The sequence below is a fragment of the Urocitellus parryii genome, chromosome 10 (genome assembly GCF_045843805.1).
Source record: "Urocitellus parryii isolate mUroPar1 chromosome 10, mUroPar1.hap1, whole genome shotgun sequence".
Classification (NCBI taxonomy): Eukaryota; Metazoa; Chordata; class Mammalia; order Rodentia; family Sciuridae; genus Urocitellus; species Urocitellus parryii.
In genome coordinates this window covers 118879954-119024132 of record NC_135540.1, presented here as the reverse complement: position 1 = coordinate 119024132, position 144179 = coordinate 118879954, and the positions used below count along the sequence as shown (strand labels likewise).

At 33.9% G+C, this 144179-nt stretch overlaps 1 long non-coding RNA gene across 1 annotated transcript; it reads left to right on the top strand.

Annotated features, from left to right (window-relative positions):
• Window positions 1-54488: 54488 nt before the first annotated feature.
• Window positions 54489-112919, top strand: LOC113181764 (uncharacterized). Its single transcript, XR_013344430.1, has 4 exons — window positions 54489-54556; window positions 75647-75718; window positions 110519-110610; window positions 112432-112919. It is a non-coding gene; the product is annotated as an uncharacterized LOC113181764 (long non-coding RNA).
• The last annotated feature ends 31260 nt before the right edge of the window (window positions 112920-144179 follow it).

Here is a 144179-nt window from a genome sequence, read left to right as displayed (position 1 = left end):
AACTATTGACTACTTGACTTGGACCAACACTCCCAAGCTTTGACAGATAAATATATAAAAATAAATATAGATATAGATGTAGTTATAAATAGATTATCTCTGTGTCTCTGTGTGTGTGTGTCTCTCTCTCTGTGTGTGTGTGTGTGTGTGTGTGTGTGTGTATGGGTGTGGATGTGTTTTAACCCAGAAATACATATCAAAAAGCTAAACTGGGGTTGTTACCACTGTTCAGAAAGTACTTATACTAATAGTTCGTTGGAGCAAGGCAAGCAATTGAGTTCTAAAATAAAGAAGTCTGTGATCTCTTTCAATTGTCTGACTCCTTTTGTATCAGAACTAGATATGAGATCAAGTGCAAAGTAGTATAGTAAGAATAAATTTAGTTTCCTGATATTCTTGGAAGTCATTTAATTCTTTAAAGATCCAAGAAGAAAGGTAAACAGATTTTGTGTGTGTGTGTGTGCATGATTCCTGGATCGTCTCTAACAGTGTGGTTTAGTTATTATTGGTTATTTGAGACTTCATTTTAAAATATGTACTGTGAATTTATTTTATTTATTAAACCATTTCAGAAATAGGCAGGTGTGACTCTCTATCATCAGTCAAATTTCGTTGGCTGCTCTTTGTTTTTTGCTTCAGCTGTACAGAAGTGGCTGTGCACATGTATATAAATAGAATTACTTGTGATACCTACAGCCACAGGTTTGTTTTAAATGTCTCTTGTTCACCTACCACAAAAAAGGGGTGGGAGTACGGGCTTATGATTTTAGGTAATCAAGGTAAAAAAAAATCAGTCTCAATTTTAAGTCTCAATTTAGGGGAAATATGTAACAATTTTCACTGTTTGAGGTAACTTTATTCAAATAAAAAATCCCAAACATAATTTAAATTAGAGAAAATAAAAATATGAAGGTAATATAGCACTGTCACTGTTTCTTTTACCTTAGCTCCTCAACACATAAGAGAAACTTAGGATGGAAATTACATTGCAAAGCAGTTCCAAAATTTTTCTTTAATAAACATGAGAATAAATTGAATTGTATAAATTTTCACTTAGAAAGATATCAAAAAACTTAATTTATGATGATTGATTGACTGCTTCCATCATCTATAAAATTATCAGAAATACTTGTATTATAATTTGTATAATTTCCTGCTGATGATTCTTATTTTTAAAATTATTTGTTAGAATATACAAGCTTGGAACAAATGTAATGACATATTCACTGAATGACTCCTATTACTAATAATTGCATTGAAGCATCTCCAATGGGGAAGAGATTTCATAGAGTTACATATTTGTGTTTGTGGTTTGGGATTTTTTTTAGAATCTTGTAACACCAGTCTTTTATAGATATGCTACTGATTTCTGTTCAAGAATTCTTACAATAAGAGACATGTAAATAAGAAAATATTAAGTTAAATAGGAAATAAGATGGTGGGTGTTTTAATTAGTCCCATCAGCAGACAAAAAATTACAATAGTTATTTGAGCACAATAATTTTAGTATGAAGAGTTGTTAATTAATAACTGTTATTTAAAGGGAGTGAAACATCTAATTTAAAAAGTATATATAAATATTGACCATTAAGATTGAGACTGAATATCTGACTTTGACTCTACCAGCTCCAAGATTTCAGAGTTGATTGGAATGGGTATGACTGTAGTCCATAGGTTGATGGGGAAGTTTGCCAATTTTCTATATTTCAGGATTGAAAATGGGAAACTACCCAGGAGGCACTAGTGAGATCATGGGGAGCTTTTAAGGAGGCTGGGGGAGATTCAAAGAGAAACTTCTTACTTTGTTAAGAACACAAACAGGGCAACTCCCCACTGAAATCAAAGCTGATGTTCCCTGATGGAGAACCCCTGAAACTCACTGCAGACTGGGAACCACCAGGAGTGCAGCCACATTCTACTAGTCATGCACTTATGGAGCAATAGGAACCTAAAGAGAAACCCCTTTTTTTTGCAGGTTCCCGCCAGGGTTCTCTTCTGGCAAATGTAACATTGCACCAAGTGACAATGCATAGATGTGCACAGGTATTTAAAAAAAAAAATGGTTATCTGACACACTGCGATTCCTGTAAGACCAAAACCTATCCCAGGAGGATAACGGAGTACATGTTAAGGGAAGAAAAAGAGTAAGATGAATGCAGTTGAAGAGTCATAATTGGCATGTATTTTTTAATAAAAAATCAACACCTAAATTCTGAATATAAGGCACAATGACCCTTTAACGAGTTTTTACCCAGGACATTAAATTGCCACACACATGGCAACATCTGTCAGGAACCCCAGGGAAAAGCTGGGAATGCATAATAGATTCTCTTTTATAGTAAGTCTTCAACTCCAGTCTTTGTCTGCCCTCCCTGATGACCTTGTCAATGGCAAGGCTCAGCTTTTGCACTGTGAAACCAAATCAGTATACGGATTGGTGAAGTCCTTGAGATAAATAAGGTCAGACTATTGACTTCATTTTCGTGCACTCTACTTCTCTCGAGTGTGTTGACTCAAGTCCTGGATGGTCATCTAGAATTTCAACTTTGTCTCCCAGTACCATGAAAGGATCTTGTTAAAATTCCCTGCCTCTGAAAGTATTAATCTTGCTTGGCATCTCTTTAACTTCACATTACACAGGAACTCAAAACACTTTTATCAGAAGAGTGGCATAGAAAGTTCATGGGTTTCCTTTATGAGTGTATTTTTCTATTTCTGATTCTGAGCTCTAACTGTCATGTATATAAGTATCTTTCTCACGTTATTAAACAAAAAAGTACACTTTTTATTTAATATTTGGATTTGGTCATTTTCTTCATTGTTCCTACCAACTATGTTGCTCTCTCACGTCCTCATTAATCATAGCTGCAAGGGGAAGTCCATGGAAATATTTTTCAATAATTAGTTCCATGGAGTCTGTTATTTGCAATAAAAATAATTTGTGAAAGGGCAAAGTGCAACCTCTACAATATATTTGTTCCTTTCTCCTTTTTTTAATCTCTGTTGACATTAAAGCAGGCTTTTTTTTTATTGATTGTTCCAAACATTACAGAGCTCTTGCTAAATCATCTTTCATACATTTGACTCCATTGGGTTTTGAACTCCCATTTCTACCCCAAATACAGATAGCAGAATCACATCTGTTACATACTCACATTTTTACATAATGGCATATTAGTAGTGACTGTTTTAATCTGCTACCTTTCCTAACCCCTACTATCCCCCCTCCCCTCCCCTCCCACCTTCCCTCTCTGCCTCCTCTGCTGTTGTTCAATTCTCTCCCTTTTTTCCCCCCTCCCCCTTGCCCATCATAACCTCTTATACTTTTGTGTATCATTGAAGGTCTCCTACTATTTGCATATCCTTTCCCTTCTCTCTCCCTTTCTCTCCCCCCATACGTCTTTGTTTACTGTTAGTCTTTTCCTCATGCTCTTCCTTCCTGTTCTGTTCTTAGTTACTCTCCATATATTATGCCATAAGGCAACTCTTAGTAAATATAAAGGTGTGGAGATAATACCATGCACCATATCTAACCATAATGGAATGAAATTGGAAATCAATGATAAAAGAAGGAAGTAAAAACCCTACACCACATGGAAAATGAACAATATGTTATTGAATGATCAATGGGTCACAGAAGACATAAAGGAGGAGATGAAAAAATTCTTAGAGTCAAATGATAATACAGACACAACATACCGGAATCTATGGGACACAATGAAAGCAGTTTTAAGAGGGAAATTCATTTCTTGGAGTTCTTTCCTCAAAAAAAGAAAAAAACCAACAAATAAATGAACTCACACTACGCCTCAAAAATCTAGAAAAGGAAGAGCAAAACAACAGCAAATGTAGTAGAAGACAAGAAATAATTAAAATTAGAGCAGAAATCAACGAAACTGAAACAAAAACAATCATTGAAAAAATAGATAAAACTAAAAGTTGGTTCTTTGAAAAAATAAATAAGATAGACAAGCCCTTAGCCATACTAACGAAAAGAAGAAGAGAGAGAACTCAAATTACTAACATACGGGATGAAAAAGGCAATATCACAACAGACACTACAGAAATACAGATGATAATTAGAAAGTATTTTAAAGCAGGCTTTTTTATCCACTGCTTTTATCATTTCTAGGAGGAACATGTACAGCATGCAACACAAAGGCCGGAATTTAAAGATAATATCATTTATCATTATTCTAACATCTCTTGTGAAGATCCAATTTGTTCATATGCTGAGGCGAAATATTAGCCTTTACTGAAATACAGCAGCAGTGACTTAAACTACTTTTTAGTGACTGAAGCCTCAAGAGATTTTAGTAAATCAAGACCTCTTAAGTCAGTCTAGGCTGCCAGAAGAATAAAAAGATATAAACTAGCACTTTTTTATTTTTTTGAAGTTACTGCGCTCCTGAATGAGATATTGCTGAATCTCAAGGTTGCTCTTCATTTAAGTGTGACATGTGGAATATAATCACACATCCACTTAAAAGTGTATCTTTTATGCCACTGAAGGCCTCTGCTTTTACTAACTGCACTGTGGTTTCTGATAAAGAATGGAAAGGGTATTTGCTCCCTGGTTGCTATGTATTAAGCTAGGGAGTCAAATTTGATGCAAATAAAACATGTTGAAAATAATTAAATGTATTAAATACAGAGGCCTGATGGCATAAGTGATACTCTACATGTGTTGAGTACATGGCCACAGTGTGTTCCCACTTGTAAGAAAGATGCATTAAACTTGTATTCCAACACATATGAGACACAAAACTCATTCTGCATATGGGTACTATACTATGCACTGAAGATTTGTGGTTAAAATATTATCAAGAGATTTCCCTCAAATGCATAGCAACATTTATTCATTCAGCAAATGTTTTCAAATTTTCTCTCAATAGAATATCATAGAATTGGTCTTAGGAATAAAAAGCAATTATAAACACAGTATCTATCCTAAATGTATAATGGGAAAAGTTACTTATTCAATATTTCATATAAACATAATATTTTATGCCAGAAGTGATAAGAAGAACCCACACATTATAAGAAAACATAAAAAGGAAAATCTAATATTGTTGGGAAATTGTGGAGTCTTCCTGGATTGTATATTATATGAGTTGAAATGTGAGTAAATGTCATGTATGTGGGAGGAGGGCTGAGATGCTGAGTATCTGGGCAGAAAGGGGAAGGATGCGCAGAACAACTGAGCATTGCACATGTGGCTGGAGTAGAAAATGGTTCTTTGGATCCCATATTCTCTTCTGTGTAGCTCCCCTATATGAACTATAGTTGAAGAAAAATTATGGGACACTTTGGGGCTCAGGACCATACAGACTCTTACTGATGGCTGGCTATGAGATCTTGATCTTTCAATTGCCTGTCTTACAATTACCACTCAATTCTGATGTACTTTATTCGTACTTTATTGTCAAAATGTTGGGGAGGTGGAAAGAATTCACCAAAGGAAATTGAACAATGCATCAGAAAAATCAAAGCGTTGAAGGATACCAGTTACATGCAGTAAAGCAGATGCCCAATTAAGTAATTACTTCAACAGTTTAAAGTGCTATACACTGTTTGAGTGTTTCAGAGGTACTGAAAGATCTGATAAGATGATAATGGGTTTAGAAATATTAAAGTTCTTGAAGACTAGTATCAGTGATGAATTCTGATTCCAGTGGTGATTTCTGAAGCAAAATCTGATTAGAATTAGATGAAGAGAGAACAGAGGGAGAAAAAGTGAAGAGGGAATGAAAAGAAAGTAGAGCAACACTTTTCAGGAATTTTACATAAAGGAGAGTAGGAAAGTGGAGTGATGAATGAAAGATGTTTATACTTTCTTTTCAAAATATGGAGAAATGTAGCATAATGACCGAATGAATGCTAAAGGATATGAATCACTTTCCAAGAAAGTTAGATGATACAAGGGACTTACTAGAGAGCTGTTAGAAGATTATCTTTGTTAGAAAAGAGAAGGGATTGATTTGATGACCAAGTAGCAATTGTGGCCTTGTGTAAGAACTTGGAAAGTTTTTCCAAGGAATTAGGAATATGCAACTATAGCTAAAAATAGTATATGCAGAGTATATGGCAGAATGATGGGGGGTGTATAGACAGATTGCTCCAAGTTCATATATTCATATATTCATTATAAAGACTTTAGTCTTTTAGAAAGCATCTCTAAAAGAGATGATAGAGGAGAGGAAGGATAAGTCAAACATTGGAAATAAGAGGGATGAGTAAAAAATATCCTAGAGTAAAATATATCCTAGAAAGAGAGAGACCAAGCGTTCTATGGAAGCATTCTGTAATAGCAAGGCAGCAAAAAGGTTTGCAGTAAGGAACTGAAATATATAACAATCAGCTTGGTTACATATTTTTCTCCACTTTCATATGACTATATAAATATAAGCAGAATGTAGGTGGAGAGATACATTTAGCTGGACTTCTCTTTTTATCAAACATTTGACATAATAATAATAACATAATATCCATATTATTTTTCAAATGTCATTGCTCAGTTTTAATTCCTGTATCATGTTCTTTATAGAAGTGAATCAAATTTTCCTTAACCACTTCCCTATTTTTGGACATAGAGGGTGTTGCCCAAGTTTCTGTATGAAAATCAACCTGGAATGAACATCTTAGAATACATACATTTTTGTTGTTATTGTTGTTTTTACAATATTATGTTTAGGATAAATTCAAAGACTTGTAATTACCTTGTGAAAAATCATGACAATATAAAGGCTGTAGTTACTTCTTTTATGTTGTCTTTCACAATAGGATGTTGGTACCTATTTTGCCTCTTTTTACACTATCACAGTAAGTGAATCAAGTTTATTATCACTTTCAGTTTGGCTCTTTGTCCTAATTGACCACCCTGCTACTCGGGAGCTCAGACAAAATATTGAGTTATTTGAAGTTGTCATGTAGGAAAACATTCATTTTAAAATTTCTGACATCTTTTCTTATTTTCAGAGATTATTTTCTTTGAAACTAATGCCTTTCTTGAATTGTATCTTAAATTGGTAACACAGAAACCTTTTTTCGAAAATCTTCTATCTGCTCTGCAAATACTGTTTCTATTCTTTGTTGATGACCCCTTCCCCAGTTATTCCACATTCAGTGATTCCTCAATAAAAGAAATAAATATCGAGCCTTCTCCCCAAACTTTAAGAAGCTCCAAAAATGTCTCTTAACTTTCAAGTCTTTTAATAGGGTTGGCAGAGACATTGCTTTAAATGCACAGTTACACAATGTCTACTTTTCAAATGTATTTCCCCAAATGTCTTGATCCCAAGAGCACTCACTAATAAATTCCCAGCACAAATATGACCATTTCAATATCTGCTTTCAGGAAATGTTAGAGGATATACCCTAAAGTTTCTTGCCCAATGCACATCCTCTCTCCTTTGCTTTCAATTTTGGGGTAGAATATAGAAGGAATAAAACATCTTGTGATAAGGAAGAAATGTCTGGAACTTTAGGGCTATGCCTTTGTTAGTTTGAGAACAGGATATTCTGCAATGCTTTTGTTCATAGTGCCAAAGTGCAACATGGGGCATTCACAGACAAGACTCTATCTATTCTCAGTAGCTTTCTTCAGCATTGGAGAGCAGGTTTTCTATGGATCCCAGAATATATTTTTTTCCTTGCTGCCTCTCTATGAATAATAAGTCAGCTTTGCCTGACTCAACTTATGTAAAAGAAGAAATACTAGGGCTTCTTTTGCTTCATGCAGCTGTGCTAATGATGTTGGGACTACAGCAACAACTAGATCTTTGAGCATCCCTAGGACCTAAGAGCCCTTGTGTAAAAACCTGTGATGCATTGAAAAACTAGCATATTATTGATTCTAGAGTGAATCAAAATGGACAGTTATTATTTTGGAACATGTGCTTAAAGCTTATCTACATAGCATGGCATGGTATCAGTACAGGGATTTATCTATTTGTAGCAAAAATAAAGTAGCAAAGGGTAAAAATATGCATGTTGAATCAAACTCAACTTGAAAGTGGAGAGAGATGCATAACAAACCATGCTTCCCAGACTTAGTTATAACCACTTCAATGCAGAAATCTTAGAACTCTCCTTGCTAATATTATATTATTTTTTGGCTTCAACAAGCATTTAAATATTCAGATATTAGACAGTATTCTACTCAAGACTGCTGAGTTATTGCATTTTGATCAACCGTCATGCTTTTCAACCATTGTTATTTACCAATTTCCTGCTTTGGCAATTATGTGTTAATTTAAAATTATTTCAATAAACAAATCCTATTTCTTATTACTGATATGCTTCTGTTTGAGTAATCTATAGATAAAGTCAATCATAAATTATTTTAATAAATTTTAAATTAAATTTTATTGAATTTTTATCATATTATAAAATATTTCACTTTTAAATGACTTTCAGTTCTACAATATTTATGATGAATACTTTCACTTATTCTATTTATTTTCTACCTGTCTACCAAATATTTCAAACCATTTCTTACTTATTTTCAACAAAACTATTGTCGTAGAATTTTCTGAATTTGAACAATTACTTTGGGTTAGTAATTAAGACTAAGTGATACCATAAAGTACAGCTCATAAGAAACACATACATGGGATCTTTTTTGTTAAGTGTTGGAATTTTTTGGTCATATTTGCCGCAGTCTGGCTGGGGCACAAATCACGAGCCACTCAAGCAGGAACAAACTTTATTTCTGAACTCCACCAGCACACTCCACACAAGCTCCCCAGGAACTCTCCCGAATGCCACCAGGCTCCTCCAGCAACCAACAACCAGAAATCCCTCCTCCCTCACTTCCCCAACCAATGGGAACTCTCCAGGAATCCCCATGAGAACTTCCAAAGTATCAGGCCGAGGGGCACAGTAAAGGTCTACTATACAACCAAATCAATCCAGCATCATCTTAATGGCTTGCCTCTCAACCAATACTATTGGCAAAATGCCAGGGGCCATTCTGACTCAGCTGTGGCTCTCAGCACATATTGAGAGTAGATAGGAAAAAAAAGGCTTTTATATTTGAAGTGTCACAAATTTCATCTATTGCTTCAGTGTGTACCTCTTCTACTTGTTGACATGGTATCCTATAGAATTATACACACTCTTATTATGAACCTTAGGAAATCCTCATTTATGTTCTCACAAATGAAATATTTAAACCCATTTATTTTCTCTTAAATCCAGGTTGTACTTTTGGCAATTTTACTTATAAACATTTTTTTTTCAGTTTCTAAAAAACCTACTGAGTAAATATTTGAACAAATCTTTGTTTCAATCACAGATTGAAAAAAAAAAACACTTTTAGACAATATATATCTCTGCTTAAATATGTGAGACATAATTGTAAGATATTTCGAAGACTTCATATTGAAAGTGTTCTTAAAAAGTCATATTTAAAGAATTAGACCTGAGTTAAGTAATTCAGGTCTAGAATGTGAACTGATACTGTAATGGATGAAAATTTCAGGGTGCTTAACGGGGATAGTACTTAAAAGAAGATATGAATGTTGAAGTAGGGAAAACAGGGTGTGGTAGTCAATAAGCATGATGACCCTTAATGACTTTTTCCTTTTGCTATTTATGTACATAAGCAGTCTCATCTGACATTATATTAAGGTTGATTTATGTGACCAACAGACTATGGCAGAATGTATGGCATATGACATCTGTGGATAGATCACAGAGGACATTGTGACTTCTGCAACACTTTTGGATTGCTTTGGTGAAAGCCAGTTATCATATCATGAAGATGTGTAGTCATTTTATGGAAAGTCCCATATGGAGAGGCACAAAAGTCTCCTGACCACAATCAGAACAAACTTTCCAAGCGTGTGAGTGAACTACCCTGGGGCAGATCCTCAAGCTCCACCTTAGCTTATAAATGACTTCATGATGGCTCAGCTCTGGCTCCTCTTCTTTTGTTTTTTCTTTTCTTTTCCTTTCATTTTTATGCTTATGTAATGAGGTATCATATTATGTTGCACAGACTGGTATTGAATTCCTGGAATCAGTGATCCTGTTGCCTCCAGATTATCTGGGACTGCAATCCTATGTCACCATGCCTGGCCTGTTCTGACTCATATCTGGACTACAACTTTCTTCAAGACTCCAAGCCCTAATCACCTAGTTCAACCCTCTCTGTTTCCTGGTCCTCACAATTGTTTGAAATACTAATTGCTTAATGTTCTAAAATGCTAAGTTCTATAATATTTTAATCTGTAGCAATAGAAAACTAAAATACATGTGTAAAGTCTAAAGAAGTAAGTGCTGGATCAGATACAGTACATGAGGTTAGAACATCATCCTTCACCCAGGCCACTGGGAATGCATTGGTAAGAGCAATAGCACTTGTAGTAAGGTTTCCTCTTAGCATATTTAATAAGATGAAAAAACAAATAGAAGAGCTGATTAGGAATCTGAAAGTGATGATTCCAATAAATCATAATCTCTTGCTCGATTCTTGGATCTACACAAATTTTCAGGTAGAGTGTCATTAATGGAAGAGGAAACCATGTGTCCTGAAGTAGAGCCTCACAACTTCATAACAAGTAAATGTATACTGCAAAATGTTCAAAATATTTCTTCCAAATAATTTACAGTTTTTTTACACTGGGGGAAAGAGAATATCTAACATATGTTGAGTCATTGCCTAGACACAGGGTCTATGCTGATACAAAAACTCCAAGAACCTAAACATTATCCTGTTTCTACTACTGACCCTCACTCCCATCAAAGTGGTGCTTGCTTATTGGATGCAGGCAGTAAATTGAGTTGTCACTAAACTTTGGCTCAGGGCTTGCATGAGTGAGTAGAACTAGCTGGTATATGTAATTGAGGTTGATATACTTGGCAGTTGGATGATCCTTCATACTTGGCCCTTTGCCTGTGGCATAACAGATATTAGAGTAGAGAAGAAAAAGTGGCAATCTCTGAAATTTCCCTTCTCAAGCTGGTATAGAAAATTTTAAAAATCACTTTTTGGAGTGGGGATGATGGAACTGTTATAGATTTTTTTAAAAAAAGAGAAAGTGAGAGAGGAGAGAGAGAGAGAGAGAGAATTTTTTAATATTTATTTTTTAGTTCTCGGCGGACACAACATCTTTGTTGGTATGTGGTGCTGAGGATCGAACCCGGGCCGCACACATGCCAGGCAAGTGCGCTACCGCTTGAGCCACATCCCCAGCCCCTGTTATAGATTTTTTAAAACTATTAAAAACCCAAAGTGTGACTCTCATTTACAGCTAACTTATCTAGTTGAATTAATTAAGATGGATCCTGCAGAAAGAGAATTGATATTGTGTCAGGAGGAAAGACCATCACAAACTCAACCAAATATTAGTTATGATCACAGATGATACATTGTACAAGTATTGATGCTAGAATAAATTAAAAAGGCCACCATCATGGCATGGTGTATACAGACATTGATTTAGTAAATGTGCTATTTTCTATTATGATCAGAAAAAAGAATCAGAAATGGTTCCAGTGGAATGAACAATATTCTTTATTGGTTTTGCCATAGACATTTCCCACCCTGTGCAAAATATAGTCTGAAGAGATTTAGATCATCTATCCATCTCACAGAATATCATATCAATATATTTTATCAATAGCAAAGTGCTGATTTGACAGGTTAAGGAACAAGAGGAGGCTAACATACTGATGGTCGTTGTGAACATCAGTCATGGTAAGAACAGTGAACAACCTAGTAAGTAAATGACTTAGTCAGTGGTCTTTGGTTATTTCGCATCATTGATCACCTGGGAACCAGCACTATGAACACATGAACATTCATGAGTATACTCACTTTCCAAGGCTTACTACCTAATGATGCTTCTGGGCATTTAACCATCCAACCACAGAGAACATTTACCTTTCAATGTGGCGTTATTTGGGGGGCAACTGACTGGTTACTTGGTCACCTAACTATGTTGGAAACTTCACATTCTGAAAGGTGTAACATCATCCACATAGAGCTATCTATTCCTTAAAAAGATTAAAATTTCCTATGTACAGGTAAACAATTAATGCTTTGGGTATTGCTATTGAATCTACATATCTGAAAAGGAATACCTTACAAAATTAAATTATCTTCACCTCGAACAACAAACTCAATTATACTGTAATTATGTATATAATAATATACCAACTTTAACAACTTCCATAGTAATAGTAGAAATGACACATTAGAAAATAATGTAATTACTTAATCCATAAAGAGAATCCAGAAGTTATCCATGATAAAATCAACTTATTAACTTCTTAAACCCAATTTCGTGAGTTAGAGTAATGTGAGATCAAAGGGACACACAGATATCTACTCATGAAGCCATGTTTTATGATAAGTATTGAGACTTTAAAAGATATTAATATAAGGCAATAAAAAATTTAAAGCTAAAAAAACCAAGCAGTTTTGTAAAAAATCTTGTCATTTTCTATTGTGAATATTCTGTAAAATTAAAAACTTACCATGGTTGTAATGATAATATACTTTCTACTATGTCTAATATTCTTACTGGATTGTGGCAAGCTTACCAGTCAGGACCAAGTTCTGAGTGACACATCTTGACCTCTTCACAAACTATTAACCAACATTCATAGACACGTTAATAGAAAGAAGACAAATTTTGAAGTCAGACTTGAACCTTACTACATCCTAATTTCCTGACCTTGAATATGGCACAAATATATCCTCAGTCTCTTAGTTGTCATCTATATAGTAATGAATGCCCTCTTTGGACAGCTTGATGAGATATGGTTATAATGGTTCTGGCATACTGCAGAGTCTTAACAGTTATTACCATTTGTCTTTATTATTCTTGTCAACCTAGCCATAAACAGTAATATAGCAATCATGTTTATACTGGCTTGTGAAAGTACATTCTTTAAGAAAGTAATACTAACGAATGATCTCCCCTTATCTTTAGGTACTTAGAAAAGCACAAAAAATTATGTTAAATATGTAAAGATATGACACTTTTAACCTTTTACTATAAATAATTCAAGGTAAAATTTTAACCTATTGTCATAATTAGGATAAAACTTAATATAAAATATAACTTTGTTCATGGACCTCTAAGACTCTTTACAAACTATTGACTAATTTTAGTGTGTTTTATTAATTACAGATCACCATAGAGCCTCATGGCACTTAATCTCTGGAATTAATTTTCTTTGTGTTTTTTTTTTTAAAGGGAAGAATGAAAAAGGTGAATAAAAATTCAAAGACTAGATGATGAGAGAAATAGTAAATGTGCTCCAATTGAATTATGCAGCCAATATTTTTCTTACTTAAGTAAAATAGGTATGTGATTTTGTAAATATATTTCAATGAATAATACATTTAAAATGAGTCAAGACTGGGTAAAAGCACTAGAGGATTTTTGAAACCACTGGCTCACAAACATGCAGCATATGTTCAGTAATATCTCTTAGGAAAATGTTTCAAAGAGTTTCTATTTTATTTGTATATCATCTCTCTTTGGGAAAATAGTGCTATTCTGCATATGTTTGGCTTTGGTTTAGTAATTTACGATTACAAAATGAATCTTAAGACTTGGAACTAAAACAAATAAGTTCAAAACATTTTATTTTCTGTGTGATGACAGTAGTTTACTTTCATCTTTTAAAGGCTTGAATGACCTGGGCAATAATAACATTTTTTTAATTCTTTGAAAATGTTTGAACACAGAAAGAATGGCAAGCAATGAGAATATCCAAATCACATTCACTATGTTTGCTTGAGAGACATCATTGATCATTTATCAATGAAATGATAGTAACACCAAACTTCCATAATCTACAATTTTAAACATTTTTATTTTAGTGTCATAGTTATACACATTATTTTTCTGATTAAAATGTTCAGGTACGAGATGATTTGTTAAAATTATTTTCTATATATCATGCTGTATTTTAAAATATATTTGTGCATATAAGTTAATGAAGCCTGAGAATTAATATCAGATACATTGTAAATGATTTCTAGCAATGATTCTGAAACTTTGATTGCACAGTCTGACATCATGTTTTAGATATACTTGTGAACATGCATTCATAGTCAGTGAATAATGCACTCAATGAAAGTATCATCTAAAAAGAAAACAATATTTATGTATAAAAGAAAAGTTATTGAGTAATGTGTATTAAGCAGCTTATCAACTTAATATTTATGTAACTACATATATAGAGAAAGTAGGGAGAGAGAAAGAGAGGCTAGAAGGCATTAAGGTTTTTTAGAACATCAAGAAGAGTTTGAAAGATGATATTGTAGAGCTTTTTAATTTAAACAGGCTATTGTGTTTATAATCTTAAAACCCATGACAAAGGAGAAACTAATATTTATATGTCCAAAAGCATTCTATTCAATATTATAGAGCAGATTTTCAAAGGTATGTTTAATTATATTGAGATACATTTATCCATTTGAAGTATCATTGAAATAAATTGGGAACACATATTTAGTGTTTGTGCATGAATATGAATAAAAAATTTCTAAACTTCATATAGACAGTTATTTTTAATAAAAGTTGTAAATACTATTATTTGGTTTGTTAAAAGAAGAAAATACAACATATTTTTTGTTAGATAGAAAAAATGCATTATCAATTTAGTGTGTCTTTACTTACAAAGAGGATCTGACAGAATCAAGATCTATCTTGATAGACCATAACAGGCCTATCTTCTGGAATGACTTATATATCTACTATGTATAAAATAATAGTTTCATTAGGAAGAAAAACGCAATTATACTACTATATGAGTAAAAGCCACATGGCAAAACTAGTCACAAAATTAAAATTTAACAAACTGTATTTTATTCTTTAGTTAAACAAACTTGAGAAAAGAGAATTTAACTTATGAGCATGTATAAGATCCAAAGAGGTTGATTTAATCAAGCTCATCTTTGATAGACTCATTCATGATTAAAGGCTAGGGAAATGAACAGAAGGCCATGGATTTTTCATAGCTGTCTGCCTAGATTGGTTAGGGTCATCTTTCACTAATCTGTGACTACTTAGGAAATTATCTGTTAACTCTCATTTGTTCTATTCGATATCTAGTACATGTTTAAAGACAGAAACAAATGAAAAAAATGTATTATTAACTCCTAAAAATTTGCACAAAGTAGCAAAAAGTTTTTTGCATATTGCTTAAATATTTGTCACAAAATGAATATATAAGGCTTCAGAAGTCTTTTCCTTTAAAGTCAATATTTTATTTTTTCTCTTTATATATATATATATATATATGTGTGTGTGTGTGTGTGTGTGTGTGTGTGTGTGTGTATGTTGTATATATGTATATATATATGGCAACCATCAATTAGGAAATGTTGAGTAATATCAGAAATTTTTATTTCAAATGCTTTGAAGTAAAAAATTCTTATTTTTATATTTTGTTCTGATAGTATGAAAACTGGAATCCTCTTTAACCAAAGTATTTTACTTAATAGGTATAAAAAGGGAAGTAGGTTTCCATCAGTGTACACTGCATGTGAATATTTAACATCGCACTGAATCATATATATACAATTAATGATGATAGTAAAAAATAAAATAAAGATCATTCTGGAAATCATTTGTTTTCCTCAGTTAATAACTCATCTTTAAGTTCACAACTCTGTTTTATTCTTCTCACCTGAACATCTAGATAGTCATTTTCATTATTCACCATAATCTGCATGATTTTTACCTACATTATTTCAAATATTTATTCCCTAATGAAGTAGATATCATCTTAACTTTTATACTAATGCCTACATACCAATTTTTACTTGAATTCAAAGAAAATAAAAATACATATTGAGAATTATATTTTACTTACTCAATTTATGGTTGTTTTAATTAGACAGCTCAACAAGAATAAATATAGAGTAAAAGTTATTTCCAGAGAAACAGGTAATTAATATTTTAAATTAAAATCCAGAATATTTTAGAGTTTTAAACATTAATGTTAAGAGTCTGTGTCAATATTGAGACTAGTTGGATGATCCTAATATTGCTTAGTTTTTAAAACTTTAAAGTATATATCTTGAATTCTTTATCAATATGATACTTTAAGGTTTATGTATGACCAGAATCTTAAAATCTTAACAGGAAACACAATATATCAAACCTATTTTTATTTTATTATACTTAATAAGACAATATATAGCTGATGACTTTTTAAATTTTCTGCAATAGCAGTACAGAAGACAAATATTGGGTCTAAAATTTTTCATAGTCCTTTAGAATTTGAATGGGAGTATTTAGTCTTCACCATTGCTTTTTAAAGATACCTTCTTGTTTTCCCTCCTCCTTTTTCACCTGGTAACACCTAAGAATACTAGGATAGGCAGTCTTTTACTTTTCTCAAATATCCCTACAACTATCTCTTAGGGAATATGGAATCCTGTGAGTCATAAAATTATACAAGTCTACATCCAGAACAAAAAGATGCAAAATAAATCTTCTTGTCCCTGAGGAAATATAAAATAATGTAATAAAACAATGAAAGTAAAGCGAATTCATGTGATTCATGTTTTGTTAAGATAGCCAAGTGTCTTTATCCAAATCCTCTACCAATGGCACTATAATCAATGCTATTGATGAGTGACAACAGAATGTGCCCTGATAAATATATATTGCAAATCCAAAGTCTCAAGAGATGATTGGGTAGATAGCATGATGTATTATTTTATTTTTATGATTTTTCTAAACTCCCCAAGATAAGATATAGCATTAAAGTGTCAGCACACACAAATTACTTATTGATTATCTTCAAATAAAATATACAAACGCTCAGACACTCAAAGTAATACTCCTATGGATGGTTTGAATTAAAAATATACTTTTGTCTTTAACACAACTTTCTCCAGGACCAGCACAATCAAATTATAAAGGACAGAACTATTTATGATTTCTGCTCAGCTCAGGTCAAATTATGTTATATGAAGTTGGTGAATATTTATTATCTTTATATATTTTTCAGCACTCTTGAATACACTTCATTAGTTTTGGCAACAGTTCAGATGTTAGTATACAAAAGAAAAAATAACACATTCCCATAGTCAAACTCAAGGAAAACCTGGCAATATGTAGCAGAGCTGAGGTAAGCTGACTTACCTCAGCATGTTCCACTGCAGTTTCAGTACATGTATCTAGTTTGCAAAAATATGTAAACATCATTATTTCATGTTAATTATTAATTGTGTAATACCAAGAAAAAACAAAACAGCAAAAAAGTTAATATTAATTAAGGATTATATTTTATTTGTATTATAATTTTTATTTATTATTAAAGTATTTTTTCTTCCAAATTGGCTAACTTATTTTAAAAAAAGCTGTCATTCACAATACAGCCATTGAATCAGAAGATATAAAAAATTAGGCACATATTTAAGTTCAGTTATATAAAGATGGGCAAATCCTAGTGTATATACTAAAATCCTCTAGGTTTCTAATAAATCTGAATCATTATCAACCTGGTGCCTGACTTAAAAAAAAATTACTCAGAAAAACAACTTGATGACTTGGGGAGACTATTTAATATCTTCAATTGATTTTTCTCTTGTGGTAGTAAATTTCTAGCATAATGGTGTCAATTTTGAAAACGGTAACCATTTTAGAGCAATGTTTTCCTAATACCAAAAATTTCAGTCACTAATTATTTTGTACTTCTTGTTATTGTTGTTTGTTTTTTTGATTTTGTATGAGGGACTGAACCCAGACATACTTAACTACTGAACTGCATCCCCATCCCTTTTTATTTTGAGATGATGTATCACTAAGTTACTGAGGCTGGCTTTGAATTTGCAATCCTCTTGCCTTAGCTTCTGGAATCACTCAGATTATAGGCGTAGGGCACAGTACCTGGCTCAGTGACTATTGTTTTATGTCTGTCCATCTATGACATTTCCAAAATAGTCTGCATTCGAGAGACAGAGAGAGAGAGAGAGAGAGTTGAGAGAGAGAGAGAGAGAGAGAGAGAGAGAGAGAGAGAGAGAGAGATTGTTCCTTGAAAGAATTCTAGGTAGAAGTCAAAAGCTAAGGAAAAGCCAAACATGTCTGATTAAAATACCTAGCATTTATTTTATTTCTTCCTATGGGTCCTTTGATTCTTTTAAAGTCACAATTGTTATTTAGTTAAATTAAATTCACAATCACATCTGTCCCCATCTTCTTTGATTTTTTTTCCAATATTTTATCCCAGTGATGAGGAATAACATTGCCTCAGCTTCCCCATGTCTTGTGTTTTTCTGTGCGTCTTCATAAAGAGGCCTTCTGTGGAACCCTCAAGAGATAATTCAAAAGGTAAACTGCAGTCTCGCAGTTGATAAGAACTATCATAGCTGCTAGGTACCTCTGAGTCACTTTAAAAAGATCATGAGATTTATGCTCAAACCTGCACAAGGCCAGGCATGGTCATGACACCATAATTGACGCATAGGATCCTATCAGTAGTTAATAAAGAGATATTTTTAAAATCAAGCTCTGGATGACATTATTCCTGTTGCCTCTATTCTACTTCAGTAAATCTTATTGGTTCCTCGAAACTAGCGCCAGATTCAGAGTTCTTCCTCTACTATTATGCCCCCCAGCCCCCTGCCAAATCTTAAAGTATAGAAGACAGAACTAAGTCCAGTTCAAAAATATAAAGAGATTTTAATGATTTGGTCCTTACTCGTGTCAAACTAGCAGCAAATTAAACCCCAGCCAATGTGAATTCAAAGTAGGAAGCTATCATTAAAATTGTTTAAATTTAACCTTAACTGTCATATAATATCCTCTCCAGTGCCCTCCTCATTCTGTCTTCCCTGATGTTACTATAATAACCAACATTCTATAATGACATGTTAGTGGCCTTAAGAAAAAAACAGGCACAAAGAAGGCTTTCTTATACATGGAATGTTTCTCCAGTCTTTTAGAGAGAAGAAAAATGAATAAAACAAAAAGCATTAAACCCACTGTCTAAAGACACAAAGTTACTGATTGTCAAGAAAGTTAGGAATAAGTATTAGGTGTATTATCACATTAATTGTCTCATATTCATTATGTGTGGCATTTTTTAATAGAGGAAAATGAGACACAGAGAAGAGAAAAAAACAATGGCATAGAAATAAAGGTAATAAATGACAATCTAGAGCAAGACAAACACAGATACTTTCACTGTAGGCAACATGTTCTTAACCCTTAACTAACCTGCCTAAGTGTTATTCAATGTATGCCACTCACTATGTGCCAGTTACTATGCTGGGCAACTGAAAGGCTTTAGTGAATAAAAGGAATTTTGCAAAGAAATTAAAATAAACAACAAATACACCAATGAAACAACTCAGACTCATGGACACAGCTTCTATGTTGAAGAGTGAGTCAACAGACTATTAGCAAGTAATAGTATTGTATTTTTAGATCAGACATGTATGTGGAGAAACATAAACCTCAGAAAGGAAACGTGAAGTACCTGTGACTTGCATGCTGGAGGTTTAAGCAAATAGGCAGAGAAAAAGTCACATTGATCATATTTGTGTCTAAGGAGAACTATTCTGTCAGCGATTTATAAAATGACTCAGAGGAGAAAGTTGTAATGTGACTCAGAGGAGAAAGTTTGCATACAAAAATACTTTCAGAAAGGGAAAGTGAAATTTTTGAAGAAGTTTTCAGCAAGAAGGTAACTATGAAATGGGGATTTTGCAGAGAATATTGTGGTTAGGCCTAAGGGTAATTTTTTTCGACTGTTGTTTCAACAATAATTTCAGAATCCAGAAAAGTTCATTTAGAAATATTATGTTGCTTCTACTACCTTGATTCTATTAAAAAAAAAAAAAAACTCTTCTTTATGTACATATAATTTTTTTAGAAAAAGCATAGGAATGCAAAATGTGCAGTAATTATGAAATTATACAGCATAATAATCAAACTCAGAAAAAAATGCTGATACTAGTGAACTTTGAAGTAATGCCATACAAGAGTGCAAAAGACTTAGTCATCACCCTCGCCCAAATTACCTTTATACTGTTTGCTTCATGGATAACAAAATTAGTGAACTAAATGAAAATTGAATCTCTAAATTCAAGAATTAATCTCAAAGGCTACGGAGGTATAGCTCAGAAGTAGAGAGTTTTAGTTGTAGATGGATGTAATCTCATTTTTTATGTGGTGCTGAGGATCCAACTTAGGGCCTCACACCTGGAAGGCAAGCTGTCTACCATTGAAGCATAGCCCCAGCCCCTGGTCACGGGTTTTAAAAAGAATTGATCACAATGCCTACTGGTGGTTAGAGCCCTTTAAATTGGAATGTTTTCAATTTGTTGGAGTATGGCCTGTGTTTTTTATATCAATGGGATTTTATTAGATTACTGACCAATTGAGACAAAAGATTTTCCTCTATTTTCTAAGTCATATGACAAGTTAATAAAGTAATTGACTTATTATTGGTAGCATTGGATCACTGATTCAGTTATCTCTAAATAGTAAGACCACAGGATCTTTCCCAACAAAATTAGTAGTTAACATTATCTTCCTAAGTGTACAGAATTAGCAGTATAAAAATTAATTGTATAATCATAAATACAAATAATTGAATGGTCTTTTTTATTTCCACACAAAACTTTCACTATTAAATTCATGATAAATCATATACTATTGGAAGTATATTTGAACATTTGTTTGTATAGGACATTGTCATCAACTTATTTTCACTTTTGAAATGAATGGTAACTGAACTGTAAACAGCAATTGTTTGGTTTATGATACAAACAAATATAGAGGTATTTCCTCTCCTCAGAAAATCTTTGCATATGTTCTACAATGTTGATTTCATGGTTATATAATGAAAGGTAAGGGTGAGGCACCATTGATTACATGATGGGAATGGTCACAAAAGGATAACAGAGGTTAACCTATTTTAAGCTAAAAATGAACAATGGACTCCGGGGATATTTTGCTCCTGTTCTTCATTTTTAAGGAAGACGTAGAAATAACGCTTAATGTACCAGATTTTTCTCACTTAGAATGTAGGAAAACTAGGCCTCATACCAAAGTACTGTGGTTCCAGACTATGAACTCTTACTAGAAGACAAGTCACTCATGGTGTTTCCCGTTTAAACCATGACCTGTTTTCTATATGGTGTTTGTTCCAAAATAATTTGAAGTATTAAAATAACACCATGTTGAGCATTCTGTAACAAAATATGTTTGTTTATTTTTTTCTAAATTTTGTTGATATAATTGTACAGGATAAATTTCTATATTTGAGATTTATGCAAAACGATGTTTCTTTACTTAAATTGTCCTCCATAAACTCATATGAAAGAGTTTTCTCCTTTTAAGTGCATCTAAGGGTTATAATTCACCATTTACAATAAGGTGTATTTTCTTCTTTAAACAAGTTTCAAAGTTATGTTTCAAGTGTGTGAGGATTCCCTTTACAATGGAACCCAAACATCATAAACACAAACTTGGACTCAATTTCTTCCTGAGGAGGGAAGGTAACATTATGAACAGAAACATTTTCTAAAATGCTGAATTACTTGGAGAATGATAAGAAAGCAACAAAAGAACAAATGTTTAAGAGTAGAAGAAGATTGTTATATTTTTACTCAAGGTAAAGTTAAGAGTAGGACAGAGGAAGGGCAAGTGATTTCATTGTGTGAATGTGTAGGAGGATGTGGCAAGATAGCAATTTGAAACTTTTCACATACTTTAAAAATTACAGAACATTCTGAAATTTCTCTTCCGTGTCAGGGAGAATGAGAAAAACTTAAAAGTAGTAATAATCATTATTTGAGCTTAGCAAGGACACATATCATGGCCTATCAAAAGCAGAAATCACCAATTTTGTCACTTAAATAACGTGGTCGCAGAATGCATAGAATCCTTTCACCATTTCCTTATATATTTACTGTCTACCATATTATTTTTGCTACGATAGTTTAACATTTGAAAAATTTTGAGTATGTTAGATATAATTCTGAATACACAAAAAGCACACCATCTGCTCTGACACACTGTAACTATAGGTGTCCATGTGAAAGTGAGCCAACCTCAAATATATAAGTTAGATGATTACTCAAGTTACTTTTGGTGTTGAATGCCTATTTCTCTCCTTCCATGTATAAAAACGACTCCTCGTTTGTTTATCTTATAAATTTTGTGAGACTGTGGAAATTTTCTCTTAAAAGTTAGCAATTCCCCCAGAACCAAGAACGTTTATTTCCAAGTGCACGTGAAATGATGAGCCTTTTAATCTCTCTTCTGGAGTCAGACAGGGATCAATACTAATTTAATGACTTTGGCAACTTGAAGTAACTAGGCACTTTGTGAAGTCTTTCAAACAGTTTTATGGTAGAAACATACTCCTATTCCTATTTTTCACCCTTTCACATTTTTATTTTTAGGGTATATATATTAGGTACAAATCTGCCTAGCCAAGCTTGAGATGCATAGATCAGAACCCTTAAGGATCTTGTAAATGCTTATGGAAGTAACTATATACATTGCATAAATGGCAGTATTAGAAGAAATTGAGTCTGCTGATGAGTAGGGAAATTGTATACAGCAAGCTGTATTGGAATTGTGGAGACCAAGGTAGAACAAGCGTTACAGGTGGAGGTCAAAAATATGGAAGAAATAAAAGGTGTGTGCCACTGTAGATATAAAAGCAAATCTAATAATGTTAAGCTGATGAAAGGGGGATAATAAGGTTAGAGAATTACCATTATAAATGCTAGGACAAAGAACTGGGACAGGAAAATGAGCAAGAAGGATTGCAAATACATTCTGTGGGAAGAAAAAAGCATGTAGCTATCCTTATGATGATACACGCCTTTGATATACATTGATGAGTGTTAAAGATAAGACCTGAGTCCATCTAGAAGAGATGACCTTTAAAAAAAAATACATCAGACATTCATGATCTAACTGGCAATTTCTAATGACCTAGTTTCACCCTAAACAGATAAATTATTTTTCTTACATTCTGTAAAATTTGTGTTTAACAAGGAGATGATAATTCCCTCAAGTTCTTATATTTTTTTTTTTTGCAATTTAAAAAATAATGCAAAAAGTATTGCTGGGAAGTTTACGTGGGTATAAAGTTTACCCTGAAGATAACAAACTCATGAATACATACTAGACAATAGAATACAATGCAATGAATTTTTATTTTATCAGGCAGAATCTTATTCCAACATTTTTTATATTCTAAAAAGGGCAATTGTGTAACAGATAACATCTTTGTGAATACAAATAAGGGAATATATTTTAATCCTAATATATGCATATTTAGAATTACAGAATGAAGAAATGTTGGCACCAGATTTTACATGAATTACAATTTTTTTAAAAAATTTACCTTCGTGTCCTTCATGTGAAAATAAATGGGCATTGCTTTGATTATGGTGTAAAAACATAGTCCCTGTTCAATTTCATAGATAGTCTATGTGTCATAAAACATGATGCGTATAAAGTAAGAAGTTGATCTACCATAAGTTTCCTCTTTTTAGTTCCAAATAAATCAGTACCTAGCTTGAATACTGGAGCAGAGGTTGTTTTTTTCTTAAACTATCCTTCTTTACTTTGCTCTAAATTTTACTATAAGGTTACTAATGAACAATAATTTGGGGGTTGTTAATGCCTTCTGGTTTTATGATGGAATATCCCCATAGATCCAAGTGGAAGATTCTATTTTATCAGATAGTTTTGTTTTGCATATATTTTTTCTATCTCCATTCTTCTCTAAGTCTCCTTTTGTTTTATAGGTGTAGATATGTTCATATGAGTATATATGTAAGTATACATATACATATTACAAATTCACTAAGAACGACAAACTCAATATACAATGTATAAATATATGTGAATCTGTATGTATGCAAATGACACAAATGCACATACTTTTGACATGAGATGATACACACAAATATTAACCAATGAATATTCAATATTTGGATGCTTTGGTGAATCTTAAGGAGAAAAGTAATATGGATACTTCCAGGATGCCATAATCTTTCCTTATTGACTCCAGACCTGTTAGCCTTCTTTGGTCAGGAATTTCTTACTCGATTCTTTCTATTCTGCTAACCATTTTTCGTGCTTAAGATGATGTACATAATCTTAATTTAAATTTAAATTTCCCATATTACATTTAGTTTTTTTCTTCTATTTAATTCTATTCTGTGATAATAAATGTTTTGTTTCCAAAAAATAGACATTAAGCATTTTTTTTCTTTTGTCAAAGATAGTTTGCTCAGTGAAGTTGTTATTTAATAATTTCTTCAATATTTTTCTTTGTGCCATGTTCAAGAAATATTATTTATTCTAGCTCTATATTATTTACTATGCTAAGGAATTGTAAAATTTGCTAATAGAGATGCTACCTCCAACTTCAACTGGCTTAAAACGTAGCCATGCTTTTCGACCATTTCAGCGACACGTAACAGAATATGCTTGCTCCAGTGTTAGTGAAGCTGTCACCACTCTATTTTGTATCCCACTGCTTTGGATGCTATGTGCAATGAATGGATGTTTATAAACCGCACAGTCCAATATGGTAGCAACAAACCACACAAGCTTTTTAAATTTAGATTTAAATTAATTAAGATGAGTAATGTTAATTATTATTTCCTCTATAACTCTTGCCCCATTTTAAGTGCTTAATAGCAGCAGTGATTAATGGTTACCTTATTGTACAGCACATATGTAGAACATCTCCATCATCATGGACAGTTTTATTTGACAGTTGTAGTTTATAATATATGTGCCAAGGCATCAGAGTAACATTTCATAGGTCTATAAAACTTTTCTTTCTACATTGAATGCAACTGAATAAATCCTATGTAAGCTATTTTGAAAGTTAAAAGGAAATAAAAATTTCACTAAATTTTACTTTCTCTTTTTTTCCCTTTTGGTTGTTATGCAATGGATCAGTTTCTGTTGCAGTATTTTTTTTATTTGTTTGTTTTTTGGTTCTCCTTTAGTTGATTCTCAAAATGGTCTTAATTCACAAATCAATGTCCAGTTTGAATTTCTAGATTGTATGTATATTTTGGTTTAAAACATAGAGTATATGAAAGCATATTTTTACATCTACAGATTTATTTAACTAAAATTCAATGGTACTGAAAAATAAAAGGGAAGCTACTACTTTGTTTCAAATTAAATATATTTCATTTATTTAGTACTATCTACTTTATGAAAACTTTACTTTGTTGTATAAATAAAATGTTTATATTTTAATCTCTTCCTATATCCACAGAGAAAACATTCACTTTTTTCTTTTTCAACAATCTCAAGACAGTTATTTGAGAAAATTGGTATTAGTCATTATTAAATAGTTTGGAATTTAATATAAAATATTGAACAGTTGGCTAATAAAACTTTCTTAGCCAAGATAGATAATACACTTGAAATCAGTAGCAATAATAATAATTACCATCCAATTAGCAAGCTTATTTGTATCAGTTACTCTGAGGGAAGTATGATTCTAAGGTCTTACATATATAATTTATACCCAAAGGACTTAAAAACAGCATACCACAGGGACACAGACACATCAATGTTTAAGGCAGCACAATTCACAATAGCTAAATTGTGGAACCAATCTAGATGCCCTTCAGTAGATGAATGAATAAAGAAAATATGATATGTATATATCTATACATATACACACTATATAATATTACTTAGCATTAAAAGAGAATAAAACCATGGCATTTACAAGTAAATGGATGGAGTTGGAGAATATTATGTGAAATGAAGTAAGCCACTCCTGAAAAACCAAAGGCCAAATATATCCTCTGATATGTGGATGCTGATCCACAGTGGGGATGTATGTGGGTGGGGGAATGGGAGGAATGGAGAAACTTGGATAGGGTAAATGGGAAGGAAGGGAAGGGAGGGGGCATGGAGGTAGGAAAGAACATGGAATGAGATGGATATCATTACCCTAAGTACATGCATGAAGACATGAATGGTGTGACTCTACTTTGTGTACAACCAGACATGAAAAATTGTGCTCTATATTTGTACTATGAATTGAAATGCATTCTGCTATTATGTATAACATAATTGAATAAATAAATGAATTTTAAAAAAGAAGATGGACAAGGAAAGTTAATTATTAATTGCCAATATATTTCCTTACTTCTCTATTTTCAAAGTATTCATTATTCTTTCTCTCCTTTTCTCTCCCTGTGTCTCTTTCTCTCCTCCCCCCTCTCTCTTTTGTACTGAGAATCAGATCCAGGGCTTCAACCATGCTAGAAAAATGCTCAATGATGAGATAAATTTACAACCCAAGTATTCTTATAAATACAGTGACACCAGTACCAGAATCAGACAAGTAGTCAGTATAAGTACATAAATCCAGTCAGGTGATATCAAGGAGGCCAATTTTGAGTGAGTCCAGGAAGTTGGAGACTAACCCCTGAGGGATTGAAACGTTAATTTCTTCAGAGCCCTTCCTCCATGCTTATCAAGAACCTGCCCCTGCTCCAACTTGTTGCCTAGGTAACCTGTCCCAGGAATTTCCCCTCCCTATAATGCACTATAAGGTTGTTAAGGTGTCCTTGGCTTCTCTATCCTGCACTTCCTCCTATAGCCCACCAGTTTCCCACCTTTGGGTCATTCCACCAAGCATTCCTTGGCCTATTCTTGGGCCTAGTCACTTATGCAGGAAGAAGAAAGATAATGGGGGAAGAGACAGGAAAACAGAGGAAGCCTAGGACATATAAAAAGGGCAGAACACCTCACCTCTTGGGATACCAGAATACCATGAGAAACTGATATCACTCCATTTTTGAAAAACCAGCCTGTACCTCAGAGCAGGGCCTGTCCAAAGGGTGTTGGGGGTGGGGGAGGGGGATGACCCTTGTCCATGGAAAACCCGCTACCCTGCTGAGTCATTTGTCCACACCAGACATCCTTGCCTCAGCAAATGCAAGTTCATGAAAAGACCAAAAGAATGCCTGAGGCCTAATTCAGAGCATAGCAATCAGAGTGAGACTGGGAAGATACCTGAAATACCAAGCAGCCCTCTCAGTAGTTTTGTTGATTGATAACATGATTAGGCAACCCTGCAAGTTTAGCATCTTGCAACCCCTAATGGCCTAAACCGATCAGTTCAAATATATCCACCACTTGAACTAACCAATCACCCTTACCCAACTTGTTCCCACCAATGAATGTGCTAATCAATGTTAAGAGTTGTTTGATTTTCCTGTGGTGTGAAATGATTTGCTCTATGATGTTGTGACACATCGAGTATCCCCCCAAAAAACTTATAAATCCTCATTGAACTAAGGGTCAAGACTTAGTTCGTTGGAAATGGTTGTGAGTCCAGGCTCTAGCTTGCAATAAAGACTCGTGTGTGATTGCATTGGATCAGGCTCCTAGAAGTCTATTGGGGTCCCATGAATCTGACATTATAACCAGCTATGGCCCCCTTCTCCCTCCAGGGAGAATCTTTGTTACCCCTTTTTAAATAAACCCTGTTTTATATTCTTGCCTTCTTTATGTTCCAACTTCAACATGTGGGGAAGCAGGACTAGTCACCAGGAACTGGCAGTATCAACACTATGGACTTCATAGGTTGGTCAATATACAATTACAGGAAAAGTCATTCACAGAAATTTAAACCATATGTTGTGGCTTGGATTTATATGATTTTCTGAAGATACTGTTTCAATTATATCCTCTTTTTGTACTCTAATGGTAAAACACAAAAATTAAACTCATAGATATGTCTTTCAAAGAGCTGTTTTTAGATATGCATGCATGGAAATCATGGCAGTGTAGTATTTAGAACAGGTTGCTGTAGCCTGGATAACTTTTGTCTCCATTTATTAAATCCTCAGACATATCTAAACGAATTTCACTTTATTCGGTGTTAAAATTAAAATACAGTTATGAATTAGAGCAAATATTTATACATGACAAGAGATGAAATACTTTTATGTAAAGAATGTTTCAGATAAACCAGTTTGCCTTTTATAAATGTGTCATTTTTCTTTAATGTCAGAATGTGATTTGAAGCACCACCTCTTTTTTGTAAAAGTTGACCATAACAAAATAAAAAATAAGAAAAGCATATACACTATATATTTTTCATGTATATTCTAAAGATGCAAAAATATAATAGGAAGAAATTATAATAAAAACATGAATAATTTAAAAATTTTATTTTAAAAAAGCATCGGAAACATGACAAAATTGAGTTTTGGTGTTATATTTATGTAGACTCACTCAGTATAAGTTATTTCAACCTCAAAATTGGGTTTGCTCAGGTAAGTAAAAGCAAGCATCTTAGCACATTATTAGAGTGGTTAGTGACTCTAGGTTTTGTTTGCATTAGTTGTGAGAAAATAAGGGGATACAATGCCCATCCAAGCCCAACTAGATATACCTAGGAATCTTGTATATCTTTAAAATGTGCTCTTCTGTGTGTTTTCCATCATCCTAAACATTTAGTTTATTTATTTCTAAATACTTGAATTGGAAAGGAACATAAAGGGAAAATGGTTATTGCTTTTCTTGTCAAGAAGAAGAAAGTAAAACTAAAAATTTTACTGGAACTCTGGTCAGAATCTTGACAATCATGAGAACCCATGTCTCCAAAATGATCCCCTTATGGCTTTTTCACTAAAATGTGGTATCTCACATTCAAAAAGAAACTAGAAACTGCCTTCAGTTATGGCTTTTCTATATTACTGATTTCATTCATACACAGGCAAAAGGAAACCTTTTTAAGTACATCACGAAAAAAGACCAAGCTGATTACATAATATAATTAATTGTGTTTCTCTTCAAGGCATTTATGTAACCTAGGGATTTCTTCAAATTGGAAAGAAATATCTTCTACAAAATTTCTTTTTAGATTTATTGAACCTAAAACATAAATGTAATTCTCTCTGCAATCCTCTATAAAAATTTTAAGACGATCTTTCAAGGCTTGTTAAATTTTCTTTTTTGTTTTTCTGTTCCTTAAAGAAGAGTAAGATTTCTTACTGAGAAATGAATCTATATTATATTAAAAGAAAAAAAAAATCTTGTTTTCAAATAAGGAAAATGTAGTTGTCTTAAATAGTCAATATAGATATATGTGTATAAATCAAGGAAAATCTTACCTAGGATTTGGGGCTGTTTTTCTGGTTCTTCACAGCTTTACATTTATGAAATTCAGTTTTTGTTTTGGAAATTCTAATAGAATGTTTTCATAATACAGTGCAGTGGTTAAGAATTAATTCTGAATCCAATTTTTAAAAAATTCAATTCCTGGCCCCATTAAGAAATATAAACTCAACAAGAAAAATAACCTCAACATGCCTCAGTTTTCTCATTAACAACATGGGAATAATAATGGTATGCCTAATTATCTCGATTTTATATGAATATTAAATCAGTTGATCTAGGTAGTGTTTTCAGAACAGTACATCTCATAATGAAGGGCCCTTAATTTTGATCATTGTTATTAAAGTTAGTATATTCTTCATAAGAACCAAAGTAGAAAGCATATGGAATGAAAATATATATATATATATATATATATATATATATATATATATATATTCATATCAGGGAATCTGGTCAAACCCCACAGAATTTTGTATACATGTTCTATTACGAAAATGTAACTTTCAACAGATTTGTCAAACATGAAATATATTTCATTTGACAGTCATGTTGGCATTGTTCCTCTACACATAGTGCTCAATTCAGGATAGAGCTTCTCTGGGTTTATTCATTTCTTATTAGCTAAGAGCTTGCACTAATCTAATATTTTTCTTATTCCATTAGAATCTCAATAGGCTTTCTTATTCTGGTAAGAAATTATGAACTCCACTCTCCATTTCTTGACATTGACTTGTCAGTTATTGCTAGTCTTCTGTGTTCCAGGCAGTAGGTAAGACACCCGAGACACAGGACATTTCCTACCCTTCATGCACTCTCAATAAAAAGAAAGATGAAAGTCAGATATGGTTTGACTTTATATGTGTTTGAAGAAGACAATAAAATGACACACAGTTTAATATTTTAGAAAGTTTATGATAACTTTGTAACTAGGCTAGTATAAGAATAAATAATGAGGCATTTAAATATTTCTAATGAACAAAAGGTCTTAATCTACACATGTGACTAATCAATATTATGACTACTTATTGACAGAGGTGAACATGGTAGAGTTCATAAATTTTTGTAATAAGCTTTTACTTATGCCACATGTGCATATAATTTATAGTTTTTATAAGTGATTCAACTAAAAAGCCTTAATATTACTGTTTTATTTCTCTGGTAGGAAGTTTAGAGTTCAGAGAGGGAAAGAGACAAGAAAGACAATATCTTAGAGTCCTATGTATCAGGACATTTAATGTGATATATTCATGCTACCTTAATATTTTAGCAGAGGCCTCAGGTACTGAAATTAACCCAACAAATTCCAGCTACCCCACATTCTGAAGTATAGTGCTATATTACCTCTGCATGGCACATTAGGATGTAGCACTGATTGTTTCAGCATTAGCAATCATCCACCTGTAATAATTTATAAAGTCAAGGAGAAACTTTATTTTGAAGAAATATGTCAGTGCTTTTTGCACTACCAATTAATCTTAAATTGAAGGACAAAACAAGAATTTCAAGGTGAGCACTCAAAGAGATTAGTATATGTCCTACTGAGTTTGGGGATTAAAAGAACGTTTTATGGGAGACAGTGGCTGGATGACTTAGATCTGAATGGCAGTAGATCAGTATAACAGGTCACTAGATGTGGTTCAATGTTTCCAACTACAGTGGCAGTTTCAAAAAGCTTATATTCTATGTTTCAAAACTGGGTCATGTAGGAAGAAGCTGGCTAGAGTTTTCTACCTTTCTTTTCTATTTCTCTTTCTGTTTCTCTTCCTCCTCCTCTTCTTCCTCCTTCTTAGATTTATGAGTCCTTTTTGTACTAGGACTAAGTCTACTGAGCTATACTGCTACAACCCTAGCATTTTATTTATTAGTTTGAGCCAGGGTCTCCTAAAATGCCTAGGCTGGCCTCCAAACTGAAACTCTCCCCACCCCCAGCCTCCCAAGAAGCTGGGATAACAGGTAGGTGCCACTATCCACAACTGGAGTTTTCTTTTTAAAAGAATCTACCAAAGCATCCTCACAGGAATTGTAAATTTATCCTGATTACCTGGGGAAATTAAAAAAAAAAAAAAAACAGGACCTGCTTAAGGCTTAAACCTGCTTGAGGCTTAAAAGGATAGGTGAAAGTGATATCACTTTAATTATAAGAATCACATTCATAGATTTTCACCAAGGGATGTATATCTCCCACCCACACATGAAGGTGCACATACAGACAGGGAGCCAATAATTACATTGCACACGTATCCTGAAGATTTGCTCAAAATCAAAACACAGTGCATTCAGTTTTCCTTCTTTTCTGTGTCTTTGTGCCTCCAAGTTTGAGGTGTCTATAAATTGTATAATGAATGGCAGTGAAGGAGTAAAATGGTAAAGTCGGAAAGAAAAAATCCCAGTGCAAGCTTCACAGTCTATAGTAGGTTTTAATTGATGGAGGAAAGACAATTTCCTTTGGATTTAATTGTAAAGACTTTATTATTACCATAACATGAGTCAAGCTTTATTTAATGAAAATAAGTTTGTATATTTAGGAAATACCACCTGTTGGCAGGGAAAGAATAGGCCAAAGAAAAGTTGAAAGGGACTGATAAAAAAAGTTAATTCTATCCAATTTAGCAATACCGTTTATGTGAGTTTCACATAGCTGCATAACAAATTACAACAAACTTGGTAGTTTAAAACAGCATTTATTGAATCTCTCACTGTATGGATGCCCAAATTCAAAAATGAAAAGATGAGGGTGATTAGTTCTTCTTGGAGGCTCAGAACAGGAAAGCATTCCAACCCTCAGAACTGTTGACAATGATCCTTGGTTTATAAAAACATGACCCCAGTCCCTACCTCCATCAGCACCTCATGTTCTCTGTCTGGGTCCAAATTTTCTATCTTCTTGTAAGAACACTAGTCTCTGGATTAGGGTTCTTTGTAATTCAGGGTGACTTTATTTTATCTTGATTACATATACAAATACCTTATTTTCAAACGAGGTCACATTCACGGGTTCCAGGAGAACATGATTTTTGTGGAAAAACTATTAAGCCCTGTAGATGTCAAATATTTAGATATAAAATAAATGTTAATTAGCATCTTGAAATAGATGCATTATGATTTCATGAATTTTAATTTTATATTTATTCTGAAATTTGTAAAATTATCTACATATTATATCAAATTACCAATAATAGTATTATCTCAAGTCTCATAGCATATAATATCTCCTGTATTTTATTTTTACCCATTACTGACAAAGTGAACATAACCTTTACTTTTAAATTTTAATTTGTTATATCTGACAACAGGATACATTACAATTCATATTACACATATAGAACACTATTTTTCATATCTATGGTTGTACACAAAGTAGAGTCACATCCTTCATGTCTTCATACATGTACTTAGGGTAATGATGACCATTGCATTCCACCTTCTTTCGTACCCCTATGCCCTTTCCCTTCCTGTCCCTCCCCTTTCCCCTTTGCCCTATCTAAAGATTATTTAATACTCCCACCAGCCCACCCCATGAACATAACTTAATATATCTTAATGACTTCTTCAAAATAATAATGTAGGAAAAAGTAGAAGAGTAGTGTTATGTTACCATAATTATACATTTTTTCACCTATTCAGCAGCAGCAGTACAGATCAAAATCTCAGATAGTCCATCATTTCTCAGCAACAGATTTAAAATTTTAAACAGCAAAATTCTATGTCTCAAACAATGCATCATCCCTGAGCTACAATTCTCCATCAAGTAATTAGTAATTCCTATTATATAGTAATTCTTATCAACATTTTTCTAAGGGAGGAAAAAAAAGAGCTTACAGTAAATTGAATTTTTGAAATATCTGTTTTAGTTCAATATATTTCAACATCAGCAGCTTGGTCTCAGCACATATCATTAGCAGCCATCTCAATAGATACAGTTAATTATCACTATTTCTTCCAGATGATGAATACTAAATAGAATATTTGCTTTATTATAAGGTTGAAAACTGTGCTTTTGATATGAAAAAGATATCATTGAAATTACAATGAATTGGCATCTTCATGGCTTTGCTAATTCCTGCCTGAAACATGCTCAGTACTTTTATTATCTAGAGACTTTTTTTTCTCCCTCACTAATTGTGGCCATACTGCTAATTATTTCAAGAGTCATTAGTGGTCATTGATGCTATCATACAAACAAGACTTAACTTTCAAATGTAGCTTCTTGTGACCTACTGAGATGTAACACTTTAATGGATGTTTATTGAAGGTTACCTTTGTTCTTTGTTAAATGCATCACAGTAAAGATGTTTTCAACTTGATTATGTATTCGTGAGTGTTAAAACAGAGAGATGTAGTCACCAGGGCTGATGGGAAGAACTCTATTTAATAGGACCTTAGAAAAAGTAAAGAACAGAATCATTCCTTCTTTAAAATAGAGGTGGCTTAGTAAATGGGAATTGCAATATTCTATGCACAATCTGATTATCAATGAAAGTACACTGAAAGAAATTTCAGAGGGCATTTCTTTCTATCATGGGAGTTAATTTTATATATATATATATATATATATATATATATATATATATATATATATATTAGAGTCCTTGTCATTTTCTATTCAAGGATATATAAAGGGAATGCATTTCCACATGACAGTTTGTGTATTCAGCAAAAAGCTAGATGTAGCCTTTCTCTAATATCCTATAATCCATGTACTGAAGTAGAAATAAGAAAGAAATATGCATTAATTTGACAACTTAGGGAAGTAAGAGTAAAAGAATATTTTATTATAATTCATACTAGAAAATCTTGGCAAACATTGTTAGCACTTTTTATTTATAAAATTTATTCCAAATTGCCCTGTTCCAATACTTATTGACCAAAATATTTTTTAAAAAGAAAAAAGGTATAAAAAATTATACATAGCTAAGACAGAACCTGAGCACATATGTCATATGATCTAATTTAGATAGAGATACGTTTAGGGCCATTATACACAATCATACACATTATTTTATTGCTTAAAAGTATCTTCCATTCATTTCATCCTAATGGAATCAGAATATGAAAGGAACCTGACAATTTTAGCAAACTCGTTGTATCCCTTTTTTGTAGAAGAAAATATTTCTCTATTTAAATTTTGAATAATTTTGTGTAAGATGTTATTGCAACTTTCAGTCAGCATTTTCTGACATTTAGAAGTATAATGTATCATAAATGATGATAAAGTAGATCATTTAGACTATTAAATGATAAAATGAAATACAATGCCTTATGCTCAGCTATTGTTGTGGAGGTTTCATAGTACCTTCACTGAAATTACTCCACTTGGTCCTCAAAGAAACTTCTTTAGGCAAGCAGCAATGTTTTCAGTATGGATGCAGGAGACAGGGCTGCTTTTATGAGGTTGAATAATTTGAGATCACAGACCAGTAAAATGTCAAGTACACTTTCAAGTCTTCTGAACACTACTTCTACTGTATCAAGTTGTCTGTTCTTAAGTGGAGAATACTGTATTTGATAGACAGTTGTTAGGGATAATGGAGCATTGAGTTATGAAGAAATTAGTAATCTATGTTGAATGATAATGACAAATAAAAGTTTAGGGAAGAGAGATTGATTGTCAATGTGAAAGGAAGTGGGTGGGGTGGCACATGGAAGAGTAAGAAAGCGGTTGTTCAGAGGGACTCACAAGTTTTCTAGAAAACAGAAGACCTGAAATGGTTGCTTCACATTCTTCTCACCTCTTCCGTCTTTGCCATCTTCAGTCTGATGATGCAGAGAAGAGACAGTTTTACCGGAGCCCAAGGTGCCCTGAAGTCATTGAAGAGAGTCCAGTTGGAAGAAGCTGCAGTTTTGGAAGGATGCAGTATTTTCCATAATGTCAGAAGTGATGTAGGAAAGAGGAGGCAAAATCATCTCTACTTCTCTTTTCTTCTGTGGTCCAAGGGCTGGATTCATTTGGGTGAGCCTTTTGGGTTACCGAGCATGGTGCATACTGGGTAGATCGTGGTTAGTCTTGTCAGTTTCTTAAAGTAACTTTGATTTTCTTGTGCTATAGTTTCCACACCTCTCTCTTTCTCTTTGGAGCTTGAATACTAATTACCATCATCTTACTCTCATTCCAATCTCATGTTTAAGGTCAGTTAACGTAAGCAAACTTCCGAATTTCATATTAAGCAACTCCTAACAGAACACAACCCATGAGAATTAACTCTCTAGGGCATATAGGCAACAGAAAAGAGAAACTTTTAGAGTGAACACATCCCTTTGGTAGAGTGTACTGGAGGAAGAGGAAGGAATATTAGAGAAGAATACCTTTCTGATGTTCTTTGACAATGTACTACTTCTCTTTAAAGGAGATAGTCCATGACTAAGTATAGAATCAGCATTGCCATTCAGATCTCTCTTCTTTCTGAATGCTCTGGTATTACATCCACTCTGAATATTTAAAAGCTCTGGTTCACCCTGCTGCGATGGCTTTGGCTTTCACAAGGAGGTTTTGATTGTGAGGGGAGGCAAAAAGACCTAACAGCCATGCCATTATTTATTGTTCACAGACATTTCATACTTTTATAGTCTCCCTGCTGATTTTCATGATTAATGGATGTCTCTCTCTCTCTCTCTCTCTCTCTCTCTCTCTCTCTCTCTCTCTCTCTCACAACTTTTGAATAAGTAGTAGCCTGAATGGTTATAACTATGGGTTGCTCTTCCATCCTACCTTATCTGCCTGGAAGGCTAGTACAGATAAAACAGTATAAGGCATGTGGGATGTTCTTGTAATTACAGAGCAAAATAGGATACTAATTTTTAAAAATTAAAATTTTGTCTGGGCAAAGATATAGTTCAGCTCTTCCCTTTAGACAATCCTCTTCTTACTTCTTTCCTTCATAGAGATTGATCATAAAGAACATATTACATCCCAAACTCGATTTCAACTTCCTCTTCAAAAGAACCCACTTTATGACACATCTAAACCCCTTAAGTATTTGACATTGTCTAGGCTATATTTCAGTCAGCCATCAAAATAAATAACAAAGCCTTTCACAGTTGCTTGGGATAATATATTCAGGCAAGAAACTCTTAAAAGACTCTTTATCAATGTATTATTCCAGTCCATTGGTACATTTTGGATTTATTTATTTAATTCTTTGGATCCATTCCGATGTACGTTTTTCCTGGTGTTTTTGCTTGGGTAAGTTAGTAAATCTTGCCAATATTTTTAAAGTACAAACTATTCTTCTGAGTCTAAATTTGCTCTCTTATCTCCAAAGCATGCCAAACTGTGAGTAATTAAACTGTTGAGCAATTAGATGTGGTGGGGTTTGGTCTTGAGGAGAAGTGGCGTTCCCTTACAAGGTAACAATCCAGAGTAAAGTTATCAATTGAGGGAGAGTGAGTTTCATCACATCCAGATGGGGTTGCTGCCTCCTGCAGTAAATGAATCTCAGAGATTATAATACTCAAGGATTTTAATTCCATCAAGCATCAGAATCCATCCTTTCTCATTCTTCTCCTTTATTTCCATATTAAATGAGAAGGAAAGTGGGAATTCCATGTGCATGATTCATTTTCAACTAACATAATTAAATTTTCTGTAGAATTTTTATAGCTATCTACTCAGTCATTATAAGATATAAGATTATTTTAGGAACACAAAAGTGATCTTGAGTTCTCTGACCTTAAAAAAATTTTTTTTTGAAGCCCTCAGCTTATCATTTCTTCCTCTAAGCATGTTAAAATAACTGGAAGTCAGTACACTACCCTTGGTCTTTTATATCATTAATAATAAAATAATGATCTGCATGGTTTCAAAGAGATTGTTTGCCTTACAGAAATGACAAGTGTTAATTTAGGAATTTTGATATTGCTGCCTGCTAGAAATTGATTTTTAATGAAGGTCTTCATTATCAAAAATGATTCCTGAATGCTATATTCAAGGATATGATTCTTGGCACTACTCATGGTACCATTGTTAAGAGTTAGTGTTATGACAAGGAAATAGAAACGAGGGTTGGTATCATACCAGAGATGTATAAATACAGGATTTCTTTGCCAAGCTTTTTAAAAGCAACCCTTCCATGTGCTGGGGAACTCAAAGGAAGATATGTTATCATAAAACCAAGATGCTTAGGGTGGATGGCTAAACAGTTGTCACTAGACATCTGAAGGTCTAGAAAGGGGTGCTCTGAGGCTTCTGCTTTGAGTATGTGTATATGGTGAAGGGGAGGGAGGCTGTCACTCTGCAATTGATGCTGGTATCTCTGAAATGGTGCAGATGGCAGGTGTTATGAGCGATGGCAGACAATGGAGGCAGGACACTAACATACTATTAGGGAAATGCAGATTCTGAAAATTGGAAGAGTCTCTTCTTCGTTCCTCCCTATTTGTTATCACCTATAATGACCTTTCATTAATATGAATTAAGGGGTTGGGGAACTTCTGGTAAGAGATTTTGGAAAATGAAATTCAGAGTATAATGTTTTCAGCCCATGATAACAAAGCAGCAAATAGACAAGTATGAGCTTGTAGTTGAGAGACAATTGGTAAATATTTTGCCCAGACATGCTTAGAAGATGAAGTTAATTTAAAAAAAAATGTAATAAAAACAGAATTACAAACACACACACACACACACACAGAGAGAGAGAGAGAGAGAGAGAGAGAGAGAGAGAGAGAGCACGCCAGAGAGATATTTATGACTATGCTAGTTACAGGAATATAATGATTGAAAATGGTTGAGAGAAAATAAAGTTTGGGGAGAATATGATGAGAAATAACCAAATTGGGTCTTAGAGGTTTTTAATTATATGATTTCTTTCTTTTTAATTTGTATAAAACAAAATGAGTGGCAATGAAAGCTAATTTACTGAAAGCATAATTTATTGCCATTACAGGTTCAAAAGATATTTATTTGTTTGTTATAAAAGTAATTTTATTCATCTTCATTTTCTGAGTTCTGAATTTTGGGCTACAATTAAAATATATTTTCTATTTGCAAAGTATAAAATAATTTTGTATAGCTTTCCTCAATTACTTTTTCCTGTAATTTTCTTCATGTAAATATTTGGTCAATTTTGACTATCATGGTATGTGGCATAAAACACAGATTTTGGGAAACTATTAAATGATGATTTTGATTATGGTGCATCTAGACTCTGGGAACAGCACTATGTGATTGTGTTTATGAAATAACTATCAGTTTGTTGTCCTAATGCATTCAGTTAGTAGGTTTTACTTTGATGGAGGGGGATATATGCCACGTATAAATAGAATTGTCATTTATAATCACGGCCTTTACAGCTGGTCCATGATTACTACTTTATGTAACAAAAACCCAGAACCCTAGATCAGGAACTGGATTCAAACATGCAGAGATTTAGCCTGAGCTCACTTGTGACAATTTTTCTTGTTCTAACCTTAAAATTGGCAGTCACATCCTATAAAGCAGAAAATAGATTCTCATCATGCTTTACATTATGCATTTAATAAACATTTGTTAGCAAAATTTTTCATAATTAATTTTATTTTACCCCCTAGGAAAACATTGCTTTAAAAACATTTATTGTAAGATTAATTGAATTTTATAAATTTGATTAATGCACTAACTTTGGAGCTTTTAAAATATGTCATTAAAACAAATTTTAATTGCGTTTTAATAATTCTATGACTGTTCTTTTTGAGCCATTGTTACTTGCTTTGGGTTATAAAACTCAGTAGGAAGAAAATTCACGTTACATAGAATTGGGCAGCATTAGGTCTTTTAGCCTGGAAATGAATAACATGCCAGAGTAGAGATGACAGTGATTTAAGACTATGAGAACAGGTCTTTATTTACTTGCTATTGAAATCAGACACAGTCTCTGGTCTGGATGCAGTAAATATTTTGTAATTTTATTGGAAGCTATAACATCCTTGCACTCACAAAAGCCACTTTTCTATATAGTATTACATGACATCTTCACAGTAATGATAAATTAGATTCATCCTCTAAAATATCCAAACCTAACCATTTATAAGGAAAATGGATACTGAAGCAATCTTCCTGCTGATAGCAGTAATCTTCACAATTCTGGTCTGTTGCCAGATTAATTCTCTTTGGAATATATTAACTTTGTTTGTAGGAAGAGGGAAAATAACTCAGTAGTATTTATTGGATACCTTCTAGGTTTCAAACACTATATCACATTGTGCTTTGCACTTTAATTTTACTATCTGGTATAAGTCCCACAGGAACCCATAAGGTCGATGGTCTTTTCCCCACATTGCTCCTGCAGATTCAGATACAGAAAAGGCTATTTTCCAAGTTTAGAAAACTAATATGTGGCTTTCAACTAAGATCACATTACTCTCCTGCCAGCAAGAACAATTTAAGAACACAAAATGTCTATATGTATATATATTATGTAATATGCATATACTCACACATACATATTCTATATATATATATATATATACACACACACACACACGTACACCCACATTTATTGAGATTATATGCCTGAATATTATGTATCCTCAAAGTAAATCAAGTACTCATGCATTTCCAAAGATTAAAAAATAATGCACATAATATAGTTGGTAAACAATATAGACAGAAGAGGGGAACTTAAATTTTTATGGATCTTTCAAATCTGTCACATGTTCAAATACTAGAAATACTCTTTTTAATTAAGCAATTCTTTGTGTTACTTTCCTGTGAAGACTGCAACAATTAGCATAAACTTGGTGACTTGAAACAATAGAAAATTGCTCTTTCACAGTTCTAGAATTTGGGAGTCAAAAATCTAAATCCCTGAATTGAAAGAAGGAGTCCAGCAGACTGCACTAACTTTGGAGATTCCAGAAGAGACTGCTCTTGTTGCTTCTAGCCTCTTTAGCTGATGGGACTCCTTGGCTTGTGGTCACATCACTCTAAGGTCTCCTCCTCTTGTGTGTTTTGGTGCCTGAGCTCTCCCTGCTTCCTTTTTCTGAGAATAAATGTGATGATGATGCCATTTTGGGCTAATGCAGATAAACCAGGATAATTTCTCCACCTGAAGATCTTACTTTAATCACATATTCAAAGGTTTTTTTTTTCCAAAGAAAACAACATTTACATGTTCCAAGGATTAGGATGTGATATATTAGGGAGCCATTATCAGCCTACTAAGGACAAGAGATTTCTAATAGCCTTTCTTTATTTCTATGATGCTGCCTCTGGTCAGAAAAACAGTTATCCTCTAAATTTGCACTACAAGTTTTACTCAGTGAAGGTGTCCACACATTTAGTTCTCTTTTTATTTCATGATTTTGTACAATGCGCCCTTCATTAGGAAATACCCGAATAGAAAATTGTTATTATGTGTCAAGCACTGACTTGGATGGCAGATCTAAATATCAGTGGCAAAATGAAATTGTGCCAGTTTCAGCTAAAATAAACAAGCAGAATCTTTAAAGCTGTTCCACAAAATTTCATTCAATCTCTATAAATCCTTCATTTATCTCGACAAAATAAAAAACTGTCCATACTCTTTCCAAGCCCTAGAGCAGGCTGTTATATATTTATAATTTATATCTCCACCAAAATGCTCAGAGCATTTTCCTTGCCCTGTGTCAGTTTTATCTGTTTTACTGACAGCTCCTCATGTAATATGTGGTACTAATCCACACTTGAAATGTGCGAGAATTACTCCTTTCACATTGTTGGCCACTGAAATTTTCTGAAAACCTTAAAGAATTTCATATAGAAAGTGCACTGGAAAAAAAGTACAGAGGGACAGCCATAACCAAGGAAGACAAGAGGGATGTAAGAAACGTACAACTGAATATCTTGAAGAAAATAAATAATATAAAAGAGCAGAGAGAAAAATGAGAAAATAAAATTTAAGAAAAATTGACAAGGATGAAGGGAATTTGACTCTACAAATTTAAAGACTACAAGACTTTTATGAATAGTTGACACAGAATCATAAAATATTTGTTAAGTGGATATTCTATTAAAGGTATTACATTACAAATAGAAAGAAGAATCCTTATTTATTAATGACATGAAAATATCAAGCTATATTAAAAAGAAAAAAATTAGTCTTCTTTCCCATAGTTACTTTTTATTAGTGGAGAGGTGCATGCAACATTTTCATAAAAATCAAACATGACTACAAAATTCTTTGTCTGGACAAGTTAAAGTTTAAGATAGTTTTGAACACCAAAGTCATTTTTACTATGAAATAATTCCCTCAACATTTATAATTTATATGAGTTCTGTAAAAGATATTATCAGAAGATAAGTTTCTGGTAAGACATTAATAGAGAAAACATTGCAAAGAATTTCCACTGAACAACAAATCTATTTATTTGCACTTTTTAGTGTAAAAAAGTGTGCGCATGGAGAATGATGTAATATGAAATCTGATAATGTGTAAGTACTATATTGCAAAGAAATCTGAAGAGAAGGGGCAAGAAGTTTAGGAGGGAAAAATAATTAAAAATAAAAATTATTTAACAATAATAAATAAGAGAAGTCTAAGTAACTTAAATCTGCAAAAATAATCAGTACAATAACTAAGGGAGAAGCAGAAAAAATCAAAGTGATAGAGTGCCAGGGATCCCAGCAGCCTGCAGCAGGGCCCGGAGACCAGGCCAACTGATTCGCGTGGCCTGCCCTGCGGCTACAGAAGGCGTGGCGCCTCAGTGAAGCCATTAATTGGCAAGCAGGGAGGTTAGGGAAGGCCATTAGGTGGAATCCCACCAGCCAAGCCCACACGGACCCTTGGGCCGAGCACGGGTTCTCAGAAGGGGAAGGAAGCGGTACAGTCCCATCCCCCACAGCGGACACCCCGCCGAGGCAGTCAGCGGCCAGCATCCGGGAAAGCTGAAGGATACACCGCCACTCTCCTTCAGAGTGCGACATCAAAACAGGTCGGTGTCATTCAGCTCACCCCACAGACAGCGGGAATTCGCATAAAATCTCTCCTAGGCTTGCCGGGAGAGGGAGTATCAAGCTGAGACTCCATACAGGCCAGGGGGAATCCAGAGACACCTGACCTCCAACCCCTCCTCCCAGTAGCAGCCAAAAGGAAACCTGGCTAGCCAGCGCTGGGGGAGGGGCAAGCAGAAAAAATCAAAGTGATAGAGTGCCAGGGATCCCAGCAGCCTGCAGCAGGGCCCGGAGAGCCAGGCCAACTGATTCACGTGGCCTGCCCTGTGGCTACAGAAGGCGTGGCGCCTCAGTGAAGCCATTAATTGGCAAGCAGGGAGGTTAGGGAAGGCCATTAGGTGGAATCCCACCAGCCAAGCCCACACGGACCCTTGGGCCGAGCATGGGTTCTCAGAAGGGGAAGGAAGCGGTACAGTCCCATCCCCCACAGCGGACACCCCGCCGAGGCAGTCAGCGGCCAGCATCCGGGAAAGCTGAAGGATACACCGCCACTCTCCTTCAGAGTGCGACATCAAAACAGGTCGGTGTCATTCAGCTCACCCCACAGACAGCGGGAATTCGCATAAAATCTCTCCTAGGCTTGCCGGGAGAGGGAGTATCAAGCTGAGCCTCCATACAGGCCAGGGGGAAACCAGAGACACCTGACCTCCAACCCCTCCTCCCAGTAGCAGCCAAAAGGAAACCTGGCTAGCCAGCGCTGGGGGAGGGGCAAGCAGAAAAAATCAAAGTGATAGAGTGCCAGGGATCCCAGCAGCCTGCAGCAGGGCCCGGAGAGCCAGGCCAACTGATTCGCGTGGCCTGCCCTGTGGCTACAGAAGGCGTGGCGCCTCAGTGAAGCCATTAATTGGCAAGCAGGGAGGTTAGGGAAGGCCATTAGGTGGAATCCCACCAGCCAAGCCCACACGGACCCTTGGGCCGAGCACGGGTTCTCAGAAGGGGAAGGAAGCGGTACAGTCCCATCCCCCACAGCGGACACCCCGCCGAGGCAGTCAGCGGCCAGCATCCGGGAAAGCTGAAGGATACACCGCCACTCTCCTTCAGAGTGCGACATCAAAACAGGTCGGTGTCATTCAGCTCACCCCACAGACAGCGGGAATTCGCATAAAATCTCTCCTAGGCTTGCCGGGAGAGGGAGTATCAAGCTGAGCCTCCATACAGGCCAGGGGGAAACCAGAGACACCTGACCTCCAACCCCTCCTCCCAGTAGCAGCCAAAAGGAAACCTGGCTAGCCAGCGCTGGGGGAGGGGCAAGCAGAAAAAATCAAAGTGATAGAGTGCCAGGGATCCCAGCAGCCTGCAGCAGGGCCCGGAGAGCCAGGCCAACTGATTCGCGTGGCCTGCCCTGTGGCTACAGAAGGCGTGGCGCCTCAGTGAAGCCATTAATTGGCAAGCAGGGAGGTTAGGGAAGGCCATTAGGTGGAATCCCACCAGCCAAGCCCACACGGACCCTTGGGCCGAGCACGGGTTCTCAGAAGGGGAAGGAAGCGGTACAGTCCCATCCCCCACAGCGGACACCCCGCCGAGGCAGTCAGCGGCCAGCATCCGGGAAAGCTGAAGGATACACCGCCACTCTCCTTCAGAGTGCGACATCAAAACAGGTCGGTGTCATTCAGCTCACCCCACAGACAGCGGGAATTCGCATAAAATCTCTCCTAGGCTTGCCGGGAGAGGGAGTATCAAGCTGAGCCTCCATACAGGCCAGGGGGAAACCAGAGACACCTGACCTCCAACCCCTCCTCCCAGTAGCAGCCAAAAGGAAACCTGGCTAGCCAGCGCTGGGGGAGGGGCAAGCAGAAAAAATCAAAGTGATAGAGTGCCAGGGATCCCAGCAGCCTGCAGCAGGGCCCGGAGAGCCAGGCCAACTGATTCGCGTGGCCTGCCCTGTGGCTACAGAAGGCGTGGCGCCTCAGTGAAGCCATTAATTGGCAAGCAGGGAGGTTAGGGAAGGCCATTAGGTGGAATCCCACCAGCCAAGCCCACACGGACCCTTGGGCCGAGCACAGGTTCTCAGAAGGGGAAGGAAGCGGTACAGTCCCATCCCCCACAGCGGACACCCCGCCGAGGCAGTCAGCGGCCAGCATCCGGGAAAGCTGAAGGATACACCGCCACTCTCCTTCAGAGTGCGACATCAAAACAGGTCGGTGTCATTCAGCTCACCCCACAGACAGCGGGAATTCGCATAAAATCTCTCCTAGGCTTGCCGGGAGAGGGAGTATCAAGCTGAGCCTCCATACAGGCCAGGGGGAATCCAGAGACACCTGACCTCCAACCCCTCCTCCCAGTAGCAGCCAAAAGGAAACCTGGCTAGCCAGCGCTGGGGGAGGGGCAAGCAGAAAAAATCAAAGTGATAGAGTGCCAGGGATCCCAGCAGCCTGCAGCAGGGCCCGGAGAGCCAGGCCAACTGATTCGCGTGGCCTGCCCTGCGGCTACAGAAGGCGTGGCGCCTCAGTGAAGCCATTAATTGGCAAGCAGGGAGGGTAGGGAAGGCCATTAGGTGGAATCCCACCAGCCAAGCCCACACGGACCCTTGGGCCGAGCACGGGTTCTCAGAAGGGGAAGGAAGCGGTACAGTCCCATCCCCCACAGCGGACACTCCACCGAGGCAGTCAGCGGCCACCATCCGGGAAAGCTGAAGGATACACCGCCACTCTCCTTCAGAGTGCAACATCAAAACAGCGGACACTCCATCCAGGCAGTCAGTGGACACCATCCGGGAAAGCTGAAGAATACACCACCACTCTCCAACAGCTTGCAACATCAAAACAGCCAGCAGCAGGACCCCGGAGATCCAGGCCAACTGATTCGCGCGGCCTGCCCTGCAGCTACAGAAGGCGTGGCGCCTCAGAGAAGCCATTAATTAGCAAGCAGGGAGGTTAGGGACTGCCATTAGGTGGAATCCCGCCAGCCAAGCCCACCGCCCACGCCCGGAACAGGCCCAGCGATCTGCCAGCATTGTAGTCACGATACCCCAATTGGAATAGGGACAGAGCAGAGCCGCCTTCCACTCCCAGAACAGGCCCAGAGAGCCGCCAGCGTGGTAGACACGTCACCCCAATTGGAGTAGGGGCACAGCCGCTGCCCGCACCTGCAAGGGAGACTTTTCAAGTATACAAGAGCAACATAAATAAATAGGGGGTAAATTTCAAAACACAACAGTTGCACCAAGCAGAAAGAAACGCGAGCAGTATGAAAAGACAAGGAAAGAAAGGTCCACAAGCAATGCAGGTCAACTCAACTTTAGAAGAGGTAATAGCTGCAACAGATGGAATATCAGATAAAGAGTTCAGGATATATATGCTTCAGATGATCTGGAGTCTCAAGGAAGACATGAGACAGCAAAATCAGACAATGAAAGATCACATTGACAAACAAATCCAGGAAGTAAAAGATCAATTTCACAGGGAGATAGAGGTAATAAAAAACAAACAAATTGAAATTCTAGAAATGCAGGAAACAATAAACCAACTTAAAAACTCAATTGAGAATACTACCAGCAGAGTAGATCACTTAGAAGAGAGAACATCAGACAATGAAGACAAAGTATTTCAACTGGAAAAGAACATAGACAGCTCAGCAAGTCTGCTAAGAAACCATGAGCAGAACATCCAAGAATTATGGGACAATATCAAAAGACCAAATTTAAGAGTCATTGAGATACAGGAAGGCACAGAGCTCCATTCCAAAGGAATAAACAGTCTATTCAGTGAAATAATACGAGAAAACTTCCCAGAATTGAAGATTGAGACAGAATCCCAAATCCTAGAAGCCTACAGGACGCCGAATGTGCAAAATCATAAGAGATCCACACCTAGACACATTATAATGAAGATGTCCAACATACAGAATAAGGAGAGAATTTTAAAAGCTGCAAGAGAAAGAAAGCAGATTACATTTAGGGGTAAACCAATCAGGATAACAGCTGATCTCTCAACACAGACTCTGAAAGCTAGAAGATCCTGGAATAACATATTTCAAACACTGAAAGACAATGGGCTCCAACCAAGAATCGTGTATCCAGCGAAATTAAGCTTCAGGTTAGAAGATGAAATTAAAACCTTCCACAATAAACAAAAGTTAAAAGAATTCGCAGCTAGAAAACCATCTCTTCAAAAAATCCTTGGCAAAACATTACAGGAAGAGGAAATGGAAAACAACATTGAAAACCAACAATGGGAGGTAGGACAGTAAAGGGGGGAAAGTAGTCAAAGAGGATAACAAATCAGGTTTAGTAACATCAATAAACAAATATGGATAGAAGAACAAACCATATCTCAATAATAACCCTAAATGTTAATGGCTTAAACTCACCAATTAAGAGACATAGGCTAGTAGAATGGATCAAAAAACAAGACTCAACAATATGCTGTCTACAGGAGACGCATTTGATAGGAAAAGATATACATAGACTGAAGGTGAAAGGTTGGGAAAAATCATATCACTCATATGGACCGCGGAAACAAGCAGGAGTGTCCATACTCATATCTAATAAAATAGATTTCAAGCCAAAGCTAATCAAAAGGGATATAGAAGGACACTTCATACTGCTCAAGGGAACCATACACCAACAAGACATAACAATCATAAATATATATGCCCCAAATAATGGTGCAGCTGTATTCATCAAGCAAACTCTTCTCAAGTTCAAGAGTCTAATAGACCAACATACAATAATCATGGGAGACTTCAACACACCTCTCTCACCACTGGACAGATCTTCCAAACAAAAGTTAAATAAGGAAACTATAGAACTCAATAACACAATTAACAACCTAGACTTAATTGACATATACAGACTATACCACCCAACATCAAGTAGCTACACTTTTTTCTCAGCAGCACATGGAACCTTCTCAAAAATAGACCATATACTATGTCACAGGGCAACTCTTAGACAATACAAAGGGGTAGAGATAATACCATGCATCTTATCTGATCATAATGGAATGAAACTGAAAATCAATGATAAAAGAAGAAAGGAAAAAGCAAGCATCACCTGGAGAATGAACAATAGGTTGCTGAGTGATCAATGGGTTTTAGAAGACATCAAGGAGGAAATTAAAAAATTCCTAGAGTTAAATGAAAACACAGACACAACATATCGGAATCTATGGGACACATTGAAAGCAGTTCTAAGAGGAAAATTCATTGCTTGGAGTTCATTCCTCAAAAAAAGAAAAAACCAACAAATAAATGATCTCATACTTCATCTCAAAATCCTAGAAAAAGAAGAGCAAAACAACAGCAAAAGAAGTAGAAGGCAAGAAATAATTAAAATCAGAGCTGAAATTAATGAAATTGAAACAAAAGAAACAATTGAAAAAATTGACAAAACTAAAAGCTGGTTCTTTGAAAAAATAAATAAAATTGACAGACCCTTAGCCATGCTAACGAAGAGAAGAAGAGAGAGAACCCAAATTACTAGCATACGGGATGAAAAAGACAATATCACAACAGACACTTCAGAAATACAGAAGATAATCAGAAATTACTTTGAATCCTTATACTCCAATAAAATAGAAGATAGTGAAGGCATAGATAAATTCCTTGAGTCCTATGATCTGCCCAGATTGAGCCAGGAGGATATAGACAACCTAAACAGACCAATAACAATAGAGGAAATAGAAGAAACCATCAAAAGACTACCAACTAAGAAAAGCCCAGGACCGGATGGGTATACAGCAGAGTTTTACAAAACCTTTAAAGAGGAACTAACACCAATACTTTTCAAGCTATTTCAGGAAATAGAAAAAGAGGGAGAACTTCCAAATTCATTCTACGAGGCCAACATCACCCTGATTCCGAAACCAGACAAAGACACATCAAAGAAGGAAAACTACAGACCAATATCTCTAATGAACCTTGACGCAAAAATCCTCAATAAGATTCTGGCGAATCGGATTCAAATACATATCAAAAAAATTATACATCATGATCAAGTAGGATTCATCCCTGGGATGCAAGGCTGGTTTAATATACGGAAATCAATAAATGTTATTCACCACATCAATAGACTTAAAAATAAGAACCATATGATCATCTCAATAGATGCAGAAAAAGCATTTGACAAAGTTCAGCATCCCTTTATGTTCAAAACGCTAGAAAAATTAGGGATAACAGGATCATACCTCAACATTGTAAAAGCAATATATGATAAGCCACAGGCCAGCATCATTCTGAATGGAGAAAAATTGAAGGCATTCCCTCTAAGATCTGGTACAAGACAGGGATGCCCTCTCTCACCACTTCTGTTCAACATAGTCCTCGAAACACTGGCCAGAGCAATTAGACAGTCAAAAGAAATTAAAGGCATAAAAATAGGAAAAGAAGAACTTAAATTATCACTATTTGCAGATGATATGATTCTATACCTAGCAGACCCAAAAGGGTCTACAAAGAAGCTATTAGAGCTAATAAATGAATTCAGCAAAGTGGCAGGATATAAGATCAACACGCATAAATCAAAGGCGTTCCTGTATATGAGCGACAAATCCTCTGAAACGGAAATGAGGACAACTACTCCATTCACAATATCCCCCCAAAAAATAAAATACTTGGGAATCAACCTAACAAAAGAGGTGAAAGATTTATACAATGAAAATTACAGAACCCTAAAGAAAGACATAGAAGAAGACCTTAGAAGATGGAAAAACATACCCTGCTCATGGATAGGCAGAACTAACATCATCAAAATGGCGATATTACCAAAAGTTCTCTATAAGTTCAATGCAATGCCAATCAAAATCCCAACAGCATATCTTGTAGAAATAGATAAAAGAATCATGAAATTCATATGGAATAATAAAAGACCCAGAATAGCAAAAACAATACTAAGCAGGAAGTGTGAATCAGGCGGTATAGCTATACCAGACTTCAAACTATACTACAGAGCAATAGTAACAAAAACAGCATGGTACTGGTACCAAAACAGGCGGGTGGACCAATGGTACAGAATAGAGGACACAGCAACCAATCCACAAAACTACAACTATCTTATTTTTGATAAAGGGGCTAAAAGCATGCAATGGAGGAAGGATAGCATCTTCAACAAATGGTGCTGGGAAAATTGGAAATCCATTTGCACCAAAATGAATCTGAATCCCTATCTCTCGCCTTGCACAAAAGTTAACTCAAAATGGATCAAGGAGCTTGATATTAAATCTGAGACACGGCATCTGATAGAAGAAAAAGTTGGTTATGATCTACACGCTGTGGGATCGGGCTCCAAATTCCTCAATAGGACACCCATAGCGCTAGAGTTAACAAATAGAATCAACAAATGGGACTTACTCAAACTAAAAAGTTTTTTCTCAGCAAAAGAAACAATAAGAGAGATAAATAGGGAGCCTACATCCTGGGAACAAATCTTTACTCCACACACTTCAGATAGAGCCCTAATAACCAGAATATACAAAGAACTCAAAAAATTAGACAATAAGATAACAAATAACCCAATCAATAAATGGGCCAAGGACCTGAACAGACACTTCTCAGAGGAGGACATACAATCAATCAACAAGTACATGAAAAAATGCTCACCATCGCTAGCAGTCAGAGAAATGCAAATCAAAACTACCCTAAGATACCATCTCACTCCAGTAAGACTGGCAGCCTTTAGGAAGTCAAACAACAATAAGTGCTGGAGAGGATGCGGGGAAAAGGGCACTCTTGTTCATTGCTGGTGGGACTGCAAATTGGTGCAGCCAATTTGGAAAGCAGTATGGAGATTTCTCGGAAAGCTGGGAATGGAACCACCATTTGACCCAGCTATTCCCCTTCTTGGTCTATTCCCTAAAGCCCTAACAAGAGCATGCTACAGGGACACTGCTACATCGATGTTCATAGCAGCTCAATTCACGATAGCAAGACTGTGGAACCAGCCTAGATGCCCTTCAATAGATGAATGGATAAAAAAAATGTGGCATTTATACACTATGGAGTATTACTCTGCATTAAAAAATGACAAAATTATAGAATTTGGAGGGAAATGGATGGCATTAGAGCAGATTATGCTAAGTGAAGCTAGTCAATCTTTAAAAAACAAATACCAAATGACTCCTTTGATATAAGTGGTGTAAACAAGGACAGGGTAGGGACGAAGAGCTTGAGAAGAATATTTACAGTAAACAGGGATGAGAGGTGGGAGGGAAAGGGAGTGAGAAGGGAAATTGCATGGAAATGGAAGGCGATCCTCAGGGTTATACAAAATGTCATATAAGAGGTAAGGAGGGGTAAGTCAAGAGAATACAAATGGAAGACATGATTTACAGTAGAAGGGGTAGAGAGAGAAAAGGGGAGGGGAGGGGAGGGGAGGGGAGGGGGGATAGTAGACAATAGGACAGACAGCAGAATACATCAGACACTAGAAAGGCAATATGTCAATCAATGGAAGGGTAACTGATGTGATACAGCAATTTGTATACGGGGTAAAAGCGGGAGTTCATAATCCACTTGAATCAAACCGTGTAATATGATGTATTAAGAACTATGTAATGTTATGAACGACCAATAAAAAAAAAAAAATAAAAATAAAAAAAATAAAAAAAATAAAAAAAAAAAAAAAATAACTAAGGGAAACAATGAACAATTACAAAAACTAAGAAATAGAGAAAATAGATCTCTTCATTTTTCACAGTGGGAAGTTAATAGACATAAAGAAAAAATGATTAGGAATATTATATAAAAATGTATTTTAAAGGTTATAAGTAGAACAAAATTATAATGATTTTGTAAAGGATTATATTCCCAAAAGCATTGTAAACATGGACTGAGTTTTAATAAAAGAAAAAATCATACCTGAATATGTAGTTAATTTCTATTTATATAAAATAAATATACATGAAGATGATTATACATGAATGATTAAATAATCATGCAGTTAAGATGGGACAAAGATTGCTCTGGAAAAAAAAAAAACGAAACTTGTTGGCAATAGAAAATAAATGAGGGAAAAACAGCTTTTATTTCACTTCCTGTTGTATTTTTAACAATGTTTGCAATGTATGCATTGATGATTAAAATCTAATATATCTATTTTAACATTTAGTAATTAAGCAAAGGAATTGTTTGTGGAATGGTGTGTACTTGGGGAAACAGTTTACATAAATTGTCTTGTTTCATACAATATTCCACAAACAGCTCTGGATCCTCACTAATATATGGGGAATCTTATAAAATGTGGAAATTTTGTGAATATTTGCTGAAAAAAATCTTAAAATGTCTATTGCATTGAATATTTCACAGTAATATTACCTAGTATTTTTTTTTTTGGTCTTATTAAGAATTATTCTGTTCTCAATAGGTCTGTGTGCTGCATTCCTACGTTGAGAAAAATGACAGTAATGATATGAGAGAGAAGGAAGAACTGAGGATCAGGTGACACTTCTAGAGAGTGAATGATTGATGGCCCCAGAGAAAGCACTGATGGTACAGCTACCATGGCCAAAGGGGACAATCGAGATTAATGAAATGCATCCATACCTGATGCTATGCCCGCACTCTTGTTCCCTCTCTCTCTCTTTCTCTCTCACTTTCAACTTTTCTGCTGCTCACCTAAGGAAACTCTGGTTGACAAACATAGTTATAAGTGATTGATGACATTTTTGAGCACTCGGAAAAAAATATTAAAATGAAAGAAAATGCCAGATTAATTCATTTATTGAAAATCAGTATTCTAGTAAAAAATAGTTCAACAGATAATTTTTTTACTGTGAAGAAACAGGTAGTAGTACTTTAAATTCTAGATCTATATAGATTACAATAACCTCCTTCAAAACAAATGTAAAGTTTTCATGATTCAATTTTCATTGATATAGCCATCTCTGTGAGAAATTCTATATATAAAGTATATTTTTATATGGTAACGTGGTTCAATAAAGAGATCATTGTTCTTGGAATGAAGGAGTCTGCATCTTTGTTCCTGGTTTTATCCTATAAGAAAAGGATATTGAGCTTAGATTTGATCTTCAAAGTCTACCCCCACCATTTATTATTTGGTGTTTATATTAATAAGATAGAACCTAATCTATTTCAAGCTAAAAATGATTTAATACTCGGAATTGGCTGTTGATACCACTACTAGAACCACTGAGGTAGTATAGAGAAACTAATGCTAGCTAATTTCATCATAGATTTAATCATGAGGTAAATATTAATAATAAATACCAAACTCATTCAAGATTAAAAATAAAGCAGCTTATTACTTTTAAATTCTCTATTTTTTAACCCATACTGTGGGTTAAATATCGTAAGAGCCCACAAGACAAATGTCATGAGAGCCCTAACAAAAGTGAAAGCACCTGACCATGGCTCAAGGGTTTCCCTAGGTTCCCCTTTGTAAATGCTGGGTGTGATTGACATTTAACAGCATTAGTTATACAGTAGGTTTCAGCTGCCAGTTACATGGGTTTTTCTGAACTCAGACAAATCTTTCAAATGCATGAATTTTGGTTTTAGTATCTCCACAAGATGCCTTAACTTATAGGTTATACTCAAAACCCAAGAAATATATTACATTCAATATGCCCGGAGCCCATGGGTATAGAGTCCTGATGCCAGCAACCTGGTATTTTAATTGCTCAGTGAGATCAGATTAAAAGCCATTTCAAGAAATAGAAGACAATAGCTTCTCTTCTAATGAAGTTTATTATTTTATGTGAATACAAAGGAAATATTAATAGATGAAACAAAAAGTATCTTATCTATACTAAGCACTCATGATTATGTGTCATCATGTGGTAATAAGTGCAAATAAAATAATAGGAAGACACCTTAAGAAAGTAGATTTGTAACACTTGGTTGTATTTAAAAATGATAAATTGGATTTAAATTATCATCTAAAAATGGGCATTCATTTGCACTAATATCCTTTGGAACATCTATGAGTTATACATGATCTCTAGATTAACCTGATGATTTATCACACTGATATGTTTCCTCAAAGTACAAGGAATGTATTAATTATCATCAAATTATCATTTTTCTAGGCCATTAGACTAATGTGTACATTGATAATCAATAACTAATTCTTACCAAATAAGTACATGCACATTAAGCTCTATCATCTTTATTTTTTCACAAATGGAAAAATGTAGTTTGTCATCAACAAATATCTTGAAATGCACATTGTGATTTAACTATTATGGTAGATCAAAAATATTCTGAAATGCTACTAGAGGTAGAATGGATATTGGAAAAAATGTGGCCCATCTTCCATTTTACATATATGGTACTTGACACTCACAAAATTGGAATTACTTGGTCAAAGGAATGAAGATCTTTACAATGGAAGAATGACACATGTATCTTGAGATCCAATCCACATTCTTTTAGCACCCAAGTCTAGGAAAAAAAAAACACAAAAAACTTAAATTTCCTTTTGAAGTATGGTTAGAGTAGAGAATGACCTAAATACAGACAATAGAGAATATCTTCATATTCCATGTTACTGTACATGGAAATGACCTGTTTTAGAAAGCTAAGCATATATTATAATGATTTAATAAAATTTGAAATTTCTAAAGACACATGATCTTTATATATTAACTGAGTTATCATGAAGCATGTAGATATATATTTATAATATAATTATGGCCAGGGATATGTTATTTTAAATAAATTATATTTTTTATTTAGAACAAACTTGGTTATTCTAGTGCAGGGTAAAAAGTAATTATGACATGTTTGCCCTAACTAAACATTATTAAAATATTTGTCACATGTAATTGTTATATAATTTTAGAAATAGTACAGTAATGTTTATGGCAATTAATTAACTATCATGTCCAAAAACTGTAGGGAATTCCCACCAAGAACATAACTCCATTTTTAGTAAGTATTTAATTATATAAGAGAAAACCATAGCTTTATCTTAATTTATGCATATGAGTTAGACTTGTACTGAGAATGAGAATGGATTAGGATATTTTAAAATCTAAGATTTGGGAGGGGCTACTAGTGCTGGGAATTACTCTATGAAAATCAAAAGAGAAGTTGCTGCATGCAGAGTGTCAGGAATTATCTCTGAATGGTTATGGAGGAATGTTTATGTTTTACTGGAAAGTAAGTAAAGACAGCATATTATGCCAAACTTTTATCTTACATACACAAGGATAATAGAGAGCTCATGATGGAATGATGCACTGAAATTGTACCATCACAAAACTCTATCATGTTATTTGAGATGATTAAAATTTGTAACAAGATTCCCCTAATTCTTCTCAAATATTTCTCTTACAATAGTATATTATGTGACAATGTCACGAAATGGAGAAAAAAAGAACCTGGATGAATTTCAGAAAGGTCAAACTTCCCCCTTTATTTTTGTGCTGTTGAGCAGTTACTTTAAAGTACCCACAGACTTTGACACAGTATAAAACATGATTAGATTTCCAGCAGCAGCTCATGTGGCTGAGAATAACACAAGAGGCATAATTGACCTTCAGACTAGAACTGAATGCCAGAATAAATGTTCATCAAAGAAGAAATCCTATAAAGGGAAATCTCCTGGACCAGAAGCCAAAGAAATGTAAGTTTTCAAAATATTCTAGTCTGTTCTTCCAGATATACAACTCAATTTTATTTTGAAGTAAGATATAGCTTTAGGTTTTTTCGGGTTTAATTGTGTTATTCAGCTTTCCATCAGTATATGAATATTTGAGATAATCATTTTTAAGAATAAAAGGTTTATTTTGTTTTGGGGGTTTTGTTTGTATGTACTGAGAATTGAACTCAGGTGTTCTTTACCACTGAGGTATATCCTCAGTTCCTTTTAATTTTTTTTTTAATTATGTTCTAAGTTATTAAGACCCTTGCTAAATTGCTGAGATAGGCCTCAGCAATCCTCCAGCCTCAGCCTCGCAAGTTCTTGGAACTACAGGAGTACACTACCATCCCCCGGGGAAAAGGTTTATTTTGGCTCACAATTCTAGAGTTTGCAGTTCATGATCTGTTGGACTTCCTGCTTTTAGGCTTATGATGTATGTGACAGCACATCACAGCAGGAGCACATGGCAAAATTGAAATGCTCATCTTATGGCCAGGAAGGATATACAGAGAGGAGAAAGGAAGAAACTAAGGTCTCACAATGCCCTTCACATTCAGACTCCCAATGCCCTGAAGACCTCTCACTCCACCTCTTAAAGAGACCCTTTGAGGACACTTAAGATCCAAACTATAACCATAATTTTAAAAATTTTATTAACATTTTTGTTGTTAAAAAACATGTAAAGGGGCTTGGGTTGTGGCTCACCCAGCAAGTGTGAGGTGCTGGGTTCGATCCTCAGCACCACATAAAAATAAATAAATAAAATAAAGATATTGTGTTCAACTACAACTAAATAAATAAAGAAATAAATAATAAAAAGGTGTAAAATACACAGATGTTTTGCTTGATAAACTATTTTCTCTCTCTTTCTCTCCTCTCCCTGCATGTACTTTTCTCTTTCTTCCTCTGTCGAAGAGGATAAAGTATGGAGACAGCATATGCAAAATATGGACATACTTATCTTACATGTGCATGTGTACACTTATGTAATTTTTGACTATATGCTGCCACTGTATACCTCTTTCCATCATCATAGTGAGCAGTAGACATGAGCTACTGGTAACCAGAACAGAAATGGAACCACTGAGGTCCTGCAGCTCATGTAAATAGTGAAAGGTAGATATTGAGAATGACCACCTTTCTGATATCAAACAAACTCACAGGTCTAGAGCAATAACTTGAATTGTTGATTATGTTTATTACTGTTGAGTTTGTTTATTAAATTACTGCAGAACAGTCAGATAATAAGACAGATGAAATAGGAGAAATGTCATGAAACATGGACACTTGCAAGTTTGAAATAAGTAATTGTTTCTCATAGGCAGACAAGAAAAATACATCAAACTGAGAGAAGCTTTAAGCAAAAAAAAACCACAGGCACTTATTTTTAAAAATGCTGACTCATTTGGAATTTTGTAACACTTGGCATCTGCCATAGTTTCAGGCTTACATTACAAATAACTTTTAAGAAATTACCACTTGTTGAGTTTTGGTGTAATATTAAGAAACAATGTCTATGCATTATCTGAAATGTTTATAAAAATATTCAATCACTTTCTGATTCCATAACCATTATAGGCTGGATTTTCTTCATTTGCTTCAATGAAGTTAAAAATCTGCCTTCTATTAAGTCAGACATTAAAAAGACTTTCAAAAATATGAACTAATGTCACTCTTCTAATTTTCTGTTTGCTTTGGAAAATATAGATTTTTTTCACAAAAATAACCTATTTAGAAAAACATAATGTGTTTACTATTATTTTGAAAAAATCAACAAATATTTGGTAAAACTCAAAATAAATTCTGACTCAATTTAGATTTCTCAGATTACAAATTCAACTCAGATTTGACTTCCAATAAATTATTTCTATTATAAAAGATGACTCCAAAAAAGAAAATTAAAATGGTGGGTTTTTTTTTTTTTTTAGAGAAAACTGATATATTTAAGATACTAGCAATTGAGAAAGGACAGCATGATAGAATCAAGAAAGCAAAGACTTGTTACCAGAGAAGCATGTATAGAAAAAAAATAATGTGGATGTGGGTATTAGCACATGTTACTAACTGAAGCAAACAGACAGAAAACCTACTGTTTTGAACACAATGAAACTGTGTCTTAGGCTGAAAATTTTATATGACTCTTCAAGACAAGAATATAGCAGAAATACTACAGATATCAAATGTATGACTGTTGAAAAGTTTCTGTCTCCTACACACAGAAAGCTGGCAAAGAATGAGCTGCTAAATTTCCAAGAAGGATATGATTCTCAGTGCCTCTTTTACCTGAGATTTAGTATATAGATGGAAAAAAAGATAATTTCCCGGGGAGAATGAAATAAATATATAGAGAGAAAAATGAACTGAAGTTAACTCTACAGTAGCTATCCAGGTAGATTTTAGAATTGACCTGCAAATCTGTAATTTATTCTTCTTCTGAAAAAAATAAATGAGATTATCTTGTTTCCTGGATGCATCATACAGCTTAATTCTAATTCATAGGGATTATGGATAAAGAGCCTGATAGAAATAATACCCTGATTTAGATATCAATAAATACTACTTAATAGGCATGATGGTACATGCCTATAATCCCAGCAGCTTGAGAACCTGAGACAGGAGGATAGGGAATTCAAAGCCAGCCTCAGCAATGGCGAGACACTAAGCAACTCAGTGAGCCCCTGGCTTTAAATAAAATACAAAATAGGGTTGGGGATGTGGCTCAGGGATCGAGTGCCCAAGAGTTCAGTCACCAGTATATTTGAAAAAAAAGTTCTGAATAGCTTGCAGAGACACATAGTAAAACATTCAAGTAATTAAGGCAATTAGGGCAATGGGTGCAAAATATGTCTTCTCTAAGTAAAATGGAATCTACAGGCTGATCTGTGGAAACGGATTGTCCTGTAGAAACATTCCAAACCTTCCAGATGATGCCTTTGTTCCAGAGAGGCTCCGAAAACCTGAGTGGGACCTACAGAAAATTTCAATCTCAAGGGTCAAAATGTCACAACCAGCTAGAATGTCATGAGCCTAAATAATAGCCTTGGCAATTTCCAATATCTGATTAGCATAAATATTGAGTACTGCCCTTAACCAGGAGCCATACAAGCCCTTGGACTAGTACACTTTAATGGAAAGCCCCTATCAGAACCCCTTTCACTCAGTGAAATCTCTGCTTCCTTCTCACTTGAATAATTCAAGAGAAAGCTGGGACCAGGTGGGACACCGACCTCTGATGGAGAAACAGTGACCCAGAGCCACTAGTCATGTTTATTATATAGGTTTCATCAAAAGCTTATTTGTGAAAAAGTTTCTGCAAAGCAGGCAAACTTGAAGTTTGCAGAACTTGCAGTATTTTATAGATATCTTGTTATGCTCAGAACTCTCTATTCATGGCAGCTAGTGTCTGAGCTCAAGGTCAAGACTGATATTGTTCTGTATCTTTGCACAGAACTTTCTCAGGCAGGGCATTACCATAGCTTCTGGGCAATATTGTCCTCTTCCTTTGCACAGTAAGTTCCCTTGGCAAAGCACAAACACAGCTCCAAGGCAGTCAAAGACCACAATCCAAGTTACTACTCTCTACATCTCTCCACCACAATTGCAGCAGTAGAGAATCCAGTTTCATTTCCAAATCAAGTTTCCTTACATACTACTTCCACTTTGCACCTGATGCCAGGAGCAGATAAGAATTCCATATTGTATCTCTGGGTAAAGTTACATGCCATTTGTATGTGAAAAAAGAACATAGTACTCTGTTCACTATTTAATAATCCTAAATCTGGGAATGTGTGGGATTATTCCTTAAGGGCCACTTGTTGAGAGGGACCAAGTGACTTGTTCCAACCAATGAACTATAAACAGAAAAAAGTAAGATGTCAACTTCAAAAGGCATCATGGAATTAGTAAATCAGAACTCTTATCTCTGTTTCTTTCTATCACACAGACAAGCATTCAAAACTTTTTCTATCATTTTGAGTCTTCAAGTAGCTAAATTAAACAGAGAATTAATTTATGGCAAACAATGTGTGTCTCTAAATATGTGAAAACTAAGTTTTCATGGGTTTGAGCCATTAAAATTTTATTTTAAGCACATCATTAATCTTTGCTGATTTTGCTGATAGTCTTAGAGTAGAATTAATGTCCACTTTACATACAAAGAAACAAAGGTTAGAGAGGATATATGATTCATCTTAGGTCATTGAGTCGTCTAGCTAATTTACACAGAATTCCTTGAACTCTGCTTCTAAAATTAATCTTTTTTTTAAATTTTGCAACTTGAGGCATAGCTGACCAGCTAAAATACCTTAAATGGAGCAATATCAGTGGTACTGATCTATAATTCATTATGTAGGCCCTCCCACTTCCCCGACACCTATATTTGTTTTGAAAACTGCTATTGGCAACAAATGTTTCATCAATGAGTAGACATCTGCACAGGGAAATCAAATTTTCGTGCATATTTTCCTTTTCCCTCAATTTGGGGACAATCAGTGTCTTGTCCCCAAGTTTTTTTTTTTTTTTTTTTTTAAACATTGAAATGAATAACAATCATTCTTGCAAGGCAAAAGCAATGTAGAGCTATTTGTAGCCCAAATCCCTTCTTGTTTGGAACAGCTGACTTTAATGAGACAGAAGGAGGACATTGTGAAGAGAATACCAAACATATGAAATGGTAACAAAAAGAAAGAAAAAATACTCCAGGGACTCTCAAATCCTATTCCTAGTTATTGAGGTCCAGATATAGTCTCTCTCCTGTGATTTGAAATCATCTTTGACTTTTATAATTTATATTCCGAGTTTCCACTTTTCTGAAGCACTTTCAGTTTTGATTCAGTTACAAATACAAAGGAATTACAAAATTGTGTGCACAATGTCCCACAGTATTCCATTTTCAAGCACTTCTTTCTTTTTCCTTGAATTGCTATGTGTTCAAACACTGAAATCAGAAAATTTCACAATTTGAAAATCTTTGTTAAATTGAAAATGAAATATTATGTGGTCTCTCAAACAATAGACTCTACTGCAACGTTTGCAAATTCAACTGCACTTTAAGTATGCAAATGACAAAGAAACAAGGAAATTGGGCAAGTTAAGACCATCACAAATCAGTGTTTATTATGATCAGGTCAAAAGTAAGATCTCTAGAGTATTTTAATTGTCTTCCTGTTGTTGTTGTTGTTGTTGTTGTTTTAGTTAAAACTATACCATCAAATAGTACTCAAGAATCTACTTTAAAAACACATTTTTATTGCAGCAAAATCACTGAACTTGTATGTCCTGATTGTAAAATTGTCATGACTAGCAATGGGGACTAGGTTAAAGAAGAGATTAAAAAACAAAACAAAACTATTTTTACAGTTGTATTTCAACTTCAGACTAAAATGTATGGATTTTTCTCATAAGAAAAATACTTCTTCTACATTTAACATTACCTTTCAGGTTTTAGGGAATAAAAAAGCACAAGCTTCATATAGAATTAAGATAAGATTGCATGAATAAAATAACTTGTCCCCAGCTGAAAAAGAGTTTATCACTCAAAAGTAAAATATGCAATAATCTGATTTTGGTAAATTTGAATTCCGTTGAATTCTTTCTTCCCTCACTAAACTGTGAGGTGAAATGAAAGCATCCTGGAGACACTGTAACAAAATAGAATATTGTTATTTTTGTTTTCTACATAGAAAAGCATTATTAATGCTTCCATTAATACTGGTACCTGAGACATTCTGTGACTGGGGATGTCTAGGTAAAGGAGTCACATCAACAAAATGATTGACTAGAGGTGCCTGCTGCACTTCCCTTTACAAAGGAAAAAAACAATAGCTATATTTTTGGGATGTTTGAAATAGAGCACTGGAGTGCATTAGGGATGTGGCAAAGGATATGCAGAAAATGTAGATACATGCTGACTTTATAAAGAAGAGGACTAAGCACATAGCACCTACCACCCTGTCTCAAGAACAACCTTAAAACAAGAAGCACTTCACTTGGCAAGGAAAGGGTAAGCAGGATGCCTCAAGCAATCCTAACTCATACTATAGATGTATGAAGCCATTGTGGTGGGAGAAATCTGAAGCCCCTGCCAGCCCTAGGCTCAATCTGGGGAGTTGTTTGCTTATAACATAGCTACATTTTCCTGAAGAAATAACCTAGCATGTATTTTACTCCACATCATCCAGATTAATGCTGTGCAATGCCATCTTGAGAACGGTCATGTGAGCAGTAATGAGCCTGTCTCCACCATCTTTGTATTGACACAGCCCTTTAATCCAGCAGGTGGTACTCCCTATACTTAAAGGGCCCTGGGAAGCAACTGGCCACCTACTCTGAGTGAACTAGATTGCCATATACTTGTAAAGTGTCCAAGTGGGTCTCCATTAAGTTCTGAAGGCTCCTGGGACCTCTGCAAGCAGATAGGCCATCTCACTCAGTCCTTTCTGAGAAGCTCAGCCTGTTGAGGCTATAGAAAGCAGAAAGACAACGTAGCCTTTCCACCCAACCAAGATCCTGGTAAGCAACCCAGCAGTCGGCCCTGAGTGACTCAGCAAAACCCTGAGAAACAGATTGATGGTACTACCCACACAGCTACAATCCTAAAAGCAGCTGGGCAGTGTTAAACTGTGCAGGTTGGTCCCCTGAAGAGCTATCAAGTCACCTGAATGGTCTGTAGTCACTGCTAGAGGCCTTGTCCTGCTACTAGGAATATTACAACACATTCAACTGGGCCCAATAGAGGAGACTTACCCTTGAGTGGCTTTCAGAACCTGGTAGGCCTTTCATCTTTGTTGCCACACCATCCACAATTCATCTGTGTCGTTCCACCAGTCTGACCCTATGTCCTGATGTCCCACAGAAACTGCAGAATTCCACACAACAGCTAGGTATGCTCTGCGAAGGGCCTCAGGTAGACCTACCTTGGCTAAAAGAGCTGCACCCCAGCTGTCAGGTCAAGCTTACAACCTGTGCAGCGTAGCCCACCAAGAATCCTTCAGGGATTACTGACCCTGATTGCAGCTGAACAGACTAAATAACACTAATTTAAACACCCAGAAGTATAATCCAATCTTGGGGCACATTGCCAAAAGAAAGTGTTTTTTTTTTTTTTTTTTTTTTTTTTTTTTACAGAAGCCAGCCTATATGATCTTTCAGACCCAAAATATCAATGTAGGAACATAAACCATGAAAAACGAAATAATACTACACCGCTATAGGAATACAGTAACTCTCCGGCAACGACCTAAAAGATACACCATATTTTACACCACAAAACAAGTCAACAAATTATAAAAATAAAAAATCATAGCATACATCATCTCTGACCACCATGAAATAAAGCTAGGAGAAATATTAAAAATCATACAAACACATAAAAATTAGATAACATGTACTTTAATGATCGATGAGTCAAAAGAGAAATTTAAAAACGTCTCACAACTAATTAATATTAAAACATTCCACAACAAAAATCTATAGCATATAACCAAATGTTGTACCAGGAGGTCATTCCATTGCAATAAATGCAATAAATAAATATATATATAGTAATATATGTATATATATGAAATAAATATATTACATATTTGAAATAAAATGCCTAACAATGTACCTTAAAGAACTAGAAAAACAAGATGAATCCAAACCCAAAAGTTAAACAAGAAATAACAAAGATTACAATTGAAATAAGCAAAACAGAGACTAATAAATAATATAAAACATCAATTAAACAGAGCCAGTCTTTTAAAAATGTAAAACTGTGTAGCTTTGGCTATACTAACAAAGAAAAATTATAAGAGTCCTAAATAAATAAAGTCAGAGATAAGAAAATAGATATCGCAACTAACACCATCATGCAACAACTGATACTAGGGGCTACTATGAAGAAAGATGTTTCAAAAAACTGGAAAGTCTAGAAGAAAATTGGTAAAAATCTACACACATATAACCTACCACAATTGAATCAGCAGAACACAGAAAACCTAAACAGACCAATAACAAGTAAAAAGATTAAATCAGTTAAAAAAAAAAAAAGTCTCCAATGGAAAAAATGCCCAGGACTATGTGGCTTCAATGTTGAATTTCACCAAACCATTACAAAAGAAATGAATCAAAATCTTCCAAAACTATTTCAAATAACCGAAAAGAGAGACCCTTCCAAAATTATTTCATAAGATAACATCACTCTAATAGCAAAATCAAACAAAAAAGAAAATCAAAGACCAATATTTATAATGAACATAGAATCAAAACTTCTCATCAAAATACTAGCAAAACAAATCCAACAGCACACCGAAACCTGTACACCACTATCAAGTATCATTTAACCTAGGGATGCAAGAACACCTCACATGATCATATGAAGAAAATAAAAGACATAAACAATCAATGAAGAAAGATAATTAAATAGAGTTCAACATCTCTTGATAATAAATATCATCATAAGTTTAGATATGGAAGAAATTTACCTCAACACAATGAAGACTAAATAAGACAAACCTACAGCTAACATCATGTTGAAGGGGTGAACACCTGAAATCATTTCCTCTAAGATCAGGAACAAGACAGGAATGGCAACTCCCACCCCTCTCACTGTCAGAGCAGTAGGCAAGAGGCAGAAAGCGAATTTAAAATTAGAAAGCACAAAATCAAATTATACCTATTTTAAGGTAATGTGGTTTATATGTTGAAAAACCTAAGCACTTCAACAAAAATCACTTAGAGCTCATCAACAGATTCAGTAACGTCAAAGGCTACAACATCAATATACAGAAATCAATAGATTTTTTTTATACATTAATAATAAAGTTTCTAAGAAATTGAAAAATAAATCCCATTCACAATAGCTACAGACAAACAAATGATCTGAGAATGTATTTAACCAAGGACAAAGAGAATCCAGAAATCCATCTATGTATTTATAGCCAACTGATATTTTTTTAATATTTTATTTTTTAGTTGTAGTTGGACACAATACCTTTATTTTATTTATTTATCTTTATATGCAGCTGAGGATTGAACCCAGGGCTTTGCACATGCTAGGCCAGTGCCCTACCGCTGAGCCACAACCCCAGCCCAAACAACCTATTTTTGACAAAGGAAGCTAGAGAGAGGGGAGGGGAGGGGTTGGGGAGATAGGAAGGACAGTAGAATGAAACAGACATTATTATTACTGTGTGTATATATGTGACTGCATGACCAATGTGATTCTGCAACCTGTATACTCAGAAAAATGAGATACTATATCCCATCTGATTCAAATGTATGATATGTCAAGATCACTGTACTATCATGTGTAACTAAGTAAAAAAAAAATGTAAAAAAGACACACACCAAAAAAAAAAAATACATTGGGGGAAAAAATTCTCTTCTATAGCTGATGCTGGAAAAACTGGATATCTACATGTGGAAAAATAACCCTAGACCCTGTCTCTCCCTAGACATAACATTCAACCCAAGTTACATTTTTAAAGCCTAGAAAAAAAAGATTTTGAAAGTTATCATCACCAAGAATTAACAGATATTTGAGGAAATAAATATATTTAACCTGATTTAAACATTATGCAATGTACACAAATACTGATTATCACATGTTAACCTATTATTGAGTATAGGTTTTACTTTTTCTTTAAACAAGTTAACACTTTCTAAATTTGAAAAGAAATTCAACTCAAACTGCATCAAAGATTTAAATGTTAAGACATGAAACTACTAGAAGAAAGCATTCATGAAATGCTTGAGAATATTGATCTGGGCAAATGTTTTTGAGATATGATCCTCAAAACCCAGGCAAATAAAGCAAAAATATACAAGTGGTATTACTTCAAACAAACAAACAAAAAAAAACTTCTACACAGAAAGGAAATGCCATAAGAGAAAATATTTGTAACGCCTTCATTTGAAAAAAAAATGATCAATATCCAGAATATGAAAGAAACTTAAAAAACATAATAGTTAAAACTAAACTTTTAAAAATGCGATTAAAAAAAAGCTTGAATAGGCATTTCTAAACAACCATTGTACAATTGTACAACAAGCACACAAAAATGCTTACCATCAGTAAACATTTTTACTGTGTGTATACATATACATCAAGGAAATACAAATCAAAATCACAATGAGATATTATCTCATTCCAGGAAATATATATATATATATATATATACATATACACACACACACACACACACACACACAATGGAATATTATTCACCAATAAAAAATAAAATTAGGTTATTTGCAACAACATTGGAGGAGAGGTAAATGGAGACAAGATGCTTAATGAGTACAGATGTACAGTTGGATAGAAGGGTTGTTCTACAATACAGCAGAATAAATATGACTGATTGATAATGATTAATAGCAAATTTCAAAATAACTGGTAGAGAAAATTTTGAATTTTCCTACACAAAATAATGGTAATCTACTGAGGTGATGGATATACCAATTACTCTGATCTGAATACTACACATTGCATAAATGCATTAAAATGTTGCTCTGTACCCCACAAATATATCAACAAAAATATATTACTATATGTCAATCATATGTATATATTTTAAATTTTACAAACTTTATATTAATTTTAGCATTTTTTTCTTAAACTTGAATATTATCCTTTACTGGCCTTTAAGTAATAAAACTACATTATGTATATAGATATGTGTATGAATATATATAAGCATATATATAATTATATACTGTATTATATATATAGAGAGAAAGACACCTTAATATTCTATTGTTGTTTCCTTTTATTAAAGAAACTATAAATCATGGAAATCATGTTGCATAATTACTACCATACATTATATTGGCAAAATATTAATGAAAAACAATAATGAAATATACTATTCTTACAAGTATTTTTCAGGGAGTATACTTTCAACTCACACTGTAAAGGATATGTGCAAGGAGCATATGTTGAAATGCTTCAATCATCAGATATTCTAACATCAGATAAATCATATTTGAAAAGAGTGATCATAAAGTCAGACTTTGCATGTACCAGAAATCCACACTGCATATTCTCTGAGGTCTTAAAGATGGAGAAATTATGTAAGGATAGTCAAATACATGCCAGTTCTCAAGGAATATAATAAGATTAGGTGATGCATGTGACATAAGTAATTTCAGAAGTCAGTCCAATTTCAATTTTCTAGCAAATAATTACTGAATAGAGGGTTACACATCACACCTCTCTTAAAGGGAGATAATATTAGCTATAATGAGCACAGTGTGAGCTTCAAGAATCATTAACTACCTGTAGAACACCTTCCTTCCCCCAGTCTATAAATCCTTTCATTAAATCATGTATATAATGAATCAAGGCTAATTATTAGCAGCTGTGTTACAGCTGTGACACCACTGGTGTTGGGGAAGCAAAGACAGCAAGGACTTCTCCAGGGTCCAGTAATACAACTGCTTCTCAGTTCTGACACCAAACAAGAGAAGGGCAGTCAACTCAGTATTGCTCCAAGTCCTACCTTGAAATTTGCATTATGTGCATTTGTAGAATTCTAACACCACGTGGACCACAGTTCACAACTCAAAGCATTTCCTTTACTACAAATATAAAGAAATTAGGGGGAAAAAAGTAAAGCAAACTTTCCATTGTCACTGTTATGACAGACTCAGAAAAGAAAATTCCACTCTCCAAATCTGAGTTCAGTAGCCTTTTAAAACAAATTTCTACCTTTGATGGGCTATTCCATATTGATTCTCCTACCTAATATCAACTCATTCAATATTTGTTTATTCAGTATACAATAATTATATATGACTAAGTGACTTTAAGTTTTTCAATTTAAAAAAATTCAGAAAACAATGAAGATATGATTAGCAAAATAAATATTTGTAAGATTTTGTTAATTTATCAAAATCTCAGAAACATTGGCAAATCATTGTATTTATATATATATATATATATACTTATATTTATATAAGTACCTAGATAGGTGTATAGATAGATGCCAGTATTATCATTATTGGTAATACTTGTTATTCATGCATTTTTATGCATTTAATTATTCATTCCATATTAACATCTAGTATATTACTACATTCTATCAGGTAAGAGCATGCGTTTATTGTACAAATATACTTGTCATGCATGATACTACAATTCCTAAAAAAAAAAAAATGACTCTTCTGTTAAGGCTTTTAAAAACTATTGATGAAAATCTATCAGAAACACACATTCAGACCACAGTCCTTGCTAAATAGAGGTATGTGCCAGGTCCTGTTTGAAAGGAGAAGCACAGAGGGAAACATATATTGATTCAGAGACATGGAAACATCACATGTTAATAGTATCTCTTTTTCTATTTACAGATCTCTTTATAACTTAGGAAAAGTATAACTATTTGAATAATTAGATCAATAGAATTGTTTCTATTTCAGAACAAAAATTTCTGGGGGAGAAATGAATGTACACCATACCAGTGGGATATTTCCTTTAAAAAATAGAAAGTTTAAAAGGATAAGCATGATTCATATACTCTTTTAACCTCCCCTCCCCAAATAAGCGATGATTAGATAATTTGGGAACGTTTGAGCACAGGGGGTAGGGGAGAGACTCTAGACAGTTTGAGTTTGCTAACTGCACCACCATGGAGCAGCAGGGATGCTGCCTGCTGCTCACAGGGGTAATTATCACCTCTGAGGGAGCAGTATTTCCGGAAATGATGTTCATCATCAGATGGAGGGGGAGGGCCTTTGCAAGCATTCTATTCCTGGCTAAAGTTCTTTTGTTTTCAGAAGGAGTGGTTATGAATTAAGGCCCACTGCTGTTCGAATAATTAGGATTTGTGGTGTTTAAGAATTACCTCCATTAGAGAAGTAAAATGGTATTAATAGTGTGGCTGCAAGCTGTGAAATATGGAAACATTACTTCCTAAGACAGCTGTTCAACTGCTGTTCGCATAGGCAAACTTCTCTAGAAAAAAACATTTTTTTTTCCTCTCTCTATCAGTGCCTGGCTGGCAAACAACAATAAGAACGAGAAATAATAACCCATAGAAATCAGAGCTCTTTTGAGCTATTGAAACAATTACAGCACAATCTACATCACTATGGGATCAAGGAATCAAAGAGTGGGAATAAAGTGATAATCCCACAGAGAAGTATAAAGAAAATAGCAATTTACAAGGTTAAGATTACTTGGGAAGGAAAGCCTTGTGGTACACTGGAAAAATAGCAAGTTCTATCATGTCTTTTATAGGAGCACATGCTTGGATGAATAGAAATAAATTTATTATTCATTCATCAAAAACATTGAGCTTTTCATGATTTTTTTTTTGTTTACTGCATAAATAAGAATGTATTTAAATTGAGAATTAGACTTTGAATATTTTTCCCATTGTGACAAATTGAGGTACTTCTAGGGGCTGAATACCTAGATAATCTAAATTTCAAAAATATTGGTAAACTATTTTTTCCTATATACAAATTTCAAAATATTAAATATATAATCATAATATAAGTTTTAGAAAGCTTTAGTCATTTATAATATTTTGATAAAGGAAACAGTATAACAATGGCACAAGATTAAAATATCAAGATTAATGTTAATTTTTAGATTGTATGTAAACATTATTAATAAGTAGATTTTTTTTTTAACAAAAGGAATTGGATTTGATTAAAAGAGTTGAGTGTTTTTTTTTTTTCTTCTTTAATTATTGTGAGTTCTCCACACTGGCAAATCTATATATCAGTTCTTTGAAAAAAAATTCCTAAAAATGGGCTTTATGTTTATGTGTATGGAAAGGAGGTGTAGTTAAGAAATACTAAATTTTAAAAGGACTATGGAATTTCTAGTAGGAAAGAAAGTGGAGGGATTAAGTTCTTCAGTAAGCCAAGAGAAAAAGATAATACGCACGGTAGAACCTTAAAAACTTGGTTCAAGTGTTGGTTAACAATACCGTAGAAAGCTCATGCTATGCTTCCTATAGAACACGAGGAGCAGTTAGGCAGTAATGGATATTTCAGAGACTTCAAGTCTTGATAGGCTCTTAAGATATTGCCCTTGGGAAGCAGCAAGAATGGAAACTGCTTCCTTAGTTTACACCAAATAACAGAGGCTGACTTGAAGGTGCGAGGACCTGGGTAGTTTGGCTTCACAGAATGACAAATCCCTGCCATGTTTCCTGAGGCAATTAATTTCAAGACTTCATCCCAAAATGAGAAATTTGGAGTACATGTCTAAGAAACGAGTGTTCTCACAGGTACATCCGTTCATTCCTATTATCAGGAGAAGATGGTTTCTGACATACAGAAATTTCTTTTCTCAAAACTTCATACACTCTATTAATATTCCTGATTACACATCTAGAAGTGTAATTACTACATAACTGTCTAAACTGAACCAATCTATAAATGTAGAATTATTTTCAGAAAGTCATCCTCAGAGAATGTACCAGTAAAATAACTGAGATTTGATATCTGTGGCATTTCTTTGTGATAAAAAACAAGGATAAATCCCCAATGCATATTTTAAAAAGGTTGCATTCTGTGCAAGATTTCAGTGTAATATGCTACAGCAAATAAAATGTAAACTACATTTTGGTATTTAAATATGTCTGAAATATGCTTTTGTTGATGTTAAGAATATATTTTACACAGAATTCAAAGCAAAATTTGATGAAATCCAAAAATTAGTATTATCCTTTCTTTAGTTCTAAAACACATTGTATTTGATGGACTTTTAAAAACTTTTAGATTCTAGAGAAGTGTGCTTTCTTTCAGATTGTGACTATCTATAATCTCTTCCTAATCTTTATATGATTCAAACTCAACCTTTTTCTGTGTTCATGATTTTTCCATCTCATAAAATCATTTGTGTTTACTTGTTTATTAATTTGCCCTTGATTTTTTTTTAAGTCTTAATACCTGATTACAGAGATGTTGAATTACAGATATTTAAATAGTCAGTTTGGTCAGAAGAGACATCTTTGTACATGAATAAATCAACATCCTGGCATAGGTTTTAGACTTTTAATCAACTTAATTTTGTGAATTCTGCATCCAGAGCCATGTTTGTATAAAAGAGAGAATCCACATCTGGACCATGAGATTACAGCCATAAGAAAGGCAACCAAAGCAATCTGCCCACTTCCTCTCATTTTAAATATATAAATATATTCATTTTTATGATTTAAATATTTATTTCTCAGATATTTCGTTTAAGTGTGTGTGTGTGTGTGTGTGTTTAATTTTCCTTTACATAATTAACCTTCATGCAGAGTTTCAATATGACTCTTCCTTAGCAGTTGGCTTGCACTGGTTCCTGAAGCTAATATCAGTGAAAAGGAGCTAGAATCTGATTGGTTAGAGCTATGGGTCTTTAAGTTGATAAAGATCATGATAATTTTCTATTTAAATATGTTAGACTATAATATCAGAATTTCTAATGGTACGGTTGTAATGTATGTTTAAAATTTAATTTATATTTAAATTTTTTTCTCTCATGAAAATAACACATATACTATGTTCAATAGATATTTACTTAACAGAAAATTTTTACTGCCTTAAATATGCAAAGTTTTGCATTAAAATTGTTTGTCAGACTTTTTTGGGGTATACTAGGGATTGAAACTAGGGCTGTACACATGCTGATTAAGTACTCTATTACTGAGCTACATCTCCAGCTCAAACTTCGTAATACCCAAAAATTATTCTGAGTCAGTTTTTCTATTTTTATTGTTATTTTAGAAACAGCAATTTAATTTAAAATATGCATTTCCCATTTATTATCTGTACCAGCTTTGATCTATCTATATATAAGTTTATTAGAAATATGATTTTTTTTCATTCTGTTTTTATGTGCTTTATCATAGTGTATACCCTTTGGTCTCAATATCACATCACACACAGTGTATTTTTTATATATGTGAACTGTTACCTTTATAGTCATGATTTCCCATCTGCATGATGAAAAATTATTTCCTGTTTTTGAACTTATACTCTTTTGGAAGATTACAGAACCATAAAACTCAGATGTAATTAAGAAAACTTTTTTTTTCTCAGCCACACATATTAATTAGTTTCTCTGAGGATGTCCATGTTAGTAGAAATATGTGTTCCTAAATAATTCCATACATATTGCAGCAGAAGATATCCTGTTTCTGAATGAAATCTCTTAAGGTAAAAAAAGTCATTCCAAAACTTTTAAAACCAGAAAGAGAAAGAAGGAATAATAGTAAAGCAAAGAGATTTTTTTTCTCCCACCTCATGTTTTGCACACTTCCTATGAGTATAATTAGTCTGTCTAAATTCACTGTATGTAAAACATAATTTTTTTTTCAGTCAGTAGTATTGGTCCAATGTAAGAAGTCTCTTCAAGTCTTTTGATGTCCTTTTTGTTGAAACATCAAGAAACCTTCATAATTATGTGGAATATTTTCATTTGTAAACTTATTTTCATCCACTTTTGCTTCTTATTGATTTTTATCCACAGCTGCACATGCAAGACAAGTTCTATTTCATTTTGGTACAAATATTTAGTAGAAATTCAAAAATCAGTTTCTATTTTTATCCTTTCTAATTGATTTTTGATATCCTACTATTTCATAAACTACAAATTAACTTTAAATTTGCATTTCATGACATACCTACAGGGCTAATATTTACCATTATAAAATCTCAGATAAAATAATAGGAAAATGATTAATGAGAAAAATCAATAAAATATTGATGAGATTAAAAACCCACAAACTTCGAACTTAAGCAAATAATTCCATGAAGAAATAGTACATTTTACTCAGCATTTTTAGAACCTTTAAACTAAAAGAAGCTTAAGGATTTAGTTACTTGTTTTATAGCTGCTGACTGAATTTCTCTACAATAAAAAGATATATTCAGGAAGTTTAATTTTATAATTATATCAAAGATTTTAAACTCCTTGTGTTAGTCAGCTTTCTCTCACAATTACAAACACCTGAGATACTCAGCCTATAAGATGGAAGGAGACCCTCATTGTTACACAAAATTACATATAAGAGTTTGTGAGGGGAAAGGGGAAAAAAAGGGAGAGAATGAAACAACAGCAGATGGGGTAGAGAGGGAAGATGAGAGGGAAGGGGAGGGGGGATAGTAGGGGATAGGAAAGGTAGCAGAATACAACAGTCATTAATATGGTATCATGTAAAGATGTGGATGTGTAACCGATGTGATTCTGCAACTTGTATTTGGGGTAAAAAATGGGAGTTCATAACCCACTTGAATCAAATGTATGGAAGATGATATGTCATGAGCTTTGTAATGTTTTGAACAACCAATAAAAAAAAAATAAATGGCAGATATGATATCATTTAAAAAAAAAAGAATGAAATGTTTGTTTTGGCTCAAAATAGAAGAACAGGAAGGGGCTGAAGTCCCACCAACACCTTCAAGGTCATGCACACAGTGGCAAACCATAGCATTCTGACTGTGTGCCTCACGTTCATGTTCATCTTGCAAGCCAAAATGCATTCAATTCAGTCTATCCCCTGACTCCTCAAAGTCTTAATTGTTACAGTATTATTCAAAAGTTCAAAGTGCCCTCTGAGAATTAAGAAAAACTCAATCATGAGACAACATTGAACTCAAAAAATAAGTTACATGCTTCCAAGGAACAAAGGTGGGACAGACACAAGGTAAATATTCCTATTCTAAAAAGAAGGAACAGAGGAATAAAATTGCTCCAAAGCAATCGAATGCTGTGCTAGCTGAATAGAGTGAAAAAAAAAAAAAATTCTGGGGAAATTATTTTCTGCATGTTTTGGGGCATGCAGGTCACCTCAGGGCTGTTTTTGAAATATTTCTTCCCTGGAAATCATTTGAAACAAATTTGCATTTCTGCACCTTTGAGGTGAGATGGTCTTGAAGATTCCTAAGATGCCCTCCAGGAATCTTTTCTATATTGCTGATGCAAAGCACTTAGACTATAATCACTGTACCCTCCTTGGCCAGAGCCTCCTTGACGGCACCTTTAAATGTACCCTTTTTGTAGCCAAATAGCAAGATTTTCAAATCTTTTTGCTGTATTTCTTTTTATTCCTGAGAATCATTGTAAGTTTGGATCATGGTAACCAGTAAAACCAGTGCTACTGCCTGAGAGTTTGTGGCTTAAAATTTTCTCTACCATCATCTTTAAGACCTTTATCTTCCAGAGATTCTGTCATCAAAGTATGAAGAAAATTCAGTCAAATTTTTTGCTACAGTAAAAACAACAATGAACTTTACTCCAAGTCCCATTAGAATACTGCATTTTTCCATGAGCATAACCTCATTGACTGCATTTCTACGAGAATTCTGAGCCCCCACTCAAATTGGCCATTAAGCCTGATTCACAGCATTCTAGGCCTTCTTTAGCATCCTACTTCATGGTTTTCCAAATTCTTCCTGCAAACCAATTCCAAAAGCTCTTTCATACCATTATGTATAGTAACAACAAAGACTGCTCAAATTCTTGCTGCCAATTGTCTGGGTTAGTCATCTTTATATCACTATAACAAATGCCTGTGGTAATTAAGTTAAATGGGGAAAGGTTTATTTTGGCTCAAATTAAGGCAATTCCCCTTAAAGCTAAACATAAAAATACAATATGATCCACCAATTCTATGTTGGGATATATTTTTTTAATAACAAAATAAAATAAAGACTTGAAAACAAGAACTCAGTTTTGAAAGTTTCATTCCATGATGAACTGGCCAGCTGGACTTCCTTGCTTTTGGGCCTGTGGAGAAGCAAGTCATGATATTCAAAATAGGGTGGCACATAAGAACAATGGAATGAAATAGAAAGTTCAGAAATAAACTCTTGCATAAATGGTCAAATGATTTTGACAAGTGTTCCAAGATCATTTAATGGATATATTGAAAATAAATAAATTAAATTAATTTAATGAAGATAAAACTTTACCTTAGGCCAGACACAATATTTAATGCAAAATGAATGAAATTACTAAACATAAGAGGCATAAACTATAAACGCTATAAAATAAAATAAGAAAAAAAATTATGATTTTGAACTTAGCAATAGCTACTTTGGATATGATGCCAAAGCACAGGCAACAAAAGAAAAAAAAATAGATAAAGGGGACTTCTTCTAAATTGAAAATATTTGCACATAAAGAATATTAACATAAGGTGAAAAGGCAACCCACTGATGGGAAAAACTATTTTTAAATCATACAACTAATAAGAGATTAACCAGTACATATTTAAAAGAACGGAATAGACCTTTCTCCCCCAAAGATGTGAAAATATCAATATGCACAAGAAAAGATGCCTAACATCACTAATCAATAGAGAATTACAAACAAAACTCCAATAAGATACCAATTGACTGACCACAAGAACAATTCTTTTCAAGAAGACATAATATTAAGTCTTGAAAAAGATGGGGAGAAATTATAACATCTGTGCATTGCTGGGGAGGGGGGATGTAAAATGGTGCAGCTGCTGTGGCAAACTCTATGGCAACTGCTCAAAATGCTTACCATTGAGATACCATATGATCCCCAGCAATTCTACATTTGGGTTAAGTACCCCAGAATATTGAAAACAGGGATTCAAATAAAATCTGTAAAGTCATGTTCAAAGCAACATATTCATTATAACCAAAGATGGTAACCCAACTGTTCATTAACAGACAAATGAATCAGTATATCATAAACATACATAGAATAAAATATTATTTATCCTTAATAAAGAAGAAAATTCAGGTATGTGCTACAACCTGGATGCACTCTGAAAACATTATACTACAGGAAATAAGGAAGTGACAAAAAGATGGATAGTATAATTTCACTAATATACAGTAAGAAGAGTAGTCAGAACTTTGGGTGGAAAGTCTGGGGATTGAACCCAGGAGTACTTAACCACTGAGCAACATCCCCAGTCCTCTTTATATTTTTATTTTGAGACAGGATCTCTCTGAGTTGCTTGGGACCTTGCTAAGATGCTGAAACTGGCTTTGAATTCACGATCCTCCTGCCTCAGCTTCCCAAGCCGAGACTAATCATAAATTAATAGTGACAGTTAAAAAAAAAAAAAAGTAAAATGGTGGGTGCCAGGAACTTCAGAGAAGAAAAGAAAGTTGGTATTTAATGGGTATAAAATTTCAATTGTTCTAGAGACAGAAGGTGGTGATGACTTTGGAACAATGTTAATGTACTTAATGTTTTTGTACAACTATGTATTTTATAATAATTAAATGTAAACATGAACTGGTAAACTTTAAGCATTGTATGCTTAAATATTATTTAATAGCATAATAGCAATACATCCTTTCCATACTTCTAAGTAATAATTTTTTATTCAAATATTTCAGAAAATCTTCTCTGAAAATTTTGTTTCTCATTTCATATTCAAAACTGAGGGTCCAAATATGCATTTCAGGTATTTGTGCTAAGTATTTTAGAACTACTGATTCCCCAAAATAATTCTAAAAATATACACATATATGTACATAAGCACAATGTAATGTTTTAAGAAATTCAAGTCAGCAAAAGTAAATTTTCATTGACTAATTCATTTTTTAAAAATAGGTACGATATATTTTGATGAATAATAACATGTCACTTTTGTAGATATCAGAGTTACAGAATCTTCAACTATTTAATATAAACTATAATTTGAAAAAAAAATAAAGAAATGTTTATTCTGCACCTCAGGCAAAGCATATTCTCTTTTCCTAACAAGGGACACATGGATGTGTACCGAGATCAAATGGCATTGGAATATTATACATTTTAAGAATTAGGGTCACTGCTATGTCTTGCTTGATTTTGGTTTCTCCATTCTGATCTATAAAATGTCACTTTAGGAAACAATTGTTAAAAATGAACAATGAGAACCAAGCATCACACAAAACATGTTGTGGTAGTTGAGTGCAATCCATTAGAGAGAACCATCATAAATACTTAACCAAAAAACTACTTAGATTTAGAAAAAGATGAAATTTTATTCAGTATAATTTTATGACACAGCAGCAAAGTTGAAATTATTTTTGGAAATATTTTATAAGATATTATATATTTTTTTAAGATTTTTTTTAGAGAGAGAGAGAGAGAATTTATCAATATTTATTTTTTAGTTCTCGGTAGACACGACATCTTCATTTTTGTATGTGGTGCTGAGGATCGAACCCAGGCCGCACGCATGCCAGGTGAGTGCGCTACCACTTGAGCCACATCCCCAGCCCAAAATATTATATATCTTTAAAGAATATAATTAAAAATTTTAAGTTTTTCTTGTTAGGACAGCTCACTCACCTCTGGAATAGTCACAAACATAGGAATCTAGTTAAGTCATATGTTTCTATTTTACTCTGCATGTGATAGCTGAATAGTTTGGGTCCAAATTCAAAGTTAAATATATAAAAAGTAAAAAAAAAAAGAAAGAAAAAAAAGAAATTCACTTTAGTTAAGAAGAAAATATAGAACTCATAACAGAACTGTATTTGAGTATATGAAAAAGTTGAAGGCCATTTGCCAATATGTCCCTCATCCTCATCTGATTCTTACATGTCTCTGATTCAAGTACATTGAACTAAAAAGTATAACAATAAAAATACTTGTTACAGTTGTGTATCAGTTTTTCATTGCTGTTGTCACAAATTATTGCACATTTAGTAAATTAAAATAACACAAATCTATTATCATATAGTTCTATAGATTGGAAGTGACATGGATTGACTGGGTTAAGGCCAAGTTTTGAGCAGGCTTACATTCCTTTGTGAAGACTATAAGAAATAATAATTAAATGCATTTTCCAAATTCTATAGGCTGTTCACATTCCTTGTCTCAAAGCTTTCTTCCTTCATCATCAACTCAGCTATATTGTATCCCTCTGTGAATTAGTCAGGGAAAGTTTTCCTCTTCTAGGGAATCATGTGATAAGTAGTTACCTACTTGAATAGTCCAGGATAGTCCCCCTTTCTCAAAACTCTTACCTTTGTCACACCTTTAAAGTTAATTTTGGAAGATAAGGTAACATATTCACAAGTTCTAGGAGTTAGAAAGTAAATAAATTTGAAAGTTGTTTCCCTACCATGAGTCTTTTTTTCTTCCAAATTCTATTTATAAAAAAGAGCTCCAGCTTGAAAATATCAAAGATTGTTCTAACTATGTACTTATGTATAGCTTGAAGATAGTAGCTTCTCCTTACATTTTCTTGTTTAGTATACATCAAGTAAGAGAGTAAATACTTCTACCATTTTGTTATGCTTTAAAAGTATATAAAGCACCAGGCATGGTGGTGCACCCCTGTAATCCCAGCAGCTCAGGAGGCTGAAGTGGAGAGATTGGAAGATCAAAGATAGCCTCAACAGTTTAGCAAGATCCTATCTCAAAACAAAAACTAAAAAAAGGGCTTCTTATGTATCTCATTGGTTAAATGGCCCTGGATCCAATTCCTCTTATAAAAACAACAAAAACAACAACAAAAGCATAAAAAGCCACCTTGGTGCAAAGTAAGTTTCCACTACACATTTTTACTAGTGGCTTTTCTTTTCTTTTTTTTCCTAGATTTTATGTTAAGATCATTCTGTTTTATGTTAGTTGGCACTTTGCATTCTGTAGAAACTTTCCCGTTTCTCCCAATTTTCTGTTTATAATAAAATGTTCACCAGGAAGAAGTTCCTGAATCAATCCATGCCCTGTGACATCACTATTAGAAGATGATTAGATTTGTCCCAGATAGTGCTAGGATTTTAAAAAATATATCTATAGCAATTGTTTCTTTATACATTGCAGTAGGCATGTTTGATCTCCATTGTAATATTTCTAAAGCCCAATTTAGTTGTATCACAGTGAATACGTTAGTTAGATACTTGGATATCTGTACTGATCTCTGTCCAGTGTACAAAGACTGGAAAGTCTAGAGGCTACATTTCCCGGACTCATTTGAACTTAGCAATCTTAATAAGACTATTTTATTAATTATAATTTTAGTACTGATTTATATTTCCTATGTTTTCTTGATTAATTGGGGTACAGTTTTTCTTTAAAGGGTATATATTCCTCAATTATTAAATCTCTTTTGAATGCTGGAACAATTAAGGTTATTTGTCACTATTTCAAATAGCAGTTGTGTCACAGACCATGTAAGTTTCTGTTTTAATAGATTATTTTCAGAAAGTAGGATCTGTATTGAGTTCAATTGAATTATTTCAAGGGAATGAATTAATTTATTGGTTTTTTTTTTGAACACTTACTATCTTGTGTTGCATATTTATTTTCTTATTTAGAAAAATATATATGTAAAGACATTTCCAGGGTTATATCAAGAGGTCAAGAGATGAGACCTGATTATTTCTTTTTTTTTTTTCTGTAACAAAAAGTCTGCAGACTTTACTATGTTTACCTTTCTACCTGAAAACACATGTAAATCTTGCTGCACTGCTTTATTGTTTATTGAAGGTGCATTGAAGCAGGGAAGTTTTGCTCACTGATATAACCCAAACATAAATGAGTGCCTAGCATTTGGCAGTGGCACAGAATCATTAGCTCAATGAATAAATTTAGAGAGTGCCTATTTTATGTGGGACACTGCTCTGGCCCCTGAGATGCAACTATGAGGAAAATAATCCTTATGGAGCTTATAGTTTCTAAAGTAGAAAAAGCCACATAACCAATGAGTAACAGTCATAAGGAGTGATTCAATTTTATAGGCAGCTAAAAGATGATAAGAGATATGCAAAAGAAAGAGCATGAAAATAACAAAAGAAATCAGGAGACACTGGCCAAGAAAAGGTGTCAGGCCATTTCAGAAGTGATATATATATTTTTTTCAAGATGGCAAAAGTATTAAGAAGAACACATTCCAGCAAAGTATTAGGACTACAGGTGTTTTTATGAGGACAGAAAGTGGAGAGAAATTCTAATGAGAAAGGACAGTCACAATAGGGCAAGGAAAATAGCCTGAAGAACCAATGTCAGAGCATAAAAGGGGAAAGAAAGATGGTACAAACAAGATGAGTTCAGAATAAAAGAGGAGGCCCCAAAGGCCAGAGAATGGAATTCGATGCTTTACTTTTAGTGATATGGTAACATTAGGAAATTATGAGCAGAGACATGGCATGTCTTCTACATTTTAAAGGATCTTTCTTTTTTTTTTAATATTTATTTTTTAGTTTTCGGCAGACACAACATCTTTGTTTGTATGTGGTGCTGAGGATTGAACCCGGGCCGCACGCATGCCAGGCGAGCACGCTACCGCCTGAGCCACATCCCCAGCCCTTTAAAGGATCTTTCTTGCTGGTATATTGAAAATAAACAGTAGGGTATTATGTATTGAAGTAGAGAGTGCTTATCATTGCAGTAAAACCAATCAATTAAGGCATTTAAGCATCACTGAGCACTGACAGCAGGATATTTAATATAGAACCACCAAGAGTATGAATTTTAGAAACTGCCCATGTAAGTTACTTCTTATAAATCAGGGATCCTGGGTTAATTCTTCCTTAAAGTAGATATTTTCAATAAATAAAATCATATGTAATGTATAGTAAAATCTAAATCTTTGCAACAGCCAAAGCTTATATGGAAATTATTTTATTATTTTTTTTTCAGAAAGAATGAAATTATTTTGAAACATTTTTAATTTTCTATTTATTTATTTAATTTTTTGGCAGTGATGGATATGGAACCTAGGACACAGGGCCCGTTGCTTACTAGTCGAACATTCTATCACTGAGCTACATCCTCAGTGACAAAATTGTTTTAATTGAGCACTACTGTTTTATATGCCATTTTCTCTGAAATGGTTGATACCCATTCTGCAAGTTTTCAGTCACCAAAGAAGCAGGTGATACCATATGGTTCTTTTGCCCACTGACCAGCAGCAATTATAGGAAGTCCTTGATGCATCCCAAATTCCATGATGTTAAAATGGGGAAAATATGCATCATAGTATCATGGATGTATTCTGTTAGAATATCCAAATTTGAAGATCACATTTGAAGATCACAAAGTATGATTCTGCCATTTAGTTTTTTCATGAGTTTCCTATTGCTACAATCACAAATTAGCATAAGCTTAGTGATTTAAAACAACAAAACTTCATTATCGTACAATTCTGGAAATCACAAATCCAAAGTTGATCCAGAGAAGCTAAGCTCTAGAGGAAAATCCTCTTTCTCGTCCTTGCTAGCTTTCAAAAGTTGCCTGTAAGCCTTGGCTCACGACCCCTTTTCATTATTCTATGTACCATAGTATCTCTGATGATAAAGTCTTCATATGGCTGCTGTATTATATGTATATTTTCTTGGCTTACCAATCTCTTGTTTAAAGAAATATTGTTGTGCAAACATATCTTCTAATGAAAGGAAACTATGACTGAAAAAATAAATAACTAAATAAATAGATAAATTCAAACAATATAATTTTTAAGTAAATGTAGCAATTTTTCTTTTCTGTTTCTAGCAATAGATTTCCAGAATACCTAGCACCAAGTCTATAATCACATTATATAATATCATTTTCTCAAATATTGTCGATAGCTGTTCATGTTCTGCTCAAAAATGCATCCTGTCAACCTAAAAGAAATCATGAAAATCTTATGATGCACTCCATCAAAAATCTGGTTTTATAGAGTATATTTTATTAAGACGTAATTTTAATAATTTTTGGTCATATTTCTTCTCCCTGAAATGTATTTTCAGTGAAGGTTACTATAATATAGCATGTATACATAAATCTATATGTGTGTATAGATGTTTTATATATATATGGTATAATTCAATGATCTCCATGACATTAAGAAATTCTTTTTGTTTCTCCACCCCATCCACTTTTTAGGGAAAGGGATAGTAGCCTGAAGTTCAATGACATATAATGTAAAGATGAATCCAAAATCATTTGTCTCCTTGTCATTTCCAGGCAAAAAAAATAAATAATTATTCTGATGTTAATTACAAAGTTTTTTTCAGCTGCCATAATTCACAGACAGATGCAATGTTAAAATCTCTGAAACACTTAAGTGGAAAGATCTTTTCTTGGCCCCATAAATTGCAAATGCTGGGCTATTAGATGTTATTGCCAAAGTCACCTCTTCACACAAAATATGAATGAAACTAAAAGGCAAATTTGTTTTCATAGTGTCAGAATATCTTTGGCATTTCTCTAAGGTCTACAGATGCCACTACTAATGAAGAGATGTTAAAGAATAATGAGCTCAAGGCTTTCATATGTTGAATGATGAATAAAATTTATGTCTCAGAGATCACTTGGGGCCAAAATGGTGTAAATGCACACAAATCAATGCAAAAACCATGTTTGTAATCCCTATTCTCATGCAAGACCTGCATACAAAAATTTTCAATCCCTTACTCATATAGAGAAATCAATATTGGACAAGAGATATTCTTTCATGACAACCAAATCTCCTTATTTATTTAGTTTCCCCTGAATTTGAAAGTATATGTGAAGTTTTAAATACTAAGTCTTTGACGTAATATATTATATTTCTACATATTTCTGCAAAGGTTTGATACAGCATGTTACCTTTAGTTGATTTCTAATACAGCATTAATACCCTTGCTGATTTATTTTCTTAGCTGTATTTTAGAAAAATGTTTTACTATTAGTCTGATTGGCAAAGGATTAATATTTTACTCTCCTATTAAAAGGAGCAAATATAAAAAAATTTAATTATAAGTGTTTCCAAATTTCAGTAATGGTCACTTTAGAATACTTATTGAAGTCCTTTTCACAGCACATCAAATAAGCAGACTTATTTGGAAATGCTGATCCTCTGTGCATCTGTCTAGACATAGGACTTCTAATACATAATTAAGGTAGCAAACGATGCTTTAAAATTCTTAGCTAAACCAAAGAAAATAAGCAATAAATAATTAGACCCCAAATGTTGTATATGTTTGAATGTGAAAACAAAGATAAAATTATACTTTCACTTTCATATGGAAGCAATAATACAAAAATGAATTTAATTAGTTGTTTAGTTCTTGCATGTATTTCATTATTGCTTTTTCTTTAGCAAATATACACATATGAGACTCTATGATTAAAGATGTTGAATAAATAGATTAGAAATCTAGTGTATACCAAATTCTGCCCTCTGATTGTAATTGAAAGTTCTTTCCTTTGAAATAGGATCTCAAAAACTCCCATGATATATAGCACAATTTAATTACTGTAAATTAATAGCATTTACCCATTTTTTAAAAAAAATAATTAATTTCTTGGTAATTCTCCTTGGTACATATCTATCAGATCTACAGATAATTTCAAAGATAATTTTAGTAGTATTATTTGCAAAATATAACTATACATTTAGAAAAAAAAATAAGGAATGTAATTTAGTTGGGTGTGGTGGTGCACCCCTGTAATCCCAGCATCTCAGAAGGCCGAGGCAGGAGGATTGTTGAGAGCCACAATCAAGTCAAGATGGCGCCTGGCATTTTGCCAGAGGAGTGGTTGAGAAATAACGCCAGCGAGCCATTAAGATGATGATAATTAAGTTAAGCTGTGTATAATTATTAAGATAATCACTGATTGCTGTAACTGGATGATGCTAAATTGAAACAAGCTGTGTATTCAGTTGTACATATAAAACTCTGCTGTCCGGCAATAAGGCGGCTCCTGCTACCTCGGGTGCCCACTACTTTTGAGTTCTCGCGGAGTTCCCATTGAGTTCGGGCAATAAAGTAGTTCCTGTTTGAACCTACAAGTGGCTCATGACCTCCTGGTTATTTGTGCCCAGCCAGACCGCAGCAGAGGATCACAAGTGTAAATCCAGCCTCAGCAACTTTGTGGGGTCCTAAGCAACTTACAGAGACCCTGTCTCAAAAGAAAATATGTTGGGGATGTGGCTCAGGGTTTAAGCACCCCAGCACAAAACCTTTGAAGTTTTATAATAATATCAAAAGAGAAAACAGCTTTCATTATTTTAAAATTTGAATTACATTCTTAAATGTATCTTTCAGGGTCCATCTTGCCTCTTTGTCCTAATTTTTAAAAATTTAATTTCATAGACTATTGATGAATTTGTATTTCCATAGGCCATATGACTTTTGTGCAGTTGGAGAGAGGGTTACATATGGACATCTACTATATAGGGCATTTGATTTGAGTTGTTTAAATGTTAATGATTATGTTGTAATGTGTATTTAGATAAAGTCTTGGGCATGTATTCATGAAATCAAATTTTATTTTTTCTGTAGAAAAAGATTCCTTGTTAAAATTTGCATTTAAATCTCAGCAAGATTTTTTTCATCAGGTTTTCTTTTCCAGTTTTTGCAAATGAATTTCAATTGGTTGGTTCTTTATAGTTATACATAATATTAGGATTAATTTTAACATATTTATAGAAGCACAAAATATAATTTCTTCTAATTCAGTCCCCAGTATTTCCCCCTTTCCTCCCTTCTCCCTCCCCTGTTCTCTTCTCTCTATTCCACTGAGTTTTGTTTTTGTTTTAGAGCTTTATATCTATATATAGTAGTTGGGTTCATCTCAAAAATCTCATATGCCTTGAATCTACTTCAGTTCACGATTCCTCTTTTTTCTCCCCCTTTACTCTCCAGGCCTCCCTCTCCTTCCCTCTTCTCCTTTATCTGCTCTACTAAATTTATGGTGTTCATCTATTCTTTGTATTTGATTGGTTCCTTTTACTTATGTATAAAGGTGAAGTACTCTTGGTATATTTATGTATGCACATCATCATAATTTTTTAAAAATATTCATTCTGTATTGCTTCCCCTTTCCCTGCACCCTGTCTCTGCATCTCATTCTGTATTACTGATCTTTACCTTTATGTTACCTTACCCTGCCTCTCCCTTTCTTTTATTCTACTCTAGTTTTGCATAGGAGATAAAAATGTTGACCTTTCAATTATTTTTAGTTTTGCTTATTTCAGTTAGAATGATAGTCTTCATTTTCATCCATTTACCAGCAAATGCCATAATCTCATTCTTTTTTATGGCTGAGTAGAACTCCCTTGTGTGTGTGTGTGTGTGTGTGTGTGTGTGTGTGTACCATAATTTCTTAATTCATTCCTCTAATGATGGACATCACTGGGATGATTTAATAATTTACCTGTTGTGAATTTTGCTGCTGTAAATATTTATGTGGATGTATTGCTATAGTCTGTTGATTTTTGTTCTTTTGGGAAAATAACAAGGAGTGGGATATCTGGGTTAAATGATGACTTCATCCCTAGTGTTTTGATGATTCTCTGTACTGCTTTTCAGAGTGGTTGTACTAGCCTGCAGTTCCACCAACAATGTACAAGTGTACCTTTTTCCCCACAACCTTGTCAGCATTTATTATTGTTTTTATTCTTGATCACTGCCATTCTGACTGGAGAAAGATGAAATTTTAGTGTACTTTTGATTTGCATTTCCTTGATTGCTAGGGATTTTGAACTTTTTTTAAAAAAAATTTGTTGGCCATTTGTGTGTTTTTTTGAGAAGATTCTGTTTGTTTCTTTGGCCCATTTATTGATTGGGTTATTTAGTTTTTGTGATGTTAAGTTTTTAAGTTCTTTATATATTCTGGATACCCTATTGGAAGAATAGCTGGCCAAGATGTTCTCCCATTCTGTAGACAGGCTTTAATCATTTCCTTTGATGTGCAGAAGCTTTTAAGTTTGCTGTTATCCCACTTATTGCTTCTTGCTTTTATTTCTCATGCTTTGGGGATCTTGTTAAGGAAGTCAGTGCGAGCACCTATATGATGGAGTGTTGATCCTTTTTTTTTCCCTAACATTTTAAAAGTTTTTGGTTTAATTTCTAATCTTTGATCCATTCCAATTTGAGTTTTTCCAGAAACATTTGTTAAAAGTCTGTCTTTTCTTCAAAATATATTTTTGGCACCTTTGTCAATATTAGATTTTGTAGGTATGTGAATTTGTCTCTGTATCTTCTACTCTGTTCCATTGGTCTTCATGTCTGTTTTGATGCCAATACCATGCTGTTTTTGTTACTACAGCTCTTTGTAATATAGTTTTTGATAAAGTATTGTTATGTCTCCTGCTTCACTACTCTACTAATTTTTTCTGCTAGTTATCTTTAGGTTTTGGGGTTTTTTTTGTTGTTGTTGTTAGTATTCTGTGGATATTCATGATAGTTTGATTCACTGGGATATATTCATGTAAGCACATAGGAAAGTAAGGTCAGATTTAATTCTGCTGTTCCTACCTTATTCCATCCCTTCTCCTTTCTAGTCCACAAATTTTTCTTCTATTCTGATTATATTCTAAACCTTTTTTAAGGAATAGAATTGTCACATAACCATCATAAACTTTCACATTTTGCTTGTCATCCATTTTAACTTGAGATTTATCATGCCATCATTTGTGAGTTTCATAATTATGCCAATATTATTCTTTATTAACAATATTATTCTTAATAAAGATGCAGATATGTATATGTGTATTTATGAATGTATATCAATTACTTCTGTAATTTTAGGTACCTAATGAATCAAGATTAATTTATGCAAGATTTTTTTTTAATCATAACTGAGAAAAGAAATGGTATAACATACGGTGAGTATAACTAATAATTTTACACATACTGTGTATTTGAAAAAAGTAATCAACCACCTAATATAACTTTTCCAATTACAAAGAGTGAAGTAGTTTGATAGGATAGTCTATGGATTCTTCTGGAATCTGATAGTTGATTAATTTTTTAACGTTTTAAAAATTTAAATAATTCATTATTATTTTTTTCCAGATAGGTAATAGATAATCACTCATGTTAAATTGTAAAAATAATGATGAGCTCCTTCCCCCTGCCAAAAAAAAATTTCCTTCATAATTCTAGAATTTTTAAAAAATCTATCTAGAAATGTTATTGAAAAATCCTGGATCCACACAAATAGTTGAAAATTATTTACATATTATCAGTAAAATTATATATATACATATATATTTCTTTGTTAATGTTTATAATTAGTGATAGACACACATAACTTACAATATGCTGAATATCTTACTTTTAATATTTGCAAAGTTTAAAATTTATATAATTTCAAATTACATTTTTATAACTTATTAATATATGGAAAGAAAATATCACTCCTGAATTATGTGTATTTTCATAGTATTTACATTATGGTTAGTAGTTAATCTTGTAAGTTATACTTAAAGCAAATTGGAGAAAAACTGAATTCAAGAAGTTGAAGCTGCTTTTCTTAACTCCACATATATTAAAAAGAATATAAAATCAAACACTCCTAGAGGATAGCTATAAAATCTTGTCTGCAGGAATTTGTCAGTGAACTTCTCAGTATTCTGTCCATCACCCTCTCTTATTCTATTTTTACTTATATATTCATGCAATTTGCATGAGCTAGGTTGTGCTTGTGGCACCCCCAAAGACATACAAACACATACACATCATAAGCAAAGCAACATTGGAATCTAATTACCTGTTTCCTCATACTTGTTAATCTGAAGTAGGTATGTACTTTGTTTTGGTATAAAATATATTTCAGTTTACTTGTAGTCTTTGATTTCTATTATTTCAGTTGATATATTGTGAAAGCATTTTTAGCTTATATAAATATTGGCCAAATTTGCTTTTCCAATGAAATGCCTACCAGAGAACAGAGGAGAGTAGCAAGGTGTTTATAAAATATGAGCCTATAAAGGGAGGTCGAATCAATGTCCATATCCACTTTGTTTGATTTGCTTTTGCCTATATAATTAGGCACTATGCCCTGCTGTAGTCACTCACACAGAAAATAAGTAGAGTCAATGAACTGGAGCTTACTTTTTCATGTAAGATTTCATTAAATTGTTTTGTTGCCCCAATGCCATAAATAGATATATATTTTTGTTGTTGTTTTTCTTAATATTAACACCATGGCTAATCTATCAAGAGAAGACATAAGCTACCTGAGTTTAATTTTAGAATTTTAGCTATGAACAGTATCATCTTTAGTAAAATCTCGTGTTGCTTTTTTTTCTCTGTTCTTTTTTACATAAAATAACTGCTTGAGGTCTGCAAATCCTGGTGTGCTTAGTTTGTAGACAGTGATGCAAATCTTATTAAGGTAATTTAATAAAGATTAAAGTTTCCAAATATACAAATTCTTGATTTAACCGAAATCAAGATCTAACTGTCACAAAAGATAGGCTCAACAAAAGCAATACAATAAAAATTATCAAATATGCTTAGTTAAAATATTCCTCTCCCATCAATGCTACATGAAGGCTATCTGTCTAATTTATATTACAACATAGGAATATATGTAAATTAGGTATTCATAAATTAAATTTGACCTACATTATGTAAATAAAATAAATAAGTAAATAGAATAAGAGTAGGTAAAGGAAAGGATGTTCAGCAGGCCACTGACAAATCAAATCTAATTTACATATAGCTGATGTCACTGAACATGGAGTCTATGCTGGCCATTAAGGAGGTTAGAAAATCCTAAAGAACTGAGTTCTGATCAGTGAGAGTTTGTCATCTATATAAAATCAATAAATGGAAGATTGGAATCTTAGTTTTCCATGTACACTTAAATTTATGTGTCATATTAACATTGAAGCAGCAGAATGATGCAAATCCTGAGCAATTGTTAGAGCATTGTGAAGGTCTTTCTATCGTAAGTTAAAAATCCATTTTGAACTATTATTTTTAATAATAATGAATTTTTAATTTTTCTTTTCATTTTGTTAAAAACTTAAAATTCAGGTATGAGGAAGCTCTAATTTCTTCTAAGTTCCATTTGTTATTTGTCAAGCGACTTTCAAATTAATTTACCTGTTGAGCTCATTTTAATTAAACATTCCAAATGGCAAGGAAAATGTGACCTTTTTCTTCAGGTGGCTTCAATGTAGGAAAAAGTAATATAACTAGGCACTAGGTTTCTCTTTCAAATGATTCCTACATTTTTGAAAGTTCTTTTTTTTTTTTTCACTTGGCATGATAGATTCTCTAATTTCTTCCATTTACCAGAAAATGCCATAATTTCATACTAATTTAGAGTTGAGTGTTTTAGTCGATTTTGTATTACTGTGACCAAAATATCTGACAATAACAAATTAGAGAAGGAAAAGTTTATTTTGTCTCACAATTTTAAAGGTTCAGCCCATATTTTGCCTGACTTCATTGCTCTGGATGAATCAGAACATCATTGCTGAAGGGTATAATAGGAGGAAGCAACTAAGGAATTTGAGCCTGGAATCATAGAGAGAGCTTCACTCACCAAGGACAAAATAAAAACCCCAAAGGTATACCCCTAGTGACCTACCTCCATATCAGTGTATGAATCCACCGATTAGGTTTTACCTCTCATAATCTCATCATTTTATGTCTCAAAGCTCTTTCATTTTCTCACACATGAGTTTTTTTTGGGGACACCTCATATCTCAACCATACACTGAGTCTATTGTGTTATATATACACATTTTCTTTATCCATTCCTCTGCTAATGAGCACCTGTACTTGTACCATAAGTTGGCTATAATGAATTGTGCTGCTCTAAACATTGTTGTGCATGTGTCACTATAGTATGCTGATTAGTGCTTTTGCACAAATATTGAGGAAAGGAACAATTTGGTCTTATGGTGGTTCCATTGTTAGTCTTTCAGGAATCTCCATACTGCTTTCTAAAGTGGTTGTACTATTTTGCAGTCCCACCAGTAATGTATAAGAGTGCATTTTTTTCCTACATCCTCACCAAGACTTATTATGATTTGTATTCTTATATTTTGATAGAAGCAGATGAAATCTCAATGTATTTTTTTGTATTTCCTTTTTAAAATGTTTCCTTTTTTAATTTTTTTTAGTTGTCAATGAACCTTTATTTTATTTACTTACTTGCAGTGCTGGGAATTGAACCCAGTGCCTCACACATGCAAGATGAGTGTGAACGTCTAGTGCGTTCGGGTCCCTGGGTAAGGGTCGCGAAGAAATCAGGACACAGGGGATGCAGAGCAAAGGCAGCAAATGCAACTGCATGCTGATGTTTATTTCTTAGCTCCTTTTATACACTTCTTATCATAAGGCAAACAATTCTTTAACAACACTTTGCCCACATTGTCCTAATAACATGCTTCAGCAAATATACAAAACTAAACTCTGATCTTCTTATTTATTTGCTCAGTAAAGCCAAAAGTTCCTTTATAGAGTTTATCTAATCCCCTGAGGCTGCATGTGTTTCTTTACTATGTACTGTTCCCAGGCTAAGCACGCCAAGAGCCTCTCCCTGTTGGCCCAGGTATGCAGAGCTTGTGACTTAAGATAAGGGGAAAAGAACATTTTCTCCTCCTAGCTTGGGCCTGCCCCAGCTGACCTTTGTCTCAGCCACTGCTCTGGCATAACCTTGGGCTTTAGGGGGCTTCAACAGGCATACTAAACCTTAACAGATGAGCACTCTACCACTGAGCCAGAAGCCCAGCCCTTGTATTTCCTTTTTTTGAGAAATATTTGCTCAGTTTTCCTTTTTTTCCTATTTATCAATTGGGTGGTTTTAAGTTCATATATATAATGTTTGTGAATGTTTATAGTGTCTTTATTCTTATTACTAAAAATTGGAAACAATCCAAATGCCTTTCAATTGGGGAAGATAAACAAACAATGAACTACTACTCAGAATCAAAAAGGAACTATACTTAGCAACGTGTAGACATATCAAACACACTGTGTTAAGTGAAAGAAACTGGATTCCAAAGGCGACCTTCTGTGTGATTCCATTTCTGTGACATTCTTGTAAAGACAAACATAGGAACAGAAGACAAACCAGTGATTTCTGAAGTTGAGTTCTTCATATATTTTAAATATTAATCTGTTGTCAAAGGAGCACCTGGCAAAGATTTTCCCCTATTCTGTAGACTCTCTCTTTATACTTTTGTTTACTTTATTGTGAAGAAGCTTTTTAACTTAATGCTATATCACTTATTGATTTTTTGTTTTATTTCATGAAATTTAGGGGTCTTTTAAAGAAAATCAGTGTCTCTGCCAATATGTTAGCATATTGACCCTGTTTCTTTTAGCAGTTGTCATTTGAGAGAAGATAACCTTCTTAACAAATGTAAAAGAATAAAAGTAAATCCCTATCTCTCACCCTATGTAAGAATCAACTCTAAGTAAATCAAAGGCCTGGGAATTAGACTAGAAACTTTGTAACTGCTAGAAGAAAATATAGGATCAATATGCGAAATCTTAATTTCTAAAATATATTTGAGAACACAATTCTAACATTGACAATATGGGTAGTTTGAAATAATTCATCTTCTAGGCAACATTTTCTTCCAAAATGCATCCAGTAATGAGTAATTGAATGTATATATGGGGGCTGGAAATATAGCTCACCTAGCATGTGCAAAGCCCTGGATGAAATCCTAAGTAGTGAAAAAGGAAAAAGGGAATAAATAAGTGCATTTATGTGTGTGTGTGTGTGTGTGTGTGTGTGTATGTATGTATATACATACACACATATATTTCTATTGTATAATCTTATGTACACACACACACAAATGCATATATATATATATGGGACACTCTACCACTGAGCTGTATCCCATGCAATTTATGTGTTTATTTATTATATTGAGACAGGGTCTTATTCAATTGACTATGCTAGCTTTGAATTTGCAATCTCTTGCTTCAGCCTCTTGAGTAAGTGAGATTACAAGTATGCATCACCACTCACTCCTGGAACAAATTTTTAAAATATTAGGCAAATCACATTAGCTTTTTCCATTCAGAGGACAAGCTCTTACAGTAACCCACAAGGTCCCACATGATCTGATTTCTCACAACCTCTCTCATCTCATCTCCTAGACTTCTGCCCTGCTCTGAGCCATCCTGGTTGTATTGATCTCCTCCATCTTCTTTATATAAAACACGGATTCTCGGATCAGATTATTTGAACTTGATGTTTTCTTACATCTGGAGAGTAATTCTCAGACATACATCCTCATGTCTACCTCACTCCTGCCCTTTAAGCCTTAATGTCATTTATGTGAGTGGATTTGCCTGACCACCTACAAAGGATAGCAACTTGGCCATCATTCATTTTTCTTCATAGCATTTATCTCAATTATATAAATATATACCTATTTACTTATTCTTTTATCCATTCCAGTTAGAATGAAAACTCCATAAATACGCTGACATTATCTACTTTTCATTTCTGTATTTCCCAGAAATTATAGTATTATCTGGTATATAGTAAATACTTAATAATTACTGAATGATTCAATCAATGAAAATATGAATCAAAATTATAAATAAGAACATGTTCTTTGAGGCTACAATTTTACCTCTGTGACTTGGACCTATAATATCACATTCTCCGGAATTTACCTATATAAGTGTGACAAAATTTGTAATAATCAAAAATAAAAAAAAATTAATGATCTTTGATAAAGTATTTACATTAGGTCCACCTATTTGATGAAATTTCAGTGATTTTATGACAAAGCAACATTCCCTTGCTAATTTGTTCAGTGAAGGAAAGCAATTTATATAAGCTCTGTAAGGGTCTTAAGTTTGTAAAAGGGAGAATGTGCCTTTTATTTTGTATATTTTTGTTGAATAATCTTATTTTTATGCTCTTATATTGCATTTACATTTGAATTATTTATATAGCTAATTTAAGAGAGGGACACACACAATCTATTTTTAAAATATAATGCCAGTAATTATAAGATAATAATGAGGTATGTTCCCTCTTAGCAGGACAGTGTATTATTCCCCATTCCATCCCCAGCACGCAGGAAAGCTAGGATTACTAGACAGGTACTTGACAGGGAATTATTGCATTATTGAATATGCATTGAGCATATTATATCAAAGGTTCTTTTCATATTTATATTTTACATTTACTCTTATTTTCATTAAAATGCACACACACGCACACATGCACACACACACACACACACACACACACAAGTCACAATGAAAAGTTATTGTGTTCTCTAACTAAAAAACAGTAGTTTGTGGAAGAGTCCCAAGAGGTAAAATGCAATGACTACAAATACAGCAAAGTTCCCGAGGGGAAATTTTGACTCAATTTTCCAAGAGTGGCAGAGCAAAAAGAACAGAGGTCTGTCAAGTTCCAGAAAAGAACCATCCCAGCCAATCCCTGGAGAAATACTTGGAGGACTGGCATTACTTTTGTAGCTTTTGAAGTCAGCCTCCCCCAATCTACTACTACCAGCACTGCCCATTTAACTGCATCACTACCTACTTTGAAGGAAGAAACTCTGGGAAGGTGATGCCAGCTTGAGTCCCCAAACACAGCATTCTCATGGTCTTGATCAAAAAGGGGAGAAATCATTTCAGCTTTGGGAGACTGCTGCTGAGCAACTGAGACTAAAGGAGTCTAAAAAGATAGTGGGTTTTAATAGTGGAAGTTACATTTTTTATTTAGCCATCTTCTGCATGGAGAATTCGATTTGGAGCTGCTCAAAATAGTTCATATCTTATAATGTCCTTATAATATTCAGGTTATGTTCTTGAGGGCTGTAAATACTTTCACAAGATCTCTCTTAAACACTGGGTTCAAAATATGAAAGAATAAAATGAGACATTTATTTGCTGTCAAAACATCAAAGAAATTGCAGAAATTCACTGAACTGAATACAAATTACATAAAATTCTTCACAAAATTAAATGCTGAATTATATGACTTTTTATTGATTAACTCATAAATAAAGAAAGAACATAATGACTAAATCTTCTCAAGTTTAATGTTTCATATGAAAAGTTTTAAAGTTATAAATGTTTGAAATTAAGATGCCAGACACAGCTAACATTATGCAATTTATATTTCAAGTGTAAGTGTTTTAGATAAGTCTCTGGGTCATTAAATATTTTGGGAGCATATGAACTATTTTACCATTCATTGATATCTAACAGGTTAGGAAAATTATAGTTTTTTCCTGTCATTTCAAGATGATTTCATGTGAAAATCAAATTATGTACCACATGAAATTTTCAACTTTTATTTATATATTTATATTTTCTTTTAAAAAGTTTCTCCCCAATAAAATTTTTATTGAAAACTTTGATTCTAAAATTGTTTCATTTGCTAATGTAATTTTATCCAAGTCACTTTTTGTGACTTTCATGCTGTTTCCACTTCATCTCTTCGATTACTACATGAACATTCTTTTCTGTTAGTAATAAAGCATATGAATGTAAGTTAACAGCAGTAGGAATAATCAAAGTTAAAGTGTTTTCTAATGATACCAATTTTCTCAGATCTTCAATTTAATCCCATTTAAGAACATTCAAATTCTAATTCACGCAGTCTCATTCAAATGTTATTAATGTAAAACATAATTTCAAATACATTTCTAAGCAATGTGTATTCCATTAATATCAATCAATCATTATTTAAAATTTATAAATATGGCAAAAATTAATGAAAGTGAGAGTGAATAAATCTCAATTAGTATTTGTTTGCTAAATCTAACAGTATTTTCTATGACATTTCTATTTTAAAGCTGAGGAAAACAGAGGATTATTAAAGTATGTGACATTTGGTTTATTGCCACCACACGGTCCAAATATTTGTTTTCCTAATCATTTATTTTTTAAAATTGAATTCATCTAAATCTCAAAATACTGAATTCAGTGAGAAATTTAATCAAAATGTTGATTTCACATACTCCGCATTTTCTTAAAAAAATGACTGTTATTTCTGAAATGTATTTACTTATAAACAAAAACTAGGTAAAGTTGAGTATATATCTGTAGGGAAAACACAAAAAAACCAATATGCAAGTAATGGAAATGTGTTTATTGCTGCAAATTTTGGTGCCACTCAACAGATAATTTTGGACTGAAGTCACGTGTTTTTTGGAGATGCTACTCTGACAGCTTCCTCATTTTTTTTCTCATTGTATAACTTGGTCTTTTTCCTCAGTATTTCTCATTGTATATCTTGATCCTTTATTATAAATTCCAGTCTTCCAAACCAGACTATAAGTTCTGTAAGACAGGGGATACATCATAGTCCTCTTTGTAACAATCCCCTTTCCCAGTGATAGAATAGAATTGAATGTTGAATGCATTCCATAAAAACAGTTTAAGTGCTTTGTTGAAGTGAGATGAGGCCATTGGGCAAAGTTGTTGGGTAAGAGACTGCCTTTTTTTTAAAGTGTGTAATATAAAAAAGATGAACTGAACTGTCTTTATTGTCAATATGGCAAAATAACATTACTTTTTCTATATTACCCAATATCTACCCATGACTAGTAAAACAAAACAAAACAAAAAAGAACAAATAAACAAAACAATTAAAAAGAAAACTGAGAAACATTTAGGGAGACAGAGAGTTAAGTTGATATTAAATCTTGCACACATTAAAGGAAGCATAAATTCCATTCCTGTTTTCCTGATTATCATGTGAGAATTACCTCTTGCCTTAGACAGAAAAGTATTTCAGCAAAAACCAGACCACAGATTTCAGCAGTATTCCAGTTACTGAAAGTCCACACAGAATGAAGAGTTGACAGATATATTTAGCTCTGCCAGCTTGTCAGTGAGCAGCAAACACCACTCCCAATCCATCTCTCCAAAGTCCTCTAGTAAGTAACCTCTGACAGTAGAAAACACCTCTTTTCAATGTTGACTTTTAATTGAAGGGTTTATAAGTTATGCATGCTTCTGTCCATGATGGGATAACAAGAACCTGACTTACCCCACACACTTTCTCATTAAGCAACTTTAAAAAAAAATCCAACAAAATATCTGAACATATTAAATGTATCTGTCCATTCAGCAGAGGAGAGTGATCCCTCAGAGGAAAGAAAGGAGGAAGGTAGACCCTAAAATTACACCAGTTTATGACATGGAACATCCAGATTGCAGCATATTGAAATGAAATCAGAGCCCCACCACCACCCTAAGCTGAGGAGACAAAAGTTTGAGGAGGTACAGATAGTTCACAAGGAAGAGTCCCAGGGAGAACCTCACTCCTAAACAAAGGGAGCTGCAAAAGGTTCCCTTCAAGTCTTGAGGACTTATTTTATTGATTTTCATTAGCACCTATCAAAGCTAAGGAAAGAACAAGCAGAAATGGACAGATAGAACAATCCCTGGAGTTCACAGAAGGCCTAGAATAGTTTGTGGTTCCATCACCTAGAATAGAGAGAGAGACAGTTCATGAGAAATAAAAATACAAGCCTGCATGAAGACTTGTATTCAAATATTCATAGCAGCCTTTTCCTGATAGCCAGAGTTAGGAACTAATCACATGTCCATCAATCAGTGCCTAAATAAACTGTGATGTATCCATAAAATGTTATACTACTCAAAAATTAAAATGGACAAAATATCGATACACACAACAGTCATGAGACTTAAAGTCATTATTTTGAGTAAAAAAAAAAAGGCAAACAGAAAAATAGTAAATATTGTGTAATTTCATTTATGAACTTCCAGTAAATACAAACTAATCTATAGTGACAAAAAGCAATCATTGCCTGAGGGATAGATTTTGAAGGAGGAAAGAATTAGAAAAGTATTAGGACACTTAAGGATGATAAATTATTTTATTCTCTTGATTTTGTTGATGTGCTCAGCTTGTAAAAATAAATTAATATTCACTAATATTAACTTTTAAATACATGAAGCTTATTATATATTTGCTTATAAACATTTTTTTTCCAGTTTTACTAATGACACTTTTTTTAAAAGCTATGAAATGGATGCAATGAGGAAAGTTTTTATTTTACTTTATGTAAATTTCCAGTGGTGATAAGATTATTTTGCTGCTAACGTAGTCCTTACTGCATTGGTCATATGTGCTTGTCGATTTCTATTCACAGACATCTCACGATTCATCCTCCTTTTATGGGGTTCCAGAAACAATCAGTGTAGCAGGCACCATTACCCACAAAATAGAAAACATAACATTTAACCTGCTTGTAATGAGATTTCACAGGCACATTTAATTCACAAACATGAACTTCAGGGAGAAAAAAAATATTGCCTTCTAATGGTTTTGCTAAACCTATTTTTTTCTAGATGTCCTTCTGTCACTTCCTTGTTTTTAATAAGACCTTGCTAAAATAAAAAAAAAAATAGAACTGCTAACTTGTTTCTCTGACTTATGCTGGCTATTTGTCTATTAATACTGTTCCAACTTTGTTTCTATAATGTTTTCGAACCTACATGATTTTACTGATAGTCATATATATGATTCCACATTAGACAATTATTTCTATGATTAGTATTTTACATCTAACAAGTATGTAACAATTTGATAATCATAAATAAATAAGAGTGCAAAATATTATTTTACTTGAATTGTTTTTTTTTCTCATAGACAGTTTCTCTAAGGAAATAAATGAATTTTGTTCATATTATTATCACTATCACGAATTCTAGTTACAGTGAAATCTGGTGGGATAATCTTTAGAAGGGGCTTCCTAATTGACTAAATAAATTGCATAGAGTTGTATATTAATTAAGCTATTCATATTTTAACTGCATTCAGACAAAATAAGTATAAAATTTTAAAAAAATAAGATAAATTTTCATTAGTGATTGAGTAAGATCATTTGAATTTAACCAGAAGAAGAAAATCTTTATTCTGTTATTTTAAATTTAAAAAAACTGGAAGAATTATTTCCAAAACAGAAGAGTCAAAATAAAACAGATTTTACCATAACATAGTTTCCAAGTAGACACAAATAATGGGAATGCAAGTTTGTTTTTTACCTGTAGTGTAAATTAATTTAATGCAAAATCCATATTTTAAGCTGCATGGCAATTTCACTTCTGGTATTTGGTAACATGTCACCTATGTGCCAGCATTTTATTTTTTCTAGTTCACATTTTACTTATGTAATTAATTTAAGAGGGCACCTCTGAAATGAAACTAGAGTCAAGCACACTTGTTGGAGAACATACACAAATATTCTGCATGTGAAGGGTCTTACCTTTCCCTCAGAATTCACTCGTTTTCTCCCTTGCTGCAGAATTGCTGCACAATTCTGCATTCTACAGCTCCATCTTGTGTCACGCAGTGATTTAAAATCACTTTATGTTTTCTCTGAGCTGGATAATTATATTTCTGCTCTTTGAGGACACTGAATGATGACAAGGTGGGCTAGATGTAAATGCTTGGACAAATATTCTGAACAAGTGTTAATAATAGCCAGATGGGAGGTGCAGCTAATGTGCAATGCATTTGCTGCTCTTTCAATCAAGCTCCCTAGTAAATGGCTTTTCACTGCAACACTGGCATAACCTTGGCTAGCTGTCTCCTTCGCTCCAAGTTCCTGTGTGACAAGGACCATCAGCAGAGCATTACACTGGCCAGCTGCTTTGATATGCAGCTGTAGACTATAGGAATTCTTTGTGGGTTTATTCATTCTTCAAAAACAAAAATTGTCTTGATAGATGTATATTTTCCATGTGCCCATCTTTCAGTGTTGCTAGTTTTATATATGACACACTAGTTTCTTGGGAGAAAGTGACATTAATTGACATTTTTTTTTGCCTGTGTGTTTATCAAGTTAAAATAAAATATTAAAAAGCCTATACAGTTTAGGACACATATCCTGAGAGTCCTTGAGATAGGAACTACTACAGAGAAAAGCTGAAAGCACAGATTTTTGTCAGTGGAGCATGAAGATGACTAAGAATATGACCTCCATCCTACATCTTAAGTAGCCTGATTGTAATAGCAATTTCTATTGCTATAGGTGAATGCTCTTTTCTTAATATTTCAATTTTCTTTTAATTGCACATAATTATATTTAGGTTCCTTATAAAGTCATTCACTTATAAATATATACTCTATAATGAACTGGGTTTGTATTCACAAGAACAATATAGCCATATTTTAGCATATGAAATATAAATATTGCTGCTATAAAAACTCACATAAGGTACAATTTAAAGCAAATTCTAAATGCCAAACATTTCACATAAAGATATAATTTCATGTAGCTAATATCAACTTGTTAAGAAAAATGTCATTTAAAAAAATTAGTATATTTTTCCAAGTAAGCAATACCTTTATTTAAATGTGTCTGTCTTAGTCAGGTATGGTGGCACATGCTTATAATCCCAGAAACTTTGGAGGTTGAAGAAGGAAGATCATAAATTTGAGACCCTGAGAAACTTAGTGAGACCCTGTCTCAAAATAAAAAAAATAAAAACGGGTAGAGATATGGCTCTGTAGTGAATCCCCTCTGTACCCGTAAAGAAAAAAACAAACTGTCTTATATTGCAATATTATCTAATGGCTTTGTTAAAATCCTGAAAGCATACTAAATAAACACCCATAAAATAATTGCTTCTTTTAATGTCTGTATTTCAAAGACTGAGATGTATTTTTAAACATTTCTTTGTATAAAAATTCTTCATACATTTATGCTTTCCTCCTTTCATTCATTCACTAACAGATTTTTTAAAAGATATAATTGAGGACTTGCAAAATAAAAAGCAATATCATAGGTCAGAAAATAAAGCAAAACAGATAAAAAACAGTTTGCAATAGCACGTTCTCTGTTTATATCCGTGTGTGTATATGTCTCTGCATGTATATATGTGCATGCATATGTGTATGTGTGTTTATAGGAGTGTGTTTGTATTTGATTATGTTTGTTGTGAAGAGATCATAAATCATTTATTTTCCATAATAAATCATTATCTTAACCAACTAGAATTCATTGTAAATAACCACTTAAAACTTTGGTAAAACTTGAAATGAAAATCTCTAAAATTCTCTTTATACCTGATGCTTCATTATACCAATCTCATTTGGAAATTAGTTCCAACAAACATTGCTTATACTACCATTAGTTTTATATATGTAACAATCTTATTGGTGTTTAAAATACTAATGAAATTTTAAAAATGCATTATATGCCACATTCTATGTAAGAATTGCTTCTAAATAGTATTAAGTCAATGACATATATCAGTGATTTTTTTTTTCTGTAAAATTGGTCCCTCGTTAAGTACAAAAGCAATTGAAGTAACTCACATTAGGTTGCAGTGTGAGATGATCACATTAAATAGTAAAACATAAAAGGCATTATTTCTTCAAAGAATTATTTATTAATCAAGATTTACCAACTATTAAAATGCAGTTTTACTGCTTGAGAAAGAAGGGTTTAAACTACTTCTTTAAAAATATATGCATTATTGTGTGTGTGTGTGTGTGTGTGTGTGTGTATTTCTCACTTTTGTTTGAAATTCTTCTGCACTCTTAAGAACTCTGCAATGGTAACTATAACTGGAAATCTATGAAAAACTTTTTAATGTGGAGAAAGAGGTATAAAACCAGCAAAAAGTCTGATATCCAGCCATGGCAGTCATGCTCATGAAAAGGACCGGAATTTAAAGCAGTGAAAAAAAATGAAGCAAAGGTGGCTCTGGTAGTATGCAAGGAGCTCATGAGGTAATAACCCATGCCATTCAAGTAAAATTGAAAATGACCCGTCCTTTCTATATCCAGTTGGACTCTGAATAATACATTTTGGTGATATTGATTATACCCATGGAGTTGGATTTTCGTCGTCATATTTCACAGAGAAAATATGGCAGCCACAAAGAAACCTGCACAAACTAACCTGCTCTGGTATTTTGTACTAACCATTCGTGTTTCTAAACATAAGAAGGAATAGCAAGCTGATTAACTAAAATATTACCCCACACACACACACCCCCCAAAAAAAAGAAAAGAAAAGAAAAGAAAAGAAAAGAAAAAACTCACATATAGCCCTTGCTATGCACTTAGATGGGTCACACTAGTTCTCCTTAGAGTGTCGGAGCTTTTTATAGATGTGCTGTTATCAAATCCATCTGAGGAATGTATAGGTCACTCTGACCTTACTGTTCCATGAAGAAGGAAAAAAATGAATGATATTTCTTTTCTTATTTCACTACCTCTACTATTCCTTTTCCCCTCCATGTAATAAGCCTTTATTGAGTATGCAGGTGCTTGAGATTTAGCATGGACAAGATAGATGAACTCCTGGTTTGATGAGGCAAAAAAATGATAAATACATATAAAAATTATTAAAAAATCAGACAATGATGAGTGCTTTAAAGAAAAAATATAGCATAATGGGGTAGAGAATGACTAGGGGTGAAAGGATAGTTTGTTTATTGTGTTTTACCTTTGTGTTCAAATCTAATAAAACATATATAGCTCTTCAAACATGTACCTTTTCTATGGTAAAAATCAGAAAAATAGCTTGGGAGTTAAAATAGTACTCCATCTTGGCTGTGTATTAGAATAATCTGAAATGATTTAAAGCAAAAATAGCAATGTTGAAGCTCTCTCCCCAGAGAACCTGATAGATATGATCTGGGATGGGGCTTAGCATTATTATTTTACATCAACTTTCCAAGTGAATCAGATGTGCAGTCATATTTAGAGAACACTGACTCAAAAAAATCTATAGAATACCATGCTAAGCGAAATAAGCCATTCCCAAAGAACCAAAGGCTGAATGCTTTTCTCTGATAATTCACAGTAAGCGTGGGAGGTTGTGGGGAGGGTGTTAGGGAAGAATAGAGGTACTTTGGATTAGATAGAAAGGAATGAAGGGAGGGGAAGGGGTATGAGGATAAAAATGAAGCAGACATTATTACCCTATGTGCATATGTGATTGCACCACCAGTGTGGCTCTGCATCATGTACAACCAGAACCATGAGAAGTTATACTCCATTTATGTGTGATGTATCAAAATGCATTCTACTGTCATGTATAATTAATTAGAATAAATAAAAAATGTAAAAAAAAATTCACAATCCTTTCTTCTAAGTTTTTTAAATGGACAACATGATTGCTATCTATAGCTACCTCACTGTTCAACAGCACATCAGAACTTCTAACTCACTTAAAGCTGTAACTTAGTACCCATTGGTCAACCTTTCTATAACCCTTACTCCCCACTATTATTCCATGGTTCTGAAATATCTCAGCTTTTGTCTCAGTGCCTTCTCTCATGTTAGAACTACTGTAAGAAACAAAGTAATTAGTAAGTAATGCAGATTCTGTGTTGAGTTTCTTACAATCAAGATCCAGAGAGGTAGATGTAAACATGCACATAAAAATAAAACTTTATGGAGATTTTTCAAATTATACTATCTCTAAACAACATTGTAGCATAAAATGGAAAAGGTTAAGCTTTTCTTTCTTTTGAGAGGATTTAGAAAAGCTAAACTAGAGAAATGTTCTTTATCTGATTTGTGTTCAAGGGATTTAGAGGAATTCACCTTCTAAATTAGTATACATAACTAGTTAACTGATGTAGAATATTCTCAAATCCAAGTAGATTGAGGCATAGATTTATTGGTATGAGTAATAAATAATTCTTTTTATTCCAGTTCTCCATAACTTTTGACTTTGTCAACATTACAAAAGTATTCTATGCCATTCTCTATTAATTCATATAAGGAATACCCAAGATTTTAAGATACAGTGGAATAACTTAAGGATAGTAAGAATGACCCATGAATATGGACACACACACACACACACACACACACACACACACACACACAGTATTTCCCTTGGAATTTGACAAATTGGAAGCCAATTTAATGTAGCTTATCAGAAAAAATAAATAGTTTATATTTGTCAGCATGAATCACTTTGTAGTAATGAATTTATTTATATAGTCTGAGCATTTCAAACTAAAAATTCAGCTTAAACTTATGGCTTGTGTGTTATGTTAGAGGCTGTAAGACTTAATTATTCTTTTCAATCTGCACTAGAAATTGTCTCCATGTGGGTTGTAAAAATTTCCTCAGCTGAACACCTGAAGAATTGTTTCCTTGTTTAAGTAAAAGGCAGTCTTCTAGTTTTCCCTTAAATAAAACATACTATTTTCCTTAAAGGTTGAGCAAAATTCACATTCTTTTGAATGTTTTAGGTACTTGCTGCTTTTTAAACTATAAAAATGGAATAATAAGCTAAAATTATATTTTCCATTTATCATACAATAAAAAGTTCAGCTGCCTCTTTGCTGTTCACAGAACATACTTTCACTTTTTTTTTGCAATATCCCCAGTTGAAAATTTTCCATATCTCTTAAGTTCAAGTTCTTTTTTTCTTGACAATTCCTTCTTCTCTTCCTCCTTTTCTTCTAATATTTAACAGTAAGCAATGGGAGTATTCAGGTAATGCCTTCAATATTTTGGTTAGAAATCTCAGCTAAGAATCTGATTTCATCCTTCACAGGTTCTCTCTTCTACAGAACACAATTCAGTTTAGTTCTTGACCATATTAATAACAAGGATCATCTTTCTTCCAGTTTTCAAAAAACTGCTCCTCATTTCTGTGCCTTACCAGAATGACTGAATCCCTTTGTAATGCTGGGGATTGAGCTCAGGGCCACAATGAGCTTAGGCAAGGGCTCTACCTCTTAGCTATATCCCCAGCCTGCAGAATGATTTTTAGCATCTATTCATACGCTAGCATTCTATTCATGATTATTCAGGTTTTCTCTAAGAAGTTAGAGACTTCTCTTCAGTTCTTTTCTTTCCTTTCTGAGCCTTCTTCAGAATCCACTTCAGTGTGCAACAGTCCCTTCACAGCAAAATGTTTTCCTAACATATCCCTCAAAACTGCTCCAGCATTTACCCTTTGAACAATTTCAAAGTTGCTTCTACATTTTTATGTATTTGTACAGTAGTGTTCCACTTGCTGGTACCAAAATTTGTTTTCTGTTTGTGTGTCTGTTTTTCTTTGTGGTAGGGGAATTGAACTCAGGGGTGCTGTATCACTGACTGAGGTACATCCCCAGCTCCTGTGTGTTTTTAAATTTTGACACATAATCTTGCTTTTGCCCAAGGCTGGACTCGAATTTGTGATCTTCAACCAATCAAATAGCTGGAATAGGGCTGGAGATGTGGCTCAGCGGTAGCGCGCTCGCCTGGCATGCGTGCGGCCCGGGTTGGATCCTCAGCACCACATACCAACAAAGATGTTGTGTCCGCCGAGAACTAAAAAAAAAATAAATAAATATTAAAAATTCTCTCTCTCTCTCTCTCCTCTCTCACTCTCTCTTTAAAAAAAAAAAATAGCTGGAATAACAAAAGTGTGCAACAATATCAAGCCCTTAAGTCTGTATTGAGGGGCTCAGTCACATTGAGTATTAGGGCTTTAACACAATAATTTAGAAGGGGTGGACAGAATTCCGTCCAGAGCACATATTAAATACCATATTAATATACAACATGAGAAAGTTGTCATTTGTTATGACTGCCTACATGTTTGGAAGCCATTTGTGATGTGCACAGCATATGGGCCACAATAGGTCCCTGTGGCAGGCAAAGTGAGCCAATGCAGATGTGCTCCTCTTCCGAGCTCCAATTTGTTATAGGAGTCCTCTGCAACAATCACTCCCAATTCAATAAAAATTGACTTGGAGAAGCATCTGATTTGCCATCCCTGGTGCACTGTAGCACAGAGGAAATCACATAGCAGCAGTTTTATAGTTAGTGGTCATAGGGTATCCCCCACAAAGGAAACACAAGACAATTTAAAAAAATGTCACTCCCCTGATTTATGGATCTAGCATACAGTTTATGGAGCTGCCATATTAACCTGTATTCTAGAAAAGTAGATTATTTTAAAGCTATATAGTCAATAATGCCCTTTAAAAGGGCACAAATGAGGTTTTCAAATGAAACAGAATCCCACATCTACCCCAGAGAACACAAGGTTCCTAGTGGAGCTGGAATTATGTCAAAATATGGCATTCCCTTTTTCATGAGCAAAAACAAATTTGCATGTATTTCAACTAATATTTTCTGTAAGTTTTTACTTGATAGCATTATAAAATAAAAAAGAGATAGACTATAAAAAAAGTTACAGCTGTAGCAGAATTTGACTTTCCTAATGCCTGAATTCCTTCTGAACTAGCCTGCTGAAAATTTTCTGATATTATTCTTTGCATTATTTTCTAGCAGAATTGACTTCTGATAGCATGGTCTATGGGTTTCTGGTAATATAAAATATTCAATAATTATTAGTCAATTAAACAACAGTTTGAAATGAATACATGGACATAAAGCACCATGTATATTTAAGTATTTTGACATACACAAAGAAATAAGTGTGGTTTTCATATTTCTATCAGTACTTCAGGTAGATGTGACTACAGAGTAGATTCTCAAGTCTTACAAAATTTTATAGCCATAATAAACAAATGAAACATGTGCAATTAAATCCATTTTATAAGAAGTAGGGTGAATATATGCAATATTAAATCTTACAAAAAGTTGTTGAAGCTTGTAAACATGATTCTACCAGGACCTGAACTTATATACTACTGGTCATAAAATGTCTATATTCCTTTTACCATGAGATACTCCCTCTAAACTCTTACAGCCCAAAGTAGAAATCAGTAATATAGGAATAGTATTTTGCACATATAGTGAAATTTTGATAAATACCTTCCATGAGAAAGTGACCACACAGGAAATGATTACAATTTTATAGAGTCTCTAACTGCCACAGTAGGTAATTAGAGTTTCTATTATTGAATATTCCAGAACTGATTTTTCTAGATACAGGAAATTATCTCTATATAATTTCTAATAATTTTGAACTTGGGTGAAAATATCCAAGGTATAAAACCTGTATGGTTCATAATCCCCACTTTCTGGTCATCTCCCATCATTGTGGGCTATGATTTATTCAAAACAATAGTACCTGGTGGTATGTCTTTAGTATCCCATCCAAAACTCATGTTGAAATTGAATTGCTATTATGATAGATTAAGAGGTGGGAACTTTACTAGGAGATTAGGTAATGAGGGTTTGTGATAATTTAATGCTTTTGCCTCAGAATTGGCAAAGGATTATCACCAATGTGGCTTCCAGATTAAAAGGCTAAGTTTGGCTAATTTTCTTCTCCCTATCTTATATGTGTTGGCTTGTTTCTTAACACCAAATTATGATGTGGCATGAAGGCCCTCAATAGATGCCAACACCATGTTCTTGGACATCCTAGCTTCCAGAACTGTGAACCAGAGAAACCTTTTTTGGTTTGTTTATAATTTACCCAATCTTTTGTTACTCTGTACAGAAGGGAAAAGTGGAGTAAGACATATGGTAAACATAACACTGCATGTGCATAATTATAGCACAGGAGATGGTTGCCTGCATTGCTCAGAGATACTCTTTTTCTTTGGCTTTGAAAAAAAATAAATTGCCATGTGTTGATTTGCTATGGAGAGGACCACACCTAAAGAAACTGTACATGGCCAATAGCTAACAATAGCAGCCTTCCAGCACTTTCTGAAAACTGTCAAAATCTACAGGAGTTTGGAAGAGGATCTTTCCCTACTTTAGCCAGATAAGACCACAGCCTGGTTGATTCTCTGCTTGCAGCCCCGTAAGACTGAAGCAAAAGAATAAACCCATTTTTTTTTTCAAACTCCTGACCAACAGAATGATAAAGTTATAATTTTGTGTTGTTTAATCTTCAAGGTTTGTGATATTATAGCCACATGTCAATAGAGAATCAAACAGACTCATTTACTATGGGTTTATGCATTATCAATGATTTTCTGACTTACCAAAAACTTTAATAAAAATAAATTGACTAACATATGCACATCTACAGAGTCATATAAACCATGTACACATAGGTGTACATACACACAAAAATACCTGACATCTGCGTATATAAAATGTTAGCCCAAAGTGAGGTATATCTACCACTTACGTAAGACATTTATTTTTAAAATTGCATTATTCAAGTTCTATGTGGTTGGACTGATACTGTGTTAAAGTTTTTGAGCTTGGAAAATAAACTGAATTTTTATAAGTAATGAGAAGCCTAGGTAAAGCACTCCTAGTAGATTGGTCAAAAAGTTGAAGGCCTGAGGCTTTGCCAATTACTAGCTTCCAGAAAATTCAGAGGTCATCACTGCTATTACAAACTATGAAAATGTTTAAAATTCTTTCTGTGTGATGGAAGGTTAAAAGCTGAAGTATGTGTTGCCATGGCAATAGTGTTTTATTTACAGCACTTGTCTTTTCTAGAACTTGTCCATTAAATGGTAGAAAAGAACCTCTTCAATCTTAACATTTTATTACCTAGTAGTTTTCATTACTGTAATAATATTTGTTCACTTTTCAATAAGAAGCACAAAATGTTCCATTGCTCATTTTGTCCATTTGTTTAATGACATTGGTAGGCTTGTTACATAAATTAAATACATCTAAAGAAAATGAATATGTACTAGTTAATACAATTGAATCCATGTAAATACGCTACCATGTCTCTAAACATTGGCAAATATAACAAATCCTCACAAATACACAGGAGAGAATGTTATAATATCTGCTTCACATCTATCCAGAGTAGTATCAGAACCACTTCATTTCCTGTTTTTATTTCTTTCTGACAAAGTATTAATCAGCATAGGTTAGGCTAAGCAGATGTAACAATTGCCTCTACCATTGAGTGGCTTAAAACATCAAGCATTTATTTCTTGCCTTCACAAAATCACCTATATTCCTAGTGAGTCTCTGAGGTATCCAGCTTCTGCCCACTAATTCTGAAAGTCTCAAAACAGTTTCACAGTAGTCCTGGAAGGAGAAGGTCATGTTGAATAGCATTAAACTGACCCAAAGGGACAGTAGTTTGGAAACCACCTGTTACATGACCCTTCCTAATTTTTAGAGGGCTGGGACAAATACATGCATGTTACATTTTGCTGAGTGTTCAGAATACTCCAATATATACCATTTAGGCACAATTATTTATTTGTTTCCAGTGGCCTCATTGGCCAAATGAGGTCCTCCAAATATATATTATATGTAATATATAATACTTTATAATTATATATATAATATAATAATATATGTAACACTTTAAATCATACATTCCTGTCCTGTTTAGTTGTACTATGCTCTTGAAGAGCTCTCTTCCACCATTCCTTTGTTTATGTTTACATGATAGCATGCTGTGAGAAGCTTCATTACGTATTTACCACATACATTATTCTATCATTCTTTCTGATATTTGTGTGTGTGTACTGTTTTTGTACCCTCTCCTTCTTTACTTTCCCCTGCTGTGAAGAATGCAGGATTCAAAGAACCCATGTTATGGCTACTTGTGTTACAGAAGGAATATAGAATATAATATTTACATAATTCATTTTTTAAATTTTTTATTTGTTTTAATTAGTTATACATGACAGTAAAATGCATTTATGCACTTTCATATATCATACATAGATGGAATATAATTTCTCATTTTTCTGAGTATACATGTTGCAGAATCATATTGGTCATGTAGTTCCATATATACATATAGTAATAATATTTGTTTTGTTCTACTATCTTTCCTATCCCTACATCGCCTCTCCTTCCTCCCATCACTTCCCTCTACGTAATCTAAGGTAATGCTATTCTTCTCTAGTGCCCTACCATCACTTTATTGTGAATTAGTATCCACGTAATAGAGAAAACATTCAGCTTTTGGTTTTGTGGGATTGGCTTATTTCTCTTAGCATGATATTCTCCAACTCCAACCATTTATTGGCAAATTCCATAATTTATTTATTGTCCTAGCTAAAGCATTAAGCACAGTATGTATGCATATTTACATATTCACTACCTTTAAAACAAACTAATAATATTCAGAAATAAAAGATGTGATCATTTACATTGGTGTAGGCTTGTAATATCTGTATCTTTTCACTTATTCACAGAGGCGGCTTTTCAAACACTATCACCCATTTGATTAGACAATTATTTCAACATTAAACTATTAAGCATACTTGTGATATTCTATGTTTGTGATTACTTATTTTCAATTCTTTGCTAACAGCTGAAATAAATAGTATGAAAGGAGGCATGGAATTAGAACTAAAAATTCTTTTTGGTGAATGCATATGTAGAGAACTTTCTGGAAATGTCTGTGTGAAGTAAAATAATTGCAAATAGTAACCTGAAGTAACCAGTAGGTAAATCATTTTGAGCCTATTTCTCTTTTAATTGGTAGGTTGCTACCAAGAGCTGCAAGAGCATCAACAACGTATTTCTTCAAAATATAGAGCTTACAAGTTTTCTAAGCTCCCTGGTGTTTGCAATCTATTCCAGTCTAAATGTCCTCTAATTTTACATCAATCATCTAATGATCTAGATTGCCCATTGCTTCCAGCTATCTTTTCATGTTTTATTTGGTTAAAGGAAAATCAGCTTTACATTGTGAAAATGCATACTGTTAGTGAATTGTAAAATTGTGAGGAATTGTGCTATAATTACTGAATATTGGCTCTCCACGAACATGTTGCTTCAACGTGGGAAGATCTGCCAAGGAAATTAAGTTTCTCTCCTCAGTAGTCCATCGTTATAGGAACAATTGTGGAAATCAAGTGAGATGTGGAACCATTTTTGATTGCCTTAAATGGCACATTTATACATGCCAGCAAGAATCTACGCTTCTATATAAATTGCAAAAGGAAAATGAAACAGTCTGTGGATGTGGACTCTCTCGGGTTGAATGTAGGTGGATCAGCTTGTACTTAACATCTGTTCAGGCTGGAAATGCAGGGGAGGTTTAATATGTTTACTCAATCATACTGATTTCCTGGGTGCCAAGGCAGAAAATCTAAAACATATGACTTCTGTTCACACTATGAGGGAGCTATTTAGAACAAAGGTGATGATCCTGGAAGAAAATGTGGGGATGCTATCTCGGGTGCCAGCACAGTTGGAATTCTTTGCTGCCAGCAATCAAGAGCCCTTAAACATCAACATTGCAGGCTTTTGTCAACCAGCATACAGGACAACTTCTGAAAACATCTAAGAGGGAATAAGAAACAAAACTGGCATATTTCTTAACATATCAACAGAATATCAACATATGGTCTCTAGTCCTTTTCATTCTACACCCCCTCGACTCTGCAAAATTATAAAGGGTTTCATGTAGCATTCCAATTTAGATAGTTGTTTCTAAAGCTAAATTTCTTTTGAAAGTTTTCCTGCACTCTTAAACCCTTTAGCTAGAGAGACAGTATTTTGTTACAGCATCAAGAGATAGTCACAGGAAGAAATTTGCATGTGATGTTCTTTCTAGAAAAATCTGAAACCAACATATATAGATAAAATATATATGTATATATATATATATATGTGTGTGTATATATATACATATATATATATATATTTATATATAAATATATAAAACATGTGAGAAGAAAGTCTTACCAAATTCTGTATGTTTATTTTTCTTGGATATACTTTACCTCTGGTTAGTTAAAGTGAAAATGATGTAAAGTCCAGGGTGATTTTTTGTTGTTGTTTTGTTCTTTGTTTTTCTTCTTCTTGTAGTTGTTATTCAAATTCTCCTAGCTATACTTAGACCTCTGCTATTTTCAATGTGTTAGAAATATAAAATTATTGCTTTATTTTATAACAATTGTAAACACTAGCACAAAGAATGACATAGGGCTTTTAAAAACTTTTGTCAACTATTAATTTAAACCCTACTTTAAAAACTACATAAAATACACAGAACCCAAATATTCCAATGATGAACCAAAATATGTCTCAATAAGCAGTAATAGGGTTTGAGCTATAGAAGTGGTAGGCGACTTAAATCAGGACTTGATTATTGACATTAGCCCTCATCAGCATCTGAATATTAACTGAAGTGCTTGTAAGACATCAATTTGCTGCAACAAGTAGCTAGAGAAAATATCCTATGGTGACAAAAACAGTATGTGCTGCGTGACTTCCAGCCACACATAAAGAAATGTACACAAGGCAATTCAAAAATTCAATTAGTTGTTAAAAAATGTGCTCGTAGGCATGGGTTTAGATGTTCTTACTTCTCATTACAAGTACAATCATTTCATCAGAATAAATATACAGTATTTCAGTGAACAAACTCATAGTAAAAAATTTCAAATATAAAAACAATTTTTTTTATTTCAAAGGGAGGTTTGAAGTCTAAACTGGCTCCAATTTTAAATTAAAACATGTTTTATATATGTAAGTCCAAAATGATATTTCAGTAAGACTAATTTCTTTGAGATGTGTTTCCTCCTATAATACATGTTAGTGATATTTATAGATGTGCTTCTGAAGTGAATACTTATCTAGAAGTTACTTCATAAAGAACAAGGATACCAAATTTGAAAGAGAGAGAGACAAAGAGCGACAGATGGAAACACAAAAAGAGCAAGCATTACTAAGGTATTGCTATTGGAGCCAAGGCAAAAGGCCTTCTGGGGTCCCAACTGAATTCTCTCACCCACTTGAATCAGAAATAAGAAAAAAATACAATATTAAAAGGAAAAAAACAAAACTGATATACTTTACCAATTCTGCAGAAGCATTACAGTTTAATAGGAATAAAAATGTGAGGAAATATACACATGGAGATTCAGCCAGACTGCGGCAACCCAGCACAAGGTTGTAATTCTGATTTTGTGAGTTTTGTTATGTGCCTTTTGGCACCAGGATTGGGGGTAGTTTCATCTTCCATTCTCAGTATGATATGTCTGCCTACAGAGAGCTGCAAAGGAGAAAATAGTTTAAGGGGCAGGTTCCTAGGAACTGTTTAGCGACTGAGTTAATTTAAATGGGCCCTGTTATTACCATAGTAATCCTTTTCAGAATGAAAAAGAGAATTCTATAATTTCCTCATCAACATAGACTGTTGGCTCTGCTCTGCATCAAGATTGACAATGGAGAAATGTAGCCTGTCTTCTAAGTCCTACATAATCCAATGATCAGAAGGTAAATTGTAGATCACCAGTACTGAGATAGTTCTACATGATAATCTAGCTGGAGTCTGGCATAAAAAAGAACTTTCTAAGCACTCTAATGACTTCAACTACCATTTTACAGCATTTACCCTGAAATAAACATTTACTGTTAAAATTTACATGTGAAGTTGATTTCTATATTCACTTTCCAACAAAAGATATCCCAAGACATCTGCATTTTTCCTTTTAAGTAGCAAAATTGAAAACACTGCACTTTTCTTAATCAACTTTCCTCAAGTTATCTTTTTTTTTTCCTCACAGGATATGACTGTTCAGTTTTTATACCAGAGAGGTTTTCACTGTTTTGACAAAAATCCTGGCTAATTTAAGCCCTTGGCAGGAAGCAGGTTAAGGTCAGTGAAATAGCATTATCATATATTGTCTTGTTCAGTGAAGTAACGCTTAAAGAAAACTGTCTACTGAAAGCCAACCAGATCCCTGTCAACTCTGAAACTGTCAGAAAATTTGAGTCTTCCAGCCTGTTACTCAAGTTCCCCTTTGTATTCGAAGAGTTATGGACTAAGTAAATGTCTTTCAGAATAAGTCAAATTTAAGAGTATTGTCTGGCTCACTGTTTCCATTGTATGAAATAATCATAGCTTGGTGGATAATAGTAAAGTTGGAAGTGAAAGAAAGCTGTGTAAGGTTAGAATGTCCAGATTTCAGCCTCCAACACTGTCAAGGAACTTTCTAAGCACTCTAATGACTTCAACTACCAACTAGGGCCAGTGAAATCTTATTTCCCAATAAGCCTGTTTTAAGTATCACATTGAATACATTTGTTGAAAACATATTTGAAATAAAAATTTATAACATTGCTTAATTCTCACAGGATCTTAAGGAATTTTAAGTTTAAATAATCAATAATTATAATCTTTAACTTGTATCCAGCAAAGTTTATAAGAATGCCTATTGATAACCCTTCATTTATTTAATCCCTCCTGAAGTCATTTAACCATTAATTGAATAAATAAATTGTGCAAGTGAATAGCTTTAATAGCAATATACTATGAATCTAAAGAAAAATAACTATAATGAGTATCTATGTTGAAACAGGGTCAGTTTTTTTAAAGGAAGTACATAAAAAGTTTTACTGAGTTTGGAAGACAATATCCTTTTGTTAAGCCTAGAGACTTTTTATTTCTGAAAATAAATTTGGAATTAAAATATCTTATTAATCAATTTTGAAATCTACAAAAGACTTGCAATTATCTTTAGAGTAAGATCATAAATATGTTGTCCTTAAGGCCTATCTCAATACGCCTCTTCCATCCCTCAAAATGACAGGATTACATGTGGCACTTTAGCACTAGACTTTTGCTAGAGAAATAACACATAGTCATCTCTGGCACAGGCTTGGGTAGGGTCTTCTCCACATTAGTAACTAGATGAAAATCTGCAGAAATTTTCTTCTCAGTCCTTTTTCATGGTAGAGGATCCTAATTGTTACTCCTTAGATAGCCAATTAACTAAATGCCATCTGAAAGTATAAAATGATGAATATATATTTGAGAATTTTGAAAAATCTTGCAGCATTACCTTGTCATGAAAACATGTAACAATGTTTTTTGAACAATTTGACCTAAGAAGTGAGTCATACAGCTCAGGCAATGTCCACCTTGCTATTCTACATTCTTGGTGTAACTATAAAACAAATTGAACCGACTTCATGAAAAGTCTATAGATTGCATCTTAATTTTTTTTTTGCCATTCTAACTTCTACATGTTTTTTCTTTCAACCTAAAAGTTATATACAGCTTTTAACTTTGCACATGTTTACCTTCTTCCATTTGAGACTTGGCCTTGACATATTCCTCCCTACATGGATGAATATGTCTATCTCACTTCCGTTGACTTTCAACATTTTGGCTCTTGGTCAATGTCATCTACTCTAAAACTAAACTAATTTACTGTCTGACACAGTTTGATTATTGCCCTATTGTATGTTTTGGTCACTGGGCATTTCTGTCATTAATCTAACCAACCATTTGGAAAGATATCCTCTTAAATGCTGTTGAAGCTAATTACATTTTCGGCTTCACTCTAATTATGGAGACATGAAACAACACACACAAAGAGAGCTACTCACTTTTTAATTTTTATTCATGATATTTCCAAAAAACACTTTAAACCTTGATTATATTGCTAACATTTCTGTTTCTTTTTCTTTTCAGTTGAGCCTTTACATCACCTCTTGGCCCATTCAAGACTTTATGAATTGACTACTGAATTTCTTCCATGGAATCCTGTTTTTCTAGCATTTATAAATCAATCAAATACATACACATTAGACTCATTTGCAAAAATACAACATCTAACATGTCTCTCACTTTTTACAATTCTTTGCTTAGTGACCCCTGGTTAGGAGCCAAGGCCTAAGCTCCTCTGTTAGACATTGGAGGTTCTCTCAAATTCCCTACTGAATGAACCTTTATGTTCTTGTTTCTCGTAATCTTATTATTTCAAGAGAGAGTTAACTTGCCTGTTTTCTAGGTCACATTCTTATATCTGCATATTTGTTTATGTTTTCTCCTAAAATTCATTTTTTTTTTACTCCTCCCTATTAGTAAGCCTTACTTGTCTTTTCAAGGATCATTAAATATCAAATTTTCAATGCGAATTTCTATTTTACCACTTCATGGAGTGCTCGGTCATGTGAAAGAGGAAGTTATGTAAGCAATAAATAAAGTCTTATTCAAATAAATACTATATCTGGAGATTTGTTATGGTGAAACTAGAATTACACAAGTTATCCCTGGTTTGTGTGTTTTTCTCAGCTAGATTATAATTCTTTTATGTAACAAATAACAGAATACTCCTCTTTCTCTTCCTTATTTTTATTAGTCCTTATAAATTTTTTAAGTGAAATGTGTTCAGTATATTGCATTACTGCTTGATTGCCTGCATATGGAAGGCCATTATATAGAGGCATGGCTTTTCGACTTTTAAATAAATTTAACTCAAGAAAGCCTTACAAGACCATATGAAAAAGTCCCCACTTATAGCATAATGTTATAGTGAGTTAATTATGCAAGTGACTTTTGAGGGATTTAAAGTGTCAGGTATTCTTCAAAATGCCAAGGAAACAGCGTGAGGGGAGCTCCTAAACTCATTAGATTATGTTCTTTTTTTTAGCATTGAGCTCATGTTACAGTGGCATTTGTTGATTGGTATGCATCTTTTCATTCTACATTTCCATATTCTGTATTCCTGATGGCTACATAACTTTACATCCCAAAGGCAAATACCATCTCCATTTTCCTTCCCATTGGAGAGATGCTAATCACAGATGTTTCCATGTAGCAGACAGAAAATATGATATTTTTCAACACCATGCATAATGTGCACACATACAATATCATTATTTATATAACTATTTATATATTCGTCTGGCATCCAGTGTACTGGTGTCCTCTACATAAACAAATTCTTTCAACTGAAATGAGTGCTCTCTATATTTTTCTTTCTTATTAAAAAAATTCGGATTCAAACTTTTTAAGTCCTCAGGTTCCTATTCTCAATTTCTTGTTGACCAAACATTTCCTGAGCTCAAAAGAACTATCCTTAAATGCTTTAAATAATGAAGAAATATTTTCTGAGAAAGTTTGAATTTTCTACAATCAGGTTGAATGGCACTAAAATTTTTAATACAAATGCTGAAAAGGTAAACATTGTCATGTACTTGTATTAGCTTATCAATAGAGACTACTGAATTGTCTTTTTTTTCTGATCCAAAAGTAATACATGTTTATTATTTAAAATTTAAATATTTTAGAAATATTTAATATAAAAAAGACATGCATTTCATCATCTCTCCCAATGAAACCATTAGTAACAATTTGGGGACTATACCTCTGGTTTTCTTTCTCTATTAAAACAATTTTTCTGGGCTAGGGTTATAGCTCAGTTGGTAGAGTGCTTGCCTCACATGCACAAAGCCCTGGGTTCAATTCCCAGCAACACACACACACAAAAAGATTATTCTTCTGTTTTTATCCTGAACTTTTAACCCATTTCTTCTCATCCTGTTTTTTTTTTTTTTAATTTTATTTATTTATTTTATTTTATTGGTTGTTCAAAACATTACAAAGATTGCAGAATCACATCGGTTACACATCCACATTTTTACATAATGCCATATTAGTAACTATTGTATTCTGCTACCTTTCCTATCCTCACTATCCCCCCTCCCCTCCCCTCCCATCTTCTCTCTCTACCCCATCTACTGTAATTAATTTCTCTCCTTATTTTTTTCCCCATTCCCCTCACAACCTCTTTTATGTAATTTTCTATAACATTGATGATCTCCTTCCATTTTCATGCAATTTTCCTTTTCTCTCCCTTTCCCTCCCACCTCATGTCTCTGTTTAATGTTAATCTTTTCCTCCTGCTCTTCCTCCCTGCTCTGTTCTTAGTTGCTCTCATTATATCAAAGAAGACATTTGGCATTTGTTTTTTAGGGATTAGCTAGGTTCATTAAGCATAATCTGCTCTAGTGCCATCCATTTCCCTGCAATTTCCATGATTTTGTCATTTTTTAGTGCTGCGTAGTACTCCATTGTGTATAAATGCCACATTTTTTTTTATCCATTCATCTATTGAAGGGCATCTGGGTTGGTTCCAAAGTCTAGCTATTGTGAATTGTGCTGCTATGAACATCGATGTGGCAGTATCCTTGTAGTACGCTCTTTTAAGGTCTTCAGGAAATAAAATACTTGGGAATCAACCTAACAAAAGAGGTGAAAGATTTATACAATGAAAACTACAGAACCCTAAAGAGAGAAATAGAAGAAGATCTTAGAAGATGGAAAAATATACCCTGTTCATGGATAGGCAGAACTAACATCATCAAAATGGCGATATTACCAAAAGTTCTCTATAGGTTTAATGCAATGCCAATCAAAATCCCAATGGCATTTCTTACAGAAATAGATAAAGCAATCATGAAATTCATATGGAAAAATAAAAGACCCAGAATAGCAAAAGCAATTCTAAGCAGGAAGTGTGAATCAGGAGGTGTAGCGAAACCAGATTTCAAACTGTACTACAGAGCAATAGTAACAAAAACAGCATGGAACTGGTACCAAAACAGGCGGGTGGACCAATGGTATAGAATAGAGGACACAGAAACCAATCCACAAAACTACAACTATCTTATATTCGATAAAGGGGCTAAAAGCATGCAATGGAGGAAGGATAGCATCTTCAACAAATGGTGCTGGGAAAACTGGAAATCCATATGCAACAAAATGAAACTGAATCCCCTTCTCTCGCCATGCACAAAAGTTAACTCAAAATGGATCAAGGACCTTGATATCAAATCAGAGACTATGCGTCTGATAGAAGAAAAGGTTGGCTCTGATCTACATATTGTGGGGTTGTGTGGTGAGCCGTTTCTGTGAGCTGTGGTCGCCATTACAAGATGGCGCTGGTTTCCCCTGTAGTCTGTGACAAACAACTCCTTATCAGAATGAGTTGGCACGCTGTGACTTGGCACCCTGTGAGAAAAGTCCACGTGGCAGCTTCGCATTGGGGCTTGAGGTGCTTTATTAAGGCTGGGAGGGGCATCTAGGAGAGAAGAAGAAAAAGTATCAAGGACCTGAATAAACTGCTGAGAGAAGATTCCCGAGTTGCGTCTTCCTTGCGGGCAAGGGGTCGCGACAGGGTTGGGCTCCAAATTCCTTAATAGGACACCCATAGCACAAGAGTTAATAACAAGAATCAACAAATGGGACTTACTTAAACTAAAAAGTTTTTTCTCAGCCAGAGAAACAATAAGAGAGGTAAATAGGGAGCCTACATCATGGGAACAAATTTTTACTCCTCACACTTCAGGTAGAGCCCTAATATTCAGAGTATACAAAGAACTCAAAAAATTAAACAATAAGAAAACAAATAACCCAATCAACAAATGGGCCAAAGACCAGAACAGACACTTCTCAGAGAAGGACATACAATCAATCAACAAGTACATGAAAAAATGCTCACCATCTCTAGCAGGCAGAGAAATGCAAATCAAAACCACCCTAAGATACCATCTCACTCCAGTAAGATTGGCAGCCATTATGAAGTCAAACAACAACAAGTGCTGGCAAGGATGCGGGGAAAAGGGTACACTTGTACATTCCTGGTGGGACTGCAAATTGGTGTGGCCAATTTGGAAAGCAGTATGGAGATTCCTGGGAAAGCTGGGAATGGAACCACCATTTGACCCAGCTATTGCCCTTCTCCGACTATTCCCTGAATTGTCTTTTTGATGGTAATTATCTATGACAAATATAACAGAATGTACTCAGCCTATATGTCAGTAAGTCTCAACATGTCAGGATAAGTGATTTTCAATATTAATATGGTTGTGCTCTGTAGAGGAGAATCATGTAGGGTATTTTGACCTTTATGTTGTTTCTGATTCTTGCTTTATTTCATACCACTATCCAACAATGAGCATATTCCATTAGCATTACCATTAAATAGGTATGCAAACAAAACATACTCAAAGTTTCTGCAGCTTTATATTGAATTAAATCCACCATGGTTCTTCACCTGGATTTTAAAAGCAAATATCTTTTAATAATTCTCCAGCTTCTGTACTGGAAAGATTTCTCCTTCACAGAACCATGGTGATTAAAAAAATATGAGACATGGTGTCAAACTCCTGGTCTAGCCCCTATATGGCTTCCTGTGCTATTCTGAATAGAATCTAAAGTTTTATGAAGATCCAAGCCATCTCTTGCCTTGTTCGTGTGATCTGTGCTCATTCCACTATTTCTAGACTTAGTGGTCTTATTTTTTATAGACCCAAAGTTCTAAGTATGTCTCAATTGAGCTCTGTTCATTTCATGGCCTAAAACATCCTTCTTTCAGAATTTATGTCCTTTGATTTCTTTTATATTTGTTTAAATTCCATACTACCAAAGAGGTATTTCTTGACTGAGTTATATAAAATAACATTTCTTCTACACAGTCTGTGCCTTCTTTCTTTTTAATTCACCAACATTCAATTATTGTCAATTGTTTTATTTCCTATTTTCTTTTATTCATTAATTAATTTATTTTTTAATTATTTTAAGCCAGCAGCTTTTAGCAATAGCTCCTCTATTAGGAAACGACTTTCCTATTTTCACTATTATGTAGTCAAACTCTATAGAATGATGGCTTGAAAAACGCTGGTGATTCATGAATATTCCTTCAATGAAAAAAATATCTTTGGCATTGAAGATCCTGAGAATCTTACTAGTTATTTAAGTGTTTCAATTAAAAGACTTTATATGCAATTACAAGTAAAAGTGCAATATTTACATACAAATATAAATGTGATAGCTAATTTTTGTCATAAAATAGGAGATAAGATTTTCTCAAAGAATGCCAAACTTCAAAGGGGAAATAATATTTTGCTAAGTGTAATTGTTTTTCACACTTTATAGAAGATTACAATAATTTATAAAAATGTGTTTATATGTTTGTTATTTCTGTGTTATTTTGTATTTTGTATTTTTTAGCTCCCTCTGTTCAGTCACTTGAATGTAAGCTTTTTAAAGCAATGTAATGTGAAATCATCTGCAAAGCTATTATTATCAACAGTTAAATGCAGGGAGAAATTCAGTGCTCTCATTATGATCTTCCCTATCATAAAGATAGGCATTATATTTAAAAACTAGAGTTGGCAGAATTTAGAAAGAAATTGAATTAAATATATGCCTTTATTGCAAAAATCTATGTGTAGTTTTCTTTTGTGTGTGTATGTGTTTGTGCAGAGAGTGAGTTGTTTTACTATTCATACAAAAGAAAATTTATAACACATAGAGTATCTAAGGGAGAGTTTTATTGTTATCTTATTATAATCCAGTTGAGCACTATAAAAATTCTCAGTCTGTGTAACATAAAACCCCGTGTTATTTATGATTTCTACTGCTTCAACATTTACTGTCAAGATCTTTATGACAGAAAATCTATTTTCTATACTCTACTGTTTCCAACAATTTTTCTCCCTTTTCAATGTTATATTCTTTCCTAAGGATAAACTTACTATTTCATTGCCATTGTGTGTCAGGGCACAATATAAATACAGGTCTGTTTCCCTAGAAATAAGTATATGAAATTTTATATTTCCTAGCTGTGCATGTGCATTTAGCTGATAAAAATTATCTTTCTATTTTATAAAATAGTATGAAAAATTTCTTATTCAATGAAACTTTAAATAGAATTGTAAGATATAGACATAGTATGTATAAGATAAAACTATTAAATGATGGAGTGAAGAAACATGTTTCTAATATTATTATCCATCTTTCCTATTTTATGAGTGATTAGCCACTTACTACACTAATGACATATTATGAAATAATGTCACACCTGTATAATTCCTAACATCGATATTTATTTTATTAAATACATATACATATAGTGATACTGCCTTTCTCAGAATTTGAGTAGAGTTCATATTTATAAATAAAATAAATTCAAGAGGATTTTTTACAGGAATAAAGGAAATTAATGGGAAAACTAATCTAGAGCTCACCCTTCTTAAAATGTTTATGACATATAACATGTGAAACAACTGGTACAGTCATCTCATTTTAAGATAACAGTATTCATTCATCATGTAACATTAATGAACATTCTTTTATATTATTATGTCTGTCAATAGCTTAGTGGATTTTTAGGTGTTAATATAATAAAATGTTATTAAGCAATGCCAAAAATTATAATGATTTGATATAATTACAACAAGAAATAAAAACACTTTTTATTATTTTCATTTCAATGATTCTCAATATATTTGATATAATATATTAAAACAACAGGCAAAAGTCATGGTATATATATTATCTAATGAATATTATAAAACCCCATTTTATTTCTTGGTAGAGCTATTTAATCATTTTTATTGGACTTGAAGGTAAATGGGGGTTTTGAAATGATTAATGAGAGCAACAGAAAGATATGTAGCAGAAGAAATGTCAAAAGAAATAGAAACTGTATTATATCAAATCAAATTTAGTATATAAATATACAAATACATAAATTCACATTTGTAGAAATGATGGCAACAGAAATTAGAATAATTGGTTATGACATTAGGTTGTGAAATTATATTTCTCCTAATACAGTAAAATTTGGTTAGTTTAAATATGGTCAATATTTCTGAAGTATTATTTCTTTTCATATGTATGTAGAACAATGCTTATAAAAACAAAGTAAATTGTGGAATCAGATGTGTATAAATCTACTCTTCTCTATAAAAACAATATCACTAACTTTATAGTTATTTCAACTAGTAAAGTCATTATTTGTGTTAAGTTTGTTCTTTAAAAAAAAAACGAACTGCATAAAATATGGATTATTCTTTTATACAGCGAAGGTATCTTAAAAAGTGAACTAGAAAAATGACTAAAGGGTTTGACACACCATATCGGTCATGGCCAACAAAGTTATGACTGACAGCCTGCCTAGGGCCCCAGGGACAAATCTTTAGAAGAAGAGTGGTGTCCAAAAGCAGAGTTCAAGGAAAAGGTCTGGAACAGAGCAAGACTAATACCTCAGGGGTAAGAAAAGCTGCCAAGGTCAAATTAAAATCAATCCATCAGTTTATAGGCAACTCATGTGGCAAATACAAGGCCAGGGTCCTATGATTCTTCTCCACACAACCAATGAAAATCCGTTTTTATAAATTCTACAGAGAAGAGTGCAATATCTTATGAAAGTAACTGACAAGCTGTCAATCTATCTCAGGTGTCTGAGCTGTTCTGTCTTTTTCTATTCCAGGAGGAAATACGTTTTTCACAGAACTATACTTTTTGAGGTAATGTAGGGTTCTGGGAGATTTTTTTCACAGTCATCTTTAAAAATGCTAATCTCATATTTTGCAATCTATATTGTGTCACAAAGTTAGGGCTGTATGAAGGCTATCATGGACTTTAACAAAAATCTTTGCTTTGAATTATTTCTGCCACTTAAATATTGAATGACTTTGAATTGTTTAATGTACAACTTTGAGATTACATTTTCCTAGCTCTAAAGCAATGATAATGAAAGATTTTACTCTGTGCCAGGCTCTCTTCATTTACTCAATGTCTCCTCATGTAGTCTTGTTACAAAAATAGTGTAGTTATAAGGAGTCATTGAGTAAATGAAGGGATCCTGGCCAAGAGCTATAGTGTCTATTATTTTATTGTATATTTCTCTGTCACCTTTGTTCAGAGACTAACACCAAATAACCACAATATGTTCTGTTGGTGAAAACGAAAATTACAGAGCTAGCATCATATGTAACTTTCACCTCAGGTGATAATGCTAGTATGTCCCTAATGACTTCATGGCATACTATGTCAATAAAAGTTTTCAGTTGAGCAGAGACTCATGAAGCATCTCTGATTATATATAATTGATGAAGATGGTGATGACACAACTACATGTGTTGAACCAGATATAGTCTGATTAAATTAACTTAATAGAAATTCACTTTCCTTCTATTTAAATTTCGTTCATTTAGATTGCTTATGCTAATTATTTGAAGTAATCATTTAAAGGAAAATTAGCTGTTTTAAAAAACCACATAAACACACAAGTAAAAATCATTCAATATGTTGCCTATCAAATTGTCAGTATCTTCAATAACAAATCAATCACTCAGATTTTTTTTAATTATAGAAATAAGTTTTTCACTAGATATCTTTGCATCTCCCCATAGAAATAAGAGTATTCTGACAATCATGGTCAGCTGAGTTGAGAACCACTGTTGTCAGAATCCTTTCTCTTACTTGTATGGAACAAAAATATTGTATCAAAAGTGGTGGACCCCATGAAATATTAAATGCCTTGTATTCAAGAGTAAATTTGTCCAAGTCTTCATTTTTTTAGATTTCTAAGGATAATTTCAAATAATGTCAGATTAAGAAGAACTACCTTAGAACCTAGGAGAGCCTATTCTAATAATAAAATTGATACATCAGACAATAACTGGTCATAAATATTGTTTCCTAAACTGATGTTTAGTAACTTCTTAAACATTACTATCACCATTAGAATTTATTATAACATTATTTTCTACAAAAGTTATGAATTTGAAAAGTTATATTTGATTTTGTAATTTTTATTCTTTATGCCTATATTCTGTCTCAGCTATTACATCACTGTCTTTATTCAGTTTAATTAATGTATATGAAATGATATTTCTTATTAATAATCAATACAAAACTTTATAATTCCAGACTTAATAAATTTTACTGTGTATGAATCTGTTTTTAAATTTATCTTGCTCTTGTATGATGTTAATATTAAATGGTATTATGATTATTTTACTGAGGTTATCTCTTTGATATATATTGGTAATTTTGTGTATATATGATCCTATCCACTTTTTTATTCCTAAATATATGAATTTGCATATTTCATAGATTTTATGTTTAATTTTATTTATGAAAGTATTTAGCACAGTTTAATTTGTGTTACATAATATTTTAAATGAAACAATAATAAAAAGTGAATGCTATTTTAATTATTTTCTCAACTCTTATTGATGTTTCTGAATATAGTGAACACACAATGGCAACAAATTTAAGATTAGTATTTTGCAGTGCTCCTTTATTTAGTCATATTAAGTAGATCTTACATTTTTATTTTCTTCTTTTTGAAGATGCACACATATAAGCATAATCATATGTATTCTTGTATATGTGTATATTTATTAAATATTCATGTACACACACATAACTTGGAGACAAGATGTTTTAATATGTATTAATTCACTAAACAACAGAATCAGATTGCAGTTATAATACTAAAGAGTTCCATAATATCTAAATGATTAATTATTAAAACAAAAATAAATAATAAAAATCCATAAAAGGAAATAATGTTTATAGAATCATGACTTAAAAGCCGAGTAAATAATTTTAAAAGGATAATTTGCTCATTATTGCAAACAAGCATCTTTTTTCCTATTGCTTTTTTACTATTTAATTCATTCTTTTCTGGTTTTTTTTTTGGGGGGGGGGGCGTGCTGCTTATACTCTGGGCCATTGAGGTAGCAGTGTATCTGTACACTGTTAAGACAAAAATAATAAAATTAGGTGTTGAGAAAGAACAGCCTGGCCAATGGGAGCAGCAAGTGCTTAGTTTGTATATGCTTCTAGGTTCAAAGAGCAGATAAATGGCCACTGTGCTCAGAATGCCATGGAGAAAGAGCAGAAGGCTAAGGAATTTCACTTTTTCTTTTTGTATTCTTACTTTAGTTTGTGTATGTTATATAGGAACACACTTTTTACATTTCAAAAAGATTTTTGTCTTTCATTTTAAAGTGGAAATATATAAAAACAATAACAAAGAAAGAAAACAAATTAACAAGTTAAGAAAAATATTCATAGATTTCATTCATTCTAAGATATACAGTGGTTGTCTTTCTTTGTTTCTTTAAAACCCTACACTAAGCAAACCCATGGGTTAGGAAAGGAGAGCAGACATTCTAAGCATCCTGTAGATGTCTCAATCTACAAAAGAAGATGAAGTTCAAATACACAGTAATAACATACCCAGATGTCACACATTTGATATTTAATGAGAGTATGTCAGTTTATCAGTCCTCCAGACATAACAGTATTAAAAGTTAAGTCTAAAACTGTTCTGGTGACTTTTTTTTATTCTGCCAGTGTCATAATTTATGATTCTGATATAAATATTTCAATATTTGAAGTGAGAAGAAAATGATATAAAATATATTCCTACTCAATTTCTATACTAATTGGTGTCCAGAAATAAATAATAATTTGCTAACATGGTTTGGTGTTGGCAATGAATAAAAAAATTGTAGTTATTTGTTGTTGGTGGTAGTATTGGGAAATAGTCCCAGGTGAATTGTCTTTCTTATCAGAGCTTAGTGGGCTGCATTTTTCTTCAAATAATAATAATCATTCTATTTCTAAGATGTAAATTATTCAGATAGAGAAAACTACTTAGTCTATAAATTGATGAGCTAAAACTGTTTTCTTCTAAATTATAGGACATGTGTTTCTATATAGAATTTAAGCAGACATTTTTACATAAATTATTAAGTATTGGTGATTTCTTAATGTATTGTTGAACACCTAAAGGATTTTTATTTAAAATAGGCAAACCTAGTTTAAAAAAAACTAGATCTGTTCAAAGTTGAATATATTTTTGTCAGGCACATGGGAAATAATGTTCCTAGAGAAAAATAGAAGAATAAAATCTGACACTGAATATACCAAACATATCTAAATATAAATAAGCAAACAAATACTAAAATATAAGTGAGCTGTTTTTTTTAAATATTGACCAAATTAATTTTTTTTATCTTCAAACTTATAAAACATAGCCATTGAAAGAGGTAACTGGCAAATATGTCAGGATTTTATATACATCTATCACTATATATTTGAGAAAATCTGCATTGTAGGGATGGGCTCAGGAAAGCCTATTAAATGGTACCTTGAACTACATGAAAAGACAGGCAAATGGAGAAAGAGATAAGAAGTGGAATTTCCAGTTGAAGTCAAACCTTAATACAACTTTTTATCTGATTGCCAGCTTGATTGCAACCTCATGAGAAACCTTGTGCCAGAAACACCCAGACAAGCTTCTTCCACATTTTTGACTCTCACAAATTGTGTGAAACAATCACCTTTTGTTGCTTAAAGCTGCCAAATGTTGAGGTGATTTATTAGGCAGCAATAAATACTTAGCATGTATTTCACTTCACTTGCAAGTGACTTGCTGTTGGAAGAAAGTTCTAAAATGAAGAAAGAGTTTTGAACAGGCCACTGGACTTAGAAGAGAAAATGTTAAAAAAGAATAAAAGAAAGAAAAAAGAAGAGGAAGACAAAATGCTAAATAAGTTGTTAATAGAAGCTTCATGCTTTGTGATAACTAATGGTTGAATTCTTGCTGGTAAATGAGATAAATCATATTTGAAACTGAAAGAAAAAAGATTTTTTATGTAACTGCATAAGCTCATCAACACCATTGCTGCAGTTATGTGGTGTGAAAGGTTTAAGTATACTCCATGAAATTTATATGTTGAACTCCTAATCCACAGTACCTTAGAATGTTAAATATTTGCAGATAAGGCCTTTAACATGATAAAGTTAAGAGAGGTCACACTGGGGGGCCCATATCACATAACAAGTATACTGATGAGACTAGGACACAGAGACAAAGACAAGACCATAAAAATATATCTGGACACAGCCGTTACAAACCAAGGTGAGGGGCCTTAAAAGAAAACCACTCTGGTTACACCTTGATCTCAAACTTTTTACCTCCACGATTGTGAAAAAGTAAATGTCTGTCGTCAAAGCAAAAAGTCAGTTGTCCTTTGTCATGGTAGCCTTAGAAATGGATATACACGGAAAATTAGAAATTATACTTAATGTACCAGGTAATCTAGATAAGTAGTTCTTCAGCCAGAATATCAAAGGTGTCAGTTACTTTACTCCAGCTGATTATACCGTGATCAGTTTCAAGAGATAATCTAATAGAAAGAACTTTGAACATCTTGGAGCCTAACCTTGATGGCTTTGAAAATACCCTCTCCAGATCAAGAGTGGTGACAGAAGTAGTGAAAAGTGGACTCTAAGAAATGACAAATTTTAAAGCAAGACCACAAGCAATTGAAAGATGAAGCTCTGAGTGACTGTAAAATAATCCGTGAAGATGACAGAAGGGTGAATATTAGCATTGCCCATGGGGTCCTAGCAAGGGAAGGAGGAAACCTTTGGCCCACAACCAACAAGAAGTTTCTTGGTCCAAAAACCTTCCAGAAACTGAATTAAGCCAATAATTTGAACTAGTTTAGAAAGAGATCAACCCCTAGTAGAACTTTCAAATGAAACTGTCATTCCAGTCAATAGTTTCCCTGCAAAACTGAAGTATGTCTTAGAAGTCCCCCCTGGATTTCTGAACTAAAAAATCTGTGAAATAATAAATGTTTGTTACTTGAGACTAAAAGGCTTGGGGACAATTTGATAAACAACAATAGAAAATTATACTTTAAGGTTACTTTGAGTAAAACTCTGTCAGGAAGCCCTGCTATAACATAAATGTCCCATCTACATTATCAATGGTTATTTTTCCTAATATGTTTATTGTATTGAATAAGCTTCACCACTTATTAGCATATTACAAAAATATTAAGGCAATATGTTTAATTTTATTAAAATCCTAGGAATTTCTGAATAGAATAAAACACAAAAATTAATTTCTAGAATAAAGTTAGACAAATAATTAAATCTATACTTTGCAAAAGCATGTCTTGTTTGGTACACTGTACTTCATTCTTAAATGAGTCTCCTCACTATGTTTACAGTATCTTACTTTATCCACAAATAAAATGAGAGATTGTGTTCACCTACTTGCTTCACAGGATATTGTGAAAATTAATGAGATAATATGTATAAAACTCTAGAAGACTTTAAATAGTGCTATAACAATGAATATTTTATATCAGTGGGTAGGTACAATCTTTTTTTTTTTCTGAAGACTTCCAAAGTAGAGAAAGAATAGATAATGGATAGATAAATGGATAGGTGGGCTGATAGAGAAAATGCAGGGCAGAGAGCGAGAGACAGAAAATAAAACAAATGTCAGCAGAAATTCATAGCTTTGTAATTTTAATGGAATTATATTTTCAACTTACTAAACATGTAGAATTCTAAGAATATGCACACATCCAATATTTGGAAGCTACAATTTCTTCTTGGAATTGTTGGACCAATCTAAAAGAACATTAGTTAATCTTCATAATTCAGATAGCATATTAGTTTTCCTTTTCATTCTATGTACCACCATTTCACAGGATGAGAAAAATACATTGCACATACATTTTCTGTATGTTTCATCAATACTTTCTACTTATACAATATATATATTTAAGATTAATGATGTTTTACTGTTTATTATAGAAACAATTCTGTGTATATAAATATGAGAACATATAAGATATCAAATTGGAACATTTTTAGGCTTATATTCAGATACATATAAAGTGCCAAGTAAAAACGCAGGTGACCAAATATACTAAATCTCCAAAAAAAAAAAAAAAGGAATTTTCTGAGCAAGATTTGCAATAGTACTATATGACAATCTATTGTGTGATATGTAGCTAACCACAACATCCCTGAATACAGCCCAAGGAAGATTCAAATAATCATGGAGGAGTGTAAAAATTTAGAGGAATTTGTTGCTGCAAGTTGGGTCTTATCAAATCCCATAGGGAAGGAAGAACGTCACCTGTATAGTAAGCCTCAGGGAGAAAATCCAAACAATTTGTATATGTTCAGTGAAACTGGGAGAACATGATGTTTGATATGTGATTTACCTCTTATTATTTCAAAATGATAAGACACTGGCTCAATTATTTTGAGATAATGAAATTCGAAAGTAACATTGATTTAAAAACAGCTCACAATGATTGGGTATTAAAATGGAATGATTTTCATAGATGTCATGAATCTGGATTACTAAACAACATGTATAACAATAATCTGGAAAGAAAAAAAAACTTGACTTCAAAGTATAGAGGAAGAGGAATACAGTTGAATCCCTGGAAATTGAGCAAAGATCCTTCTAAGGGATTCACCAGATGTATGTTTCAGGGTCACTACCTGTGAGAAATCCCCAGTGAGCAGAGACAGTAATTATTTTTAGCACCTTAGGACTTCAAGACAAGTCAAAGGATGTGCCTTGAATTTTATTCAATGACAAAGAGCAATGTGCCTTCAGTGTATTTTGAGCAGGAAAGTGTAGGAAGAAATAAAGTCATTTTTCTGTTGTACCTGAGTGCCTGTTGCATACTTTTGCAGGCTATATGAAACATATACTTCATATAATACATTGCTTATAACTTAGGAAATTGAATACTACAGCAATTAAATAACTTGCAAAAGTTGACAGAACAGGGAATAGAAGAGCAAGAATTAAAATATAGAAAATTTGACTTCAGCATTCTTGCTCTTAATTACTATACCAGACTATTTCTCTTTTGTGCATCTATTTATAAATATACATGCATATGCACATATATGTGTATGTGTGTATATATATATTATATTCTTAACAATATTTTAATAGAAGATTCAATTATTGTGGATAACTACTCAGAGAGTTTTAGCTATGCCACCATTTTATGTGGAATTATATTCTGGATCACATTTTTCATGAATTTTATAAATAGGAAATAGAATGATTTTCTACAACTTATGGGGTAAGGGTGATGGACAGAAAATAGCAAACATAATTCTAAACTTTAAATGCACTTGACAACACTTGTGTGATATTTCAAATTGCCTTATATTTTCAAAATGGAACTCTATGAAAATCCCATCTACCTTAGTCTTGCTCATTTTCTTTGTAGGCCAAATGATTTGACTTCCATCAACTCCTATTTGGTCTAAATTACCTAAGATGAATTTAACATGCAGAGAAATATGCTCCCTTCCTTTGTGATATCAAAATAAGATGAACATGGTTTGATATGTGCATACCATATGGAATGTACTTAGTTTTAAAAACATATATTAGGATTTTCTCATTACCCTCTTGGGTAAGGTTACATGAACAACTTGAACTATTCAAACTAGCTTTAAAATGATTTAGTTAAAATATATTTGGCTTCTGGATTATATTAATACTAACTATTTTAGAAATTACTATAAATGTATCATTATTTATTGATTGTGAATTTTGAAAATGGAGAAACATGGCTAAATACAACATGGCATAGTGTTTCAAAGAATAGGCTTAGAAGCTATATGGTATGTGTTTGAATTTTGGCTCTGCCAGTTTCTATCATTGTACCCTTGAACAAGTATCTCAACCTCTTCCTTCCTTCATTATTTCATGGTTATAATGGAGATAATATTAGTAACAAACATATAAGGTTATGTTAAGAATAAAGGAATTTGAAGTTTATAGGGCCATTTCCAAAGCTACAGTCTGAGATTCAGGCAGGGTCAAGTTTGTGTACAGTCAATAGAGTGGGTGGAGTGTAGTCTAGAGCAGTACAGAAAAGATTGGTATAGATTATGTAATCCGTCCATGAAAGGAAGGACTAGATTGTGTGCAGCAAGCAAATCAGCACGTTTTTACTTTTTCTTTATTTAATTTATGCATTATTATTATATATAATAGTGGGATTTATTATGCTATATTTGTATATGCACCTAACAGTTTGATCAACCCCATTCTCCTTTACTTTCTCTTTTCCTCTTCTCCTGTCTCCCCCTCTTCCTTCTATATTCTACTGATCATCCTTCTATTATTATGATCATTATTGTTATTATTATTTTAATGAATGCATTACAAATACATACAAAAGCAGAATACATAGTGGTCTACTTGAACATAGACATAGCATAATTTGAAAGATTTCATTCCCGAGTATTTCCTTGTGCCCCCACCTCCTTTCTCCATTTTGATCCCCTCCTTCTACTCTATTGATTTACTTTCTATTTTAATAAGTCACCTTTTTTATTCCTTTTTTTTTTCTTTCTAGCTTTCATATATGATAGCAAACTTTCTACCTGTTGAGAGCCACAGCCAGGTCAAGATGGTGCCTGGCATTTTGCTAGAAGGGGCGGTTCCTGCTGCCTCTAGTGCCCACTATTTTTGAGTTCTCATGGAGTTCCCATTGAGTTCTGGTTGTGGAGTTCCTAGAGAGTTCCCGTGGGTTGTTTGAGTTCGAGTTGAGCTTGCGCGGAGTTCCTGGAGGGTCGCTTAGGTGGCGTTCCCATGAGTTCCAAAATAAAGTTCGTTCCTGCTTGAATCTACAAAGTGGCTCGACCTCCTGGTTATTTGTGCCCAGCCAGATTGAGGCATCTACCTTTGGCTTTCTGAATCTTGACTTATTTCAGTAGCATAATACTATGCCGTTCATCCATTTACCAGCAAATGCCATAGTTTCATTATTTTTCATGGCTGAGTAAAACTCCATTTTATTTATATACCAAATTCTGCTCATTCATTTGTCTACTGAGGGACGCCTAGGGTGGTTGCATAAAACTGTGAACAATATTGAAATGCATATATCACACAGTAAGCTGATTTTAATGCTTTTTCTATAAATATGGAGGGTTGAGACAGATACATCACCTAGTGTGGTTCCATTCTTAGTCTTTTGAAGTATCTCCAAACCGTTTTTCAGTTTCCTATTTTGTAGCCCATCAACAAAATGTAAGTATGCATTTTCCCTCACATCCTTTCCAATAATTATTGTTATGTGTGTTCTTAATGATTGCCATTCTGCCTGGGGTGAGAGAAATTCTCAGTGTAGTTTTGATTTGCATTTTTGTAATTGCTAACAGTACAGAACATTTCTTCAAATATTTGTTGGCCATTTTTATCTCTTTATTTGAGAAATATTTTAAGATCATTTGCCTAGTTGTGATTTTGGTTATTCATTTTTCTGGTGTTAAGTTTTTTGAGCTATTTATATATTCTGGCTATTAATCTCCCATAAGATGAGTATCTTGCAAAGACTTTCTCTCATTCTGTAGGCTCTGCTTTCACACTATTAATTGTTTCCTTTGCTGTAGAAACAGACACTCATTTTCTTATTGAAGGTGAAACACAAACCTTTTTCCCCTTTTAAGATCATTCCATTTTTTACCGATTTAAGGGCAATCAGTAGGAATATAAGGCTCATTTGGGTATAGAATAATTCAGCCTTTTTACTAGAATGAATGAGCTATTGCTTAATAGATTTCTGGATTTTTCTAGTATTTCTAATATTTAGCCCAGAAAGATTTGTTATTTCAAATGCTACCAATTTTATAGTGAAAAAAAATTCAGATTACATACAATTTCTTTTTTGCAAAGTTGGGGACTTTGTGACAGTGGTACTAGTCAGGTCTAGATGCCTTGGCTTTCTCAGGTGAGGTAGTTCCTTAAAGTTCATGAAGTGACCTGGGACCAGGTAACCATGTGTTGGTTTTCCATTAAAGCATAAGAAATAAACACAAGGTTAGTGCTTTGATGGATAATTTATTATCTCAAGGTTTTCTCACAATCCCAGACTCAGGTTAGCTGGGTTCTCTGCTCAGGGTCTTACCAGGCTGAACTCAAGGTGGTGGGTGGGCTGTAATCTCCTGTGAAGTTCAGCTGCTTCCAAACACGTATTGTTTTCATGGAATACTGTTCCTTGAAACTGCAACAGTGAGGGCTCATCTTCATGCTGACTCTTATCTGTGTCACTCAAGGGTCTTGGAAGTCACCTTATTCCCTCCTTACATGGCTCTGTGACAACAGGACAGCTTCCTTTTTCAAGGTCAGCAAGATAATCTCTTTTTAGCTACTCCAACACAGTCTTGTTTTACACAATCTCATCATTGGAGTGACTACATTCACACATCCCCTCTCCTCATTCTCAAAAGGAATACATCTAAGAGTTTTCCTACCACAAATTGATCCTGAAGTAAAAACAATATCCAATTCCATTTTGAGAATTTATAGCTGCTCCTAGTTCTCAAGCCCATAGCTCCTACAGGAGCTATAAAGGCCATGTTTTCCAAATTTTCAAGTCATGCTGCAAATTCAAAGTTTTACATTTTCTAATATTTAGTGTAGTGTTCAACATACAGTTATTATAATCTCTAGTGCAGAATAAAGTATAGCACCCCCAATCACCAGACTTTAGCCAGACTTTCATGATGCAAAGATTGTTAGATCTCAGGAAAAAAAAATAAAAACAGTAAAAAATATGAATATACACCAGGTGCATAGTACAAAATAGAAAAAAAATGATCATATTAGATTAGACTATTATAACTGTTAACCATAGACTAAGTAGTATTTATGTATTAGTTTGGAATACGTTCACAGTTAACCATAGACTAAGAACAGAAATTTATGAAGAAAACAGAAATTCATTTCTTACAATTCTGAAGGGATAGGGGTCCAGGATAATGGTGCCAGTATGGTTGGGATCTAGTGAGAATCCTCTTCAGGTTCAGACTGCCAACTTTCACTCTATCCCATAAAGTAGCAGCAGAGAGGACCAGTCTTTCTCAGGGCTGCTATAAGAGAATTAAAGTCATTTGAGAGGGCTTCTCCTTCATGGTCTGTAATTTTAATTACCACCCAATTGCCCCTTTTCTAATACCATTACATGGGAAGATCACGTTTCAAGATATAAATCTTGAGGGATACAAACATTCAGTCCATAATAATATTTTCAGAAAAGCATGAATCCTGGAATTGTGATTGAAAGTTTCATGGAGAAAAAGGAAGTTTGAACTAAAACTTGACATCATTATATTGATATATAATAGGGATCAGCTAACTATGCCCTATGGACCCCATAAATCCCATGAGCTAAAACTGTTACTTGCATCTTAAATGTTTAAAAAATCTCACAAAATAAACAAAAACACTTCACAACACATGAAAATCATATAAAATTCAAAGTTTTGTGTTTATTGAATGACATTAGAACAAGATCATGCTCATTTCTCCATATTGCCTATGATTGCTTTCAGGTAAAATAGAGTTGTAACGGAGATCATATGGCCATCTGAAAAATATTTATTATGTGCTCCTTTACAGAAAAAAAGTTTGCTAATTTCTATGGTAGTAAGTAATGATGGTTAGGAGTCACTCAAGTTCACATGAAGGAATATCAGTCATTGATCTTTTATATAATATTAACACCTGATCACGAATTATAGCTTATATCATAAAGGAAATCTGAGGTGGCCACCTTCTTCCTGCTCCAATGACAGGAAATACTGTGTGGTTCACTGTCATTGTAGGGTATGAGATAGCAGGGATTTCCTAATATTGGTTGATTCACACCCAATACCAGCCTTACTATATCTCTTACTGTTAGAACTTCTGTGGACATCACTGATCTCAAATCCTCCAAATTTCTGTAGCTGTTCTCACTTTTCATTGGGTATAATATCAGATGTACTGTGCCATTGTCACTTACTGGCAATAGATGATTAAATTACCATTTTACAAAGACTGCAGGAATTTTTAATTGCAGCTTTGAAAGGGACTATACAAGACTTGTAGAAAATATATGCATCTATCTCTTTTCTGTGGAGACATTGAGATTACAAACAGTGGTGAAGAAAACTGTTACCTTCTCTGGGTCCATAATTCAGCATTAGAGAAATATTCACACCAATGTGTTTTATGAAGCAGTGACAAATATAAAACTCTTGGAAATATAAGACAACAAACCTGAGATGCCGAACTGTAAGTATATCATGTTACAATTGAAACAGAGTACATCCCTCCACACATACACATTCACATACATATACACATACTGCTGTTATTGTCTGATTGAATACAATAACAGGGAATGAAGTAGACTTGCTATTCTTCCTGTTTTACTGGAAAAAAATAATATGTTACATATAATTCTGTTTATACAGAAATACATTCAGGATCCCCCAAACCAGGTATTAGAGCCTCAAAATTAACATATCTTACCATGAAAAATGATTTAATCAAACTAACCTGTGTGCCACACAAATTTAGACTCTTACAGATGATTTTGGCCTAACCTGCTCCTGGAAAGTCCAGCTACCACCCTCATTCTCCTTGTTGTCTTCTGGTTCTCTCTGATAACTTGCTTTCTTTGTCTTCTGAAGGCTGATGTTCTAACTTCTGTTTGTTTCCCAAACACAGCACCTGAGTTGAACTCAACCCAATACAGAGTCTTGAGTTTCTCCCACTGCTTTCAACTCAGACCTCACTGTGCAATTTAGGAACCAGAATCTCCAGCAGTTACTCAGAGCTGCACCAACTAGCACTGTGGAGTTACTTAGTAGCTTCCTTCACCACATTAATCCAGTAATTATACGATTTACTACTAAAAGTACATGCGCTGACATCATGTCATGTGTCTGATCATTTACATGCCAGCTAAAATATTCACTTATAAAAAAAAGTGGCATAAGATATAGTGGTTTTCACAGAACTCATGATTTTTATCAGTTATGTAGCTAAAGCTAAATAAAAGTGTGAAGAAAGTGTTAATTAAGGGGTACAAGTATATTCGCTTGATATTTATTTGATACAGTTATTTTAAAAATAAAATTATAACAATATTATGAATAATGTCTGGGGATTTGAAATGCATTCTCAATTCTTTTCGTGGCTTAGTGGCAAAATAACAATGAGACTAGAAGAAGTCATCTAGTTTCTCTAGATCTCTTTCATCATTAATTCATATAAGTTGAACTTATAAAAAAAAAAAAGAAGTTTCTTCCACTCTTAACACTGTAACAATCAACATTGAGTAGCATTATTTGTGACAATATAATAATATGTAGCTGGTCATTAAAGATCACAATTTTCCCTCTGTCAATATAGCTGCCTGATGCACAAATTTGAATTGCATTCAAACATACTTTAAGAATGCTAAATCAAATAAAGAAGGTTACAAAATAACAAATATGCAAAAATACTCATATACAAATGATTCCAAATGATGACTAATACCCTTTAAAAATCTTTCTTCGTTTAAGGAACAAGGGATCTAGAATTAGAAGAGTCTAGGAATAGAATTTGTGGTTCATGCATGCAAATATTGAACAATTAACTGTGAAAAATGTAGGTTGGAGCTCAGGAGCAACTTAAGTAGACCCTTTCATTCAGTTCATCATCTATTCCTTGCTCTATATTTGAGCTTCTTTTTGTCTGATTGCATCTGGTCTATTCACATGGGAGAAAACATGAGTATGAAGGGATAGTGAATTTAAATTCTGTGAGTCACCAGAGAAAGATGGACTGATATGTCCCCCTCATTTTTCTTTCATTTTAGTACAGAGATCTTGGGAAAATACATAAATTATCTCATTTAATTCAGAAATGTATCCAATGAATCAAATCCAATCATACACTAATTGACTTGCCCTAAGCCAGTTTCTTTGACCAATAAGAAGATACAGATAACTAGAAGACATTAGAGAAGGGTCTGAAAAGACTTTTCTTACATAAGTTAACCCTCTTGTTGCTAGATTGTTGTTCATATGAGAGCATCCATGAGAAGGGTCATGTTATCCAGAATTAAGCAGAAAGATGTGGGAATTTTGAACTCTTCATTCTATAAAAATGGCCAGACCATGTTAGAAATTGGTATTAATAAAAGAAGATATTATTCCAGAAATATATAATAAGGAATTGAAAAATGTGTTTTATTGTGTGCATAATAGCAAGTGGCAAATATGCAAAGATTGGTGCTGTTTGTTCAATCCATTCACTTTCTAGATATGAGATTCATTTATTTTTAATAGTCACTAGGTGGCAATTTTGGGGCCAAAAGGCAGAGTGTCTGATTATTAGTGTAGTTTTATGATCTATTAAATTTTCTGTTCATAATGGAAAGAAGCATTATCTGGGGAAATTAGCTATAAGAGTTTTTAAAATATATAAATTTCTGTTTTTATAGGGTTGACTGACTATAGAATCCAAATGCAGATAACTTGGTGTTCATTAAATGTTATTTGACTAATACTCATAATTATGAAAAGCTTCCTACATTTTCCTTTCAATTCTTCTATTCACAGCATTTCAACATTCCTTTTTGATCACTAAGAATGCCGTCACATGGCTATAGAAAGTGTTTGTCTCATTAAAATTTAGCCTACTGCAAGTTCAGAGGATTCTAAGTATATGTATAATTTTATTTCCACTGGGTGATTTCTGTAATGTGTATGAGCCATTCTCTCTAATGGAAAGTGCAACAGTAAGGTACTTTAAATAGGCATTAATCCTCACAATACATTTGCAAGTTAGGTAAGCAACATGAAGCGTGGAGCCATAATAAGCATTATCCACATTCATCCACCTTCATAGCCTGCAAACCTAGAAATCACACATTGCGAACAAAGGACATTTACAAAAGAAATAGCAGAGGTGCATTTGGTATATTTCCTTTCCTATTATCATGGAAAGATTAAATGAAAAGAAACAAAGCTCAAACATATTTTTTAAAAGAAGAAACAATAAATTAACAAGAGAAGGCAAACAGCGCAAATAAGGGCCATGTAAAAGCAGAAATAAGATCTAATTAGCCTGTTTATTTAGATACAGACCTTTGAATATTGATGCTACAAAAGAATTTGCAACCATCAACCTTATTGCCATAAAACCTCTCTTCTTCTATTTCTTAATTAACATACTTATTCTTTTTTTTTGTTTTGTTTTTTTTTATTGGTCGTTCATAACATTACATAGTTCTTAATATATCATATTACACGGTTTGATTCAAGTGGATTATGAACTCCCGCTTTTACCCCGTATACAAATTGCTGTATCACATCAGTTACCCTTCCATTGATTGACATATTGCCTTTCTAGTGTCTGATGTATTCTGCTGTCTGTCCTATTGTCTACTATCCCCCCTCCCCTCCCCTCCCCTCCCCTCCCCTTTTCTCTCTCTACCCCTTCTACTGTAAATCAATTCTTCCATTTGTATTATCTTGTCTTACCCCTCCTTTCCTCTTATATGACATTTTGTATAACCCTGAGGATCGCCTTCCATTTCCATGCACTTTCCCTTCTCACTCCCTTTCCCTCCCACCTCTCATCCCTGTTTACTGTAAATATTCTTCTCAAGCTCTTCGTCCCTACCCTGTCCTTGTTTACACCCCTTATATCAAAGGAGTCATTTGGTATTTGTTTTTTAAAGATTGACTAGCTTCACTTAGCATAATCTGCTCTAATGCCATCCATTTCCCTCCAAATTCTATGATTTTGTCATTTTTTAATGCAGAGTAATACTCCATAGTGTATAAATGCCACATTTTTTTTATCCATTCATCTATTGAAGGGCATCTAGGCTGGTTCCACAGTCTTGCTATCGTGAATTGAGCTGCTATGAACATCGATGTAGCAGTGTCCCTGTAGCATGCTCTTGTTAGGGCTTTAGGGAATAGACCGAGAAGGGGAATAGCTGGGTCAAATGGTGGTTCCATTCCCAGCTTTCCGAGAAATCTCCATACTGCTTTCCAAATTGGCTGCACCAATTTGCAGTCCCACCAGCAATGAACAAGAGTGCCCTTTTCCCCGCATCCTCTCCAGCACTTATTGTTGTTTGACTTCCTAATGGCTGCCAGTCTTACTGGAGTGAGATGGTATCTTAGGGTAGTTTTGATTTGCATTTCTCTGACTGCTAGCGATGGTGAGCATTGTTTCATGTACTTGTTGATTGATTGTATGTCCTCCTCTGAGAAGTGTCTGTTCAGGTCCTTGGCCCATTTATTGATTGGGTTATTTGTTATCTTATTGTCTAATTTTTTGAGTTCTTTGTATATTCTGGTTATTAGGGCTCTATCTGAAGTGTGTGGAGTAAAGATTTGTTCCCAGGATGTAGGCTCCCTGTTTATCTCTCTTATTGTTTCTTTTGCGGAGAAAAAACTTTTTAGTTTGAGTAAGTCCCATTTGTTGATTCTATTTGTTAACTCTAGCGCTATGGGTGTCCTATTGAGGAATTTGGAGCCCGATCCCACAGCGTGTAGATCATAACCAACTTTTTCTTCTATCAGATGCCGTGTCTCTGATTTAATATCAAGCTCCTTGATCCATTTTGAGTTAACTTTTGTGCACGGCGAGAGATAGGGATTCAGATTCATTTTGGTGCAAATGGATTTCCAGTTTTCCCAGCACCATTTGTTGAAGATGCTATCCTTCCTCCATTGCATGCTTTTAGCCCCTTTATCAAATATAAGATAGTTGTAGTTTTGTGGATTGGTTACTGTGTCCTCTATTCTGTACCATTGGTCCACCCGCCTGTTTTGGTACCAGTACCATGCTGTTTTTGTTACTATTGCTCTGTAGTATAGTTTGAAGTCTGGTATCGCTATACCACCTGATTCACACTTCCTGCTTAGTATAGTTTTTGCTATTCTGGGTCTTTTATTATTCCATATGAATTTCATGATTCTTTTATCTATTTCTACAAGATATGCTGTTGGGATTTTAATTGGCATTGCACTGAACTTATAGAGAACTTTTGGTAATATCGCCATTTTGATGATGTTAGTTCTGCCTATCCATGAGCAGGGTATGTTTTTCCATCTTCTAAGGTCTTCTTCTATGTCTTTCTTTAGGGTTCTGTAATTTTCATTGTATAAATCTTTCACCTCTTTTGTTAGGTTGATTCCCAAATATTTTATTTTTGGGGGGGATATTGTGAATGGAGTAGTTGTCCTCATTTCCGTTTCAGAGGATTTGTCGCTGATATACAGGAAAGCCTTTGATTTATGCGTGTTGATCTTATATCCTGCCACTTTGCTGAATTCATTTATTAGCTCTAATAGCTTCTTTGTAGACCCTTTTGGGTCTGCTAGGTATAGAATCATATCATCTGCAAATAGTGATAATTTAAGTTCTTCTTTTCCTATTTTTATGCCTTTAATTTCTTTTGACTGTCTAATTGCTCTGGCCAGTGTTTCGAGGACTATGCTGAACAGAAGTGGTGAGAGAGGGCATCCCTGTGTTGTACCAGATCTTAGAGGGAATGCCTTCAATTTTTCTCCATTCAGAATGATGCTGGCCTGTGGCTTATCATAGATTGCTTTTACAATGTTGAGGTATGATCCTGTTATCCCTAATTTTTCTAGCGTTTTGAACATAAAGGGATGCTGTACTTTGTCGAATGCTTTTTCTGCATCTATTGAGATGATCATATGGTTCTTATTTTTAAGTCTATTGATGTGGTGAATAACATTTATTGATTTCCGTATATTAAACCAGCCTTGCATCCCAGGGATGAATCCTACTTGATCATGATGTATAATTTTTTTGATATGTATTTGAATCCGATTCGCCAGAATTTTATTGAGGATTTTTGCGTCAAGGTTCATTAGAGATATTGGTGTGTAGTTTTCCTTCTTTGATGTGTCTTTGTCTGGTTTCGGAATCAGGGTGATGTTGGCCTCGTAGAATGAATTTGGAAGTTCTCCCTCTTTTTCTATTTCCTGACATAGCTTGAAAAGTATTGGTGTTAGTTCCTCTTTAAAGGTTTTGTAAAACTCTGCTGTATACCCATCCGGTCCTGGGCTTTTCTTAGTTGGTAGTCTTTTGATGGTTTCTTCTATTTCCTCTATTGTTATTGGTCTGTTTAGGTTGTCTATATCCTCCTGGCTCAATCTGGGCAGATCATAGGACTCAAGGAATTTATTTATGCCTTCACTATCTTCTATTTTATTGGAGTATAAGGATTCAAAATAATTTCTGATTATCTTCTGTATTTCTGAAGTGTCTGTTGTGATATTGCCTTTTTCATCCCGTATGCTAGTAATTTGGGTTCTCTCTCTTCTTCTCTTCGTTAGCATGGCTAAGGGTCTGTCAATTTTATTTATTTTTTCAAAGAACCAGCTTTTAGTTTTGTCAATTTTTTCAATTGTTTCTTTTGTTTCAATTTCATTAATTTCAGCTCTGATTTTAATTATTTCTTGCCTTCTACTTCTTTTGCTGTTGTTTTGCTCTTCTTTTTCTAGGATTTTGAGATGAAGTATGAGATCATTTATTTGTTGGTTTTTTCTTTTTTTGAGGAATGAACTCCAAGCAATGAATTTTCCTCTTAGAACTGCTTTCAATGTGTCCCATAGATTCCGATATGTTGTGTCTGTGTTTTCATTTAACTCTAGGAATTTTTTAATTTCCTCCTTGATGTCTTCTAAAACCCATTGATCACTCAGCAACCTATTGTTCATTCTCCAGGTGATGCTTGCTTTTTCCTTTCTTCTTTTATCATTGATTTTCAGTTTCATTCCATTATGATCAGATAAGATGCATGGTATTATCTCTACCCCTTTGTATTGTCTAAGAGTTGCCCTGTGACATAGTATATGGTCTATTTTTGAGAAGGTTCCATGTGCTGCTGAGAAAAAAGTGTAGCTACTTGATGTTGGGTGGTATAATCTATATATGTCAATTAAGTCTAGGTTGTTAATTGTGTTATTGAGTTCTATAGTTTCCTTATTTAACTTTTGTTTGGAAGATCTGTCCAGTGGTGAGAGAGGTGTGTTGAAGTCTCCCATGATTATTGTATGTTGGTCTATTAGACTCTTGAACTTGAGAAGAGTTTGCTTGATGAACACAGCTGCACCATTATTTGGGGCATATATATTTATGATTGTTATGTCTTGTTGGTGTATGGTTCCCTTGAGCAGTATGAAGTGTCCTTCTATATCCCTTTTGATTAGCTTTGGCTTGAAATCTATTTTATTAGATATGAGTATGGACACTCCTGCTTGTTTCCGCGGTCCATATGAGTGATATGATTTTTCCCAACCTTTCACCTTCAGTCTATGTATATCTTTTCCTATCAGATGCGTCTCCTGTAGACAGCATATTGTTGGGTCTTGTTTTTTGATCCATTCTACTAGCCTGTGTCTCTTAATTGGTGAATTTAAGCCATTAACATTTAGGGTTATTATTGAGATATGGTTTGTTCTTCTATCCATATTTGTTTATTGATGTTACTAAACCTGATTTGTTATCCTCTTTGACTACTTTCCCCCCTTTACTGTCCTACCTCCCATTGTTGGTTTTCAATGTTATTTTCCATTTCCTCTTCCTGTAATGTTTTGCCAAGGATTTTTTGAAGAGAAGGTTTTCTAGCTGCGAATTCTTTTAACTTTTGTTTATTGTGGAAGGTTTTAATTTCATCTTCTAACCTGAAGCTTAATTTCGCCGGATACACGATTCTTGGTTGGAGCCCATTGTCTTTCAGTGTTTGAAATATGTTATTCCAGGATCTTCTAGCTTTCAGAGTCTGTGTTGAGAGATCAGCTGTTATCCTGATTGGTTTACCCCTAAATGTAATCTGCTTTCTTTCTCTTGCAGCTTTTAAAATTCTCTCCTTATTCTGTATGTTGGACATCTTCATTATAATGTGTCTAGGTGTGGATCTCTTATGATTTTGCACATTCGGCGTCCTGTAGGCTTCTAGGATTTGGGATTCTGTCTCAATCTTCAATTCTGGGAAGTTTTCTCATATTATTTCACTGAATAGACTGTTTATTCCTTTGGAATGGAGCTCTGTGCCTTCCTGTATCCCAATGACTCTTAAATTTGGTCTTTTGATATTGTCCCATAATTCTTGGATGTTCTGCTCATGGTTTCTTAGCAGACTTGCTGAGCTGTCTATGTTCTTTTCCAGTTGAAATACTTTGTCTTCATTGTCTGATGTTCTCTCTTCTAAGTGATCTACTCTGCTGGTAGTATTCTCAATTGAGTTTTTAAGTTGGTTTATTGTTTCCTGCATTTCTAGAATTTCAATTTGTTTGTTTTTTATTACCTCTATCTCCCTGTGAAATTGATCTTTTACTTCCTGGATTTGTTTGTCAATGTGATCTTTCATTGTCTGATTTTGCTGTCTCATGTCTTCCTTGAGACTCCAGATCATCTGAAGCATATATATCCTGAACTCTTTATCTGATATTCCATCTGTTGCAGCTATTACCTCTTCTAAAGTTGAGTTGACCTGCATTGCTTGTGGTCCTTTCTTTCCTTGTCTTTTCATACTGCTCGCGTTTCTTTCTGCTTGGTGCAACTGTTGTGTTTTGAAATTTACCCCCTATTTATTTATGTTGCTCTTGTATACTTGAAAAGTCTCCCTTGCAGGTGCGGGCGGCGGCTGTACCCCTACTCCAATTGGGGTGACGTGTCTACCACGCTGGCGGCTCTCTGGGCCTGTTCTGGGAGTGGAAGGCGGCTCTGCTCTGTCCCTATTCCAATTGGGGTGTCGTGACTACAATGCTGGCAGGTCGCTGGGCCTGTTCCGGGCATGGGCGGTGAGCTTGGCTGGCGGGATTCCACCTAATGGCAGTCCCTAACCTCCCTGCTTGCTAATTAATGGCTTCTCTGAGGCGCCACGCCTTCTGTAGCTGCGGGGCAGGCCGCGCGAATCAGTTGGCCTGGATCTCCGGGGTCCTGCTGCTGGCTGTTTTGATGTTGCAAGCTGTTGGAGAGTGGTGGTGTATTCTTCAGCTTTCCCGGATGGTGGCCGCTGACTGCCTGGATGGAGTGTCCGCTGTTTTGATGTTGCACTCTGAAGGAGAGTGGCGGTGTATCCTTCAGCTTTCCCGGATGGTGGCCGCTGACTGCCTCGGTGGAGTGTCCGCTGTGGGGGATGGGACTGTACCGCTTCCTTCCCCTTCTGAGATCCCGTGCTCGGCCCAAGGGTCCGTGTGGGCTTGGCTGGTGGGATTCCACCTAATGGCCTTCCCTAACCTCCCTGCTTGCTAATTAATGGCTTCACTGAGGCGCCACACCTTCTGTAGCCGCAGGGCAGGCCACGCGAATCAGTTGGCCTGGATCTCCGGGGCCCTGCTGCAGGCTGCTGGGATCCCTGGCACTCTATCACTTTGATTTTTTCTGCTTGCCCCCAACATACTTATTCTTGCCAAATCATCCAGTTGAGATACACCATTAATTTGCTGGGGTAGATACTCAAAAATTAACTGAAACAGAAAACTAAACCAAAACAAACAATAAAATTAAAAGACTTTATGATTTCATCACTTTCATGAAGAAAGGATTCTGTGTATCTTGTCTGATTATAGTAAATAGTTCAGAACACTAAAGAGTACAGTAGTATTACACTGAATTTTCTTAAAAGTTATTTTATCTTAGAGGATAATGTGCTTCTCCCACCACCTCATGGGCAAAGAACAAACACTGAAACTTCATAGGATATATTTTGTATCCATATAATATGTTCTAAACATATATGAATACAAAAAGAAATATATCATCACTCAAATATTAAAATAGAAATTCAATGAGTTAGACAATATTACACACGTCAAATTCTCAGGCTAAAAAATAATTGTGTGGTTTCTAGTTATCTTCACTTCTAATTGGATCAAAATCTGCCATTATACCTGCCTGAGCAAATATAATTCCTTAAGACACCAGATGAATCTTCAACTGTAAACCTGTTATTTATCTACCAAGTAAGTTCAGTTTTTCTATTTGTGTAATGCCATTGCAAAAACAATAATGTTAGGCTACTTTGCATTACAGTGTAATCAATATTTACTGGCATTATTTCAAGTAGTTGTGAATTTGCATTTTTAAATTAGCTCTCATGTGGAATTTGGGAATTGTTTCTCCCATATTTTTCATGGTTTTGCCACAAAATAGATTATAGACTGCTTGATTGAAATTTTCTGTATCCTTTTCCCCACCATTAGAATGAGATGGATAAATGTTTACATACTGTGATAGATGAGAGTCCAAGAAAAACTTCTCCATCTTTACTTTGTCCTGTAATACTGTTCTTGCTTCTCCAACAGAAATTCAATTTACAAAGATAAACTTTACATCTCTATCAAATGTTTCAAAGACAGAAAATAAAAATGCCATGACGTTATAATAAATAGTTGAAGTTTTATGAGTATAATTGAATATAAATTATTATATATACTTAGATATTAGAAGCCTGTTATTAGAAAAATCTCTAGAAACATGAATTGAACAATAAAGATATGAACAAAATATGTATGACATTTTTACACTTAGTGTCAAGTAGTTTGTTCACTTAATGTCCACTTTCCCCCACTATTAAATTTTTAATATGGTAGAATTAAAAAGCCTCATCGAAATTTTTCTTAAGTGATTGCTTTTCTTAATGTAAAACTAAAGACTATTCCCAATTAGCACAATAAAGTATCTCACAACTTTGAACACTTGCAGAATGATTTCTGTGGTTATATGTAAGTTTCATATGGCCAATTTTAGAATTGTTTACATCAAGATACTGTTGTGTCATTTTTTTTTATCCCTTGAAAATCTTATGAAATCATTAATAAAATGTTTGAAAATGGTTGAAATTTCATTGGGGAACAGTACAACACCTTGTGACTTGCAGAGAGTGCCTCCTAACTATGAGAACTATATTAATTCTGTATACATTATGTCTTGACTGGATGAGAAAGCAAATTGGTCATGGAACCACTGGAACAACTGGGGAAGAGACATGGAACCTCAAGTGCACAGCTGTATTCAACACTGAAGTGCTGAAAACCCAACTGCAGCTTAATTAACAAGATATGGACAAGTGGCAAGATTGCTGAATGTGGTATATCCAGCAAAGCCTGACCTTGCTCCTGCAGAAGATTGTGAGCCCAGCAACAGAACAACCTGATACTCGTCCTCTTCTGAGAAAAGAAACTAAATGTATTTTAAAATGTGTTTTGGTTTCTGTGATTTCATATGTTTGCAGAATGGGTAGATGGGTCAAAGAGAGGAGCAGGACATACTGCTTTTAAATTTGGATTATGAAGCTCTCAACTGAAGGCCTAAGGGGCTGGAGGGTGAGGAGGCCATCGGATTCGGTACTAATTCACTCAGGAGGCAGCTTTTTGATATGCTAGACATTTTGAACTGAGTTTATTAAAATAAAAATGCCCAGTGAAAGTCAGGAGAGAGGGTAAAATTAGATTCATTGAACAAAAGTTAGAAGTGGATAAAATTTAACAAGATAATATGTGAAACATTTTAAGACAGAATTTACTAAGATTTAAGCAGGTAAAGTGGCTAAATATATAAGAGTATGCCCAGTGTTTCTGTGAGAATGACAAGAGTTGTGTTTTTTAAACCTCAGAGAACTTCAAATGCCAAGGTCATTTGGGGCTTTATGCCTGCTTAAATAATCCCTACATGAACTTACACTCTGTTTTCTATCCAAGTTTGACTTTTACAGTGCTCCCAAATTCCTTGAGTATTCCTATTCTTGAATCATTGCCCTTACCATTCCTCTCAGTAAAAATCAAAATCTCTTCTCTGCTTACTAAAAGTCTGTTCTTAAGCTTTGCTTCAAAATTGTCATTCACAAGAGGCCTACTCCAACCTCTCCACATCAGCAGAAATCCATCTCTTTGAAAATTGTAGTTGTTACTCTGTGCCCTCTGTCTAGAACACTCCTCTATTCCCCTTTGAA